Source organism: Balaenoptera acutorostrata, chromosome 7, assembly GCF_949987535.1.
Source record: "Balaenoptera acutorostrata chromosome 7, mBalAcu1.1, whole genome shotgun sequence".
In the NCBI taxonomy this organism is placed as follows: domain Eukaryota; kingdom Metazoa; phylum Chordata; class Mammalia; order Artiodactyla; family Balaenopteridae; genus Balaenoptera; species Balaenoptera acutorostrata.
The window spans coordinates 14,182,328-14,305,165 of record NC_080070.1 but is presented as its reverse complement, the minus strand read 5'-3'; the positions used below and the strand labels follow the sequence as shown (position 1 = coordinate 14,305,165).

Here is a 122,838-nt window from a genome sequence, read left to right as displayed (position 1 = left end):
TAAATAAATTTATTTATTTATTTTTGGCTACATTGGGCCTTCGCTGCTGCGCGGGCTTTCTCTAGTTGCGGCGAGCGGTGGCTACACTTCGTTGCGTTATGCGGGCTTCTCATTGCGGTGGTTTCTCTTGTTGCAGAGCATGGGCTCTAGGGGCGCAGGCTCAGTAGTTGTGGCCCATGGGCTTAGTTGCTCCGCGGCGTGTGGGATCTTCCCGGACCAGGGCTCGAACCCATGTCTCCTCCATTGGCAGGCGGCTTCTTAACCACTGCGCCACCAGGGAAGTCCAGGAAAGGCTTTTCTAAGATGATATTTGAACAGACACCTAAAGGATTGGCAAGAATAAGCCAGTTGAAAATCTAAGGGAATAGTGTACAGGACAGAGGGAACAGCGAGTACAGAAGCGCTGAGACAGGGTCATGCTTGGTATAATCCAAGAACTGCCAATGTCAGTGTGGCTGGAGCCCATTGAGCCAGGCTGAGTGTGGCCAGAGATGGGGCAGGCTGGCTGGGGAGAAATGGGAAGAGAGAGTGAGAGACAGGGTCCCAAGGAGCACATTCCTCCTAACACCAGTTCACAGCATGCTTTGGGTGTGAGTCTACCAGCCAAGCAGAAGTTATCAAACCTAGTGAAACTGCACTGAAGCAGCGCACATCCAGGTGTGGCTACCTGAAGGGAGGAGACAAAGGGATGTTGTGAGTGGAGGGTAGGGACAACACAGACCCCTTTTTCATTCTCAAATAATCACAGGTACAGAGTGTCTTCTAGCTTTCTGTCTGTTTATCCTTCTGGCTTCACACTTAGCAGGGAGCTTTGATCTGAAGGATTACAGCAATGCATTCTGGATTTGGTAATTACATGGGGGGAAAAAAAACGTTCTCTACTCTCTTAGGTTCATTATCTAGGACATGCAAATTAAACTGATAAAGACAGATTAACAGGAGAAAAGAGTTTGTTTCATATGCATAAGAATAGCCAGTGAAAGAAGTAGCTGGCTTCTTAAATGGTTAAAATTAAAGGCTTATACACCTAACTTAGTAGGGAAAAGGGAGGGAGAGAGAAGGCTTCTATGGGAAAAACCCAATAGGTTTCTTTAGGGAAGCCCAGTGGGTTTTTAGAACAGGTGAGAGATAAGAAGGTTTGTGATAATGATTGTCTACACAGGTATGCATGGTATTTCTGCCTTCTTGAGGGCCAGTAAGGGGATTTATGGTATCCTCATTTCCTAGCAGTTGCTGATTTTAGTTAGGTAAGGAAAACTCAGAAAAGCTTTTTTTCTGCATCTGTTGAATCTTAAATGTCTTCAGCTTAAAATCATCTTGATATCAACTCTGGGGTCCTGAGTGGGTCCCCACATTATCAAATATATATCTCATAGCATCTTGTGCCTATCTTCCAAAATATAAAAATGCACATGTAATTGACAGATGAAACTAATGCCCTTTGATCAGAGAGCTGCGCAGAGAATACTCGCTTTGTATGTCCTCATAGGATGGGGATCTGAGCTCCTAGGACTCACCCTTGAAGAGCAGTACAAGACCACCAGCCCCTCAACCCGCAAGGGAGTCTTCACCTCGCTGACCCCACCTCAGCTCAGTGCCTGCAGCTCCTTGTTGCCTCTCACAGCAGTGGCCCAGCTTCTTGAGCACTGATTCCCATGCAGGACCACCAGCCAGGCCCAGAGGCTACGGATGCCTTCCTCTCCCTCTTCCCAAAGCCCCCCTGTGCCCAAGTCCTGGCCTTTTCACTTCTGAAATCTACCTCAAATTTGCCCTCTTGCATCTCCACTGCCACTACTCTAAGCTATCATCATTTCTTGCTGGGCTATTTCAGTGGCCTGGTAATTGGTCTGTGGGCATCTACTCTGGCTCTTCCCATTCCATCCTCTGCATTGTAGCCAGTGATCTAAATCTGAAGATGCTGTGTCATTCTCTTGCTTAAAACTTTTTCATAGTTTCTGGTTACTTTTATTATTTTTTAATTTGTTTTTTAAACATCATTTATATATATATATTTAGTTACTTATTTGGTTGCACTAGGCCTTAGCTGTGGCGGGCGGGCTCCTTAGTCGCGGCATGTGGGCTCCCCAGTGTGGCATGTGAACTCTTAGTTGCGGCATTCATGTGGGATCGAACCGGGGGCCCCTGCATTGGAAGCACGGAGTCCTATCCACTGCACCACCAGGGAAGTCCCTCTGGTTACTTTTAGAATGAGAATTAAATCCTTGGTATGATCTACAGAGCCTTACAAATTTTGGCCCTGTTATGGACTGAACTGTGGCCCCTCTCCCCCAAATTCCTGTGTTGAAGCCCCAATTCCCAGCACCTCAGAATGTGACTGTATTTGGAGACAGAGCCTTTAAAGAGGTAACTGAGGTTATATAAGGTCTTGGAGTTGCCCCTAATCTAATATGACTGGTGTCCTTATAAGAAGAGGTACTTAGGACACAGATAAGCAAAGAGGAAAGACGATGTGAAGATACAGTTCATCTGCAAGTCAAGGAGAGAGGCCTCAGAAGAAAGCAACCCTGGGACTTCCAGCCTCCCCAGCTGTCACACAATACATTTCCATTGCTTAAGCTGCCTAGTCTGTGGTACTTTGTTATGGCAGCCCTAGCAAACTAATGCCCCTACGTACCCATCCAGCTTTAATGTCTCTACAAAGCTCCCTTTACTAAGTTTCTAGAACTTGCCTTGCTCCCTCCCACTATGTATCGGTACCAAGCTATTCCCAACCTTCTTTCCCTTGCCCGTTCTCACCACAGAAGTGAAATACTAGCTTTCCCAGCATCCCTTGCACCAAGGGATGGTCATATGATCATAGACCAAGGAGCTATGAGGGGAAGGCTGCAGGGAGGCCTCTGGGAAAGATGTCCTGGGTTTTCTGGATAAGTCAGGCTTCTGCTTTGTCCTCCCTACCTCCTGCCTTTGAAAAGCATCCTGATGTCTGGAGCTGGGCTGATAAGAGGACAAGCCTGAGCACAAGAAGTAACGTTCAGAAGATGGTAGAGCAGAGAACAGAAGGAGCCTCAAGACAGAGTGCAAGAACTGGCCCAGTGCCAGCAGCCACCACCTCCATATTTTTTGTTGTATGAGAAAAAAAAAAACAAACACCCAATTGTTTTAGCCACTGGCAGTCAGATTTTGTTTCTTTTTTTTTTTTTTTTTTTTCAGATTTTGTTTCTTGAAGCCAAAAGCATTTCTAACCAATGTATGACTTAAGGCTTTGCACATGCTGTTCCCTTCTCCGGAATGCTGTTCCCTCCTCTCTGGAATGCTGTTCCCTCCTCTCCCCAACCTTCAGACCTCAGCTCAAGTACCACTTTCTTGGGGAAGTGTTCTCTAGGCTCCTGACCAACTCCAACCCCTCTGATCCACTCTCACACTCCATTTCGCCATCCTTCATAACACCTGTCATGATGGAAACATTACGTTTGTTTGTGTACGATTATTTGAATGTCGGTCTTCCCCCCAAAATCTCTTGAGAGCGGGGACTGTATTTATATTTGTTCACTGTTGTACCTCCAGTATCTATCACACTCAGTATGTGTAGAATGAATGAATGAATGAATGAATGAATGTCAAAAAGGCCCAATCCCAGGACATGCATTCATTCAAACTAGAGCAGTGTCTGGTGCATCATTACAGTTCAATAAATATATGTCTAATGAGTGAATGAATGGGGGAAACAAAGGTGAAAAGCAGCAGCACCTGTCCTCAAGGAATTTAGAAGCTAAGAGGGGAAGCAGACCCCAAAGCAGAACATTTCACTGGGAATGTGCTGTGGTAGAGGCATCTGCAAGGTGCTGTCAGAGGTCAGAGGAGCAGCCATTATGCCAGACTGATTGAGGCTGAGGGTAGCAGGGAAGGTGCCACAGGAGCTGAGCCAGCCGTGTGCCCTTGCTGCAGACTGCAGACGCACAGGCGTGGAGCTCAGGGACCGGATGGTGGAGGAGGGAAGCTGGAAGCAGTTCTACGCTCACTGTTGAAGCATAAAATCCTCGGCAGGAAAGGGCAGGCTGCAGCCAGCTCTGGGGGAGGTGGGGGGGACTGGGAGGGGTTGGACTTGGCCTGCAGGCAGTGGGGAGCCCTGGGAAGGTCTTGGGCAGAAGCCTGGCGCCGGTGCAGGTGGTCAGATCACAATCTAGCAGCAGAAGAAAGGTAGCTCTGAGTCCTGAGCTGCCAGCTTCACCGTGGTTACCTACCCTTCTAACTGGGATGATTCCGAGTCCCAGGCAAGGTTTCTCCACACAAGCTGTTCCGAAAAACAAATTAACCCTGTTAACTGAGTCAAGGAAATAGGTCTTGACCATTCATCAAGGACTCTGGCACCTGCCCTGCAGTCTCTCCACCCCAGGCCAGATCAGAAGGCCGGGTGTCTTTAAAATCCATGGGGAGACTTCCCTGGTAGTCCAGTGGTTAAGACTTCGAGCGTGGGTTCGATCCCTGGTCGGGGAACTAACATCCCACATGCCAGGCAGCATGGCCAAAAAAATAAATAAACAAAGCAAATCAAATCAAATCCACGGGGACCACCCTGACTCCAGTTTTCCATGCACTCACCCTCAGGGGCCATTTCCTACCTTAAAAAAAAAAAAAATCCCTACTATATATAAAATAGATAACCAACAAGGACCTACTATATAGCACAGGGAACTGTATTTATTATTTTGTAATAACCTATAAGGGAAAAGAATCTGAAGAAAAACTAGATATACATGTATGTATAACTGAATCACTTTGCTGTACACCTGAAATTAACACAACATTGTAAATCAACTAGACTTCAATAAATATATATATATATCCAACTTAAAAAAAAAATCCCCGATACCTTCTCTACTGCTTATACCCAGGCCTTTTCAGCCCCCCTAACTGCTCTACCTCCAGCCACTGCTCTTATAGCCCATTCTCTGACCACAACCTATATCTCCTCTTTGGAATTCTCAGTCCAGTAGGGGTTTCAGGGACAATTGTCCTGTGAACCCAGGACCCCCCGAGAAAATGCCATTTGTCATAAAATCTTTCTTGGTCATCAGATCCTGCCCTAAATCAATGAAAGGCTTCAGGCTTTAAATAGAAAGCTGACACTTCCCTGTTGATGCAGTGGTTAAGAATCCACTTGCCGGGGGCTTCCCTGGTGGCGCAGTGGTTGAGAGTCTGCCTGCCAATGCAGGGGACACGGGTTCGAGCCCTGGTCTGGGAAGATCCCACAACTAAGGATCAACTAAGCCTGTGCACCACAACTACTGAGCCTGCACTCTAGAGCCCGCGAGCCATAAGTCCTGAGCCTGCATGCCAGAACTACTGAAGCCCAGGCACCTAGAGCCCTTGCTCCGCAACAAGAGAAGCCACTGCAGTGAGAAGCCTGCGCACCGCAATGAAGAGCAGCCCCTGCTTGCCGCTGCTAGAGAAAGCCCGTGAGCAGCAATGAAGACCCAATGCATCCAAAAATAAATAAATAAATAAAATTTAAAAATAAAAAATAAATAGAAAGCTGGCCGATTCCATTTGATTATACTCCGGCAATGGGGATTCTGGTTCCAACACTGCATTTGAAACATAAAAATGTGTGGTGTGATCCAAGTGTCCATCGACAGATGAATGATAAAACAAAACGTGTTTTACATTCCCTGGTGGTCCAGTGGTTAGGGCTCCGCATGTCCACTGCAGGGGGCATGGGTTTGATCCCTGGTCTGGGAACTAATACGATGGAATTAATATGATTCAGCCTTAAAACAGAATGAAATTCTGACACATCTCCAACATGGATGAACCTTGAGGACATTATGCTAAGTGAAATGAGCCAGTCACAAAAGGACAAATACTGCATGATTCTGCTTATATGAGGTACCTAAACTAGAGACAGAAAGTAGAAGAGAGGTTGTTGGGGCCAGGGGAGGGGAGAAGCGGGGAACTGGGAGAATGGGTACCAATTTTCAGTTGGGGATGGTGAAAAGTTTGTGGAGATGAAGGATGTCATTCTGGCTGCACAATATGAATGTGCTCACCACTGCGAACTCTACACTCAGGAATGCTTAAGGTGGCCAATTTTATATTATGTGTAATTTAACACAATTAGAAATTTCAAATATATGAATGGGTTTAGGAGTATTTAGAACAGACAACACACACACAGTCGAGTGCCTGTTCTGTGTGAAGCCCTGCGTGAGTCAGAGCTGCACCAGGAGCCCGGTGTGCTCATCAGGAAGGCAGACATCACTGGAAAGGGGATCCAGCACCGGGCACTGCAGGCAGCTACCAAATAAGGAGGTGTATGAGCTATAAATAGCTGCTAAGACTGGCTGAGGCATGCCCTGACTTTAAGATCAGCTCAGCTGTTAGCTGCGTGGGATACACTGGGCTCTAGCTCAGTGTGTTTCCTCCCCTCCTCACACCCCACCTGTCCTGCCAAGGCCTCCAGCTCCTCCCTCCCTCTTGCATCTGCCCAGTGGCCCCATCAGCTGAAGGCCCTGGGATCCCGCCCTGACCGGGCTTATAGACCACACTTCCTGGTTGTGGCCACAGGTGCTCCAGCAGATAGTCAAGTCTGGGGTCAGAAGGGACCTCTTCAGGGACCGCCCTGGTGGTCCAGTGGTTAACACTCCGCGCTTCCAATGCAGGGGGCCCAGGTTCGATTTCTGGTTGGGGAACTAAGATCATCCCACATGCCATGTGGCGCGGCCAAAAAATAAAAAATAATTAAGAAGGGACCTCTTCACCTACTTTACAGATGGGGAAATGGAAGGGCTGGAGGCGAGGAGATGTGCCCGAAGTTCCACAGTCACCCAGAGGCAGAGCTGGGTGAGGATGCCCCATGCCTCCCTCTCTCCCAAAGCTCACTGTCCTTTTGGTGCCAGGGCCTTCCCAGGGGACAGGTAAGAATCTGGAGCGGTGGCTGAAATTTATCTCTTCCTCTCCCCCAGGTGAGGCTAGGACATTATCAGTTTGCCAGTGAGATGTCCATCTGCTGGGCCTACACAAAACACTCAGGGAGTGGGACTTCCCTGGTGGCGCAGTGGTTAAGGCTCCGCCCTCCGGATGCAGGGGGCCCAGGTTCGATCCCTGGCCAGGGAACTAGATCCCACACGCATGCCGCAACTAAGGAGACTGCCAGTCGCAACTAAGACTTGGTGCAACCAAATAAATAAAAAAAACAAAAAAACCCCAACACTCAGGGGGCGATGGCTTTTCTTTTCTGGTGTGTGTGTGTGTGCACGTGCGTGCATGCACATGCATGCAAACAGAAGAGTGTGTAAAAACAACGTGCATAGTTCGAACTGAAGGAGAACAGTGTATGCTGCCCCAAAATGTGCCATTCTGGAATAAAGATTATTTTGAGCTGAAGGCAATTGAGAATCAACAGATGCAGGAAGGGTTCTCTGTCCTTCCGCCCCTTTTCCTCCTAAAAGCAGGACATATATTTCCCTTGTGAAGGTACCAGAAAGAGGAATGCAACTCTTATTACAGAGATGGAGGCGTCAGCATTGGGATGAGGCTGCACGACCAACTCTTACTAACATAACCCTTATCTGTCACTAGTTTCCCCCATATATTTCCTAGTCCCTTCTCCACAGTTTATCGTCCCTTGAAACCCAAACCACGTTTCCTTTGTTAAAATGGTATATGAGCCCCTGAGTCCGACCATTTCTTTGATTTTCACTTATTTTTTGTGAACTCCCATGCACATAAATATTGATAAAAATCGTGTACATTTTATCCTGACAATCTGTCTTTTGTTAGTCTAATTCACAGACCCTAAGAGCTTAGAGGAAGTTTTCCTCCGACAAAACACACGCAGGCACCTATCACCCATATCACGAAGTAGAATATTATCATATCCTAGAAGTCCTGCCCTGTGTGCCTCTTCCTTTTTTTTTTTTTTTTGTTTAATTAATTTTTATTGGAGTATAGTTGATTTACATTGTTGTGTTAGTTTCTGCTGTACAGCAAAGTGAATCAATTATACATATACATATACCCACTCTTGTTTAGATTCTTTTCCCATATAGGTCATTACAGAGTATTGAGTAGAGTTCCCTGTGCTATACAGTAGGTTCTTATTAGCTATCTATTTTATATATAGTAGTGTGTATATGTCAATCCCAATCTCCCAATTTATCCCTCCCCCCTTCCCCGCCATGTGCCTCTTCGATAACACATCCTGATCCCAAGTAAACCATTGTCCTAAATTCTGTTTTAATCTTTCCTTTGGTTTTCTTTACATTTGTTTTTAGCTGCACACAGATTCCTAAACAGTACATTATTAGGTTTGCCTGTTCTAAAATTCTATTTAAGTGGAATCTTACTCATATCCTCTGTTCTTGCTGCTTTAGCTTATGTTTGTGAGATTAACCTATATTGGTGCATATGATGTAGTTTATAGATTTTTTCACTGTTGCATAGTGTTCCATTGTATGGTTATCCCACACCTGATTTACACATTTTACTGTTGATGAATATTTCATTACCTCCAGTTTTTGGCTATTACAAATGATGCTGCTCTGAATATTCCTGTACATGTCTTTTGATACACATACGCATGCATTTTGTTGGGTGTATGCTTAGGAGTGGAATTACTGGGTCATTGGTAATCAATTGCTTTACTTGGTAATGTCAGTTTTCCAGTGGCTATACTATTTACTTCTGTCATATCCTGTCACTCCAGATTTCTACATTTTAAACTGTATACCCAGCAGGAACCGAATGCTCCCAAGCCCCTGCTCTTCCTACTCCAGGCCGAGGCCAAAGCCCCTGCCCACAGCAGTTTTAAAAAGATGTAATCGGGGGCTTCCCTGGTGGCGCAGTGGTTGAGAGTCCGCGTGCCAATGCGGGGGACGCCGGTTCGAGCCCTGGTCTGGGAGGATCCCACATGCTGCAGAGCAACTGGGCCTGTGAGCCACAATTACTGAGCCTGCGCGTCTGGAGCCTGTGCTCCGCAACAAGAGAGGCCACGATAGTGAGAGGCCCGGGCACCGCGATGAAGAGTGGCCCCCGCTTGCCGCAACTGGAGAAAGCCCTTGCACAGAAACGAAGACCCAACACAGCCATAAATAAATAAATAAGACATAGCCGATGTTAAAAAAAAAAAAAAAGATGTAATCTTTCTCAAGTGATGAAAGTGTTCTGGAGTTAAACAGTGGTTATAGTTGCACAACTTTGTGACTGTGCTAAAAACCACCAAACTCTGCACTTGAAAAGGGTAAATGTTACGATATGTGAAGTGAGTTATATTTCAATTTAAAAAATTGTCTGACTTTAATTTTTGATCATGTGGGAGGTTTGAAATGGTAACACATAGTGGTTTCAATGTGCATTTTTCTGATCAATATTGTATTTGAAAATACTTTCGTCTGTTTATAGATCATTTGTACTTCCTCTTCTATGAAATTACTATACATTTCTTTTTTTTTTAAGTATAATTGATCTTTTCTTTATTTGGTTGCGTTGGGTCTTCGTTGCTGTGCTTGGGCTTTCTCTAGTTGTGGCAAGCGGGGGCCACTCTTCATTGCGGTGCGCGGGCTTCTCACCGCGGTGGCTTCTCTTGTTGTGGAGCACGGGTTCTAGGTGCGCGGGCTTCAGTAGTTGCAGCATGCAGGCCCTAGAGTGCCCAGGCTTCAGTAATCGCAGTCCGTGGGCTCAGTAGTTGTGGCTCACGGACTCTAGAGCGCAGGTTCAGTAGTTGTGGCGCACGGGCTTAGTTGCTCCGCGGCACGTGGGATCTTCCCGCACCAGGTATCGAACCCTTGTCCCCTGCATTGACAGGCGGATTCTTAACCACTGTTCCACCAGGAAAGTCCCACTATACATTTCTTTTGCCTATTTATCTGTTGGATTGTTTGTCTTTTCTTATTGTCTTTTCTTATTGCTATAAGCCCCCTTATAGCCTAGGGGCTATTTACATATTTTTAGGTCCTAATCCTTTGTTGGTTCTATATGTTACAAATATCTTCCCCCAGGTGTGGCTTATCTTTTTACTCTACAAAATGGTATCCTTTGATGGAGTAAAGATTTTTCCACCGTGTTTCTTTTTTTAAATTACATTTAAAAAACTGAAATAAATTTACCGACAATAACATGCACAGGGACTTCCCTGGTGGCGCAGTGGTTAAGAATCCGCCTGCCGGGCTTCCCTGGTGGCGCAGTGGTTGAGAATCTGCCTGCCAATGCAGGGGACATGGGTTCGAGCCCTGGTCTGGGAAGATCCCACATGCCGCGGAGCAGCTGGGCCCATGAGCCACAATTACTGAGCCTGCGCGTCTGGAGCCTGTGCTCCGCAACAAGAGAGGCCGTGATAGTGAGAGGCCCGCGCACCGCGATGAAGAGTGGCCCCCGCTTGCCACAATTGGAGGAAGCCCTCGCACAGAAACGAAGACCCAACACAGCCATAAATAAATAAATAAAAATAAAATTAAAAAAAAAAAAAAAAAAAAAAAAAAAGAATCCGCCTGCCAATGCAGGGGACACGGGTTCAAGCCCTGGTCTGGGAAGATCCCACATACTGCGGAGCAACTAAGCCCGTGCGCCACGACTACTGAGCCTGTGCTCTAGAGCCCACGAGCCACAACTACTGAGCCCATGTGCCACAACTACTGAAGCCCATGCGCCTAGAGCCCGTGCTCCGCAACAAGAGAAGCCACCACAATGAGAAGCACGCACACTGCAAAGAAGAGTAGCCCCCGCTCTCCGCAACTAGAGAAAGCCCGCGCGCAGTAACGAAGACCCAACACAGCCAAACATAAATAAATTTATATTAAAAAAAAAAACACAGAATAAATAAATAAAATAAATTTATAAAAAAAATAACATGCACAGAACTTAATTGTTGTTCAGTGAATTTTGAGTATTGTGTACACCCATGTGATCACCACCCAAATCAAGATATCGAAGATTCCCACCACCCCGGATTGTCTGTTCTTTCTCCCTTTTAGTCAATTCTCTCATCCCAGCACCACAATCACTTTCTTAATTTTATTATCACAGGTGAGTTTTGCCTTTTTTCGGATTTTCATATGAAGAGAATGATGCCGTGTGTATTATTCTCTTTCTGGCTTCCTTTACTCCACACACCGTGAGGTTCATTCAAGTCATTGTCTGGGTCAACAGTCCATGCCTCCTCCTTGGTAAGTAGTGTTCCATTGTATGAATACACCATGTTTATCCATCCTTCTCCCTCTAGGATGTTCTTATTTTTACTATATTACAGTCTTTTTTCTTTATAATTTGCACTTTTTATGTCTTGTCAAAAAACTTCTTCCTCGCCTTGAGGTCAGATAGGCATTTTCCCATATTGTCTTTTTTTTTTTTTTGGCTGCACCACGCAGCACGTGGGATCTTACTTCTCCGACCAGGGATAGAACCTGCTCCCCCTGCACTGGAAGGCGGAGTCTTCACCACTGGACCCCAGGGGAAGTCCCCCATATTGTCTTCTAAAAGTGTTGGATTTATGGGAATTCCCTGTCGGTTCAGTGCTTGGGACTCCACGCTCTCATTGCTGAGGGCCCAGGTTCGAGCCCTAGTCTGGGAACTAAGATCCCACAAGCTGCACGGTGCGACCAAAACTTTAAAAATATAAAAAATAAATAAGAAATAAAAGTGTTGGATTTAGCTTTTTACACATTGATTTGTTTTACCAGCAGTTAGTTAGTTACCAAGTTCACAACATATTAACTAATTTAAACCTCATAGGTACTTCCCTGGCGGTCCAGTGGTTGACTCTGTGCTTCCAATGCAGGGGGCATGGGTTTGATCCCTGGTCAGGGAACTAAGATCCCACATGCTGCGTGGCCAAAAAAAAAAAAAAAAAAGTAAGCCTCATAAAATATTCTTTCCACTTTATAGATGAGGAAACTGAGACAGAGACATTAAATAACTTGCTCCAAGCCCCTCAGTTGGTGAGAGGGGAGCCAGGATTTGAACCCACACCATGCCCAGAATCCACACTTTTGACAGCTGACATACTTTGCTGGATATCTGGAATTAATTTGTATGCATGGCCTAAGGTGGGGGCCCAATTTTCTTCTTTTTCTCTCTCTTTTTTTTTTGGCTGCATCAGGTCTTATTTGCGGCGCGCAGGCTTTTCTCTAGTTGTGGCATGTGAGCTCCAGAACACGTGGGCTCTGTAGTTTGTGGCACGAGGGCTCTCTAGTTGAGGTGCACAGGCTCAGGAGTTGTGGCGCGCGGGCTTAGTTGTCCCGTGGCATGTGGGATCTTAGTTCCCCGACCAGGGATTGAACCTGAGTCCCCTGTATTGGAAGGCAGATTCTTTACCACTGGACCAGCAGGGAAGTCCCTCTTCTTTCTTTCATATGGAAAACCACTTTTTCCAGTACCAGAGGACAGTGTAATTCAGGGATACTTTGAAGCTGCTTCAGAACAAATCACTGCTCTTTCAGCACTAAAAAAAGGGAAAGAAAAGAAAAAGAAAGAAAGAAAGAAAAAAAGAAAGAAAGAAAGAAGGAAAGAAAGAAAGAAAGAAAGAAAGAAAGAAAGAAAGAAAAAGACCAAGTACATGCCCCCTCCTCAAGCACGCTGTCCTACCTACCCTCGGCCCTGCAGATCTTCAAGGGCAGTAGGAGCCTCTCTCTCTTGTCTTGGGCCCTGATCTTCCTTTTCCAATACAATGCAAAAGCACCCAACATGCCCTTTCCCATGTAAATTGGTTCAGCCACTATGGAAAACAGTATGGAGGTTCTTCAAAAAATTAAAAATAGAGTTGCCATATGATCCTGCAATCCCACTCCTGGGGCATATATCTAGACAAAACTACAATTCAAAAAGATGCATGCACCCCAGTGTTCATAGCAGCACTATTTACAATAGCCAGGACATGTGGCACGTGGGCTCAGCCACAACTACTGAGCCCACGTGCCACAACTACTACATGTCCATTGACAGATGAATGGATAAAGAAGATGTGGTATATATATAATGGACTATTACTCAGCCATAAAAAAGAATGAAATAATGCCATTTGCAGCAACATGGATGAATTTAGAGATTATCATACTAAGTAAGTGAAGTAGGTCAGAAAAAGAAAGACAAATACCATACAATATCACTTATATGTGGAATCTAAAATATGACACAAATGAACCTATCTAAAAAAACAGAAACAGACTCATAGACATAGAGAACAGACTTGTGGTTGCCAAGGGGGAGGGTGGGAGGGGAGGAATGGATTGGGAGTTTGAGATTAGCAGGTGCAAACTATTATATATAGAAAGGATAAACACAAGTTCCTACTCTATAGCACAGGGAACTGTATTCAATATCCTGTGATAAATCATAATGGAAAAGAATATGAAAAAGAATGTATATATATATGTATAACTGAATCACTTTGCTGTACAGTAGAAATTAACACAACACTGTAAATCAACTATATTTCAATAAAATAAATTTTTAAAAAAATGCCCTTCCTCAGCCACAGATGGGTTAGCATGTGTTTGAACCGGGAAAAACTGCCAAAAACACTACAGCTTTCTCATTCCTCTTTCAGAAGAATCCCTGGTCTCCTTTGTAGAGGGCACTGTCCACTGTCCACTGTCCACTGCTGTGAGACTGGCAATAAAATCCCTGTGTTGGGGGACTTCCCTGGTGGTCCAGTGGTTAAGAATCCGCCTGCCAATGCAGGGGACATGGGTTCGAGCCCTGGTCCGGGAAGATCCCACATGCCGCGGAGCAACTAAGCCCGTGTGCCACAGCTACTGAGCCTGTGCTCCAGAGCCCACGAGCCACAACTACTGAGCCTGCGAGCCACAACTACTGAGCCCGTGTGCCACAACTACTGAAGCCCGTGCACCTAGAGCCTGTGCTCCACAACAAGAGAAGCCACCACAGGCACAGTGGTTAAGAATCCTCCTGCCAATGCAGGGGACACGGGTTTGAGCCCTAGTCCGGGAAGATCCCACATGCTGTGGAGCAAATAAGCCTATGAGCCACACCTACTGAGCCTGTGCTCTAGAGCCTGCAAGCCACAACTACTGAACTACTACTGGAGGCTCAGTAGTTGTGGCGCACGGGCTTAGTTGTTCCGTGGCATGTGGGATCTTCCTGGACCAGGGCTCGAACCCGTGTCCCCTGCGCTGGCAGGCGGATTCTTAACCACGGCGCCACCAGGGAAGTCCCCTCCCCCCTCGTCTTTTATTTTATTTTTAAAAAATATTTATTTATTTATTTGGCTGTGCCAGGTCTTAGTTGCGGCATGCGGGATCCTTAGTTGTGGCATGTGAACTCTTAGTGGAGGCATGTGGGATCTAGTCCCCTGACCAGGGATTGAACCTGGGCCCCCTGCATTGGGAGCACAGAGTCTTAGCCACTGGATCGCCAGGGAAGTCTCTTGTCTTTTATTTTAATTGAAATATAATTCACATACTACAAAAGTTCACCCTTTTAAAGTGTGCAATCCGGTGGTTTTTAGTATAGTCAGAAAGTTGTCGTGTAACCATCACCACTAATTCCAGAATGTTCTAATCACTTCAGAAAGATCTCACCTATTCTCAGCTGCTGTGGGCAGCAGCTTGGGCGGTGTTGCAGTGGAGGAGCAGGGTTTCAGGAGGGCTCCGATCCTTTCTCACACCTGGCTGAAAGCGAGAAGGTTTCAGTGCTCCCCTGAAGGTCATCATTGTCTGTAGGGGTCGCCCAGGCAAGTTGTGTTGCCTCAGACGTGGGCGGGCTTGGGTGCTAGGGAAGCTGCTTGGCTGGGCAGGCACAGTGGAGACAGGGGTGGGATGGCAAGTCCAGGGGTAACATTCAGGACAGGCCCCACCCAAATGATACCTCCCCTAAGCGCCGGTCTTAGCGCTGCAATCCACACTTTTGGGGCTACAGCTCAAGAGTCAGCAGATGAACCGGAAATGCCTTGCAGGGGTGACTCCCTAAACGGTTATCACCACAGCCTTTCTCTGCGGGAGCTTATCTCACGGGCCGGAGGGAAGATTGAGCTCTGGGGCTGAGAAAGGAAGGAGGAGGGGCTGACTTAGAGAAAGGAGAGGAGAGAGGGAAGACCAAGTGTTAGCAAAATTCTGTCAGGCCAACCACAACGCACACTGCTTTGTCCTAAGGCTCCATTTGTCATCCCCAAACCTCTGAGGAAGGCATTAAAGAGCTCCTTCACAGTTTCCTGGACCAGTCCTGCAACAGTAAGAGCCCAAAGTATTAAGAGGAATATATATAACTTTACCAAGTAGACTTAGTAGGAAGTGCTCTTAGGATAAATACCTGTGGAATGGAAGAAAACAATGGCATAGAGCAAGAAGTTGGTATTTATCCTGTAGAAATACATGTGTGAATGATATATGCCCAAGGTTGATATAATTGCACAGAATATAAATGCATTGCAACATTACTCCTATGGTTTTTTGTTTGTCTGTTTTTTGTGGCATTAGGCACATGACATAAAATTTGCCAATTTAACCATTTTTTTTTTTTTTAACCATTTTTAAGTTTACAGTTCAGTGGCACTAAGTACATTCACATTGTTGTGCACCCATCACCTGTTTTTTGTTTTTTAAAGAGCAATATTTTGACGTGGCTGGAAAGTGCAGGACAGTGTGACTGTCCCCCTGGTGTAGCAGGGCCCTGGCCCTACATATCCCCTAGAGGGCAAATGCCCCCATCTCGAGATAGGGGCCAGCTTTCGGCATCTCTCTGCTTCCACAGCCCCATCTCCGCACAGAGCAGGGCTTGACTAGCCTCGAGGGGTCGTCTGGCTGGTGGGAACCAAGGACGTGGAGCCAGTGGACCCCATGCCGCTGGGAAGGCACTGACCCCCTCACCCTGTGAATCACCCTAGCACGGCTGACCCTGGCTTGGCCTTGGCAGGGCTGCTGTGCCACCTCAGTTTCTGCCCAGAGCTTCCCAGATCAACCAGGCCAGGGATAAACCAGGGCGGGGAAGGGAGAAAAGCGGCCTCGGCCCCGGGACCCGAGCGGAAGGCAGCGCCGCTCCGGTCTGCTAGGCTAGTTGCCCGCCAGCCAGGCCCTGCCGCTCTGCTGGCCTCTTGGCCTGCCGCCTCCCAGCTTGTCAGGTCCGGCTGCCACCCACAGTGCCGTTGGATAAGCCCTTTCACACCTGTCCAGGGGCCTGGCGAGAGTTAAGGGTGGGTCCACATGAATCTGCCAGAAAAACAACTCAGCCCGTATTCCGCCTGGGGGGATAAGGGATGAGCACTGTGTAAGGAGGACAGCCTGTGGTGAGGTTCAGTCGCAGGACTTCACCGTGGGCTCTTAGGATTAGGGTTGGGATGGGGAGGGGTGACGGTTGTAGGCAGAGGAGAGTAAGAGGGGCCGGTAGGGAGCCCAGCGCTGATCAAAGGTGAGTCGGCTCCTTGGCCCATTGTCAGGGAAACTGGCTCCAGGCCTCTGTTTATTGTAGCCCGAAGGCAGTTGCAGGCTGGCAGCTGAACCCCATGCAGGAGCTGGGTAGGGGCGAGGTGTGGTCACTGGACAAGCCAGGGAGTGAAGTTAATTGGCCTTCACAGGTGCCAGCAGTTAAGTGGCCCCTCTCACCTGCCTTCTGCTTTTCTTACTAACCTTTGCTCAGCCAGGAATCTCCTCTTCCTCCTCTACCTGTTTCAGCCCCTCCCAAACACCCAAGTCAGGCTCTGAACTCAGCTCACATCAAGCCCCCCTGAAGTCTGAGCCGAGCCTCCAGCTCTGGCCCACCTTGCCCTCCTCTGAGTTCACTCCCACAGCGATCTCTCCACAGGATTTTTGGGAGCCTAACCTGTACTGCCTTGGGCTGGCTTTTAAGCCTAGGCAAGGTAACTAGAGTAATGGGACCTTTTTTTAAAAAACAAACAAACCTGAATTCACCAAGTCTGTGGGCTCTTGCAAGCTTTCATCAATGTTTTTATTCTCTAAAGCACTTTAGAAGCTCTTATGTAATGCTGAACTCAGGCCATGCGTGCAAAAGTCTTACTTCCAAAACTTGGCGCTAAGATTACTCTCTGTCAGTGAAACTCAAGGGAGAATTTGCATAAAAGGGAGGAGATGGGTCACCTGAAGAAGTGAGTCACCTAAGACAGAGACCTGTACATATTTGAAGATATCTGGGGAACGCCCAACCAATCAAGGCTTCTAGGGCCTTAGCCCCAGATAAGTCAAGGTGGGTCCCAGGCATCTTATTTTAAACTAGTATCCCAGGCAGATTTGGTGCAGGTGATGCCAATCACCCCTGAGAAACATGGGGCTTCTTTGAGAGGTACGGCTGGAAGGTGATGGATATACCTAAGAAAGCTGGAATCTCTCTGAAGAAAGGAAGGGAGCATAGGAAAGGGGGCACCCCTCATACATTGTGGGCAGGAGTATAAAATGGTGCAGCCTCTGTGGAAAACAGTTTGATGGCTCCTCAAAAATGTAAATGTAGTAATTACCATATGACTCAGCCATCCACTCCTAGGTATATACCCAAAGGAATTGAAAACAGGTACTTAAATACATGCATACACATATTTGTTGCAGCACTATTCACAATAGCCAAAAGGTGGAAACAACCCCAGTGTCCATCAATGGATGAATGGACTTTTATGTTATGTGAATTTCCCCCCAATAAAATAAAGAGAAAAAAAAAAAAAGAAATGGAGGGCAGGGGGCGGGGGCAGGGGAAGTGCCAAGGATCAAGGAGTCAGCAGGGCAGGGCAGATGGAGCACTGCCCAGGGAAACAGACCCTCTGTGAGATGGGAAAGTCTGTTGGGCTCCCCTCCCCTCCTGGGGAGACGTCCCTCCAGACTCTCCAACACCCTTTGCTCTGACTTCCTACTCACCAAGCAACCTTCTGATTATTAACGTGGTCTCCTAGGAGCTTGGTGCTTGTGCTGAAAACAAGCTATCTGAGATGCCAGGAATGGCTGTTACGGTCAGGAGCAGGCTGCCTCCCCTTGATGAAGTACTCCTTTGGCTTTGTGGGGTATGCATGCATCTCTACTGAGCTTGCTGCCTGCGACAGAGACAGTATAGTACCAGTTTTATTTTTTATATTTTTAAATGTTTTATCCATATATTTTATTTTATTTTTTATATCTTTATTGGAGTATAATTGCTTTACAATGTGTTAGTTTCTGCTGTACAACAAAATGAGTCAGCTATACATATACATATATCCCCATATCCCCTCCCTCTTGCATCTCCCTCCCACCCTCCCTATCCCACCCCTCTAGGTGGTCACAAAGCACCGAGCTGATCTCCCTGTGCTATGCGGCTGCTTCCCACTATCTATTTTACAGGCTGCTTCCCACTATCTATTTTACATTTGGTAGCGTATATATGTCCATGCCACTCTCTCACTTCGTCCCAGCTTACCCTTCCCCCTCCCCGTGTCCTCAAGTCCATTCTCTACGTCTGCGTCTTTATTCCTGCCCTGCCACTAGGTTCATCAGTACCGTTTTTTTAGATTCCATATGTGTGCGTTAGCATCCGAGTACCACTTTTAGTACTGTTGTGGGAATTGTTTCTTTGGTCAGCAAACATTTACTGAGAGACAACTCTGTGCCAGGCGCTGGTTTTAGGCTCTGGGAATTCAGCAGTGAACGTAATGGACATAGTCCCTGCCCTCATGGGGCTTACATTCTAGTGATCAAATAACGCATGTGATGAACTCAGCATAGTAATGGGCAAAAAGAAGTGCTCAATAAATGGCAGATCTTATCGTTATTCTTGGTCTGAGTGAGAAGAGGTTTGTGTGATAATTTCTAAGAATTCATTCTCCCTCGTCTCAGCAGTGGTGACAGCTGCCTTCTCACTCAGATTTGCTATCTCCGGCCTCTTCCCAAGACATGCCAGCTGCACCTGCTCCCACTCAGCCCTTCCCTTGCCCACCAGTGTCTCCGATATTCCATAGCAATAAAATCCACCCAACAAGCCTGCTCCAACTGCTTTTCATGGCCAGGTAATTGACCATGAATTGAAACACAATAATGGAATGCTTCTAAACACATACTCTTTATGGAAAATGTATGAGTTTTACTGCAATTAGAGGACTTGGTTCTTGGACAGATGGTTGGTGTGAGGCAAGACACAAAGGTTGAGTGGTCGTGATCTGGTCTAACACACCCATGCTTTATGGCCATGCTCTGTTTCTGAACCCAAATAGCATTATCCATCCAGATCTACCCTAGACTGTGAGCAGGGATCACAAACCTACTTTTTTCTTTTGTCTCTGATCCTCCCCAGCCCAATTTACCACTTTGCAAAATGTAGACAATTTGTTAGTTGATTTAGTTTCAACTTAGAGTAGGATGGGAGGGATGTTGGGAAGCTGAACCGTGTCCGATGATGTTCTGCTTCTTAATATGGGTGCTGGTTACACAGATGTGATCATTTGTGAAAGTCTGTCAGGCTGTGTATATTTCATAATCTGTGCACTTTTCTGTATGTATATTTTACTTCAAGCAAAAATGAAAATGAAAATAGGGCAAATGGACTAAGATACTTTTTTTTTTGGCTACGCTGCGTGGCTTGTAGGATCTTAGTTCCACGACCAGGGATTGAACCCATGCCCCCTGCGGTGGAAGCACAGAGTCCTAACCATTGGACTGCCAGGGAAGTCCCTGTACTAAGATACTTTTACAAAGATGCTTTTCTCAATGCTCCTTATGATATTAAAAATTGGAAATACATTGCATGCATGAGAGGATTGGTAAAATAACTTTTAGTATATCTATAAAATAGAATATTATGTGACCATTAGAGGTGTTGAAAAGATGTATATTTACTCACTTGGAGATGTAAACAATATAATATGAAATAAGTTAGAAAAGAAGGTAGATTATAAAATATTAAAAGTGATCATCTCTGGGCAGAATATTGGTATTAATAGAGTTAACTAATCTGAGGAGCTTGTTAGTTACAAATTCCTGAGTCCAAACACTCAGAGATTTTCTTTCAGTCTTCCCCCAACCCCCAACCACACATATCTACCCAGGTTAATTGTTATGCATAGTCTCATTCTTACCCTTTTGGGGGGCCTTGAACCCCTTTGAAAATCTGATGTAAACTATGGATCCTCTCTCCCCAAAAACGAATGGACACACCAAATCTCAGATACAATTTGGGGGGTCCATGACTTTAGTTAAGAACCCCTAATGTAGAATGAGAGGTCAACCTCTCCTTATTTTCCTCTTGTTCTTATTTTTCCTCAGAAGACCCCCTTGCTCCCAACTCCCTAAAGGTCAAGAACCTCTGCCAGGGGACTTCCCTGGTGGTGCAGTGGTTAAGAAACCGCCTGCCAATGCAGGGGACACGGGTTCGATTCCCGGTCTGGGAAGATCACACATGCCATGGAGCAACTAAGCCCGTGCACCATAGCTACTGAGCCTGCACTCTAGAGCCCGTGAGCCACAACTACTGAGCCCATGCACCACAACTACTGAAGCCCGCGAGCCTAGAGCCCGTGCTCCGCAACAAGAGAAGCCACCGCAATGAGAAGTCTGCGCACCGCAACGAAGAGTAGCCCCCACTCACCGCAACTAGAGAAAGCCCACGCGCAGCAACGAAGACCCAACGCAGCCAAAAAATTAAAAACAAACAAACAAACAAAACCTCTGCCAGGCAGCACAGGCCCCTGGGCCATTGCCAAGGTCAGAGCACATCCCTTTCGTGTGTTTTTGCAGGGTTCCTGGTGCCCCCCAGAGGGAATCCACCAGTGGGATGTGCAGGCAGTGGGTTGGCCGGGGGGTGGCCCGGAGGCCTGCTTTGAGAACGTGCCTGTGCTGCCGACTGTTCCCTTCCTGCCGCCCCGCCACAGGCCTTGCAGGACAGCGCCCCCTGGAATGCAGCCTTCTCCTGCACCCCCTGCTTCTTCCCCTCTGGCCACACAAGTCTGAGGAGGCTGTCCCCAAAGTTTTGATGCTCCTTGATAACATCAACAACAAAAGTCCCTGCATTCATCCTGCACATGCACTAGTTCACGTACGCTGCTCTGGGTCCCTACACTGAGATGGGAAAATTTCATACAGTATAAATAGGAAAAGGCTCAAAGCAGTGGCTCACATGTTTTAAGATGGGCTCTAGGCAGCACCATAAACTTTAGGACCCTAAGAATATTTTATTAACAGATCTTACGAGGAGATTTCCTCTTTTTGTGTGTACCTCTAAAAGTCATGGGCTGCTCGGGCAGGGGACGGCTCTATGGCTTCTAAGAGGAAAGAGGCCATCCAGAAAAGTCAGGTCCATTTGGGACCAGAGGAGTCAGTGGCATGACAGCAAGTGGCCTCGGCCGCCAGGTGGCATCACCAGCCAGCTGAAAGCGCGGCTCATCCCAGGAAACCAAACCCTTTTACTGTTCGCTTTCCTCCTTTTCAGCACAGATTTGACTCCACTCCGCTACCTGCCAGCCCTTCCCCCAAGAGGACTCCCGTCCCGACGCCTGTGGTGTGGTGTCTGTAGTGTCTGTAGGCGTCCCCACAGTGCTCCCCCCTTCACCCCCGCACCGGTCCCCGGTTCTGCCCAGAGGAGCACCTGGGGGCCGCTCCTTCCCATCGCCTCCTCTTGGCTCCAGAGCGCAACTGCCAGGCAGGATGAACCAGGGAGAGATGACACAGGGCAGGACAGCTGTCTTAGCCTTGGCATAACAAAAGGAAAACCCAAACACTTTTCTTTTTTTTTTTTAATATCTAAGATTAAAAAAATTTAAAAAACCCAAAACCAACAACCAAAACAATCCGTTTGAATGTGCCTGGTCTCAGGTCCCATTTCCAGTGCTGTTCTAAAGAAGCGGCACCTTCCGGTGGCTCGGGGGTCCCAGGTCCTGGGGAGAGCCCAGGGGTGGCTGGAAACCACGCCGGCCTTTAGCCCAGCCCCTGGGACAACCAAGGACCCAACATTTCAGAAAGACCACCAGGACTGTTTTTAAAACACGTGGTTGCCCTAGGAAAAGTTCTCCCTGGAGGCCGGATTGAGGGCTATTTCTTGTGGAGAAACTTCATTTTATTGCCTAAAAAAAGAAAGCGAGAACATTTCACCAGGCAGACAAAGGGGCTGAGTTAAATCCTGCCCTTTTCACCCCAGAGGCAGTGCGGACAGCTGTGGCCTCCCACCCCCACCCCACCCCCCAGAGCTTCACCCCAGAGCTCAGGAGAAGCTGGGGGAGTTCGCCCTGCCTGTTTGCCCCTCGCACTCCTCATGCACCACCCCGTGAAAAGGGATCTTCCTCAGACTTGGGGCAGTTTTGAAAGGAAGAATGTCAGAGCTGTAGATGTTGCTTCTGAAATGGTGATACAGGAAGCACTGACTGTAACACACCCCTGAGAGCCAAGTGAGGAGAAAACTCCCAGCAGCGCGGGAGGTAGGTCGTCCCTTCCCAGGCAGCTGGCCATCCTGGCTGAGGCACCCGCACGCCCCCTGCAAGTCCTCCGTGGGGTCCTCCTCACCGCAGTTCTTCCTTACTGGGGCCTGCTTCCTCCTTCATCTTTTTCGCTTTCTTCTCCTCCTCCCTTTCCTAGTAAGGGCCTTTTTCCTGATTAAACTGCGGTCCTTATTAAAATTCTTACACTTCCACTTTTTAGGGGCATCATTTGGAGGCTGGTCCAGGTCTTTACTGCCAGACACCTTTCTCTGCTTCCATTCATCATGCTTCTAAGCCCAATACCCCAGAAGATTTAAGAGTGTGGGAGATGATAGTGAAAGAACAGCAAGACAGCCAGGGGCCCAGGAAAGCAGGGAGGGGGCCATTTGTGTCCTTTGCTTACGATCTGGGGACAGATTAGAGCAGGTGGGTAAAATGCTGACTTGGCCCACTCGGTGCAGGCCTCAGAGCTCTGCATTATTAGGCCCCGGCTCTAGGGGAGGGAACTGGCCAAGACCCCATGGCCCGGAGGCTGCTGATGGGAACCGAGACCCCTAGGCCTCACCTAGTCCCTTCAGGAACTTGTTGACACCACTGTGTTCTCCACTGGGGAGTGTTTCCAGGTACTCTTGGGCTCGGACCTCAAAAAGACCTGTTGACAAGAGAAATCCCAGCCATTTTAGTTCCTTCTCTTCGTGCTTCTAAACATATCCATTTCCTTACTGCCATAGAAAAGAGAAACCTTGCTTCTGAGATGAAGTTGCTCCCATAAACATGCTCTGAATCATGAGATTTATAAGGGCTTTTACTGCCCTTATAATTGTCCAAGCTGTGCAATAACTGTCTTTGGAAAGCTGTAAAGCTAGCTCGTATGTGAAACCCTATTTTTACTGGACAAACGCCTTCCAAGCATCTACACTGTGCCAGGCCCGCGGTTTCAAAGATGAACCAGACGGCCCTGGCTCTCAGGAGCTCCTGAGAGCTCCCTTTTCCTCGCATTCTCCCACCAGAGGGCCCCTGGCCAAGCGGTTTGGCCTCCTGGGAACCCGGCTGCCATCTGCAGACTCAGGAGGGTGGGCAGGTCACCTCTGAGGGTCCTTCAGCTCTTACCCGGGACTGGAGCCTCAGGCACCCTGTCTTCATCTCCTACTGATCTTCCACAGACAGGGGGCTCCTTCTGTGCTACTTTTAAGCCTTATGTCTCGCTCTCTCTATCAAATAGTGATCTGTGTACCCAGCAGGTCTTCTATTAAAAGGAATCCTTTCATCAGGAGCTGTGGGACTCATACTCGCTAATCCATTTTCTTTTGTCTCTTCAGAGAGCACTCATCAGAACACCTGAAGTGTGGCAGACTCCCTTTCTGCCTTGCAAAGAGCTCTGGGAATGTAGAGCTTTGGTTCCTCAGATCAGTCTCTGCAATCGCAGCCCCAGAGGACACCGAGGCCTGGGCCAGCTGCTTCCCTGGCCCCCACCCCTGGTCACTGTGAGGCATCTCCTCAGTGTTGAGCATCTTTCCCCTTCTCGGGTCCAGCTCCCATCTGGGATAGCCTTTGCTGACATTTCTAGTTTTTAGATTCCCAAAAGGACTTAAAACGATGTGAGGAGGAGATGGGAATGGTTTCATTCTCCTGGTGCACACTCCCTGCTCCTCCATCACCACAAGCGTGACGGAATCCAGCAACAGGGACAGGGAGACTAGGAGAGACAGGGGAACCTCAGGGCGCGAGGGGTGGGGCGGGGGCGGGCGGCCTCGTGGAGCGATGACCCACAAACTCCACAGGCTGGGGGGTCTCTGCCGTCCTGCCTCCCCCACGGCCAGCCCGCTGGGCTCAGTGACACCACGTACAGCCGAGGGCGTGGGGCCGCCCTCTCCTCCTCTATCCCATCCCCAGGTCCCGGCGGAGAGGGGGAGGAAGAAGGGCAGAGGGAACCAGAGGAGGCCTGAGGAAAAGGAGAAGAGACGCCACAGAGAGGGGAAGGGACGGGTGTCCTTGAGAGTTTCGTCCAGCTGGGGAGAACAGAACAGGAGGGAACTTGCCGCCAGAACCTGCAGTGTGGTTCTGGGAATGGGCGGCAGAGGGGAAGCGACGCCTGAGGGGACGGCAGGACGCAGGGGCAGTTTCCCCAGCTCAGAGGTGTTGAGAATGAACGTCCTCCAGAGGAGGCCGCACGCTGTTCCCATCTGTGCCCTGGCCCCTGACCTTCCTCCCTGCTCAACACCCACCCGGGGTCTGGGCATCTCCGGCTGCCTCAGCCCCCAACAGGGAACATGCCTCCTGACCTTTGGCATCCTGCCGGCGCAGCTCTCGCTCCTGGATGAAGCCCCGAAACGTCTGGGTCTCCATGAAGACCTCCAGGAACCGGCGGAGGCTCTTGGAGGAGACGGCTTTGCGGAAGGCCTCTCGCTGCAGGGTCCTCTCCTCTCGCTCGCCCGCCGTCAGGAACAACGAGTAGTGGCCCACGATCTCCACGAAGAAGCGGACAAAGGCTTCGGATACCACCTCGTTCAAGGGGCTGGACTCAGGGCCTGAGCAAAAGGGGGAAGGACCAGGACCGGTGAGGGCGGAGGGCTGAGGCAGAGCCTTTGGGACAAGCCAGTCACTAAGACAAGGATGCTAGCTCCCTGGATGGCAAACTGCAATGATCCACGAAAAAGATTACCCACAGTGAGCACGTCACTTCTTCCCCACCTTTAAACAGATATTTTAGGGCCAAAATGGGGTGGGAAAAGTCTTCCCCACAACTCATTGTTAGAATGAGGTCCTGTAAAGGGGATGAGCACCCAGCCTCTCTCCTTGTATACCTCTTGCCTATTTTCCTGCTTAACTCAGTGCCAAGTGGGACAGATGCTCAGAGTCCGTTTGCTCCCTGACTCCATGATGGAAGAGGGGGTGTGGTCTGGGAGGTGCATGAGCATTTACCACGCTTGCAGTCGGGGGACCTGTCATCCTGGTCACTAGCCAGGTCATTCCTCTGTTCCAGAATGTGTTCCAGGGCTACCTGAAGCTTCCGGGGCAGAATGGAATCCTCGTCATCCATCTGTAAAGCAGAAAAAACAGGTGGGCCATCGCCCCAGTGCTTCTGGGGATGGTGGCTGCATCCTGGCCAGCAGGACACATTGGACACTGCGGGGCAGGCCTGGCACAGTTCCTGCTTTAGTGGAAAGAACACAACTTAGAACTAGAGGTCTGAGGTCTGAATCTTGATTCCACTTTTTACAAGCTATGTGAGCCTCAGTTTCCCCATCTGTAAAATGGGCTACCAATCAGTATCTACCTCACCGTGAAGATTAAATGCACCATATAAGATGGTGATGAAAGAAACTGAAGAAGATATAAATTAATGGAAAGATATTCTGTGCTCATGGATTGAACAAATAAACATTGTTAAAATGTCCATACTACTCAAAGCCATCTATAGATTCAATGCAATCCTTATGAAAATTCCAATGACATTTTTCACAGAAATAGAAAAAACAATCGTAAAATTTGTATGGAACCAAAAAAGACCTTGAATAGCCAAAACTATCTTGGGAAAGACGAACACAGCTGGAGGCATCATAATTCCTGATTTCAAACTTTATCACGAAGCTACCGTAACCAAGATAGTATGGTACTGGCAAGAAAACAGACATATAGACAAACAGAACAAAATTGAGAGCCCAGAAATAAACCCGTACATATATGGTCAGCTAATATTTGACAAGGGAGCTGAATATTTAATGGGGAAAGGATTTTTTTTTTTTTAAATAAATTTATTTATTTATTTATCTTTGGCTGCACTGGGTCTTCATTGCTGTGTGCAGGCTTTCTCTAGTTGCGGTGAGCGGGGGCTACTCTTCCCTGCGGTGTGTGGGCTTCTCATTGTGGTGGCTTCTCTTGTTGCGGAGCATGGGCTCTAGGTGCATGGGCTTCAGTAACTGTGACATGCAGGCTCAGTAGTTGTGGCTCGTGGGCTCTAGAGCACAGGCTCAGTAGCTGTGGTACATGGGCTTAGTTGCTCTGTGGCATGTGGGATCTTCCTGGACCAAGGATCGAACCCGTGTCCCCTGCACTGGCAGGCAGATTCTTAACCACTATGCCACCAGGGAAGTCTGAAAGGATGGTTTCTTAAATAAATGGTGTTGGGAAAACTGGACATCCATATACGAAGGAATGAAATTGGACCCCTATCTTATACGAATGAAATTGGACCCCTATCTTATATGACTCACAAAAATTATGTGGATTAAAAAAAATTGGATTAAAGAGTTAAATGTAAGAACAGAAACTGTAAAACTACTAGAAGAAAATATAGTTGAAAAGCTCCTTGATATTGATCTTAGCAACAATTTTTTGGGATCTGATACCAAAAGCACTAGTAACAAAAGCAAAAGTAAACAAGTGAGAGTACATCACACTAAAAAGCTTCTGCACAATAAAACAAACAATCAGCAAAATGAAAAGGCAACTTACAGAATGAGAGAATATATTTGTAAAGCATATATCTGATAAGGGGTTACTACCCAAAATATATAAGGCACTCATACAATTCAATAGAAAAAAAGATGGGCAAAGGACATGAATAGACGTTTTTATAGATGTGTATGTACGTGTATATACATGTGTATGTGTATATATACACATACATACACACAATGGAATATTATTCAGCCATAAAAAAGAAAGAAATACTGACTTTTGTGATAACATGGATAGACTAATGCTAAGTGAAGTAGATAAGACAGCAAAAGGTAAATACTGTATGTTCTCACTTACATGTGGAATCTAAAAAAACTGAACTCAGGGAATTCACTGGTGGTCCAGTGGTTAGGACTCAGCGCTCTCACTGCCAGGGCCCCGGGTTCAATCCCTGGTCAGGGAACTAAGATCCTGCAAGCCCCGTGGCGCAGCCAAAAAAAAAAAAAAAGTTATATATATATATAAACTGAACTCATAAAAATAGAGAGTAGAATGGTGGTTACCAGGGGCTGAGGGGTGAGGGGAATGGGGAAATGCTGGTCAAAGGGTACAAACTTCCAGTTATAAAATGAATAAATTCTAGGGAATCTAATGTACAGTTTGGTGACCATAGTTAACATACACTTGAAAGTTGTTAAGAGAGTAGATCTTAAATGTTATCACCACACAAAAAAGGTAATTATGTGAGGCAATGGGGGGTTAACTAATCGTACTGTGGTTATAATTTCTCAGCGTGTATGTACATCAAATCATCATGTTGTACATTTTAAACTTACACATGATATGTGTCAATAATATCTCAATAAAGCTGGGGGGGGAGAGATTAAATGCAACACAATTAATTTGTGAAAGTGCTTGGCACCTAGTGATTCCTCAATCAATGTTTCCCACTGTCCCCTACCCCCCACCCCATGGGGTGGCTAGTTCTAATCCAGGGACTCGGGTCAGGGCAGATGACCAGTATTATTCAAAGCTGGCTTTATGATCTGGGTCTCAAAGCAGCAAGGCCTTGGGGATGGGCCTACCCAGAGGGCCTGTGGGAAGTGAAAATAGATGGAACTAATGATAAAAAAAAGGCATTAACATGTATAATTTTTCAGTTGCCATTCCAAGTGTAAAAGCAGTCCTTCAGGATGCCCAGAAAGCCTTTATGTAATGATTCTTTGCATGATCTGATAGGAGTCAGGCCTTTCTGGCAAGTGCTAACAAGAAACTAACTGTGTATTACTTTCTCTGATAATGAAAGTAGTTTATAATCATTATAGAAAATATATGAAAGTATCAAAACAATTAAAAATCACTCATAATCTATCTCCTTTTCAGTCTCCCACCCCAAGACAACCAGAATTAATGTTTTGGTGAGTTTTCCTTTCAATCTTTTTTAGAGTTATATATCTATATATATTTTTTCTTTCTTGTTTCTATTCTTTTTTAAAAAAACAAGGTCAGCAAAATAATGTATACAATTTTGCATCCTGATTTTTCCACTTCATGTTATATCATGAAATTTGTTATCAAATGTCATTGAAAAGCATGTTGAAGAAAGACAAGTGTCTATAGTTATAACCTATACAAAGAATCTAATTGTCAGTAAATCGTTTTGTGACAGAACACATGGGAATCACTCCTTTGTCCAAAGCCCTCCTCTTTGGCCCCGTCTTCTGTCCTATCCTCAGTCGAGCCCTGGCCAGGGACTGCCCAAGCCCCCTGACCTGTTGTGCAATTTCAGGCACACAAGGGAGCCTTTCTGTAGCTGGAAAGCTGAGCTCCGAACAACAAGGAGGTGAAAACAGAGCAAGCAGTGAGTTGAAGCTGCACTTCTTACTCACCTGTCTGAGGAACCGATTGTTGACAAGGTCGACCACAAGGACCTATGAGATAAGGAAAAGGGACTATTATTGTTACCAGGGCTTCCGGGATACAGAGATGGACTCTTAGCCTTCCTCCTTCTTGGCACCCAGAGTGGCAGCAGGGCTGGGGGTGGAGGGGGCCATTTGTGGTTTCCTGACATTGCCACCGTAGCCACAAATGATGAAGAGGGGAGGTGCGGGAAAGGGCTTTCCAGAAACGCACACTTTCAACACTGTAACTGCAGGCTGGGACATGTGTGGGCCACAGGCTGGACTCCCTGCCCTGTTCCCGGAATGGCTAAGGCAAAGCCGCTCAGACCGTTTTTTAGTGTGTGGGTCACTGAGGAGGCGCCAGAGGCTAGAGCCCCCCACCGTTCCCATTCCACTTGGTTCTGCCACTCACCCACCCCCAAGCCTCCCTCCTCCTACCTCCCAGTGACACACTTAGCCCTGTCATTTGTTTTAATGGGGTAGGAGGGGAGAGACCCAGAGGACTGGACCCAACGGGACAGTAAGTCAAGCTACAGGTGCTGGGCTTCCATGAGTCAAGGCTTTCAGGCTAAAGCACCTCCCTCCTCCCTCCTGAGAGTGAGGCTGAGACCCAGAGCCACAACTAGGGTGAAGCAAGTGAAGGGCCTAGGGCGCGAAACTTAAGGAGGCGCTCACTCATAGGATCATGCGAGTGGCCGAGCCCCAGGCCTCAGCGTGGGCCACTGGCTATGATGGAGGATGAGCAGGGGCCTGGATGGCCACCATGATTCCACCAGCAGCGGGAATCATGGGCTCTGACACCTGGCCCAGGAGTTAAGGGAGCGCTCTCCTTCCTTCTCACACCTTCACCTGGGGTGGAACTGAGCCATGTGCGGGATTGAGGGCACCCAGGCAAACTCTTTGCAGTTCACAAACCCACACTCGAAGACCTGAGTCTGATGGTTGATATTTAACGGGACTTTAGGACTATCTGCGCAATTAGAGGAGCTGCATCTGGGGACACGGGGAGGATTTCAGGGCCGGGGGTTCAGGATGGCGCAGCGTCATTCAGCCCCCATGGTTCTGCTCTGACTGCTGGAAGTTCTCAGTACACAGGGACAGAGACTGTTTAGAGGAAGGGGCTGCGACTAAATAACCACAGAAACACCAAGGGCTTTCCTCACTGGGATGCCAACTTGAAAATCCGCAACTCCATCATTAAAAACATTTTGGTTGCTGTCTTTTTAACTGATATGAAAAAGGACCTCCTTGTAGGAGCACAGTCTTCGTCAAGACTTCGTTATTAGCCCAAAGATAATTTCCAGTTATTGTTAGCTCTTTGTGTGCTTTCTTCCCTCGGTGTTGCGGGGTGGAGAAGGGAAGGATAGGGTGGATGGCTCTTTATGGATTAGGTGTATTAAAATCTGGGTAAGTTGTTGATTGCTGCCCTTCTCAATGCGTATACATGGCAGTAGGTTCATTTAGAGGGGAAACCGAGTCTGCAGTCACTGGGGGTCTACTGAAGCCGGCTTGGGGCGGCGAACTCCCAGACAAAGCTGTGGGGTCCCCCTGCTCCCCGACCCTGCCTGCTGGCAGAGCCACAGCCGGCACCTGCCCTCTGCCCCGGCCCACAGGCAGGGCACAGGGGACCTCCCCGAGCTCACCTCTTCCAGCGGCAGCTCCCTGAGCAGCGGCAGCGAGCTGGTGAGCAGCCCAATGAGGAAGGGGGTTGGCGAGCACACGATGTCGATCATGGCAGGGGGCAGCACGGGGATGTAGGTGTGCTGCCAGGTGAAGGGGTAGATGACCGCCACCATCGCGTGGCAGCACTTGGACAGGGTGCTGCAGCGGGGAGAGAGGGGAGAAAGGGCCGATTTAGGGGAGGTGGGCAGCCTCCGCGGGGGCCAGAGAGAGCTATTCACACTCCAGCTCCCACTCCCCCTCCCTCCCCAAACACCCCCAAACAACAAAAGCCTCTCTTCTCATGGGTACTCCTTCTCTTATTGAAGATGCTTTGTATTCAAATACACAGTCTCTCCACCAAGCATGAAAACCTAGGTGTGATCAAGGGAAAACAGGGTAAGTCCTTCAGTATTCATGTGTAGCCGTCCGCTCCAAACGGCTCGGTTCGTGTAAAAGCGAAACTCACATACAGTTGCTTCTTGCCCAGAACCCAAAACATAGAAAAATAACAACATTCAGAGAAATAGTCTCTCTTAAAGCAGAATGATCATAATGTAGCCTTTTTTAAAAAAATATATATATTTATTTATTTAGGCCGTGCTGGGTCTTAGTTGTGGCACCTGGGATCTTTAGTTGCAGCATGCATGTGGGATCTAGTTCCCTGACCAGGGATCGATCCCAGGCCCCCTGCATTGCGAGCGTGGAGTCTTACCCACTGGACCACCAGGGAAGTCCCATAATGTAGCGTTTTATTGGCAAACGCGGGGCCTTATTAATCGTGCGTGATCCACAGCGCTTTGCTCAGTGCCTGGATTCAGACTCAGTTTGTTGAATGAAGGGTGGATTACTTGGGATTATCACTTTGATATCAGTCCTACGGAGCAGCACAGTGATGACTGGCGGCCTTCCGAGATGAGTGAGAGCAGACTTTCTCCTCTTCCTTGCAATCGTTTCTTATCGCTACTGAGCCTGCTCACAGCTGCTCCCCTCTCCTCTCATTCTCATATGCTGTTTCTAAAATGCTACGGGATTGGAAACTTTAGAAGCTTGTTAGAAATGTCTACGGTAAGAATAAAACAAAAGTGAGGGCCCAGTGGATTCGTCTGTGAGTGTACCAAGTCATCTTCAGGGCCCTGTAACCAGCATTTCATTTGTTAGGACATCTTTTGAACATTTGCCCTAGTTCTCAACTGTGCTCTGTTTACGCAAAGTTGCAGGGAAGCTGAGTTCTGGATAGATGAATGCTCCTTTACTAGGTTCCCATGATGTCAGGCACCTATAATCTCATTGTCATAAAACTTTCCTGAGGCCATTTAAAAAAATCACTTAGCTCTGGTTTACTTAAGGAGAAAAGAGGTGGATTAAAAGATATTGGCTAGGGACTTCCCTGGTGGTCCAGTGGTAAAGAATCTGCCTTACAATGCAGGGGATGTGGGTTTGGACCCTGGTCGGGGAACTAACATCCACATGCCGCGGGGCAACTAAGACCACACGTCACAACTACTGAGGTCCCACGCCTCAACTAGAGAGCCCGTGTGCCACAAACTAGAGAGCCCAAGCGCCACAACTAGAGCGAAGCCCACGCCCCCCAACGAAGAGCCTGCATGCCTCAAAGAAGATCCTGCGTGCCGCAGCTAAGACCAACACAGCCTAAAAAATAAATAAATAAAATAAATATTCTAAAAAAATGAATTAAGCCAGGCAGAAAGAGACAAATATTGTATGATTCCACTTATATGAGGGACTTAGGATAGGCAAATCCATAGAGACAGAGTAGAATAGAGGTTAGCAGGGGCTGGGGTAAGGGAGAGTGTTGCATTGTTGCTTAAAGGGTACAGAGTCACAGCTGAGATGATGAAAAAGCTCTGGAAAGGGATAGTAGTGATGGTTGCAAACACTGTGAATGTACTTAATGCCACTGAATCATACACTTAAAAATGATTTAAACGGTAAATTTTATGGTTATGTATATTTTACTGCAATAAAAAAAGCAGGGCTTCCCTGGTGGCACATTGGTTAAGAATCTGCCTGTCACTGCAGTGGACATAGGTTCGAGCCCTGGTCTGGGAAGATCCCACATGCTGTGGAGCAACTAAGCCCGTGTGCCACAATTACTGAGCCTGTGCTCTAGAGCCCGTGAGCCACAACTACTGAGCCCGCGTGCCACAACTACTGAAGCCCTCGTGCCTAGAGCCTGTGCTCCGCAACAAGAGAAGCCACCGCAATGAGAAGTCCGCGCACCGCAATGAAGAGTAGCCCCCGCTCTCCACAACTAGAGAAAGCCCGCGCACAGCAACAAAGACCCAACGCAGCCAAAAATAAATAGATAAACTTATATATATATAAAAGAAAGCAATCCCCCCCAATCATTTAAATTCCTCTGAATCTAGTGAGTTCCTCTAAATCTAGTACCCCCTGAGAAATCCTTAAAATATACACTAGCCCTCTTTTCTATCCTGCTCCCACTTTGGGGCCCCTAACCTAATAAGGGTAATGTTGAATCTCGTCCATTTATCAGCATGTCTCCTAACCTTCCTGTTCTCTATCTTAGCAAATAATCAATCTCCTAATACTCACTGGAGTCATGAAATGCCTCTTAGTAGCGTAGCATCCACATATTTCACTGACATTTGGTCTTGTGTTTCCTTTCAAATGATCACCCACAAAATGAGAAAGATGCTACCCCAACGTTTTGTTTTTATCACTACAATACCTTCTTTATTAGCTGAGTAAGGGTGAGAGAGACTAAAGTTCAGACTTATACCAAGAAGAGCAACATCAAAAATTCAGCCCGCAGCTTGGGGTGAAGTGACTTCTGCCTTTCAAAGGATCTTCTTGAAAAGCACAGAAGCTTTTTTTCTTAAGGCATCACTTTCTCCTAGATATCAAGAACGCTGATACTTTTAGTGAATTGCTTGCCATTTATGTTTAATTTCCTTGATCTATATAGATCACTGAATGTGCTGAAATCACTTTATTCTAAAACTTTTTGATTTTTAGGACTAATCTGTATTTGCGTGTGGCCAGTCTACAAAGTTGATCTGCTCAAGTACTATGGGTGTGAGGTCATGACTTAGAAAACTAGAAGGACATTAAAATATAAACAAGGATAGTTGTGTCTAGAACAGGTTTTTGCAGACTATATTTACAGCCCATTGTGGGGTCTTGAAATAATTTCAGTGGGTTGTTATTAGCATTAAAAACAACTACCAGGGTTTCCCTGGTGGCGCAGTGGTTGAGGATCTGCCTGCCAATGCAGGGGACACGGGTTCGAGCCCTGGTCTGGGAAGATCCCACATGCCGCGGAGCAACTAGGCCCGTGAGCCACAATTACTGAGCCTGCGCGTCTGGAACCTGTGCTCCGCAACAAGAGAGGCCGGGATAATGACAGGCCTGCGCACCACGATAAAGAGTGGCCCCCACTGGCCGCAACTAGAGAAAGCCCTCGCACAGAAACGAAGATCCAACACAGCCATAAATAAATAAATAAATAAATAAATAAATAAAAAACAAAAAAACAACTACCACAAGAAGAATAGAATAGAAAATAAAAGAACATGCTGCATTTTTTTCCAGTTGTAAATAACGATCTGTGTGTATTATGTGGGTAGTATATTGGGTCAGAATGTAAAATGTATTTCTTTTAAAAAAATTATTTATTTATTTTTTGGGCTGCGTTGGGTCTTAGTTGTGGCACGCGGGATCTTTGTTGCGGCATGCGGGATCTTTCATTGCAGTGCGTGGGTTTCTCTCTAGTTGTGGCATGTGAGCTCCAGAGTGCATGGGCTCTGTAGTTTGCGGCACATGGGCTCTCTAGCTGAGGTGCGCAGGCTTAGTAGTTGTGGCGCACGGGCTTAGTTGCCCCGCGGCATGTGGGATCCTAGTTCCCCGCCCAGGGATCGAACCCGCGTCCCCTGCATTGGAAGGCAGATTGTTTACCAATGGACCACCAGGGAAGTCCCTAAAATGTATTTCTTATTGGGGACTGCAGTAAAAAGGCTTGGAAGCCAATGATTTGGACGAGAGAACTGGTGGGGGCGGGGGGTGGAGACAGGTAGACAGTGATGGTTGAGTTGGAATTTTGACATTTACATGTTTTACTGGGATGTTGGTTTTCATTTCCAAGTGACTAGAGGGAGTCCCTTAAAAGAGACCCTAAGAAGGAATTCCCTGAAGGAAGCCTTGTGTATGAAATCCACCTCTTTTTATAGCACATTTGTTGTAAGTTCCTAAATATTACTTGGAAAAGAGTGGATCATGCGATGGTCCAGGCCACGGACGCTGTCATCCATGGTCTCTTCAGCAAGTCTTTGAAACTCTCACTTTAGTCAAGTCACTAAAGGAGAATAAAAATGCAGCACTCATGTTTAACAGTCCGTTGACAGGGGACTTCCCTGGTGGTCCAGTGGTTGAGAATCTGCCTTCCAGTGCAGGGGACATGGGTTCGATCCCTGTAGGGGAACTAAGATCCCACATGCTGTGGGGCAACTAAGCCCATGTGCCGCAACTACGGAGCCCACACCACAGCTAGAGAGCCTGCACCTAACTAGAGAGAAGCCCGTGGGCTGCAACGAAAGATCTTGCATGCTACAACTAAGACTCGACACAGCCAAGAATAAATAAATACATAAATACATAAAATAAATATTAAAAAAAAAAAAGAGTCCGTTTACATTTCCGAGGTGTGATTTGAGCATTTTTGACTCCAGGGAAGTTATAGAATCACAGAATTTTAGACCTGGAAGTGATTTTAGAGATGGAGTGCATCGTCTTTTGAATTTTATAGCTAACAAGCCCGAGGCTAAAAGAGGTTAAAGTAGGGACTTCCCGGGCGGCCCAGTGGTTAAGAATCTGCCTGCCAATGCAGGGGACACGAGTTCCAGCCCTGGTCCGGGAAGATCCCACATGCCACGGAGCAACTAAGCCCGTGTGCCACAACTACTGAGCCTGCGCTCTAGAGCCCGCGAGCCCCAACTACTGGAGCCTGTGCACCTAGAGCCCATGCTCCACAATAGGAGAAGCCACGGCAATGAGAAGCCCGTGCATCACAACGAAGAGTGGCCCCCGCTCGCCACAACTAGAGAAAGCCCGTGCACAGCAACGAAGACCCAACGCAGCCAATAAACAAACAAATAAATAAATAACATTAAAATAATAATAATAATAAAATAAATAAATAAAATAAAAGAGGTTAAAGTAACCTCTGCATTCAGGATGGGGGCAGGGTGGGGACAGAGGAGTCCTGCAGACTGGGGGCGGTAAAGAGATACAGACTGAGGAATGGAGGTACGAAGAGGCACGGCCAGAAGCCTTTGGGTTTTTCTCAGTCGCTGCAATAGAAAAATACAACTGTTCAACTGTTTTTTCCCCAACTCAAAGAAAAGGCCTCCCGCCCTTCTGCTTTCTTTTGGCCTCATCCTAGAAGGAGAAAGTCTAACGGGTTCTCCCTTCTCTGTGCTGCTGCAGCGCTTTGTGTCTCCTGTCGGAAGCCCTGCAGGGCCGGGGTGGGGGGACAGGGCGAGCCGGCTTAGGTGCAGTGAGTGTGAACCAACTGCACCGGGAAGGCGTTGGAACAAGTTGAGAAGACAATGATGAGCAACGCCAGCGCTGGGTACATCGGGTCGGTGAATAAACGTCAGGGAAAGAAAGAAGAAATTCATTCATTTAACTGGAACGCAGGGAGCTAAAGGACAACTGTACTCAGTTTGATGACAGCTCAGCTGCGTCACCTGTTGTCCATGTAGGTAGGTGCTGCCACTGTTTGTGCTTTCTCCTAACAAGTGGTTTTTGTTTGTTTGTTTGTTTTTTGAATAGTCTGATTCGCTGTTGCAGCTGGGTCCCAACGTTCCACACCTGGTTCCCACTGCCACCTCGTTAGCTGGCACCTGTGGAGCCCAGAGTGTCAGGAGCCACATGGCAGGTGGGCAGTGCTGGCAGCGTCACATCCCTCTTGCTCTCCAGCCCCACCAATATTCTAAAAAAAAGTTCTGCCTCTTGAAACACTAGAAGGAAAGGTCAGATTCTGTAAATAATACAGCTAGTGGCAGCTCTTCCCCCAAAATAAATGGTGGAAGAGAAAAGAAGGGGTTATTCTGAGTGTAACCTGTCGAAATTTTATTCCCGGACTCATGAAGGCTAGAGGAGCCTTCCACGGGGGTGGGCCCTGCTGGGATTGGTGGTTTCTTAGGAATATGCAAAGAACAGTCTGTGGTTCTGGGGATGCTAAGGATGACTCTTCAAGTTCACTTGCCCCTTAATGTGTAGCCTTACTGAGCATCTGCTGGTTGGAGGACAGGCAGTGTTTTTGAAGGAAGTCCTAGGAAGAGAGCCCTGGAAGCTGGCTCGCATTACAGTGGGGGTGATGGACAGGAACACCAGGGCCCACAGCTGTGATCAATCTGTACAAAAGCGGGGGGTGGGGGGGAGGAGATGCCCCAGTGGGAGGTTGGCTGGGCCACAAGGTTAAAAGATGGGCACAGGGGAGAAGGGTCAGGTCTCAGAATGCTTTGCAGTTCTGTGGTGGTTCCTGAGGGTCGAAGCATCAGTCCAGAGACATCAGGATACACTTGTGACTGCGTAAGTTCTCCTGGAGAAGACACTATGGTTCCGGTTGCTACAAAGCCCTTGTGCCCTACTTGGGGTTACTGTGCTGGGCAGCCTCCCAACTCACCTAGCAACCAGTAAGAATCAAGCACAGAGCTTTCTCTAAGATGCTACCAGAAATGTAAATGATGAGCTTCCAGAGTTGGATAGACCCCAGGAATTTGAAGGACGAGCCCATCAGCATCCTTTAGCATTCCAAGCAAAGTGTTTCCCCTACTGTGCATCAATCCCAGGAACGTGAGTGAAAGGTAACTCGGATCTAGTCTGGGGCCTGGTGAGACTTGGTAGGAGGTGGCTGCCGTATTTCCATTACTATACTTTCAAACCCTGGAGCAATGTGTCACTGAGTTAAAAAGAACACAGGCTGGGCCTCAAGAAAACTGGGTCTGCTACTCTCTGTGTGATCTCAGGTAAAGCCCTTCTCCAGGCTTTAGCTTCCTCATCTTTAACATGAGGAAAGTGGACGTTCCAGCTTTAACATCTACAAACTATGAACTATAAGAGAGAGAGAGGGCTTCCCTGGTGGCGCAGTGGTTAGGAATCCACCTGCCAATGCAGGGGACACAGGTTCGAGCCCTGGTCGGGGAGGATCCCACATGCTGCAGAGCAACTAAGCCCGTGCACCACAACTACTGAGCCTTTGCTCTAGACCCCGCGAGTCACAACTACTGAGCCCATGTGCCACCACTTCTGAAGCCCGCACGCCTAGAGCCTGTGCTCTGCAACAAGAGAAGCCACCGCAATGAGAAGCTCGTGCACCGCAGTGAAGAGTAGCCCCCGCTCGCTGCAACTAGAGAAAGCCCGTGTGCAGCAATGAAGACCCAATGCAGCCAAAAAATGAAACAAAGAAAGAAATGAAGAAAGGAAGGAAGGAAGGAAAGAAAGAAAGATAAGGGAAAGAAAGGAAGGAAGGAAGGAAGAAAGAAGGAAAGAAAGAAAGAAAGACAGAAGGAAAGAAAGAAAGAAGGACAGAAAGAAAGAAAGAAAGACAGAGAGAAAGCCAGGAAGTGGAAATAGGAGCCAGGAGCTGGAAACAGCGACATTGAAAAGAACCGAGGCCTGTCATCAGAGGGTAATTCTACAGCTCATTAACACAGACAGGACAGAAGAGCAAAGCGACACCTCACTCTGAGCAACTAATGGATACAAGTGTTGGAGAGTTGTTAAACTGCTGCAGTAAGGCCCCAAAAGACTACACACAAAGCCAGCACAGCCTGGGAGGGATCTGAATCTGAGGGAAGAACTGGAGTACGCTTCCAGCCCAAGATTCTGCCAGTGATGGGTTTGGAGTAAAAGACAATTTGTGGCTATGCTACTGTCTAAATGTTGCTTCAAATGCTATCTTCTTGGTGTTTATAGGCAAAAATAGGTAGTTAATATGTAATCAGTCTGATGGCATTGTGCTATTAAAATTGCATTTTTCATAGCACTCTGCTGAATTAAATGTAGGTATCTCCCTGTCAGCCACTCTGAGGACCTCCGAAGTAGTATTCTGGGTGCCAGACCACCAAGATGGCAGCTACTCACACTTTTGGGTAGGCCTTGGCAAGCTCACCTGCCTGGAGAGGGCATGCCACAAACCCAACCTTTTTCTGAGATGGCAAACATTGCTGGTGCAACTGATTCCAGACAAGATAGGGGACCCCATTTAAGCTTACAGAAACTGATTAAAAATGAACACACAACAAGATGACGGCACACAGCTACACATGGACTTATTTGTTTAGTTATCCCATGTCAAGGCCAAGGTTCAAACTCTAAATTTGTCAAGATTTGACCACCTAATCCTACTTATCATTAGCTAGAAGTCTGTCATTTGGCTTCTGGTCTTAATGCACTACAAAAAGATAAGAAGTAAATTTCTTGACTATTAAAAACTTCATCCTGGGACTTCTCTGGTGGCACAGTGGTGAAGAATCCGCCTGCCAATGCAGGGGACACGGGTTCGAGCCCTGGCCCGGGAAGATCCCACATGCTGCGGAGCAACTAAGCCCGTGCGCCACAACTACTGAGTCTGCGCTCTAGAGCCCATGAACCACAACTACTGAGCCTGTGAGCTGCAACTACTGAAGCCCGCATGCCTAGAGCCTGTGCTCCGCAACAAAGAGAAGCCACCGCAATGAGAAGCCTGCGCACTGCAACGAAGACCCAATGCAGCCAGAAAATAAATAAATAAATAAATAAATTAAAAACAAACAAACAAACTTCAACCTGTCTACAACTTCTGTACAAATTGTTTATGTGCAGCTCTGACTTCATTATTCAGCCTAGTCTGTAGATTTGGCCAAAACTTTGGGAACTGAAATTAATAAACTAAAAAACAAAATGTTTATCATCAGGGAAATGAAGAAAGGGGTATAGGGAAATATTTATTTGGGTTGTTATGACAACAGAACAAGCCATCACAACAACATTCTTTCTTTTTCATCTGCTAAACTTCGGCTTGACAGAGCCTTAAGAAACACTCAGTGTCCACCCTAGAGATGAAACGGAGCAGAAATGTTATTCTAAATTTGATAGATTTTTGGCTCAACTTAAAACCCCTCTGTAACTCACACGGTGTTTGCCACGGCTCCCAGCTCTTCCCTCTTGCAGCGGGCAGACGCACCCGCGGTGCTGAGCAGATGAGTCCTGTGATGTGGAGGGTGCTGGTGGCGGTGAGTACAGGCCGCAAGCAGGCTAACGTCCGCCCCGCGACATCACGGGGCCACTCCCTGAGTCTGCGGCATGCCCTGTTCTCGTGCCCTGCTCTGTGGTCTTAAGAGGACTGGGGCTACGGACGGCAATCGGGAGGGGCCTGCTTCTCACTAAGCAGGGCTGGAACTCAGTGCATGTGCAGCCTGTAGAGAGCAGTGTCAGCTGATGAGGATGAAAGTACCGGCTGAACTTAGGCTGAAGGCTTTCTTAATAGACTCTGCCAGGTCAGACAGCTTGCGGCCAGCTACTTGTTTGTCATGGCCTGGCTGAAAAACACTTCAATCCCCTCTAGCTATTTTCCCGTAAATCACAACTAGACGGAGGTCGACGCCTCCCAGAGGAGTACCCTTAGGCGGAGTGGAGGAGAGAAGGAGGGTTCTGGCTTTCTCCCTCAGCGACGTCACACCCACCATGCTGTTTGGCGGCGTTGTGCTTCGATCATCAGCGAGGTCCCTGCCTCCCAGGTGAGCCAGACTTCCTGTGCGTGCTCCCTGTTAGGGGACGGGGCACATCTGAGGGTCAGAGAGGCCCCCTCAGAAGAAGGCAGTAAAGCTGCAAGAGGAGGTGCAGAGGGTGCCCCCAGCTGCTGAGCACAGGCTAGAGCAGAGGCCTGGGAATCCCGTGAGAGCGGATCCACAGCACGGTGTGTATTCATCTCTAACCCACATAAGGTGAAGAGGGCCATAGCGGAGCACTCACAGCGAGCTACCTCAGCATCTCACCGCCCTGAAGTGCCCACGAGTAGAATCCCTCTAAGGGAAACGCTATCTAGATGGTTTCTACTGAGCCAGATCCCCCGGGAGAGGAGGGGGCCTCCGTGAGGGTGCGGAGGGGCAGATGTCTGGTTATAGGGCTGACTTTCCCTCAGTAGCGCCTTCATAGAGTCCCAGAGCATTTGAGCTAGAGGGGTCCCGCATGAATTACACAGTCTACTCCCCCACTTCACAGCTGGGTAGATGACGTGGTTGTCCCCTGGGGCACTTTTTTTTTTTTTTTAATGCTATTCTTGTCTGCTTACATTCTTTTTTTTTTTTTTTTTTTTTTATGTATGTATGTATGGCTGTGTTGGGTCTTCGTCTCTGTGCGAGGGCTTTCTCTAGTTGTGGCAAGCGGGGGCCACTCTTCATCGCGGTGCGGGGGCCACTCTTCATCGCGGTGCGCGGGCCTCTCACTATCGCGGCCTCTCGTTGCCGAGCACAGGCTCCAGACGCGCAGGCTCAGTAATTGTGGCTCACGGGCCGAGTTGCTCCGCGGCATGTGGGATCTTCCCAGACCAGGGCTCGAACCCGCGTCCCCTGCACCGGCAGGCAGATTCTCAACCACTGCGCCACCAGGGAAGCCCCCCTGGGGCACTTTTTAAAAATTTATTTATTTATTTTTGGCTGCGTTGGGTCTTCATTGCTGCAAGCGGGCTTTCTCTAGCTGTGGAGAGCAGGGGTTACTCTTCATTGCGGTGCGTGGGCTTCTCATTGCAGTGGCTTCTCTTGCTGTGGAGCACGGGCTCTAGAGCGCAGGCTCAGTAATTGTGGCACGTGGGCTCAGTAGTTGTGGCGCATGGGCTTAGTTGCTCCGCGGCATGTGGGATCTTCCCGGATCAGGGCTCGAACCCGTGTCCCCTGCATTGGCAGGTGGATTCTTAACCACTGCGCCACCAGGGAAGCCCCTTGTTTTTTGGTTTTTAAAAATATTTATTTATTTGGCTGTGCAGGGTCTTAGTTGCGGCATGTCGGATCTTTAGTTGCGGCATGTGGGCTCTTAGTTGCGGCACGTGGGATCTTTAGTTGTGGCATGCATGCGGGATCTAGTGCCCTGACCAGGGATCGAACCCGGGCCCCCTGCCTTGGGAGTGCGGAGTCTTAACCACTGGACCACCAGGGAAGTCCTCCCTGGGGCACTTTGGAAATCACAGGAGGCCTGAGGGGGATGAGTCCTGGGTCAGGAATTGGGGTGGGGGGACCTTAGTAAGTCCTGGAGTAAGATCGCTGGGAGGGCAGACACCAAGGAGCGCAGTGCCAGGAGGCCTGGGGCACCCTGGCCGCAGAGTCAGAGCATGTCCTAGCTGGGAGAGACTCCGGAGGTCACCCAGTCCACATGCCTCACTGGGGTCCCGGCTGGAAGGCTGAAGGCGGTAAGGGAGGGTGGGCCCTGGGGAGAGAAGCACAGGTGTCTAAGCGTCTTCAGGAGACAATTCTGGCCTGATTGCCAAGCACCAAGGGGCTCCTAATGGCATGTTTTTAAAAAGACTGTGGACGGACAGCCTCACAGACACTACCTTCCCCCACCCCCAGACCATGGCGGCCTGCTCGGCCGCCTCCCTTTCCCTGGAGCCAGCTGACCTTGTCTGAAGCCCGGCTCTCCCACTGACCCCTCCCTTGAGCAAAGCGACTTAACCTCCGTGTGCTTTTTAGCTTCCTACTCATAGAACCCAACTGACTGAGTTGTCAAGAGCCTGAGAGAATACAGGCCAAACCCTTAGAGGAGCCTGGCCCAGGGCAGCTTCCGGCGTTCCCTGCTCTCACGGTTGCGCTGTTGTTATTCTCATCAGGTTCGCTCATGCTGTGTTTCCTTCTCTTCCTGCCTCAGAGCTCTCAGGGCCTTCCTTTCTTTATTTCCCCACCTCTTCAGGTCCACATGGAACTAGTGTTGGGTGGAAAGATAATTTATTGGGCAAGAGAGAGAACACTCTGAGCCATTTGTAACAGGACAATCGTGGGCTGCTTCTGGGGACCACGAGACACAGGAGCCCATGAGACACCGAAGCCCTAGCAAGTCAGAGCTCCGAGGGGCCGGTCACAGACAAGCACTTGTTTCCTAAATGAGGAGACCCGGGGCCAACAGCTGAGGGTGTTCAGGCCTCCTCCCTATCCGGGAAGACCCCTCTTGTGTGATGAGAGATGGACGTGCACGTCTGAATGTTGTAAAGGGTCTAAAGATGTAATCCAGGTATTTTATATGCACATGCATGCACAGGCACACACTAATTAGTGCACCACGGCCTGGCTCCGGACCCAAAGAAGGCGCCAAAGTTACCCATGTCCCTGCCCCCGCCTCCTCCCCTACAAAAACCCCGTCTCCTCAGTGCCCCACGTCTGGCAGCTGCTGCAAAAGAAAACAGCCAGTGGGCAGTAAGGGCCCTATGGCGAGAACGGCGCGCAGCAGCTACAGCTGGCACTTTACGCTCTCGTGGGTGTTTGCTGCTTGAAGAGACTAAATCTCTCAGGGCAGAGTGCCAGGCACCATGGCAGGTGGGGTGACGAGAGAAACTCCCAAGTCCCTCTAATCAGAACACCGCGGTGACTTGTCTCCTGCCAGAGCAGGAGGGGAGGGGGCTGGGAGGACCGACCAAGACCCAGGGCAGGGCAGGCTCCATTCTCAGGGATGGGGTCCCTTCACCGTCCGTTGTCTCTCATTACAGCAGCTCCGTGTGCGGGGATGCCCAGAGTTCAACCTGTTAACCCAGGAATCTGTCCAGGGACAAGGTAGAGGTGGCCAAGTCCCTTCCCAGACATCTGTGTCCTAAGTACTTCCCGGTGTCCTGGTGCCCTGAGCCTCTGACACATGTGCCAGACACTCTGCTGCCCTGCGGGGACGCACTGGTCTTTGATGAGGCCCCCCTCCCTTTCTGTTCCCGGCTTCTCTGTCATTGTGCCTTCAGGAGAAAGACAGATGATACTTTCTATTCTCCTTCCCCCTGAGGAAAGCCTGGGTTAGGGCGGGGGGGGGGGGCACAGGCCCTGGTGGCCGCTCCTCTCGAGCCACGCCCACCTCCTCAGACATTTTCTCAGGCTGGACCCTTCCCGAGCCTAACATCTTTAAACCAGAAGCAAGCGCCTCAAGGGGCTGTTTGCCCCATCTCCACTCCTGGTGGGCCTTCTACTCCTTGCCTAGGTCTTTCTGAGATCCATCATTTTCCCCTCCCCCAAAGGAAAGCCTGAGAATTCTACAACTAAAGACGGTAGGGGAGGGCTTCCCTGGTGGCGCAGTGGTTGAGAGTCTGCCTGCTAATGCAGGAGACGCGGGTTCGGGCCCTGGTCTGGGAGGATCCCACATGCTGCGGAGCAACTAGGCCCGTGAGCCACAACTACTGAGCCTGCGCGTCTGGAGCCTGTGCTCCGCAACAGGAGAGGCCACAATAGTGAGAGGCCCGCGCACCGCGATGAAGAGTGGCCCCCACTTGCCACAACTGGAGAAAGCCATAGCACAAAAACGAAGACCCAACATAGCAATCAATCAGTCAATAAAGAAATCTTAAAAAAAAAAAAAAAAAAAGTTGCTTATAAAGACGGTAGGGGAGGTAGGGGAGTCGGGGATGGTGGGGCTTCCAGAGAATACAGACAGTTACTCGAGTGAGTGCCGGTGAAATCCCATCCTGGTCACGGAAGGGTTATTTCTCATCCTTAGCTTCCAGGGCCCTAACCCGGAGAACTCTCTGGTCCAAATTCCCCAGGGCCCAGGGAGCTTGGAGAGCTGCCTGGCGCCCAGCGCCAGCTGCAGGCTATAGGCAGGGCCTGCTTCCTGAGCTGACAAAAGTGCACAGGGAGTACAATAGCTCTGACATTAAAAGTGAATGGCTGGCTCAAAGGCAGGGTGGGAAGCCAAGTGGCTGCCGTCCAAGGAGTAGCATCATCAAGGTGACCAGATGGGCTGCGGCGGAGAGAGGGCTGGATTCCATTTCCCACCACGCCTCCTGATGGACCCCACATTCATACACTTTGTCCTTTCCGTCCTTCTTTCCCTTTTCTTCTTCCTCCCTTTTGTTTTCTAGAGTTGAGAGTCGTATTTCCTCTCCAAACCACAGTTCTCCAATTTTCGTGTTTTGGCATTTCTTCCTTCCAGATGGACTCTCAGCTGGCCTCCCTGCCTCTCCTGGTCGGTTGGCCCGTCTCTAGCTGGGCCCCATATCTCAGCCCTTCCTGAAATTGCAGCCACCACTTGTGCAACTATGTCCTCAGCTCCAAAGCGAGGAAGGCTCTGATTCGGTATTTTGAAATGATGAAAATGCCAGGAATGTTTTTTTTTTTTTCTTTTTCAAAGTTCAGAATTAACCCAAATCCCTACCTGCATCTCCTTCAGGATCTTCTCTGATTTGTGGCCTGGGCTTTGCAAATCACTGAATGTGACCACGAGGATGTGGGTGCATCCTACTGGGCAGTGAGTCTGCGTGTGTGATTTACGTTAGTACTGAGAGGAAGGGATGCCTTAGGCTCTGGCTCTGCTTTCCACCATATGGCCCTGCAGCCCTCCATGAAACGGGCCTTGCCCATCTCTGCCAGTTCCTGGCTCTCCTCTGGGCTTTCCTCTCTGCGCAGCTACACTCAGCTGCTTTGCAAGTTCCTGAAGGCGATGCTCTTGGCCTCCCGTCTCCCTGCCTTTGTACAGACAGCTCCTTTTGCCCGGAATGTACTTTCTACTTGCTCTTCACCTTAAGACACAGGGAACTCGCCTCCTCTGGGAATGCGCACCCTCCTTGCTCTCCAGATGCTCTGCCTCTAGTCAGCCTTTACGACATGCTGCTGGGTGGTCTGTTTACTTCTCCATCCCCGCCCCCTGGACTGAGGCCTCTTTGAGGACAGCTCTGTGTCTCTTACGCCTCTTTCCTTAGCACGTGGAAGGGTGCCCAGCACAAAGCAGAATGAGTGAAAAGTAGACCAAGTACCAGAAAAGTAGTGCACAGAAGTGCGGGCTCACCTCACTTTACACAACTGGTGTGCCTCACAAACCTCCAGCCTTAGTTGCCCACTGACTCACACCCCTTCTTCAGAGGATCTGCCTCTGCAGTCCCAGGCAGTCCCCACCCTACAGATTCCAGACAGTGTGAGACGCCCGCCGCTCAAACACCTTAGTGGGAGTAGCCACGGGTGGTACCTGAGTTTGTCTGCGATGAAGATGACCCTCCTTTCCAGAAGCAGGGAGGCAAAAACACAGAGCAGGTGTCGGACGCTGAGACAGGAAAAGAGAGACTCAAAGTCCACGTGTTCGAGCCGGGAGTCCAGAGGGCGGCACAGTTCAATCACCTGCCGGGGAACAGGAGCAGCATGAGGGGGGCCAGGCCTCTCACACGCAGTGCAGACCTGGGGCTCTGCGATCTGCAGCAGGGGTGGCCCAGTGCCAGTGGAAAAGGGAAAGAGAAAAAAGGAAAACAAAAGGGACTGGGAAAAGAGAGATCGCAGGAGATTGGGGAAGGAGGTGTGTTTGGTAGGGACTCAGTCTCACAGCTGCGTGTGAGGACAGTTTGGATGGAGGCGGGGAGAGAGGACTGCAGAACAAGAGGCCCTCGGCCCAGGATGGTTGGAGACCCTCCTTGTCGATAACATATCTGGAGCCCACACAGGGAGTTCTATGACCGTTGAGGTCCTGTCCCTCGCAGTCCCACAGCAAAGCGTCTCCGTCTCACATGGGAATCACAGGCTCACGCAGAAGGACCAGCAGATCCAAGCACCTCTTTCAAGACTCATCTCCTCTAGAAGGCGATTCGTAATGAACTCAACCCCATTCCAGCCGCTTCCCAATGATGGCTCTTTGGGCTTGTATGCTTAGTGTGCGTATCTTCTCACTCCGTACTTGTTGAAATGTTCCTGAGTTCAAGTCATTACTCGTGTGCAGGTTTTTCTTTTTAAATAGCTGACTCCTTCTTGGTGAGCAGAGACTGGCTTCTACTCTCAGCACGGCACCTGCCCGGTGCTGCCCAGACAGTGGGGCTCACTAAGGTAGACATCCCCATGGCCAAGCCACCTGCGTCTGTAGGGGTAGTTTAGGATTCACCAGCAACAGGGAGACTGCTCCTCTCTGTGCTGGGAAGTTGGGTTGTTCCAGAATATCCCAGACACATCCTCATCCTTCCCCTGTTCCCAGAGGTGACCTGCTCTTCCGAGGGCCTTTAGAACTGGAGACTCAAGGCTGAATGGGATCTGCCCTCTGATATCCACAGAGTCACACACAGGGAATGGGAAGGATGAAAACAAGCTCTGGCATCAAATCCCAGCCCAGCCAAGGAAAGGGACATGCTTCAAAGTCTAGGATGAATAGAAAGTAGTACCTGAGCTTATCTTCCCTGAAAGAATCTGCTTTACACTATCAAGTGGTAGAGGTGATGCAGACCAAAAACCTAAATAGGTTCAAATATGATTTATGAAGGTAGTAGGCTAATAAGAGAAGCTAAAGATGTTCATTGCCCTGGCATAGTTCTGAGCCAGAATCCTGGGCTGGACGGACTGGACTTAGGGTGGAATTTATGATACTCTTAGAGATGGGTGATCTGGGCCAGGCTAAGGAGCAAGGGGACATCACTGAATGTGACAGCCCACTGAAAGCCAGCCCCTGGGACCACTGGGACTTGGCCACTGTCTGGGCTACTTCCCCCAGGACAGGAAAGGACTCTGATGGCTTACCTCAGTTCCTGATCCTGGCAAGAAGTTCTTGACAACAATGGTTTTGCCCAGGGCTGGGAAAGGGGCTTCCATGACGCTCCTCATGAGAGGCTGGACCAGGGCGGGAGAGATGCCTCGTCGTTTTTCCACCTCATCCAAGATCTGCAAGGGGCAGAAAAGCAGCTCAGCTATCCTGAAGTCAGGTCACCAAGGTGTAGCTCTGTTCCAGATGAAGTGGGCCTGCCACAGAGGCTGAGGAATTGTGAGGAAGCCCGTTGTCCTCATCAGGCCAAACAAAGTCTCTTTCACCTTGTGTGTTAGGGCCCCAATTCTCTCCTCTACGCAGCCACTCTTTTTCCACGTGACTCTGTAATTTCTCCCACTAAAGGGGTGAAGTATAGTTTCTTGCCCCCTTGACTTTGAAAACTGTCCTATTTGTCACACGGGTATGGCCATGTGACTTACTGGATTGATGTATGCATTCTCAGTGGGAAGAATAGCACCCCCAAAGAGGTAAAAATTGGTTTGGGGGTTGGTGGTGAAAACCTTAGATATTGTGAGGGTTTATAGCCTTCTAAGGTGCCATAGCACATAAACAGATATGCGATATATTTATGGAATTAAAATTTCTCTGCGGGGGGGGACTTCCCTGGTGGCACAGTGGTTAAGAATCCGCCTGCCAATGCAGGGGACACGGGTTTGAGCCCTGGTCCGGGACGATCCCACATGTCGCGGAGCAACTAAGCCCGTGCGCCACAACTACTGAGCCTGCGCTCTGGAGCCCACGAGCCACAACTACTGAAGCCTGTGCGCCTAGAGCCCGTGCTCCGCAACAAGAGAAGCCACCACAATGAGAAGCCCGCGCACTGCAATGAAGAGTAGCCCCCGTTCGCCACAACTAGAGAAAGCCCATGCACAGCAATGAAGACCCAGTGCAGCCAAATCAATCAATCAATCAATTAAATTAAATAAATTAAAAAAAAAGTTTCTCTGGGGGGTAGCCATTAGGGCAACACAAACCAAAACCAATGAGATACCACTTCATACCCATTAAGATGGCTGAAATAAAACACAGGTAACAGGTATTGGTGAGGAAGTGGAGAAATTGAGACCCTCACACACTGCTGGCGGGAATGTAAACTAGTGAAGTTTTTCTTTTGAAAACAGTCTGGCAGCTCCTCAAAAAGTTAAACATAGAGTTACTATATGACCCAGCAATTCCACTCCTAGGTATTTAACAAAGAGAAATGAGAACATGTTCACATGAAAACTTGTACATGAATGTTCATAGAGCATTATTCATAGTAGCCAAAAAATGGAAATAACCTAAATGCCCATCAACTGATGAATGATAAACAAAATGTGATATTCATATAGTGGAATATTATTATTCAGCCATAAGAAGGAATAAAATACTGATACGTGCTACAACATGGATGAACCTTGAAAACACTGTGCTAAGTGAAATAAGCCAGACACAAAGGGACAAATAATGTATAATTCCACTTACATGAGATCCTAGAGTCGAATTCATAAAAGAGACAGAAAGTAGAGTAGAGTGGTGGTTGCCAGGGGCTGGGGGAGGAGGGAACAGAGAGTTAGTGTTTAATGGGTACTAAGTTTTAGTTTGAGGAGATGAAAAAGTTCTGGAGATGGACGGTGGTGACGGCTGCACAGCAATGTGAATAAACATAATGCCAATCAATTGTGCACTTAACAATGGCTAAAATGGTAAATTTTATGTTATGTATATTTTAGCACAATAAAAAGACAAAAAATTAAAAATAATTTCATGGGGAGGGGAGGCAATTGAGAAAAAATATCTAAAAAGGCTGATTAGGGGATCGATAATGAAAAAAAGGTTGAGGACCACTGCGCCAGCAGAATGAGGCAGAAGTAACAGTGTGCCGGTTCTAAGCCCAGGCCTTAGGAGGCCTGCCTTACGTGCTTCTGCTCGCCCTCTCGTGCCCCTGCCACAGCTGCGAGAAGAGCACGCATGGGACAGCTTACTGTGTAAGGGAGGTGACAGATGTGTGAGCCAGACCCGCACCCAGACTTGCAGCCTTAAGCACAGCCCAGCCAGCCTAGATCAGCCAACCCCCAGCCTATTAGCAGCACATGAGTGAGCCCATGGAGACCGGCAGAGCCGAACCCCAGTGGCCTGCCCCTCTGTGAGAGTAAACGATGGCTGCTTTACGCCACGGTGGTTTGTTACATAGCATTATTGTAGCAATACTTCTGCCTTTCTTCAGAGATTCTGAGAGCTGTTCTTATCCATGATTCCGCTTTCTGTACTAAGGGACAATTTGCCATTTTACTTATCCTTGTCCCTCACCTAGAAATAGCTTGAGATCTTGGAATCATTTAGCCAAAGCTCTGTCTATGGTTCTATGCTGAATATTTGCTGTGTGATCTTTGGCAAGTCTTCATACTACAGTCTTAAAAAATATGCTGTCACAAAACTGACATGAAAATGCAGGACTGTGCATCACACGAGTATGTGAGGATGTTTACTGGCTCTGCACCCCCTGCCCATGACACAGTAATGCAGCTTATGTGAACTCCAAAGCTGCCACTGGGTGCTGGGCTACCTCACATCAGCTGTTTACTCCTAGATTCATAAGCATTCTTACAACAACAAGGGCTATGACCTACAGCCTTATTTCCATGTTTAAACAAACCCATGTTGAAGACTGGCATCAGCAGCAGTGCATATCTGTGCTACAGCTTGTAAATGACTGACTTTAATGTACAATGACTACCACTTCACGTGGAGTGGAGGTAAGACCATGACTCAGATTACACTGATAACATTAATTACCTCAGACTTGCATATAAGTTCTACCGTGGCAAGAGGTCACACTACATCAGTATAATTCAGGCTTCCTCTGAGTTCAGGAGGAGGGTGGGCAGGAGGGAGACTTTTGTTTCGGAATGCTTTTAGGGAGTGCTGCTTACATCCGTGGACAGCAGATGTAGGACTTCAATTCTCTAAAAGAAAGCTCAGACTGAAATACGTGCTCAAGAAGGATTTAAAAGAAATTTATGGAGGGACTTCCCTAGCGGTCCAGTGGTTAAGACTCCAGGCTTCCACTGCAGGGGGCATGGGTTCGATCCCTGGTTGGGGTACTAAGATCTGCATGCTCTGTGGTGTGGCCAAAAAAAAAAATTTATGGATTATATATTCACATCTGGTTAACACAGGAAAAAAACGTTGAATTATACCTAACTTTTGAGATTGGCATCATATAGCATAGTAATTATCTCCTACACGCCATTCTGGAATACTGGGGTGGGTGAGCCAATTCACCACGGCAATTCCTACGTCTTGATATATTGGCTCATTTTCCAAAATAAAGGACCAAATTATACTAAGATTTTGATAGAGCAGTCTTGCAATAACAAATCTTGCACACACACAACAGATATACACACACGACACATATATACAACACATAATGTGACAAAAGATAATGCTTAAGAGAAGGAAAGTAAAACGTATGGAACATTTTGGGGAGATCCTCTGTCCCTCCCATCCTCAACTGCAATGACTTTGACCTTCTCCCCTCCCCCACTTTCTGGGCCACAATCTTCATCAACTCATTTCCTGTCCCGAAGATTAGAGAATAGATGAGGCTCAAGGAAGGGAGGAGGAAGAAGTGGGAAGGAAAACGGGTGGGGGAATAAGAGGATAAAAGTCACGGGAGTTAGGGTGTCTCCTGTGTCCTCCTGGGCCCTGCCCTGCATTCCCTCCCTCCCTTTTCTGAGGCCCAAGTCCTCACCTTCGAAAAGAGGCTGAAGCATCCCAGGCGGCTCACGATGCAATAAACTTCAGGGAGACGCTTTCCTTTGCCACCAGGCTTTTTGGAGTGAAACACAAGGAAATCATGAGTGTTACCAATCTCAGGGGAGGAAAGACCCCAAATGTTTTTAACATGGTGCCTATTGTTTCCATACACCATAGCTTTTGAAAATCAGTGAGGTAAGCAGTTACCAATACCCCGTCTTATAGGTGAAAGCACTTCTGGTTACGTAGACGTATTTTTTAATTCTCCCAAAGGGACCAAATCAAGAGTGCTGTGCACATAGCAGGTGCTCAATATGGCCTATAGAACCATAAAATAAGGAATCTTAACTTGTTTACCCATATCACTGTAATTCCTCCCAAGGAAATTATTTATTCTTTATCATTATTATAATAATTCCAAATGAGAAATCATTTCTGAAAATCCTTTTTGGAAACTGACTTTTAATTTTCAAAGCAAAAAAGGAAAACAATCTCAACACTTAAACTCTAAAGTAATTATATCAACAAAATTTATTATCCCACTTAACTTTTTCAACTATTATCCATACTTTTTATTCACTAATTACTAAACAGCCACTATATGCCATGCATTATTCTTGACTATATTAGCCTATTTATAAAAAGACTAAAATATACTCTCGGTGGAAAATGATTTGCCACTACAGAAGATTGTCTCCAAAATGAGCCTCAAAAAGACCCGTTCTTAAATGTTTTGGCATAATCATTTCATTGAAATAAGTTTCTGACTTTTAAAGGTTAATGTTCTGAAGGAGACACTTAAATTATTTGCGTCATAAACAATAAAGCCATCCTTCTTCTGCCCTAACAACTATTATGAATGTTCTCTGTAAGCTCTCAAAGTCTGTTTAGCACACTTTATTAGAAAGGACATTTGGCGTGAGGAGAGAAAGGTCATTTATTTGGCAGGGAAAACAATGGAGAAAGTATTTTCTTTCCAAAGGAGACAGACAGTGTTCCCATCTACCAGTAAGACTCACGTGGACCCCCAAATATTCCTCCCTGTTTTTAACTGCCCCGGTGAACTTGCTACACCTCCTGCCCCTTCTCGTGTGGCACGTGGTGAATGAGACCGCAGGAAGCCAGCGCCGGCTCCGCACAGAGCTCTTGCTGCCTGAGAGCAGGACGTACTGACCAGCAATCTTCGGCAGTAACCGAACCTCCTGCTCCCATCTTCTCCAGTTAAGACAAACGAGAATGTTTCACTGTGGTTGGGAAAACGAAAGTGCGTTACAAAGCAAAACCAAACCAAAGTCACGTCGCGTTGAGCCACCAGGGGACATTCTGGAGGAGGCTGTCTGGCTTGTCCATCTCTGGGCTGGGGCTCCGGTCACCTACAGCTTTGGAGTCTGTGTCAGGGACAGGGAGATCTAAAGTGTCGCTGCGTCCTGAGAGGAAGCGAGGAATTTTCTTTTCACCCTGAGCCCTCATATAATCCTATCCCCTGGGCCATCCCATTGCATGCACACAGCAGTCATTATCTGAGCCCGGGAGTGAGGTGGCAGCTGCTGATCTAGGGACGTGCCTCAGCGAGGGGGCAGTGGAAGAGGAGGACGCTTCTGTGCCCCGCTCGGAACTGCCCCTTGCGCGGCTCTGCTAGGCACCGTCCGTGCAGGCCGGCCCGAGGCCCGGACCGTCCCCAAAGACTGCTGGGCCAACTTCAAGGAACTTAGTATCCCTCAAACACTTAGGATCTCGAGCCTCCTGAGTTTGGTCAGCTACTGAAACATCTGATAAAAAAATATTGGTCTCCAACAACATGGGTTAAAGCAGAAATGTAAACTTATCACAATCCGAGTAACAGCTGGATGGGCTACTGAAGAAATGTTTCCAGAGCACTGGACAAGTATTAGTGACGGGCAATGTTTTCCTAGGCTATGAATTACCTTATTGCCCATCACGTCAGCTTGTGAAACACATTCCCAGGTGGAGCGGGAGGTCTGGGAATCTGCATACTTAGCAAGGTGATTCTTGTCTTCAGGCAAGTTTTAAAAACACCTGTGGAGGAAATTGCTACACTCGGGCCCACCAGGATCACTTAACAGTAGGACCAACTTATGGGGTCTACCATCTATGACCCCCTCTAGTTCTTGCTGTAGTCTCTGCAGGAGGGGAGGGGGATGCCAGCTCATACCTGGTAAACTGCTGGACAGGAGTCCAGTCCTTGGCGTCAGGGAAACAGAATTGGGGGATAGCCTTCAGCTGGTCCTCAGCTTCTCTCATGAACTTGAAAGACCTTTCCAACTGCAGGGAGAAGGGCGAGAGAAGATGGGAGAATAAACCGCAGCACTGGAGAGTGAGGCAGATGCTTGGCAAGAGCACATCTCCCACCTTCCTGAAGTCATGACTGCCACCTTAATCTCCACCTTGAGGAGGGTTTGCAGCTCAGTCTGCTTGGGGCTTTTTGTCCCCAGGGCAGTTCCAACTATAATCTTATGGGGGAAGTGAGGAGAAAAAAAAGTGTGCTTTAGAGAAATGTTCTCTATGCAGAACATTCTGGAATGCAAGTATTTTAATCAATAAGGAAATGCTGTCATAGCAATCCCTTCCAAATCGGAGACTCATGAATCTGCAAGGCAGAGCCTCAAATCCAGTCTTCTGACCTCTGGGCCCAGGCAAATGCGCCCCTCCTTGATCTAGGCAAAGATGTTTTACAACACTTTTTTTTTTTTTTTAATATTTTTATTTATTAATTTGGTTGCACCGGGTCTTATTTATTTATTTATTTTTATATTTATTTTTGGCTGTGTCGGGTCTTCGTTTCTGTGCGAGGGCTTTCTCCAGTTGCGGCAAGCGGGGGCCACTCATCATCGCGGTGCGCGGGCCCCTTCACTATCGCGGCCTCTCCTGTTGCAGAGCACAGGCTCCAGACGCGCAGGCTCAGTAGCTGTGGCTCACGGGCCCAGCCGCTCCGCGGCACGTGGGATCCTCCCAGACCAGGGCTCGAACCCGTGTCCGCTGCATTAGCAGGCAGATTCTCAACCACTGCGCCACGAGGGAAGCCCCTACAACACTTTTTAGTGACTACGTCCAGCTAAATTATATTATATGGTGAAATTTAACTCATTTCAGGAAGTCTTTGAATGTCAGAACTAAAGGAAAACTAGACATCATCCGGCTTGACCTTCTTATTTTAGAGATAAGAAAATAAGCCCTGGGAAGTTAAGTGATTTGTCCATGATCACACAGCTAGTATGGAATCTAGTAAAGAATCAAAATGATCTTAATCTCTAGTCTGTCTGTCTTTCTTTCTCTCTCTGATTTATCTGACATATCACAGACTGGATGAATATCATCTCATTTCAAAACGGAATGAATCAATAAAGTCTGATTTAGAGATGATATTTAAAGCCGTGAGTCTGCTTGTTCTGTGTCTGAACAGGTAATCTGTGCTAAAAAAAAAAAACACCCCATTCTGGGGAATCTGTTGGACAGCAATGCACATGTAATTAACCATACTGTACTGTACACCTGGAGATGTTGGGACGGTGAATTTTATGTTATGTGTGGTTTTTTGTCTCAACTGAAAAACAAAGGCACTCTAGGTATAAGTTTGGGATACAGAAAGGAATAGTTTATAATTAGCACAGTTAGCTTATAAATTGGTACTTCTAACGTGTTGGGAAGAATTGTTGGCTTTTGTTGTGTTGTTGATGATAGGTTTACACTTGTTAAATTTCCTTTATAAACAGTTAAAGAAAAATAAATTATGCTAAAATTATCTTCAGTCATTTGAAATATCAGATATTTGAAGCGAGTAGAGTATGAATTTCTAAAGTTACGAAATTGTAATGTCTAACCTAAATTCTTACTATAATATTTTCCATCATTTCTTATTTTGTTTCTCATAGTTTGCCATTGGCCTCCACCTTAAACCAGGCTGGCAGAGAGTTTCTGACATCTGCAGGCCAACAGAACCTTTGACTCCTTCACAGAGGATCTACAAGCCTTCCCAAGGCCATGAAACGTCAGAGAAAAGAGGTCTCTGAAGGGAGCATCCAAAGGAATAGAGCACTGGGCTGATGGCTTTCAATTTGAAAACTCACTTCTAGTATGATTCCCCTTAGGCTAGATCAAATTTAACTAAAGCTGCTACCACTATTAATGGTTGAGACAACTATCAATGAGTGAAACACAGTCACCATATGTAGACTGAAAGCCAGTCATTAATTGTCCTTTAGTTTTTCTTCTTCAGAATAAATAGTCACTCTTTCTTTTCTGTATAATTGTTCTCTCTTCTATCCATGACTCAGAGGATTCCAAATGGTCCTGGAACAGTCTTTGAGTTGATAATTCACTAGCTCAGACTGTTGCCAAAGCAATAATTTTTGATTACCCTTGGACAGTCTTGCAGAGAAGCAAATACCAGCTGGGTGTAGTTGTTGGAAGGGGTCATTAATCATCACAGAGTGAAGGACCCCAAACTATAAATAATACAAAAGGAAGGAACAATGACATTTCTCCACAGTGGAAACAGCATTAGAGAACTGAAGCGTAGGCCTTGTAGGGAAATGAGTTCTAGCGCTTTTCAACGTGGCCCAGTCCCCATTTGGATGCACCCACCCTCAGACCACATGCACGATACCCATAAATATGTGTATATACACATGTGCTTACACACACTGTCATCAATGTATGAGTTATCAACCCGTATGTGCACATACACGCTCTTACATGCACAGGAGCACATTTATAGGAAGTGGCACACAGAGATCTCTCTTACAAATACAACCAATCACAGATGGCTGGAAAACAGCCTGACCTCCATGAGTTGTCATAAAGATAACTGCAAGATATCAAGCATTTTAATGGAATACGGCAGGCATGATCTCTAGTGTGCAAATATGGAGTGTAAACCTTGATTAAAGTGGCTATAGGGGTGGAGGATAAAACTCATGAAAAAGAGTTAAAAACGAGGAGGCAGAAGGAGAAAAGGGGCCTTCTGACAGAGGGAGCAAGTGAAGAAAAGGAGATATAAAGTAGCCTGGCATGCAAAAATGCATATAAAGAATGATCAGCGTAACATTAAAAATATATATCTAAAGAAATACTGGCAGCCAGATACATTTCCAACAGAAAGAGAGTGGTTAAATAGATTAGGGTAGGGGCTTCCCTGGTGGCACAGTGGTTAAGAATCCACCTGCCAATGCAGGGGACACGGGTTCGAGCCCTGGTCCGGGAAGATCCCACATGCCGCGGAGCAACTAAGCCCGTGCGCCACAACTACTGAGCCTGCGCTCTAGAGCCCGTGAGCCACAACTACTGAGCCCGCACGCCTAGAGCCCGTGCTCCGCAACAAGAGAAGCCACTGCAATGAGAAGCCCGCGCACTGCAACAAAGAGTAGTCCCCGCTCGCCGCAACTAGAGAAAGCCCGTGTGCAGCAACGAAGACCCAATGCAACCAAAAATAAATAAATTTATTAAAAAAAAATAGATTAGGGTACACCCACATAATGCAGCATTATGTAATTTCAAAAACGATGTTTTAGAATTTGTATTAAATATGTTTATAAACAATGACAGGTTTATAAAACATGGAACGGAAATTACACAATGTATGATCTCAGTTTTGTAAGAAAATTATACTATGAGAAAAGACTGAAAGAAAACACAATAAAATGCTAACAGTGATGATCTCTGTGGGATTAGAGATGACTTTTTTCTTTATACATTTCTGGATTAATCCCCCTTTCAACAGTGACTATGCAACTTTCCACTCAAAAAAAGTTTTAATGTGATGTCTAGGAGTCTGGAGATTCCATGTTGGAAACTCAAGCATTCAATAGTTAGGTTGATTCATTAATTCATTCACAAATTAACGCTTTTATTCCTGGAACACTGGTTAAGTATTGCTATATGTATAACATTGTGCTGCGCCCCAAAGGAAGTAAATAAAATAATAGGACAGTCCTTCATGCGTTGGTGCAAGTGTGGTTCTCAACTAAATATGGGCACACCCATAGCACTGGGGTTTTCAGAGGATCATCCCTGGAGCTCAGATAGAGGAAGTGGAATAAGTGCCGGTGTGGAGGGCTGGTGCCTGTGGTTTATTTCAGTTATACACATTTCCATCCTAAACTCCAAGCAGAGCACTTGACTGCTGTGCTGGAACCCAGTGCACAGGACAGAAGGAAGGCTGGCCCGAGAAAGGAGGAGAGGGACGGCTGGAACCTAGGTCTTGGTAGATGCTGGGATTATGCTTGGGTGGTGGCAGCAAAGGGAGGCCCTGATGGGACTAGGACATGAGCGCCCTCCCCTGGTCCTGTCTCTGAGCACCTGCACTGTATGAATTGTACAGAGACTGTCACATTGTACCTCGTGAGTCCTCGTGGGCTTATCTCATGCTCTCCTATCAGAGTGTAAGCTCCCTGAGGACAGGAAACGCATTTTGCTCATCTTTGTAATGCCCTGGGGCCAAGCAGAAAACAGCTGGAATGTAAAAGGGTCTCAGTAAATTCTGGCTGAACTGAATTAGAATGTGGTGGAAGCTCTTTATTACTGATGTCAAAGGCTAAGAATAATTTATATATCCTAGGCCATGTCATTTTCGGCTTTATTGAGCGCTGTTTCATTTTAGGAGCCATGATTTAATGTATGGTAAAGCCACATCCACATAGCCATGACCCATGTGAGAACAGAACAGGATTCTCGTGCATACGCACATACAGAGGCACACAGGGCACGCAGGGGTGTGTAGCATGGACACAAACGTGACACTCCTTAGGGAGAGTTGTGCGGTTGATGGAAAGAAGCTTCTAGGACAGGTTGGGAAGCGACGTGGCTGGATAAGGAGACGGGGAGGATGAAGAGGATAGTACCGTCAGCACAGTGACCACAGGAAGGGGGTAAGCATTTCTGTCCCTGCTTTGAGTCTTGACTCTCACACCTCCTCGGACCTCCCAAATTCTCCAGCAGCAGTTTTTTTCATTTGATATACCTTAATTAGGACCCATTTTTGAAATTCTAGACACTGAATGTTCCTTGGGCTCCTGTACCTCCCTGAAACCGTGAGTCCCAGTAAGATTTTGTCAAGAATGCTGCAGTCCCTGGCAGGCCACAGAGGCCTGGCCCACCCTGTACCTTCAGAGGGAACTGCTGGGTGAGTTCGGGCACATAGGCAGCCCCGGCCTGCTTCTTGTGCAAAGACACGACCACAAAGTACTCGAAGAGCTGCCTCTCCTGGTACTCGATGAGCTCCCGATCCAGTGATGGGTATCTTGGAGCCTGCTTCAGGCGTGACTTCACATTGACCAGGCGCTGGCTGTGGGCTGGAGAGGGAGGAGACAGAGAGAGAGAGAGCGAGAGAGAGAGAGCGAGAGAGAGAGAGAGAGAGAGAGAGAGAGAGAGAGAGAGAGAGAGAGAGGGAGGGAGAGAGAGGGAGGGAGGGAGGGAGGGAGAGAACGCCTGAAAATGACTCACTCCCAATATGGAATTGCAAAGAGCTGCAACACGTTGTGTAATTCCTAGCTCAAAGAACTTTTTCTAATCCTAAAAGAGTGTGCCCGCATTTAACAAATTAGTACAAAGCTCTTTATTTGGGATTCTTGCCAGAGTTCTAGTTGGAGCAGCACCCGCCGGGCCACCAGGCTAATCGGGGTGCAGGAGCCTGGAATGTGGGATCTGCTGTCTGGACTTGGGGCAGCGGCTTGAGTGACCCTTGGGTTCCTCTGTCAGATGGGGTGGGGACTCCTCCTTTCACTCACTTCCTTCATCTTTCAGTTTGGGGGATGTGACAAAATCCAGACCCTAGAGCTTTTGGAGCTGGGAGCTTTGAAAACATTCCGTGTGGCTCAACTGGCAGCGACCTGACTAACTCAGGAACCCCATCTGCCTTCTCTCCTGCCACCATTCTGTGCAATGGAAGTGACTGGCTTCACTCCAGAGGTGGGAGCAGGCGGGCGCCGGAGGCAAATGAGGCAGGGCCACTGAGAAGACGGGTCCCCATCACCTCACTGAGCAGCGCTGGACTATGGCTTTCTGTGGCTTCCCCCTAGGGTCTGAAAAGTTGTGGAAAACTCACTAAAGCCTAGACCGAGATCACCAAATTTAGAACCACAGGGACCAATAATTTCAGCGACTTCATTTGACAGATGAGGAACTAGAGGCCCTGGATCTCAAGTGATTTCCTCCAGATCACAGAGCCATTTTAACACGAGTAGGGCAAGAGCCCCAGGTCTCTGGAGTCCCAGGCCAGCACACTGTACCTTACACAGGTGTGAAAAACACCTATGACATAACGGAAAGGCACAGGAACGGGGTGTCACTGCAGTGGTAGCCTCCCTGGATCTCTAGAACGGAGCTGTAGGCTCAGGGACCGAACAGGCCCACTCTGGCCAGGCTCAGCCTTTCACGCCTTGCCCAACAAGCTCGTGCAAGGCCACTGTGTCCCGTCGCTCACGCTGAACAGGAAGGGCCACCTTCGCAGCTTCCCAGCCACCTGCACGCGCCCTGCACGGCAACTGCTCTTCTCACCTTTCAGCTTCTCCTCGGTGTCACTGTCAGACTCACTGTTCTCATCTGTCACTAGACAAGAAAACACAACAACAAAAGGAAGAAAGTTGCAAGTGTGGGTTTTTCCAATGCAGGAAACATTATATGTGGTAGCACAAATCCAAGACTTCTAGTTCAGAGGGGCTGTTTTCTTTTTGTCTATTTAAATGTAATGAACAAACTATGTCTTTGTCCAACTATATGTGTTTCCAAATTAATTTGGCTTTAGTTCAGATGGTACCTATATAAGTACAGCAAAAGATACTGGCCCCTTTAATGTATATGAAGCAAAGAAGGCTGCTCCCATGGCGAGGTCAGAGCATGCAGCCCTAGGCTGACCTGATGGATACACAGGGAGACAGGATGGTGGGGGACATTTCCAAAGCCCCCAGCTTGTTCTCCTCCTTGCTGAGTCAACCCCAAACAACAGGAAGCCACTTCTAGGAAGATTCTGTTTTCAGATTCTTGGGGGAGAAGGGATGGTGGCGGGGCCCTACCTTTTCCTGAGTTGCTCTCCGTGGACTGGGACAGCCTCTTCACCCGTTTCTTTCCTCTCCGGGCCTCATAAATGGCATTGATTCGCAACACCAGCTGCCAGACATGGGGAGAAGAAGAGCCGGTGTGAGCACCCTCTTCCCCGTGGCAGCTGGGATTCCTTCGCTGCTCATATTCTCTTTCAGGAGGGCGGCGGGCCAGGGAAAGGGGGTTGGGGGAGACACTTCCCACTGGCCCGCCGGCGTCTTTCAATCATTCCTCTGGGCCAGATAGAAGCATGACTGTCAAGAACACTAAAGGACGCTGCCAGCCTCACTGATGTATGGGCGGGTGTCGTCTGAATATGCTAACGCAGCCAGCTGAGACACAGAGGGAGATGATTTCACTGGCTAAATGGTGTGATGGCGGCTTCCCCTCCGATAGTGCAATGTCACTGTGGTTTGGGAAGGAGCTTTTGCCCCCAAAGCAAAACAAGGAAAGAAAGAGACAGAAAAAAAAATGTTCCCAGGCAGGGCCCCTTTCATGGGAACCATGCCAAAGAGTGTCTGAGCAGCAGGAAGGGAGCAGGGATTGCGGTGGCTCTTGAGTCCGAGCTCAGGACGGCGGGGAGGAGTGCCGTGCCCCGGGCACACCGTCCTTCCTGCAGAGGACACACTGGCCGCAGACTTGCTGAGGCCTTTCATGACCTCTCTGGTGCTCAGAAGCCGAGCTGCTCAGCAGACACCTTAGTAAGCAGCACATCCTCCAGACTGACTATAGCAGAACCGTCTGGTGATTGAGGCCCTGGGTCACTTCCCCTCAGGCTTTACGGCACCACCTGCAACTTTCAAGGGAAGAAGCTTCCTGGACTTCCCTGGTGGCACATTGGTTAAGAATCCGCCTGCCAACGCAGGGGACACGGGTTCGAGCCCTGGTCCGGGAAGATCCCACATGCCGTGGAGCAACTAAGCCCATGCGCCACAACTACTGAGCCTGTGCTCTAGAGCCCACGAGCCACAACTACTGAAGCCCGTGCACCTAGAGCCCGTGCTCTGCAACAAGAGAAGCCACTGCAATGAGAAGCCCGTGCACCGCAACCAAGAGTAGCCCCCGCTCAACGCAACTAGAGAAAGCCTGCGCACAGCAACGAAGACCCAACGCAGCCAAAAATAAATTAAAAAAAAAAAAAAAGAGTAGACGCTTCCTGGGTTGCACCTGGTTGGGAGAAAGGGAAGTCTACCCACGCATAATCGACACAAACCAACTAGTGACTTTAAAGGGGAGCTGTCTGTAAGTTGCTGCCTTGAAAAGTTTTAAATTCTTTCATACATTGGGAAGAACAGGAGGGGATGTGCTATGGTAAACTGGGTGATGGGTACCCGTCAGGGACAGTTGCCAATACCCACCTCTGCCCTCTACTCCTAGGATCCCCTCCTTAAAGTAGTTCACCAGCTCCTCTCTACAAGCACTGGCCCACCAGAGAGGAGGGGGCTTATTCTCAAGGTCTCCTTGTGGCCGGCCTGGGTTCCGTCCCCCCAGCTCTGCAGACTCTTACTGACACTGCCCTGCCGTAGCCTCGGACATCTGCGCCCTCTGGCTCCTGACGGGCAGCCCAGCCCTGGCCTTGCCAGCTCTCTGTGTGAACTCCTCTTCCCTAACCATGAACCTGACCCGAATGAGGCCTCTGCCTTCACCCCCAAATCCCTGCCATGTGGCAGCTCTTTATATTTGCTCTCGCGAACCAGCCATCTCCTTGAGAGCTCACACCCCTGAATTGGCCTTCTCTTCTTTTCCCGCATGTTCTAACTAGTGGGATGTAACACTAACCCCATTTCCCATGGAAGAAGACACCGTATCAACAGTATTATTCACAACGACCAAGAAGTGAAAACAACCCAAATGTCAACTGATGGATGAATGGATAAACACAATGTAGTATGTATGTACAATGGAATATTATTCAGCCTTAAAAAGGAAGGAGATTCTGACACATGCTCCAACGTGAATGAACCTTGAGGATTTCATGCTAAGTGAAATAAGTCACAAAAGGACAAATATTGTATGACACCACTTATACAAGGTACCTAGAGTAGTCGAATTCATAGAGACAAAGTAGCATGGTGGTTGCCAGGGGCTGGGGGGAGGGGGAAATGGGGAGTAAGTGTTTAATAGGTGCAGCGTTTCAGTTTGGGGAGATGAAAAAGTTCTGGAGATGGATGATGGTGACAGTTGCAGAGCAATGTGAATGTGAATGCCGCTGAACTATACATTTAAAAATAGTCAAAACGGTAAGTTTTATGTTATGTATATTTTATCACGATTTTAAAAATACAGGTAAATAAACAAATGAGTTGCTAGGTCAAATTGTTTTTGGAGAGAAGGAAATTTTTAAACCTATTCAAAATCTCCCCCCAAAATATCCAAAAATTAACTAGAAAGAAGACATTTACAATATAGTTAACATCCTTCCATGTGTTTAAATAAAATGAACACTAGACTGTAAGCTCCATGCAGGCAGGAATTTTTGTCACTTTTGTTTACTGCTGTCACAGTACCTGTATGGGATGGAGCAGGGCCCGGCACACAGTAGGTACTCAATAACTATTTGTTGATTATTAATTTGTTGAATGAATACTGAGCATCTCCTGTGTGCAAGGGATTTTGCTAGGAGCTGTGAGGGATAAAAGGATACATGGGACACGACACACATTCTCAGGGAGTTTACAAGCTAACAGGTAGGACGAAGGTGCATTCATAACTATAAGACAATTCATGAGTGCTATGTAAGTAGTATAAATAATGTGACAGAGAAGGTTTTTCTCATTTTAAATCAGGTCGTGGAGTAAGTGGAAGCCATATATATACTTCAGTTAATAAATCTTTGTTCCTTTTTATTAAAAAAAAATTTCCCCAGGGAGAAAAACTTAAACAGGCTTTCACATAATTGAACTTTAACAGGAGATAAGTTTTGTTGTTTTAAAAGTGTTCTGAAAAAAAACCAAAAACAAATAAATGTGTTCTGTACTGGAAGTATTGGCCTTTTTAGAAACTTTTTTAAAGTTGAAAACAAACATTTTTAACTATAAGCTCATTTGGAAGACAGTCTGTTTCAGACAGAGAGTCATCTGGGACCTAATTCTGCCTATGATGGCTGCCTAAGAGACAAAGGATTCCACATAAACCTGCTACAGTGTGAGCTCACTTCTCATTATAAAGGACAGCACAATGTTTCATGAAACCTGGGGACATCACACCACTGTGTAATTCACTGCTCCGTTTCAGCTGCCACGTCAATGAAGGTACAGGGTTGCTAGGAGAATACAGGGAAGGACTGTCTCTTTCTCTCTCCCCTCCTCCACTGGGACCTCCATTCCTCTTAGGGCTGAGGCGGGAGAAATCAAGGGAAGCATCCATACTTCCAGAAGGGACTCTTATGTTACACATTACAGCAGAGGCAGCCGAAGGAACAGCAACCAACCCATTAGCTGATGAGTTGCGAGTAGACCCTTAAGTCCTTCTTGCTAGATAAAAACACAAAAGCAAGGGTTTTGGATAGCAAATGCTTTAAGGTTCCAAAACCTGGAAGTCATGAACGTGCCTGAAAAAGAACCTTTGACTTCAAGTAAAGGATTCAAAGCATTTGGAAAGGACAAGCTTAGGTTAAGATTAAGTAGCAAGTGATAGAACTGAGGATTCATGAGACTTCTAATAAACTGTAATGAGCCACTTTTAAAGAAATATTTATTGATTTATTTGGTTGCGCCGGGTCTTAGTTGCGGCAGGTGGGCTCCTTAGTTGTGTCATGCAAACTCTTAGTTGCGGCATGCATGTGGGATCTAGTTCCCTGACCAGGGACCCAACCCCGGGCCCCCTGCCTTGGGAGCGTGGAGTCTCATCCACTGCGCCACCAGCGAAGTCCCTGTAATTAGTCACTTGTTTTCTTTTTAACCATTCCTTTGAAGAATTGTGTACTTCACCTTTATGACTAAAATTTTAATAAGATTTTGTTGTTGTTGTTGTGAAAGTGACAGGTAAAACATGCTGATTTTTCTCCAGATTTGATCACACCTGCCAAACCCTACTTGAGTAAATGCCTGGGCACTATGTAAGTGGGGCAACTCTCTTCAATTTCAGGCAATAAACTAAGAGGGAACAAACTGCTGCTTGCAAGTTAAACTCATATGAAGTGGCAGACATAGTTCTACCTTTCTCTCCACCTCTCTATTTTTATATAAAATATGCACACATATTCTCTTCCCCTCAATCTCAAAAAATCTTTTTTAAATATTAAAATAGTAAAAAGGGGGAAGTGATAAAAGCGCAGGGGTAGAAGATAGAGGTTAAATGCTTATTAAGAGATACATAGTCAGACTTAGAGTTGTATCAAAGCTCTTTTAACCTCAGCTGATTCATTTGACTGTTCCTGTTCAATTTGCTAAAATAACGGTGAGGCTGTATAGATGTTAATAGCCACTTGTAATTGTTCCACTATTGCAGATTTTTGACATTACAGATATGTGTGAGTCATGCCAGAACAAGAAGAGGCGAGTTAAGACAGTGACTGAAAGGCAGCCAAAGGGAGACAGAAAGCGATTCCACCAGGGGCAAAGGAGACTGGGATCCATGTACCAGTGGGAGCTCATTCAGCCAGCATCCAACGATCAATATGCAACCTGCACTGCGCCCTGGGTGGCGCGAGGCAGAACCAGGAGAGCAGGAAGGGGAACGAGGCCTGACTCCTGCCCTCCATCAACAACACAAAGCAAGACATCTTCTCCCCTGTTCCACCTGCAACCCCGCTGCTGGGCTGCAGGTGATAGGTCTTCTCTTGCCCACCTGAGCCTAACTGCCCTTACCCTTCAGAATGCACTTTTTTTTTTGGGCTGCGCCGTGCAGCTTGGGGAATCTTAGTTCCCCGAGCAGGGATCGAACCCGTGCCCCCTGCAGTGGAAGCGTGGAGTCTTAGCTACTGGACCGCCAGGGAAGCCCCCAGAATGCCCTCTTGATTGTCCAGGTGACTTAATTTCACTTGAATAAGAATGTGGGGGGCAGGGGTGATATTATGGCTCAAAACACTGATTAACCAAACTGGGTCAGGAGGGACTGGCTTGTGAAGATGTCCCTGGACTTTCAGGTCAACGGGTCACTTTGAGATATCTGATGAAACCTACAGACAACCCACCCCCTCTTCCTTTTATCCCCCCGAACTCATCCATACAGCATGATTTTGTGGGTTTCATGATCCCCTAAAGTCCATCCATGGACTCTGAAATGAAGAATTCCTGCTCTAAAAGTTCCTGCGGGAAGTTGGTACCGAAGTGGCCAATGAAGAATGACAGGCACTGCAGGGGTTGGACTGAGCAAAGGAAATGTAACAGCAACAGCGGCCACATAAGATGCACATCCAAGCCCTTGGGCACGTTTTGCCTTCGGGGCTGAAGAGAGCCAGAAAAGGTGTGTTTTTGACAAGTGCTCCCTTGGAGCACAGGCTCCATGTGGTGCCACCTCTGCAGTGGGAGGTGACGGAGTCTGAGTCAGAGCACGAGGGATGCAGCTCTGCTTTCTGAGGCCATGAAGGAGGGAGATGTGGCCTTTTGAGGCCGGGTATTGGAGACACAGTTTGGGATCCTAAGAGCCATCAAGGCAGGGAGAGGGATGGCTAAGAGGAAGGCTACAGGACCACCACAATTATTCTGACAAAGGGCCAGATATCTCAGCCTGCTGGCTTCACCGTGTCTACCCGGCCTGTGGTGAAGCAGGTAGGAGGGCCCAGTGATTTGATCTCTGCCCAGACTCCTCTGCAGCCTTCCTTTGCAGGGAAGGGGGAGTGCACATCTGAACACGAAGCTTGTTGCAAGCCTTACCTTGGGTATCTTTCTCTTCTTCCTGCCGTTCTGTGGGTCTCCGAGGTTAAAGAAAGTGTCATCAGGGCTGCTGGGGGTAGAGGGAGGGCTGATTTTAGAAGGGGACCCAGTGCCATCCCGACTCAGCTTCCTAGTGTCCAGCAGTTTGAAGTTCCTCCTCTCTGAATTTTGCCGGAAAAAAGCAGGTTTGGACAAGGACTGCTGTGAGGGGAGAGGAAAAAAGAAGAGTAAATAAATACAAAGGGACTAAATGAGCAGTAACTGGTGGTGGCAGTGATGGAGACCAAGAAGATCAAGAAGGGAAGCTGGTCTACATTCCCAAGGGTATGTTGAGTTTGCCTACGCTATTATTAAGTGCTCAATAAACACATCATTCAATTATGGAAAATGAGCATGATAAAGGATGCAAGTCTAATCCAGTCTCTCTTTTTAGACAAGTGGGAACTCACCTGGCTCAATCCCTTACTTTACAAATGAGGCTTTCTGATACAATGCACTGGGAGTTACAAGACCTAAGCATAGCTTTGTCCCTGCCACTGGTAAGCTGAGTGCCTTCTATACAAGGAATTTCACTTCTCTGGGCCTCAGTGTCTTATTTCAAATGAGCTGCTTTAAGGTCAAAAGGCAAACAAAAAACCAATTTAAAAAATTTGCGACTTATAGAACTCATATTTTTAATACATGCTACATATTAATGAGAAGAAGACTAACAACTCAGAAGAAAAACAGGCAAAAGATGAGAATCAAAAGTTTACAGGAAAAAAAAAAAAAAAAAAAAAAAAAAAAAAGTTTACAGGAAAGGAACTATAATAACTTTTATATATATAAAAGATTCTTAGCTTCACTCAATCAGAAAAAAAACCATTAAAACTCCACTGAAGAAACATTTTAAAAAAAATTTTTATTGGAGTATAGTTGATTTACACTGTTGTGTTAGCTTCTGCTGTACAGCAAAGTGAATCAGTTATACATATACATATATCCATTCTTTTTTAGATTATTTTCCCATATAGGTCTCATTATACAGTATTGAGTAGAGTTCCCTGTGCTATACAGTAGGTCCTTATTAGTTATCTATTTTATATATACTAGTGTGTATACGTTAATCCCAATCTCCCAATTTATCCCTACCCCCCAACCCCCCTGGTAACCATAAGATTGTTTTCTACATCTGTGACTCTATTTCTGTTTTGTAAATAAGTTCATCTGTACCTTTTTTTTTAGATTCCACATATAAGCAATATTATATGATATTTGTCTTTCTCTGACTTACTTCACTCAGTATGACAATCTCTAGGTCTATCCATGTTGCTGCAAATGGCATTATTTCCTTCTTCTTTATGGCTAAGTAAAATTCCACTGTATATATGTACCACATCTTCTTTTTTTTAATTAATTAATTAATTATTTATTTTTGGCTGCGTTGGGTCTTCATTGCAGTGCGCGGTCTTCTCATTGTGGTGGCTTCTCTTGTTGCGGAGCATGGGCTCTAGGCACGCAGGCTTTAGTAGTTGCGGCACGCAGGCTCAGTAGTTGTGGCTTGTGGGCTCTAGAGCGCAGGCTCAGTAGTTGTGGCACACGGGCTTAGTTGCTCCGCGGCATGTGGGATCTTCCCGGACCAGGGCTCAAACCCGTGTCCCCTGCACTGGCAGGCGGATTCTCGACCACTGCACCACCAGGGAAGCCCTCATTAGCTTCTTAACTGATAAAAAGGCTTAGTGGGCTGTCAAGGAGAGCATTATCATGTATAACAAGCACAATCTGAGAACAGGAATAGAGGCGAGGAAGAGCAAATAAAACCAAGAGAATCTTCGGGGTTTATAGCCAGTGCAGTGAAACAGATGGAAAGATGGTCAACAATGAAGACAGAATTGTCTGTAGAAGGCCTTTGAAAGTGAGGATATGAAGCCAGCAGGGATCAGCAAGGTTTTTCTAAAAGGCCAGACAGTAAATATTTTAGGCTTTGTGGCCTATACTGTCTCTGTCACAACTACTCAACACTGCCACTGTAGTGCAAAAACAGCCATAGACAATATGTAAACAAATGAGCTTGGCTGTGTTCCAATAAAACTTTATTTACAAAATCAGGCAACCATCAGCAATTTGCCAGACTTGAACTACAGTATAAAAGGAAAGTCACTACAGGACCCTAGGAATGACTGTGTCAGACTATAGTCCAGAGAAGATCCCAGCTTTTGATCAGAGCACCTCAGACCAACAAGCCCTGATGATAACACACCCACCCTATGGTGTCTCTATGGAGTGATCTCTATGGAGGGGCCTAGCTCTGCTGCAGAGGCCCCCAGAGGCTCCCTAACCTTAGAAATATTCGATTCACAATGGACTCAACCAAAGATCTGTAGTGTCCAAAAGGGAAAGGCAGACAAGAACCCTCTGTTGAAACCTCTTATTTCAGGAGACAGTACGATGGGCCCTGGCCAGGGAGCATTCACTGGGAGGAGGGGGCGACAAGGAAGCTACGTGCCTTGTGCCTCGAAGAGGGAGCTGACCTGGACTCAGCCAGAGTTCATTCACCCTTCTTGTCTGTGAATGGTGGCTGATGGCTTCACTCCTTCCAGTCCTCGAGTGTCCCTGTCTTACTGCCTCAGGAGACTGACAGCAGGAGACTGAAAGGGTCCTTGATATAAAACATCCCATCTCCTCTTTCACCTATCTCAACCTGACTCCTACTCTCTTCTACAGAGGCCTCCCCCAGGAAGTACTCAGATGCCATTCGCACACACATACACATTTGTTCACATATGCCCACAGGTACACATATTCACATGAATACACAGAAGCTCCCTTAACTATACATACATAGAAATACACAGGGAACCATACACACACGTTCCAACAATTGGGACATTACACTAATGTAAAGTAATGGCATTACATTAAATGATGGCATACCATGCAGGCGATACAAATTGTTTTTAAAAAGAAAGTAATGACATGGGGAAACACTCATGATAAATGTAAAAGAGCAGCAAAAATGTATATACAATATCATCCCAAATCTTTTTTTATGTACACACACACACACACACACACACACACACACACACACACATACATGCACAGTGTGACCTGGTCTGGATGGAAGTAAACCAAAGTGTTAACAGTGATTTTCTCTGGGTGTTGGGATTACATGCAATTTATAAAAATACTTTAAAAACACACACACATACACACATAATAACAACCTATTATAGAAAAAAATATAGGTGAGTACAAAGAAAAAATAAAAATTCCCAATTACAGATGAGTTTTTTTAAAATTACACTTCTTGGTATTTAAAAAGAATTTTATAATGAGAATGTTCTGTTTTTAGAAAATGAGGTTATTTTATAAAGAACACATATTGAGGGACTTCCCTGGTGGTGCAGTGGATAAGAGTCCACACTCCCAATGCAGGGGACCTGGGTTTGATCCCTGGTCAGGGAACTAGATCCCACATACATGCTGCAACTGAGTTCACATGCAGCAACTAAGGAGCTGGAGAGCTGCAACTAAGGAGCCTGGGAGCCACAACTAAGGAGCCCACGTGTTGCAACTAAGACCTGGTGCCACCAAATTTAATTAAAAAACACACATATTGAAAAGCGTAATTCTTTTTTTTTTAATTAAAAAATTTTTTTAAAATATATTTACTTATTTATTTGGCCTCTCCGGGTCTCAGTTGTAGTGTATGGGCTCTTAGTTGCAGTATGTAGGATCTAGTTCCCTGACCAGGGATCGAACCCGGACCCCCTGCATTCAGAGTGCAGAGTCTTAGCCACTGGACCACCAGGGAAGTCCCTGAAAAGCATAATTCTATCTATTTAGCAAACACACATAAATAGTAGTTATGTTGCAGGCACTAATCTAAGTGGTTTACAAGAATTAATTTGACTAATCTTCATAAGACCCCCTAAGAGGAGTGTACAATTATCATTCCATATTTTTACCAATGACATACAGATGTATAGAGATAAGATTATTTGCCCAAAGCCACAGAACTAGCAAGTGGTCTAGGTAAGTTTTGAATGGAGGCAGTCAGGCTTCAGAACCTGCACACCTGACCAGATACGGTCTCTACGTAGCCGCAGCTAAGTAACAGATGATTTGTTGGTGGCAGATGGTGTGGGTGAGCTACCCAGGCAACCAGAGAATGCCAGTTAGTGACTTTTCCCACTTAGGTGTCAATATATAAGAAAGAGTATCTCATATTAGCCTAGATTTCCTTTATTACAAAAAATAGTTCCTAACATATTCACTGTGCTATTCTACATGTGGGAATGATGGGTGACACATAGCAAGAAAAGAAAACGGCCCCTTCTCAGGAGCTTGCATTGTGTGTTTGTAAGTGTCAGCATCTGCCCCCAGCTGCACGTCTCTCCTTGCTGAGGAAAATCTGTCCAGTTGACCCTTACTTCTCTACTGGGACTAGGCACAATCTAATTAAATAAAAATCCTCAAAGATGTCTTAGGACTTTTCTGTGGCTGGTAGAGGAGGTTGTCACGGAAAGACGGCTTCAGTAAGTTCTCAGTCCCAGATGCAGCCCAGATGTGGCAGATGCTCCATGAATATTGATGAGCTAAATGGAGGAGGTGGAGAAGTCTGCAGCTGTCCCCCAGAACGGGGACACAAACCAGACACCCAGATGTAGGAAGGCAGAGAACTGAGCATGACACAGAGTCTTGCTAATGACTTGCAAAGGCCCAAAATGCTTGCAAGTATCTGTGGCAATCGGACATGTGCATTGGGCAACTGGATTCTCTTTCTGCAGGATAGCTGCCTCTGGACTTCAAGTTCTCATTGACATGATTACCTACTGTGTTTTACTGTTTTGGGGACAGGGGACCTAGGTTTTCTCTAGCCTGGCAGGAAGGGGAAGAAAAGGGCTGCTAAGCCTTTTTTTCTGGTACGAGGGAGGAGCACCCAGTTCTGCAGGCAGAGCTGCTTTGGGCAGATGTTTTCCATTGTTCCTAAGACGCCATGCAGTTCACTCCCTGCATGAAGTGGGGTAGAACTGAGTAAGACACGAAGGGGGCAAACTGGGTATGACAGGCTTCTTCTTCTTCTTGTTTTAAATTTTTATTGGAGTATAGTTGATTTACACTGTTGTGTTAAGTTTCTGCTGTAGAGCAAAGTGATTCAGTTATACATATACACATATCCACTCTTTATTAGATTCTTTTCCCATATAGGTCATTACAGAGTACTGAGTAGAATTCCCTGCGCTATATACAGTAGGTCCTTATTAGTTATCTATTTTATATATAGTAGTGTGTATATGTCAATCCTAACCTCCCAATTTATCCCTACCCCCCACCTTTCCCCCTGGTAATCATAAAATTATTTTCTACATCTGTGACTCTATTTGTTTTGTAAATAAGTTCATTTGTTCCATTTGTTTTAGATTCCACATAAAAGTGATATCATATGATATTTGTCTTTCTCTGTCTGACTTATTTCCCTCAGTATGACAATCTCTAGGTGCATCCATGTCGCTGCAAATGGCATTATTTTGTTCTTTTTTATGGCTGAGTAATATTCCATTGTATATATATACCACATCTTCCTTATCCATTCCTCTGTTGATGGACATTTAGGTTGCTCCCATGTCCTGGCTATTGTAAATAGTGCTGCCATGCATAGTGGGGTGCATGCATCTTTTCAAATTATGGTTTTCTCCAGGTATATTCCCAGGAGTGGAGTTGCTGGATCATATGATAGCTCTATTTTTAGTTTTTTAAGAAACCACCGTACTGTTTTCCACAATGGTTGTAACAATTTACATTCCCACCAACAGAGTATAGGAGGGTTCCCTTTTCTCCATACCCTCTCCAGCATTTATTGTTTGTAGACATTTCTCCAAAGAAGACCTACAGATGGCCAAGCAGCACATGAAAAGATGCTCAACATCACTAATTATTAGAGAAATGAAAATCAAAACTACAATGAGGTATCACCTCACACTGGTCAGAATGGACATCATCGAAAAGTCTACAGACAGCCTTCTTCTTCTAAGCCAGACTTATCCACTGTGGGAAATGAAGGATTCCCTAAATGTTGAAGACATCCACGTTCCAGTGAAAATACAAACAACACATTTCAAAGGCAAGTAGAAACTATTTGCTAATTATTGGTTGTCATGGATTATTCATGATGACACTCTTTTCCATAGGAGGAGAAAGCAGCAGTTAATTGGTTTTGGCAAGTATTGCAGCAATCGACTTGGGTGGGTAAGATCCACCCTTCATGAAAGGTTCTACCTTCCACCCTCTTGAAGAAGATTCCCTTTGTGACTATCATGTCTCACGTGTATACCCCCGCCCGCCAGCAAATCCTGACCTCGAGTGGAGCCCAGAGAGGAAGATGGCTTCTTTTCTTAGGCTGGAAACAGATCCTTTCAATGGGATTTAAACGGACACTTGCAGCCTGGATTTGGTCTTCCTTTATTTAGTTTCTTCAACAACTAAACCATTGTATAACAACTACTTATGGGAGACACAAAGAAACCAAATATATACTTTCTGACCCTGAAGAATTTACAATCTAGTTGGGGAGATGTTTTTAAGATATTTTACATGACCTAAATCAGAATTCAAATCATCAAAGTAAGAGATATCATAAGACAGTATATACAGTATGGTGTGAAATGAATGCTTAGCCCACTGAGTGTTACAGGCAGGCAGAGGGGGAACAAGTCCCAGGGACTGGGATGCCCTGGAACCTTCCTGAAGGAGGCATGATTGAACTGGGCCTTAAAGGATGGGAAGGGAGAGGTCCAGGCAAGAGCCAAGGGCAGAGGTAGAAATGACCTAGCACAGGGGTGGGCAAAGTACGGCCTATGGGCCACATCTGGCCCGCCACCTGTTTTTGTATAGGCCATGAACCAAGAATATTTTCACTTTTAAATGGCTAAAAAAAAAAAAAAATTTCATGACACATGAAAATTATATAAAATCTAATTTCAGTGTCCATAAATAAAGTTTTACTGAAACATAGCTTCACTTACTGGTTTGTATATAGTCTGTGGCTTCTCTGCACCGCAATGGCAGCGCTGAGTAGTTACAACAGAGATCATATATCATCATATATAACCAGATCTCTGGTTCTTTAGAGAAAAAGTTTGCTGATCCTGGGGCTACAGTATCAGAGGGGCAGTTAGTAGGCTTTGGCTGGAGAGAAGATTTTGCACGTAGAAACTGCGGGAAATGGTAACCAGGGATCAATTATGAAGGAAGTTTAATGCTATGCTAAAGAATATGAATTCATACTAATCTGTTCTCTGTTCCTACAATTTTGTCCTTTCAAAAATATTATATAAACGGAATCATGTAGCATGTAACCCTATAGGAGTGGCTTTTTTCACTTGCCATCATTCTCTGGAGATTTATCCAGGTTGTTGTATACATCAATAGCTTATTCCTTTTTATTGATGAATAGTATTCTACCATATGAATGTACTATGCTATATGTAACCGTTCACCCACTGAAGGATATTGGGGCTGTTTCCAGTTGGGACCATTATAAATAAAACTACATGTGCCAAAAAAAAAAAAAGAATATGAACTCAGTTCTGTAGGCAATGTGTTGAAGTTATCATGTATGTGAATATAGTAATATTATCTGTATGCACATAGTACAAAACTGCAAAAGGTTCAAAAAGATATTCTGTGAAAATGTCAGTCTTCTTTCCTGACCTCCAGATACTCAGACAACTCCACAGAGGTACCCACTTACTCATTTTTAGGGACCCTTACAGAGATATTCTTGTACATTCACAAACATATATGAGTTTGTTTTATGTCAGGACATTCTTCTTTATAGCTGTATAACATGGAGGTACTATCTTATTTACTCAGCTGGGGAGAATTTTGACCTAGAAGCTAAAATGATACTTTAGAAAGCCTTGTTGAGCAGAGGGGTTCCAAGAGAACTAGAGGCAGGCTGCCGATGTGTAAATCCAGGAGCCTGGCAGTGAGGGTGGCCTGGCATTCCAGTGTAACCCAGAACTCCAGCCTGCTCAAGGCCATGGTGCTGGGGACTCCTCTCCCCCACTGCTCCTCTGGGGGCTCATACCTTGGTGGGTGTGTCAGGGATGGAAGAGGTGGGAGAACCTGGAAAGTTCAAGACACACTTCTTCCCGAGGCATCGACCATGTAACTCAACGTCCTCATAAGGGTTTTCCTTCATTGGTGGATCTGCAGTCAAAGGCAACGGATTAGAAACTGGGAACACTAAGGAAGTTCTCCTTATCAGATCTCGACCCAACACCTTATCAGGTCTCTCCTTGTGGGGATGTCTGTTGTCTTGCTATCCATTTAGCCTTCCTCTTGGTAACAGACCTTGGTTTTCACTGGGGTAACTCCCTGACTCCCCATTGTTAGAAACGTGAGATAACTCCGCTCCCAGTTTCAGGGTTTAAGCCAATCTGAGTATCCCGAATCCCTGCCTCAGTGACCAGCTCTGGGAAGGGCTCATATTCCAAGCCTAAGCCAATTGCTGCATGGCATTCCTGGGCTCTGAAGGTGAACAAGGGACCTAAATCAGTCTAATCAGAGTGAACCTCAGGATGTTTGCTGGGACTTGCAGGACACAGGCTTTCCTTTCTCGCTGCAAGGCACAGATTCTGGGGAGCTAATGGCAGCCGTCACGGGGATCATGGGAAACCTGCTGAGAATGGAGCTAACATGAGAGATAAGAAATGAGGAAGAAAAAGCCAGTTCTGGTCACATGAGCCAACAAACTCCCTTTGTTGTTTCAGCTGGGTTTTCTGTTCCTTGTAACTGAAAGCTTCTCTGTCAGGTACACACTGCTAAGAGAAGTCTAAATCTCATACCCACTTTGGATTTGGGAAGCCTACTGCTTTGGCAGGAACCCATCTCTGGCAGCTTGGACACAGCAATTCAAATAGCTCGGCTTAGTATACGCCCTTCCTTAAGTCTCATGTTTCCTCCTACCATGGAGTTTGTTCTAGTGTTGATGACTGCATGCATGTAAGTACATGTATATCTGCCTGCTCTGCCCCTTGCATAGGGACACAGAAGGGTTTCTTCCTCAGCTCATTTCCTCCCCCACTGCCACCCTCAACATATGCAGACATGGTCTGAGTTTACACCTTACTGAAACTGTGATCCTCCGTGGAGATTATTTAACTCACCAAATCTAAATGCACAAAAGCTCTGTGAATCTGAGTCCCATTTTGGAATCAGAGAATTCTTTAGAGCAAGGCCAAAGTTACTTTTTAAATAGAAGACATTCATTTCAGTCTGAATTGTGATGCCGTTACCGCCACATTCCTACAGTTTTGGAAAGAGTACGGTGGTCTTTGGTTTTCTTTCATTCAGTAATCCCTACAATTCACTGAGAGTCTGTTATAAACCAGGTGTTTTACATACCATTTTCTTCAGCCCTCAAACAACCCTGTAAGGTAGCTGTCATCGTCCTTAGTACAGAGGTGAGAGAATTGAAGTTCAGAGAGGTTAAGTCACCAGCTCAATGTCACACAGCTAACAAGTAGCAGAGCCAAGACTCAGTCATGGATATTGAGGCTCCAGGTCTCGTGTGTTCCCCGCTGTATCACGCTGCCTCCTTGGCCGTTCATCGCCAGCCCTTCCTCCCCACTCCAGCCCACTTTTCTCTCACGTATTTCACCATGGGTCACTCTTCTACCCACCTACCCGATCTCTCATTCATTTGAGTACAGGTTTGTCTTTGAGTGTGACTCTGTGTGTGTGTGTGTGTGTGTGTGTGTGTGTGTGTGTGTATTTCAAGCAGCCAGCCCCATTTCCTCCCTCTTCCTTCTCATAGACAGACTCACTCAAACATTTGGGCCTCTTACCTAGAATGTCCTCATAGACGTTCTCCTCCGATAAAGTGCGTGTGAGCCCCAGCTTCGTCTGTGCGCACCAGTCAACCCTGCTGTTCTCAGAGGAAGACTGCAGTAAGTCTTCAAACTCATAGGACTTTCTGGGTTGTACAAGGTGGGAAGAAAAAAAACCGAGAACTCAAATCAAATGAGGCTGGTTCAGAGAATACACGCCAAAATGTTTTTTTTTTCTTGCAAAGATTTCCAATACTTAAATCAACTCTGTTTTTTATAAGAAAGTGTGAAAATCCTCAAATATGAGATGTGGTTTTTACTTGTGAGAATGTTTATGCTATTATGCCAGCTAAAGATAGTGAAGTATACATATAAAATACAATCCCAACTTTGTAAGCAGACATATACATACAAGATAAAAAGAAGAGAAGTGAAACATATAGCTGCTATATCAGGGCCAAGGGATGACTGGTGTCTTCTCTTCACTCGTCCTTTTCTGGATTTTTCAAATGTTCTACAGTGTTTACAGAGCACACATTAATAAACACAAAGGAGTAGTAATGGCCAGTTCAGAGCAGACAAGAAGCCTGAGCACCTCCCCCTTCTCTCACTCAAGTGGTTATTATCAGAAACCCAAGGGCCAGTTGAGGCACCCCACCCCACCCTGAGATCTGTGCAAATGTGCCTGGGGCTCTGTCTGGGGCCTGGCTCACCACCACCCTCGCCCCATCTTACATCCACACAGGCTGTCCCTGTTCTGCTGGTATTGACTATACTGTGAAACCTAGCCCCTTCTCCAACTCACACACACACACACACACCCACACACACACACACGGCCACTCACCTTGAGTTTCTATGATCTTTTGTAACTCTATGGAACATTTGGGAGATCATGAGGTGGGTCATATTATGAAACATACAAAACATCACCCATCTCACAGGTTCACTCCACCTCCCCCCTTTTTCTTCTCTCTCTCCCTATCCTTCTCCAAAGTAACCCGCAACTTCTCCCTGTTGGAGCAGAACAGTCCTGCCCACTCAGGCTCCAGAAGCTCACCTTCTCCTACCCCCAAGCAGATTTATCAGGAATTTCTGCTGAACACACCTGGGCCTTCTGTGAATGGAATTGAGGTGAACATGCAGTCCACCCACGTTAAACAGGGCACCTCCCTGAGCTGACTTGGTGCCGGCCCCTCACTCCTTCTGGTACAGGGTCCAGACGCTCACAACCCTCCTCTGGCTCAGGAATCGCCGCTCTTCTCTCTCACTGTGTTCACGTGGGTCTAGCACAGTGTTCTGCGCATGCCAGATGGCACGTTGCAGCTAACCGCTGCGAAATGCAGAGCGCCCTTGTTTCCTCGTCCACACTTCCAGCCCCGGGAGAAAGTGCCCCTCTGGTGGCTCTAGGATTAAACAAATCTGGACACAGATCCCGAATCCTTCATTCACAAGTCTTTTCAACTTGGATAAACTACCTGAGCTCAAACTCAGTGTCCTGATTTGTAAAATAGTAATTATCTCATGGGACTGTCCATAGAACAGAGGATGTTTGTAAAGTCCTTGGCACCTAATAAGCCCTCAACAAATGTTAGCTATTATTATCTGTCATGGTGCTCTTAGTTATTTATGTAGCCAGTGCTTTATATGAACATTTACTGTGTGGGAGGCACTGTGCTCAGGGTTTGAAAAATAAGGACTAAAACAGTCAGAGTCTCTGCCTCAAAGAGCTTACATTCTAGGGAGGAAGACAGATGTTCAACCAGCTCACACACAAATAAACAGAATTATAAACTGGGTTAAGTTCAGTGATGGAAAAGCACAGGTTGCGAGGATATCGAGGAAGGCTCAATATAGGTTGCGGGATGCATCAAGGGAGGCCTCTATGAGAAAGTCACTCACTGAAGCTGAGCCTTGAAGGATAAAAAGAACTTAGTCGGGGGAAGAGCATTCCAAAAAGAGGGAAAAGCATGTGGGAAAGTCCTGAGTCTACAGAGAGAGCTTGGTACATTTCAGGAAACGGCAGACAGACAGACAGCATGTCTGGGCTGCAGGGAACAGGGTGGAGAGTGCCAGGCAATGAGACAGCAGAACCAAGCAGAGGCCATTTGCCTGCTTTCCAAGCTTTGGGGATTTCTTGGATTTTAAATCTTTCCCTCTCCGCTAGCTTCTTTCTCTCCTCCTTTAAACATGCACAGGTTTCCTCTATCTTAAAAAGCTTTCATTTGGAGCAATGACCTTTGTGGTTCTATTTCTCACCTTCCTTGCCAACACTTTTAACGAGGGGGAGGGGAGGAGGAGGAGCAGAGATTATTCTCTTAGTTTACCATAGTTCACTCGTTTTTCTTTCCCTCACCTTCTCAACCTGTCCGTGTGCATCCCTTTCCTGAAATTCCTCCTAAAGGTCACTAGCGAGTTTCTGGTAGAACCTAACAACTTTCTGGGTCCTTTCATTACAGGACACCACTTGGCTTCTACAGCATAAGGTAGCAGTGCTCAAAGTGCAATCTGTGGGCCAGAGCTGGGGTGCCAACTGTTTCCGGTCCTTGACAAGATAAGTACAGAAATTGAGAGAAAGCGTTTAGAAACTTTTCAAACAATTTGACAGAATGAACTTAAAAAAGAAAACAAAAAAACTGAGGTTTGTATACTGACGTCTTTTTTCATTACATTCCTCTGGTAATTCCTTTTTTTATTATATTTTACAAAAGTATTGTTTGGCAAAGGATTGGAAACACCTGCAAACAGGCCCTCCTGACGGTTTGAGGAGGCGGGTGCAGGGCTGCCCTAACTCTACTTGCCCTGTCAGACCACCCCTCCTGGGCTTGCGCTGGCAGCTCTCTTCCTCTTCCTCTTTCTGGGCTACAGTGTTTCCCAAGGCTTCACCTCTTTAGGCTCTATACTTTTTTCCTTTTTTTTTTTTTGGCTGCACTGCACGGCTTGCGGGATCTTAGTTCCCCGACCCGGGATTGAACCTGAGCCCACAGCAGTGAAAGTGCCGAGTCCTAACCACTGGACAACCGGGGAATTCATTAGGTTCTATACTTTAATATCTACACAACTGAATTCATCACCCCTTATCTCCACCCCACCCTCATTCCTTTATGAACTTGAACCCCTCATTCCTTTATGAACTTGAATGCGGCACGTAGGACAGGAGCACAAAGATGGGCTTCTAGGCTGGAGCTCTATGGCCTTAAGTCAGGTCACAAGGCTGAAACCGTCACCAGTGCCCCAGGGTTCTGACTTATGAAAAGAAGTTTGTGCCCAAAAAAAGGGATACTAATCCATGAGCCCCTTCTTTCTCCCCTTGAGGTGTCCAGCGGGGAGAGGAAGGACTGAGCTTCAGAGCTCTAGCAGATGGGACCTGGGGGAAAGCAGGTCTGAGCCGTTTTCTCTAAGATGGGAATGGGTTGTGCTGTGACCCCACTCTGAACATTTCCTAGTCCAGTTTCCATTAGCCCAGGCTGGCATCAGCCAGGCAGCTGATTGGGGCTGGAGGTGTGGCCCAGAGCAGAGTGAGGTAACTGGCCTGGAGTGGGCCAGAACTCCTGGGTTTCCCCTGCTGAGCAAACCAAGTTACGTTAGCTAGTCCTCAGCATGTACGCTACATGGTAGGGAAAATACAAACTGTTCAGAGACCACAGAATCATTCATTCAGTACTTACTGTGTACTGACCAAGTGCTTGTCTTGGATCAGCACATTCAAACTTTACAACAACCTTGTGAAAGGCTACTATTATTATACACATGTTATGCATGAGAAAACAGGTATAGAGACATAAGGTAAACTGCTCAAAGTCACTTTGGGAGAACCCAGGAAATCTGGTTGGAGATTGGTGCTCTTAAAAAGACAGGCACTGGACTTCCCTGGTGGCGCAGTGGTTAAGAATCCGCCTGCCAATGCAGGGGACACAGGTTCAAGCCTTGGGCGGGGAAGATCCCACATGCCGTGGAGCAACAAAGCCCGTGTGCCACAACTACTGAGCCTGCGCTCTAGAGCCCACGAGCCACAACTACTGAGCCTGCGTGCTACAACTACTGAAGCCCATGTGCCTAGAGCCCGTGCTCTGCAACGAGAAGCCACCGCAATGAGAAGCCTATGCGCTGCAACTAGAGAAAGCCTGTGCTCAGCAAGGAAGACCCAACGCAGCCAAAAATACATAAATTAAAAAAAAAAAAAAAAGACAGGCATGCTGCAGAGCACGCAAGTAAGGCAAGGCAGGAGGAAAGCTGCAGTCCCAGTCCCCAGACTATAACAGGTCGGGTGTCCAAAGGTTATTGTTAGGAACTTGAACTATGTTTTTGTTTTTTTTTTTCCGGCTGCGCGGCTTGTGGGATCTTAGTTCCCCAATCAGGGACTGAACCAGGGGCCCTTGGTAGTGAGAGCACGGAGTCCTAGCCACTGGACCGCCAGGGAAGTCCCAAACTAATTTTCTCTATAAAACCATATTACACATTACTGAGCACTGCCCAGGCAAGCCCTCTATTTCCCATCACGTAACTGAACTGTACGATGAAGAGATGCTAGGAACCCCCACAGGGAAAAGAGCGGACAGGTGGGGAGTCACTGCACTGGGAGCTGAGCAGTTTCTGCCACAATAGCAGGAAGCTCCACTCCCAGCAGCAGAGGGAGAGGGTGGGGGCCACTGCCTGCAGCTAAAGCCTTGACTGCCTGGGATTCCAGCATGACCTTGGCTAAGCTGGGCCTTTTCTTTGATTGCAGAAAGGGGCTGCAGCTGTGCCTTGCTTTGCCATGGAGAGAGCTCTATCATTATTTATTTATTTATTTATTATAAATTTATTATTTATTTTTGGCTGCATTGGGTCTTCATTGCTGCACGTGGGCTTTCTCTAGTTGTGGCAAGCGGGCGCTACTCTTCCCTGCGGTGCACGGGCTTCTTTCTCATTGCAGTGGCTTCTCTTGTTGCGGAGCACGAGCTCTAGAGTGCAGGCTCAGTAATTGTGGTGCATGGGCTTAGTTGCTCCGCGGCATGTGGGATCTTCCTGGACCAGGGATTGAAACCGTGTCCCCTGCATTGGCAGGCGGGTTCTTAACCACTGCGCCAAGAGGGAAGCCCTATCGTTATTTATTTTTTAAATTTTATTTATTTATTTATGGCTGCGTTGGGATTTCGTTGCTGCACGTGGGCTTTCTCTAGTTGGGGCGAGTGGCGCTACTCTTCATTGCGGTGCGCGGGCTTCTCATTGCAGTGGCTTCTCTTGTTGCGGAGCACAGGCTCTAGGCACGTGGGCTTTAGTAGTTGTGGCTCGCGGGCTCTAGAGAGCAGGCTCAGTAGTTGTGGCGCACGGGCTTAGTTGCTCCGCAGCATGTGGGATCTTCCCGGGCCGGGGCTCGAACCCGTGTCCCCTGCACTGGAAGGCAGATCCTTAACCACTGCACAGCCAGGTAAGCCCTATCATTATTTATTTTTAAAAATCTCATTTGAGGTACCAGTGAAGCAATATTTGTATAGGTCAAATTTTAAAATAATTTAATTATTATAAAATATTTATGGGGCTTCCCTGGTGGCGCAGTGGTTGAGAATCTGCCTGCTAATGCAGGGGACACGGGTTCGAGCCCTGGTCCGGGAAGATCCCACATGCCGCGGAGCAACTGGGCCCGTGAGCCACAACTGCTGAGCCTGCGCATCTGGAGCCTGTGCCCCGCAACGGGAGGGGCCGCGATAGTGAGAGGCCCGCGCACCGCGATGAAGAGTGGCCCCCGCTTGCCGCAACTAGAGGAAGCCCTCGCACGAAACGAGGACCCAACACAGCTATAAATAAATAAATAAATAAATAAATAAATAAATAAATAAATAAAGTACCTATTAAAAAAAAAAAAAAGAGTTACAAGTCAAGCAATTATAAAGGAAAATATGCTTTATTTCATCTTGAAAAATGTATTGTCAATGTGACAGAAAATCAAATGTGTAAAATTAAAAAAAAAATATTTATGAAATAATATCTGAATAGTTCAAATGTTTTAATAATAAATGCCCTAACAATAAAGATGCTTGTATGCTAAAGGCTCTCCAAGTCCCAGCGGATGGCTCACTTATTTAGAGCATATGTGGCACAGTCAAGAACCTGGATCATCTGTTGGGGTTTGTTAGGATGGGATTAGCCTGTAATCCAAATGGCTGCTGTCAGATACCCTGGGATTTCAAGCTATAGTCTGAATGTTTTTTTATGATCCTTCCATATTTCTAAGAACAAGATGCTAATACAAGATATCAGCTATATTTTGCATTTGATTCCCAACACATAAAAGGTACCACCAGTCTAAACAGTATTAGAAAAGCCCACTTTTAAAATGTTACAAACTTCCATTAAAAAAAAAAAAGCTGATTAGAGGACAGTTATTCACAGTGCAAAACTCTTATTTAGTTTGCAAAAGAATTCATCACAGGATTTCTTAAATAGTAGTTCCATTTCTGTATTAAAATGTTGGTTTTTAGCTGGCTAATTCTTATACAGGAAGCCTGAAAGACCAACTTTAAATCAACATGAAGCTACTGTCCTTCCAAGATCAAGAAGAAACCAGAGGGGACTTCCCTGGTGGCGCAGTGGTTAAGAATCCGCCTGCCAATGCAGGGGACATGGGTTCGAGCCCTGGTCTGGGAAGATCCCACATGCTGTGGAGCAACTAAGCCCGTGTGCCACAACTACTGGGCCCGTGTGCCACAACTACTGGGCCTGTGTGCCTAAAGCCTGTGCTCTGCAACAAGAGAAGCCACCGCAATGAGAAGCCCACGCACCTCAACGAAGAGTAGTCCTCACTCGCCTCAACTAGAGAAAGTCCGTGAGCAGCAACGAAGACCCAACGCAGCCAAAAATAAATAATAAATAAATTAAAAAAAAAAAAAAAGAAGAAACCGGAAATCCTTTCATGCCCAGCTTCTAGAGGCAGTGGGAAAACAAAATTCCAACCACAAAGTTCGATTTCTCATTGTCCTGTGTTGGTGACATGTTTGCAAGCTTTATTAGGTGGTTGGTTCCTCCTCAGCACTATTTCTATAATCTGCATAAATGTCTCCAAGGACTGCAGTCCTTTGGTTCTGAGGCTCAAGTAGGTGATTAGGGTCCCAAAGAGGAGACATATGATTAAACTAATCATCCAATCATTTAGCTAAGTCTTTTCTATGAAAATATTTTTTAATTGAAATAAAGGTTTTAATACTGTTATTTACATATTAACTTTGAAAGGAAATTTTGAAAGGGTTATTTACATATTAACTTTGAAAGGAAATTTTGAAAGGTTAATGATAACCACATCCAAATTGGCTTCTCTCTCGTTTAAACATTTCCACGTTTGTTCCACATCCAGCTGCATTTTTAATAAGCACCTTCTTAAAGGGTGGAATTGAGCTCACAGCTGGTGATGCACGGGTAAGAAGTCCCTGGGAATGTATTTCCTCGAGGTCCAGTGACTGGGACTCAGCGCTTCCACTGTAGGGGGCACAGGTTTGATCCCTGGCTGGGGAACTAAGACCCGGCAAGCTGTGTGGTGTCCCCCGGCAAAATAGCATAATTTCAAGTAGCATTTTGAATGTTATTTGTGACTTTTCCATATTTCTGTAAACGAAGTACTAACGTAAGAGCTCATCCCACATCTCCGTTTAGATGACGCACGGGAAGCTCAAAATGAACAGATCCCAAGTTGAACTCATACCACCATTCCCCACTCCCTGACGAGGACCAGCTCCCTCTCCAATGCTGCCATCTCGGCAAAGGCCATCACCATCCGTCCAAGTGTTTACGCCTTAACCCTGGAAGTCCTGTGCAGCCTTCCCTCTCCATCACTGCCCACATCTAACCAGTTAAGGAGTTCTACCTGCAAAGTATCCCTGGGATCCACCCACTTCTCTCAATCCCCACTGCAGTTATACCACACGGTAACCCCCAAACCTCCTTGATCTCCCTCCCACCCGCCCCGACTACCCACGCAGTCCACTGGTGCCCCTTCCACTCTCCCCGCTGTTGCGGGGTGGGGCAACCTCTTAGAAACGCAAATCGGATTGTGTCTCTCCCCTTCTTAGAAACTTCCAGATGCTTCCCATTCCCCTTCGGTAACAGGCCAAAACCCTCGCCTGGGCTCCAAGGCTCTTGACTCCAGAGGGCTTCTGGGCCCCAGCTCACACTCTTCCTACCCCTCTGGCCCACCCCCTGCCTTTCAGTCCTCCAGCGTGCTAAATTCTTTCTTGCCCCAGGGCCTCTGCTTGTTTGTCCACTCAAACTGCACACCTCCCCATTTCCCAGCCCACCCCCTTGCCTGGGAACCTCAGGCCTTGCATGAGTGTCACTTCCTCTCTGAGCTGGCCCGGTTTCCATGACAGGCTAGCTACCCCTGCTGAACATTCCCACAGCACCACGGGCTTCCTCACGGCCCCGAGAGTGCTTAGTTACATAACCAGTTGTATAGTTCTGACTATTACTAGTACGTAAGTTTCATGAGGGCAGGGTCTGAGTCTGTCTTATTCATTGCTATAGCATAATACTACATAGGTATAGTAAATATTTGTTGGTTGAGTGAGTGAGTGAATATTTTAAAAGCTGGTTTTAATGGCCACCTTTACCGCTTATAATTTATCCCTATTTTGGGGTAAAGAAATATTTTATCTGTATTCTGAGAGCTAATTTTTAGTCGATTGTTTGAACACATTTCCCCCAGAATTATTTTCAGCTGTATTTAAATTTGCTTGGATAGCCTGAGATCCAGCACCCACCTAAAACACCATTCAGATGCGCTAGAAACCAGGGATGCCTTGCTCTGATTCCCTCATCCCCCTCCAGCTGCCACAGACTCTCTTCTTTCCTCCATCCCCGGTGATCAGGGGCAGCTCTTCTCCTTGGGAAGGGCATTCATACCACTGTTACTGACCAGGGTTCTTGGCCTCCTTAATCAACAGAAATTGATCAGAGGCCAGACAAGAAATTCAGGCAAGACTTTATTGGGGCCCCTGCTGCAGCAGTGCGGAGCGAGAACAAACAACAGGTTCCCTTGCTTGCTCATTCGCTCAAGGGGCTGCGAGCTGGTTCCTTATATGGGGTGACGGTAGGGGTGTGTCCAGCGGTCGGGCCAGAGGGACGGCTTAGGTGGGTTTCCCACCCCTTAGGTGGTGTTGTATGCAGGGGACATGCGCAGTACCCTACTTTTTCTCCCGACCGCTTGTTTTGCGCCCGGCTCTTCAAAAGTGGCTGTTGGGTTTTTTGGTCTCTTTGTATCTTTTGTCCAGAATTTGCCCCAACTGCACATGCACGCAGTTATTTTTAGTCCCTTATAGTTTCTTTGTATTTTGCTGCTCAAGGAGATGTTTGTCCGGGTGCAAGCATTGCAGCACTGCAGCAAAGAGCCCCAGGTCCCAGCCTGTCTCACCACCAGGTGATCAGAGTAGGGGGCTAAATGAGAGAATGTTTACGTCAGCTCTTAGCTCTCACTCTGCTACCGGGTATCTCCTCTGTCGAGAGCTATGGCTACGCATGTTGGGCTTCCACTTATCTCTATCCTGGATGCAAAAATAGAAATGTCAGAAGAAGAACTATCCTTAGCCACCATTGTACCTAAAATCCAACCATTTCCACCTTCTCATGAGAAATAAGACATGACAATCACTGTTCTAATGTAGAATGACAACCACCCTCTCTACTCTCATCTCTGTCTTCCAATGCAACTACTATCGAAATAAATGAATTTACAGAGTCAAGCTTCTCAGCCGCTTTCAAAGTTACTTTTGCTCTAAATCTCAAATTAATCAAACAATTTGCCCCTTTGAAGATGTTAAACATTCAGTTGTTAGACATGGTAGTTAGAGTTGCCTCATGGATGACATGGTGACTGAGACAGACTCATAGTGACAGAGACAGACCACAGCGTGGCTGGTACATTAACTTTAACGACTAAACCCATGATAGCTGAGGGCTGCTGCCCAGCCAGACTTCTGTGGGGATCCCTATCAGTCCTAGAGTAGATGGAAATTATGGAATCAATAACAGTGCCGTATGATTTGGCAGCCATATAATGACTGAGGTTTCATGTTCTCAGAAAGTTCTGAAAGTCTTACACTAAAGCCCCAAGGAAAGGCTGAATCTATGTGATGCCAAAATAATCAGTTGAAAAGTTGAAGTTTTGGTCAACATAGTTATTTGGTTTCATAAAGATCTAAAAGCTCTGTCATGTGATCTAATTAAACTAAAACAAAAAATCTGAATTCGAATGAAAACATTTTGGATATACAGACCCATGTGAATTCAGGATGCTGCTTACACTTAAAAAATAATAACTTTTCTTGTTAAATGTCAGCCTGAAGGCATTCCTGCCAAAGTTGTTAAACGTATGCCATAAAATATACATAACCAAGTTAATGCTGCTGTAGGAACCTTATCTGTGGAATTTCCTGACATTTGAGGGTTTCTCATTTTCCATTTTAGGATTGAAGGCATAAGTCCTTGCAGTTAATTTCCTGGGGCTTTAAAGAAATGAAGAAAGAAGAGAGAAGAGACAGAAGGAAGAAGGAAGAGAAGAGAAAAGAGGAAAAAAGAAAAAAGGGCAGGGAAAAATAGAAAGAGAGAAAGAGAAGAAAAAGAAAAAGACATTTTCTCAAACTGAGACTCTGAATCCATTGGTTTGGCTCTTGCTGAGGTGGACTAATCAGCCTATGAAAATAAGCTGAATACGTTCTTGGGAGCGCGCAGCCTGGCCGTGTAATTCTAAACCCTCATAACCTCAAAATCCTTAATCATTTCTTTCTTCAACCTTGGCTGGGCTTTCCTGCCTCAGAGAGGACAGGAAGCCTGCCAAATTCAGAGTTGGGTCTTTTCTTTTCTTTTTTTTCTTAAGCGATAGGACCACAATAAAGGGCATACTTTGTTTTTTAAGAGTAGAAAGTGAACATCTTGCCCTAATCACCTCCGTTGTACAATTTTAAACAAAACGAAAAATCCAAAGCCAAAATTCTTAAAACACAGTTGATGCAACCATATTCAAACTGGCCAAGAAAAATTACATCTTTGGACTGAAACTAAGTAACTTTAGCTGGTTTTAAAGAAAATGCTGGAAGACTGAAAAGAGCAGATGGTAGCTAAGAGAGAAAAGATAATGGGAATAACTGTTCACCAGGTTGATCTGTCTGCCCAGTGATGACACAGCTGAAAGATCCCAATTTCCCAGAACGAAGCTGCCCCTGGGAGAGTGGGCCTCTTTGGAGGAATAGCCCAGAAAGGGCATGGAAGGGCTACTCTGGGTAAGCACTGGGGACAGGAGCAGAAAAGTCACGAGAGCACTTAGGGCCCTGAGGTTGGCACTGGTTTGGGAAAGAATTTAGAATTGGAGGTGGATTCAAACCTTCTCAGCGCATAAAGAAGGAAGCCTGTAAATTCTTCTATAGATATCACATAACGCTGATACCAAAGCCTGGTAAAGTTAGTATAATAAAATCCAAGTATAGATCAGTCCCATTTATAGAATACTGGTACAAAAATCTTAAATAGGGGGCTTCCCTGGTGGTCCAGTGGTAAAGAATCACCTCCCAATGCAGGGGATGCAGGTTTGATCCCTGGTGAGGGAACTGGGAGCCCACGTGCCGCAGGGCAACCAGGCCTGCACGCCACAACTACTGAGCTCGTGCACCTCAACTACAGCCCACATGCCGCAAACTAGAGCCCACGCACCCTGGAGCCCGCACGCCACAACTAGAGAGAGAAAACCTGCACGCCACAACTAGAAAGAAGCCTGCACGCCGCAACAAAAGATCCCATGTGCCGCAACTAAGACCCGATACAGCCAAAAATAAATTAAATAAATAAATAAAATAGAATAAATCTTAAGTAGAATATTAGCAAATAGAATTCAGTTGTGCATTAAAAGAATAATGAACCAGAACAAAGCGGGAGTTCATCCCCCAAATAGGATATAAATTCACTATTAATAGGTCAAAGGAGAAGAACCACACAATCATATAAAGTTTCTGAAAAGTAATTTGACAAAACCCAATCCTAATTTTTTAAACTCTTAGTAAAAAAAGGATTACCAATGAACACTACCTAGATAGCATGAAAACATAACTCCAACAAGAATGCTTGAGAGTAACACCAGAAGCATTACCACTAAAGTTAGGGGTGAGATAAAGCTGCCCAGTGCTATCAGCACTATTATTTCACACAGTTATGAAAATATTAGTCAGTGCACTTTAGTAAGAGAAAGAATTTGGAGATGTAAATCAAAATGAAAAACATAAAATGATAATTCTTTGTAGACAATATGATTATATATGCAGAAAGTCCAAGAGAAACAATTGACAAACAATTAGAAACAATAAGAAATTTCTTTAAGGAGTCTTTTAAATGAATAATATACAAAAATAAATAGTTTTCTTAAATACAAAGACCATATAATGAGAAAAAAGATTACATTAACAATGGCAACAAAAGAATAAAATACTTAGGAATAAACTTAGCAAATGTATAGAATCCCAATTAAAAGCTGACATATTTCGTGTGTGTGTGAAATTTGATAGTGATAATATAGACCATTTAGGAAAAGACATCAGAATATTCAAGACATTTTTTGAATAAGGAGAATAATTAGGAAATAAATAAGAGGTTTATAATTATTAAAAAGGAGACCAAATGATCATTTGTGTGTGTATTACATGATAGTATATGTAGCATGTCCAAAAGAATCCACTAATTATTAGCAACAATAAGAAATGTCTGTAAGCTCTACTACATATTAAAACAGATTATGAGGGGACTTCCCTGGTGGCACAGTGGTTAAGAATTTGCCTGCCAATGCAGGGACACGGGTTCGAGCCCTGGTCTGGGAAGACCCCACATGCCGCGGGGCAACTAAGCCCGTGAGCCACAACTACTGAGCCTGCGCTCTAGAGCCCACAAGCCACAATTACTGAGTCCACGTGCCACAACTACTGAAGGCCCTAACTCCTCACATACAAGGGATCTTCAATAAGATTATTTGATTTCTAATAGAAACTATGGAGGCCAGAAGGTATTAGGATCACATATTCAAAAGGCTGAAAGAAAAATATTGTTAATTAAGAATTCTATACCCAAACAGGGACTTCCCTGGTGGCGCAGTGGTTAAGAAGCCACCTGCCAATGCAGGGGACACGGGTTCGATCCCTGGTCCGGGAAGATCCCACATGCCGCAGAGCAACTAAGCCCGTGTGCCACAACTACTGAACCTGCGCTCTAGAGCCCACGCACCACAGCTACTGAAGCCCGTGCACCTAGAGCCCGTGCTCTGCAATGAGAAGCGACTGCAATGAGAAGCCCGTGCACTGCAACGAAGAGTAGCCCCTGCTCGCCGCAACTAGAGAAAGCCTGCATGCAGCAATGAAGACCCAATGCAGCCAAAAATTAATTAATTAATTAAATAAATAAGTAAAACAGATTATGAGGTTAAAATAATTAAAACAGTTTGGTCCTAGAAAAGAAATAGGTATCCTGATTAAACAGAATAGAGTGAGAAAAAAATAACAGCTAACATTTATTGATCATTTACTATATGCCAGGCTCTGTTTTTTGTTTTTGTTTTTTAAATTTATTTATTATTTATTAAATTTATTTATTATTATTTATTAAGTAGGCTCTTATTTATTTTTGGCTATGTTGGGTCTTCGTTTCTGTGCGAGGGCTTTCTCTAGTTGTGGCGAGCGGGGGCCACTCTTCATCGCGGTGCGCGGGCCTCTCACTATCGCGGCCTCTCTTGTTGCGGAGCACAGGCTCCAGACGCGCAGGCTCAGTAGTTGTGGCTCACGGGCCTAGTTGCTCCGCGGCATGTGGGATCTTCCCAGACCAGGGCTCGAACCCGTGTCCCCTGCATTAGCAGGCAGATTCTCAACCACTGCGCCACCAGGGAAGCCCCAGGCTCTGTTTTAACTTATGTTTACAAATATTTACTCATCCAATCTTCACAACAAAGCTGTGAAGTGGTCACATGGAGATAATTATACATCTCCATTTTACAAATCAGTAAAATGAGGCTCAGACAAATTTAGGAGCTTGTCCGATGTCACACAGCTAGTAAGGTGCAGAGTTAGTAAGTTCTCTGGCTCTAGAGTCTTCTCTGATGCCACACTGTGTTCGTCACAGCGTTATTTGTAAACTGGAAACAACCTAGGTGTAAATCACTAGGGGAATGGCTAAATAAAATATGGTTTAGCCACGTGCTGTAAAGATGGCAGTTAAAAAAGGAAGGTGAAAAAAAGAAAGGAAAGTGGAACCACTGAAATATCTCAATGAGATCCTAAGTAAAAAACAGTCGAGGGCTTCCCTGGTGGTGCAGTGGTTGAGAATCTGCCTGCTAATGCAGGGGACACGGGTTCGAGCCCTGGTCTGGGAAGATCCCACATGCCGCGGAGCAACTGGGCCCGTGAGCCACAACTACTGAGCCTGCGCGTCTGGAGCCTGTGCTCCGCAACAAGAGAGGCCACGATAGTGAGAGGCCCGCGCACCGCGATGAAGAGTGGCCCCCGCTTGCCACAACTAGAGAAAGCCCTCGCACAGAAACGAAGACCCAACATAGCCAAAAATAAATAAATAAATTTTTAAAAAAAAGAAAAAAAAAATCCTGAGGAGGAAAAATCTAGGTGCCTATATCAAGTGTTTGTTTAAAAAAAAAAAAACAAAAACAGTTGATATAGAGCATGATTTCATTTTTTAAAGGATATAATATATATGTGTGTGTGTTTCCAGAAATTCTAGAATACCCAAACTTTTTTTCCCCTGTAAGAGAACATAAGACATTACGTTTCTGGCACCCAAAGAATCCTACCTGACAGACCATGTTGAGTAGGGGACTGACATGATCAAATCTATATTTCTAGAAGACTCCTCTGGCTGCTAAGGAGAAGAACACTGGGGGTGGATACAAAATGACTAAGGTGGTGGCAGTGGAGGAGATGTGGTCAGCTTTAAGAAAATGTTTAAAACTAGAACCGAAGGACTTGCTGATGAATTAGATTGGGGATATGTGAAAAAGAGAGAAATCACAAATGACTCCTAGGTTTTTGGCATAAGCAAAACAAAGGGTGATACCATTTAATAAGATAGCATCTATTTTGGGAGGAGACCGTTAGTAGTGGCCTGGATTGAGAATTTAGATTTAGACATGTTAAGTCCAAGCTATTAGATAACCAAATGGAGACCCAAGCATGACAGGACTATACAAACCTGAGGCTGGGGGAGAGTCAGGGCTGGAGATATACATCTGGGAATCATAAGCATGTAACTGACACTTAAAACCATGGGACTGGGTGAGATCATTTAAGGGCGTGAGCGTAAATGGAGGAAAGGTTACGTAATCCCGGGATGGCGTGTAGATGGGTTGGGGGGCTGTTATTCCAACATGTAGAGGGAAAGGAAAATGGAGCTGAGAAGGAGCAGCCAGTGAAGTAGGACTATCAGGAAAGCTGGTGGCCTAGAAGCCTAGTGAACATAGTATTTCAAGGTGGTGTGAGTCAAGTTGGTTCTCAAATGCTAAGACAGGTCAATCAAGAAAAGAACAGAGGGCTTCCCTGATAGCGCAGTGGTTGAGGATCTGCCTGCCAATGCAGGGGACACGGGTTTGAGCCCTGGTCTGGGAAGATCCCACATGCCACGGAGCAACTGGGCCCGTGAGCCACAACTACTGAGCCTGCGCGTCTGGAGCCTGTGCTCCGCAACAAGAGAGGCCGCGACAGTGAGAGGCCCGCGTACCGCGATGAAGAGTGGCCCCCGCTCGCCGCAACTAGAGAAAGCCCTCGCACAGAAACGAAGACCCAACACAGCCAAAAATAAATAAATAAATAAATAAATAAATAAATTTATTAAAAAAAAGAAAGAGAACTGGCAACTGGATTTAGCAAGATGGAGGTCGTAGGTGACTCGGCCTAGAGCAGTTCCAGGATAAGTGGCAAAAGCCCAACTGCAGCGAGTCAAGATAAACACAGGAGGGGAAGAAGTGGTGACAGTAGGTACAGACAACTGTTCTGAGGAGTTTTTCTCAGTAGCTGGTTTCCAGATTAGCAGGTATCAAACCAATTAGCACATTACAGAAATAGACAAGAAATTAGGTTTCAAAACAGAAAAGAAATTGTTTCCAAAGCACAGATTTTACCTTCAAGCATTCACATGTTTTATTATCTAAGGTATTATTTTAATATTATAAAATATTTACCGTGTGTGCATCTGTACGCATAAATGAGAAAACTGAGGCCTCGAGAGGTTAAGTAACTTGTTCAAAGTCACTTAGATAGACCATGATAGGGCCAGGGTAGGCCAGGCAGTGTGTTTCCAGAGCCCAAACCAAGAAAAAACATGAAAGGAAGAACCGGGAAGGACTCCGCGCACCACGCACCAGGTGGGGATGGTAGTAGAAGAATGAGCGTCCATTAGCACCAATTAGTAGATGGCCAGCGTCAATACAAGTGTTCATTTAACTCTTGGTTACTGTCTGAATTACAAGCACTCATCACATCCAAAGGGTGATTTTTCAAGGCCAATACTCTTTTTGGAAGACAAGGAACTAACACAAAACACCTGTATCTGTTACCACGTTTTCAGGTTTAATCAGTGAACCATCTTAAGCTATGAACAGTCTCAACTAACTACAAGATCCAACGGTTTAATACAGTAAATAATCAGGCTGAGAACAGACAGTTGCAGTGTGGCCTAAAGGGCTCCAGCCGACAGCCACCAGTCACCTACCTGTGGTCAGCACTGGCTTTCGGTCTCCCGCTCCACAGTCTCCTGTTCACAGAGGAAGGCGGTGGGGAGGAGGGCAGGGGCGGGGGAGGTAGAGAGGGCAGAGGAGGCAGGTTCCTTTTATCTTTCCGGAAGCTCATGCCTGGGTTCCCATCCCTGTCCCCTTCGCCATCATGTTTGAAAGTTCTCCGGGGTTTGGGCGGGGGGCTGATGAAGGGTCTTGCGGGGGAGTCCTCCAAGCCCCTGTACACACTCTCCAGCCTCTGGTCGCAGGGCCTCCCGCCCAAGCCCTTCCTTTCCTCTGCGGCCTCAGGGGCGGGCTCTCTGCCTTCCAGGTCCAAGCGGTGGGCCCTGAATTCTGAGCTACTCCCGCCCCCACGGTTCTCAGGAAGGGTGGGCCCCTCCTCGGCCTTGTCCGGCAAGCAGTGTGGGGAATAACAGGTGCCAGGTAACTGGGGATCCAACCCTGCAGACCCATCCTTCAGAGCCTGCTCAAGTTTCTCCACCTGCTTCAGCACAGAGAGGCTATCATTCTGAAAGCGCTGTTTGCCAAGCCTGGGCTCCCGGCCTCTTCCCAAGCTAGGAGCCAGCTCCCGGGCTGGCTGGCTCAGGTCTTGCCTCTGCTCTGCATCCTGTGCCCCGACTTTCACTACCCCTTTATTCCTCTCATCCTCTCTACTCTCTGCGTCCAGCCTTGTTCCGTTCTGAGCCTCTGCGACCCGAGTCCTCGAACCATCGCGGCTTCTCCTCTCCGTCACACACGACGTCAGGTAATCCTCTTGCCCATCTGCTTTCCTGCCAGGGGCAGGAGTGGGCAACTCCTTTTTCCCTTCCCATTCTGATATCTTGTCCTTTATGCTGAGGGACTTGTGCCAGGCCCCGCCTCGGGCGGGAGGGCAGGGGTTCTGAACACTGCTTAGCTGCCTCTTGCTGGCCCTGCTGGCTCCTTTAGTGCCGAGATCTGAAGCTGGGTCGCTGATGATCATATTTGAGCTGAACATGTTCTGCTGGAAACAGTCCACTCTTGGCTCTAGCATCAGGTTATAGAGGCTCTCCAGTGGGCTTCTTCGGAAGGGTGAATCCTGATCAGTCTCTAGGAAAGGAACGGAGGACCTAAACGGCTGCCTTTGAGGGTCTTCCCCAGCCTTTGGACCTTCCACCTTGACCCTGAACAAGAAAGACAAACACTGAGTGCAGGAATTCTTGGTTATTGTTCTTAACTAGTCATTCAGATTTGCTAGAACTTAGATATAAATGTTACATACTAGTTGCAAGCCACACACATTGAAACCACCATTAAAAAAATCACTTTATGTTTTTCTTGGGGAGACAGCACGGTGAAATGAAAGGAGCTATTGGATTGTGGAGTCCAATAGACTTGGGTTTAAATCCTAATTCAACCACTGACCAGCTGTCTGACCTTGGGTAAGTTGCTTAACTTCTCTAAACCTCAGTTTCCTCATCTGTGAAATGGGAATAATAAACATATCTAACAGGGTGGCTATAAACATTTAATAAGCTAGCTCATATAAAGCATCTAGTATGGTGTGAGTCTACAATAAATGGTAGTTGTCATTATTATTAGCTTTTTTTTAGTATTTTATTTATTTAGTTATGTATTTATTTATTTATTTGGCTGCACCGGGTCTTAGTTGCCACGTGCGTGATCTTCACTGCAGCATGTGGGCTCTTAGTTGCGGCATGAGGGATCTAGTTCCCGGACCAGGGATGGAACCTGGGCCCCCTGCATTGGAAGTGCGGAGCCTTAACCACTGGACCACTAGGGAAGTCCCATATTTGCTTTTTCCCCTCATGAAAATAGGAGAACTTTCATGAGATAGAAGATTATACCAACAGATGATCCTTTGGAATGACTACTTAAAACAATGCCACAAGTCATGAGGTTTTTCCTAATACTGGGCTTGATAAATTGTCCTGATCTGAGTGGGTAAAGCCACAATGATTGGCTGCATTTGAATGGAACCTCCTCTAGAATGTGAGCCCTACTAGACTGGTCTCTCTGTGAGGACAGGGATTGTTTTGTTTTGTTTTGAATGGTGGCCTGTTTTGGCTACTGCTACATCCCTAGCACCCAGAACAACATCCGGCAGAGAAGGTGGTCAATAAATATTTGTTGCGTGAATAAGTGAGTAAACAAGCAGATTCAGATTTCTCGCATGGCCTGGAACTGCACTGTCCGATATAGTAGCCACTAGCCACGTGTGGCTATTTGAACTAAAATCAAATTAAATTCAAGCTTCACTTCCTCAGTTGCAGCAGCCATATGTCAAGTACTCAGTAGCCATGTGTGGCTAACGGTCACTGTACTGGATGCAGAAGAACATTTCCATCATTGCAGAAAGTTCTGGCCTAGCACATATGTGTGGGGATATAGGCCTCCATACGTGACTTTAGGAGATGAGTTAGTGCCACGAAGATGTTAAAAATTATTCTGAAAGAAAAACAGAACATTTTAAGCTATTCTAATGAGAATGGGAGTATCTGTGTTTTGAAATGCAAAGCATTCTTCCACCAGCAAAGGTCATGAAGGAGCACAGGGACCTTAAATGTGCCAAGATTAGCAAACATGCATGGACCGACTTCATGGTGCATGTTTTCTGAATATATAGATCTGACTATATGGAAACTCCCGTTAAGGTTCACATGAGGGATGAATAATTAGCAATTTCATGCATACTGTTACTAGCTAGCTTTCTATTCCAGAGACTAACAGTTGTTTATGTAAAGACTTCTCCCTGGATTGGGACATTAACACGTAAATTATGTTGTTGTTCTTGGTTGCTCAGCATAAACCAGAAACTTGTGAAATTGCAGACAAATTTTCATATGTTAAATATGGCTATCAAAGCAGAATTCCTTTTTTAAGTAATCAATTAGCATTCATAACAGAGCGCTTACAAAAAAGAAACCCTTTTTTAATGGTCCTGTCACCACTGAGGACATTAGCATGAATTCAAATTTTGGTCAGAATCAGTTTGTTATTTTACTGAGAGTTCAAAAGACAGAAACTTAAGTCCTCGCTCTCATTGTGCTAGAGGCAAGATGACGAGACAGGACACATAAAAACACAATTCAGGTTAGTTCACACTTAGTGAGAATTGATGATATATAATCATAAATATCCTATGTACTGTTAAAAAATATTGGCAGTAGATAACTATATGGCTTTAGAGTTAGAGGGACCTGGGTGTGGACCTTGGCTTCATTTTTTTTCACTTTAAAATGAGAACACTGGATTTTATTGGTGCAGAGGCCAAATTTATCTTGTTTGCTGTGCCCAGTACATAGTAGGTAGTCAATAAATACAATGAATGAATGGTTGTGTTAATATATGTAATGTGCCCAGAGCACAGCACACATTATAAGTCTTGATGGCAATAAACGGTAACTAGCGTTATTATAATGATTGTAGTTATTGTCTAAGATCCCAGACATCTGGAGCGGCTTCACAATCACTGAGGCCCCATCTAAAAGCTGAAGAGGAAAAAGGCTAGCTTGCTAGAAAACCACGCTGGAATTATAAAGCTCAAGCAAGAGCGGCAAGGATGATGAAAGCAGGGGCAGAGTGCCTTCTCCACATGGTTGCTGCACCCCAGAATTTCTCGAGTTCCTGTTTCCAGGATTCTGTGGCCCCAGAAGGGGCTCTAGACTGGGATGCACAGTCGTGAACAGCTCAGTGATCTGCGAACAGCCCAGCAATTGCTCATTCCATTGCAGAATGTGAGAGAGGGTATCAGAGGAGAGGGCTCCACCTGGGGAGAAAACAACCCTGCTAATATAAAGCAGGCTGTGTGGACAGATGCAGCTGCAAAGCTTTAGGGCTCAACGATAATTAGAATACCCACACATCCTAGTAGTTAGAAAAATAAGCCCTGGACTGGAAGGCATACATGGGCATAGGCCCTGAAGCGGACACTGGGCAGCAGGAAGACCTTCCCTTGACCACGCTGGTCTTGGGCTGCTGACTGAACGCAGTGCATGGAGATGATTTACAGGAGGCTCACCGCTAAGACCTGGAAAAGAATGCCCCCTTAGTTCAGGGAGGCAGGGTTAGTGAGGAGGGAAAGGCAGTAGAAAAAGGAAGGAGACTGAGAATCCGGGCCAACTTCTGCATTCCTCGGGGAGAAAAGTTCTTACTTGTCAGCCAGTTTGTGGCCCAGGTTTTCAGTCTGGCTGTGGCTGCCCTTGGCTGGCCTGCACACTGTCATCATGTCAGCACCAAGAGGAGCTCCAAGTCGCCTGGGGGAACAGGGATGCACGCTCAGTGAGCCACGGCAGCGAATCTAGGGCCCACACCCCAAACTATCTGTCTCTAGTGGATTCCACCCAGGAGTAGGGGGTGACAGAGGTGCACCATACAGAATCCCTGATCCGGGAAGGGGTTGGGTCAAAGGCACAGAATCCTGAGGTCCACCCAGATTCAGACCCCATGCCAGCACTTCTCGTGTGTGTGTGTCTTTTAGATAATGTAACCACAATTTTTAAGAAAACGTATAACCTTAGAAAGTAAAACATAAATACCAGCACAACTTGACACTTTTTCAAGGCTCTGTAAGAACCTGTGATGAGCTAACAGCCCCTAAAGAAGAGAAGAGCTATTACTTTATTTGAAACAAGAAATAAACCACCTGCTAAAGTGGAAATACCTACCCAGGGCTACTCTACTCTTCTGCTGCCCCCATGTTGGGTGTAAACCCACACTGTCTTTGGAGCCCTGTACAGAGATTCACGTCTTTTCCACCGAACCTCCCAGGAATCCCTCTCCCACCTCCTCCTCAAGTTTCCAAGATTCCTATCCCCTCTCTCAGGAAGTTTTACCTGCCTAGTAGTTTTCTAACTACTAGGATGTGCAGGTATTTTAATTATTGTTTCTTGGCCTAGGCATCCCCTCAAAATCAAAGGGCTAGGCTTTAAGACATGCATATAACTCTTGGGAACAAGGAAAGGGAGGCTACAGGGAGAAAGAAAAAGAGAAGAGTGAACACGGGCCACAAATTAAAGAAGAGGGAGGTTAGGAAACGGTGAGCTGAAAAAACCTCTAGAGAAACTGTGGGCGGAGGACGGAGCTTGGGCCTGCCCACGGAACCCAGCTGCCCCCGTTTCCAGTGAGCGGCACCCTGCATTTGGGGGTATGTCAGTGTTGAAAGCAAGCCCAGTTCTTTAAAGAAGCCAGGCCCCAGGTCTCTCCCCTCCGTTAGGGAAAAGAGCCCTGAAAGGCCTTTCAGGGAAAGGAAGGAACTCATTGCCCCTCTCATAGTGCTCAGCAAAGCTTCTGGAGCCTCTCTGTGCGGCTGGGCTGACAGACACTGCTCTTCTGTCCTGCATCTGGCAGAGGCCCCAGGGGACTCAAGGGTAATAGCCACGCCCCGCTGCCCTCCACACGGCCGCACTCCGCCTCCACACAGACCAAGCCCACAGCGATGCAGCCTTGCTCCACGTGAGCAGCAACTCTCCCCACTCACCCTCTTCCTTCGAGCTGGCATCCTCTTTCACTGGCTCTGTGAATAGCTGCCAGGCCCTGTGCAGGATGCTCTGGGCACTCAAGGATGAGGAAGACGTGGTGTGTGCCGCCGGGGAGAGCACCGGGACTGTGCTGGGGTCACGACCAGCCCCATAACCCCCTCTCTCCTCCAGGGAACGGTTTCCTTATACTCCCTAGGAAGCCATAGCTTTTTCAAAAAGCACAAAGCCCACTGTGTCTAATGCACAGAGAACCATGTATGAACTTTGAGGTTAAAGATCCCGAGAAGCACTTAAACAACACGGTACTTAAGTGAACTTGATTCCCAACAAGCAGTAATAACTTCCAGTCCGAAAACCACAGTCTCTAGAGAAACAGCTGATACCACAGTCTGAAAAGCAAGTTCAAGTGGGCTTAAGGGGCTGGAACTGAGGGGGCATAGAACCCCAGGCACACTCAGCAATCAGCTCACCAACATTTCTAAATTCACAGAAGAGTGGAAAATGCTGCTCCCACAAAACCTGGACACTTCCCTTTTGTCTCTGATGTTTAAAGGTCATTAATTAGGTGACAAGCCTAGCCTAATTTGCTAGGTGGGAGAACTCTGTGACTTAAATTACCAAGATAAACTTCTCTATCATTTTATAAGTCTGGGAATACAAGATGGAGCTGTTTCCCAAAGTGTGGTCCATGAAAGTTCATATGTTTTTTGCATATTCGAACATTCCCGTAAGTTTTTTAAGCTGTCTTACAAATTGAAGAAGATATTTTTTAAATGCCGGTATCTACAGCCGATTATGTTTATCAGTCTAGTCCATAACCAAGTTTTGTTTTTCTTCCTGCTAAAGTGAATACTGTAAAATCTGTTCTTGACTCAAAGGTTCTCTTTGGGCATCAATGTCAAGTTGATTGGAAGGATCAGGTGAAGTTAAGAAGTGGTGGGAGAGTCTTTTCAGCTTTTAATGTTAGGAACTCCCTTCTAACATCTCAACATGTTACTCCTAATTACTTCTCTGAATTACCTTTACTTTTTCAAGAGAGAGAAAGAGAGAGATTATAGTGAGATGCTTCTGGTCAGTCTCAAAAGCCCACAGAAAATTTAATTGCTCCAGACCGACACTACTAGATCAAAATGCTATATTATTTTGTGACTCCTTCAAGTTTACCCACTAAGGCTTGAAATTCCAGCCTGATTTCTGAAAACACTATTTTTTTAAAGGGGCTTGGGGTACTAAATGTGAAATCATTAATTTAAAAACAAGTATTTCCCCCCCAAAGGGTCAAGATTTTAAAACAGATATAAAGTGTTTTTCCACAAGGAGGAAGGAGGCAGTTGACATATCAGATCTTTTCCCGAGAGCAGTTCTTACAGGAGAGCCTGAGGGTGCCTGAAGGAGGGAGGGGAGCAGCCCTGTGTGGAGAGAAGCGACGAGTCCCAGCGGGGAGATGGTAACTCCTTTAGAATCTGGCCCACGCCTGCCTGCTCTCCTCCCTCCACTGCCATTTGAGGAACCAGCAAAGGCAGGCAGGAAACACCACCTGGTGAAGCCAGCATAGTCTTAAATACCAGGGGCCCGGTAAGACAGCTACTCATGGTCTGAGGCTTGGCCTCTTAGAGTGCTTCTACTTATAATAAAGCATTGTTCATATTTTGTTCTGGGCATTAATTAATTATCCATTTATGATATTTTAAAATTATATAGGATGCCATTGATTGTTGATATCACCAACAGTAATAACCTTCTTCCTATTAGCTCTGGTGGGGTTTTTATGTTGGGAACAGGGAGGTGATACATGGTCTACAGAAATTTTGTGATCAAGGTCACTTACAAGAAGTTTGGATAGTACTGGTTTAGGGACTGCTATAAAAAAAACCCTGGACATGTTTAAGCCACAGGACATGGTGGGGGTGGGAGGAGGAAGAACTGATTTTCCCCAAATCTTAAAACAAAAACAGTGATTTAAATAAAAAATGAAATCTGGAAATGTCGATCAACGGATGAATGGATAAACAAACAAAATGTGGTCTAGCCATATAGTATAATGTTATTCAACTCAATCTTAAAAAGGAATAAAGGACCATTACATGCTACAGCATGGCTGAACCTTGAAAACACACCATGTGAAAAAAGCCAGATACAAAAGGAGCATTGTATGATTGTATTTATATGAAATGTCCGGAATAGGTAAATCCATAGAGGGAAGGGGAATTGGGAAGATTACTAACAGGTAAAGGTTTCTTTGGGGGATGATAGAAATGTTCTGGAATTAGATAGTGATGATAGCTGCACAACACAGTGAACACATTACAAGTCCCTAAATTGTGCACTTTTTGGTGGGGGGGCTGTGTTGGGTTTTCATTGCTGCGTGCGGGCTTTGTCTAGTTGTGGCGAGTTGGGGCTACTCTTCGTTGCGGTGCACGGGCTTCTCATTGCGGTGGCTTCTCTTGTTCTGGAGCACTGGCTCTAGGTGCTCAGGCTTCAGTAGTTGTGGCGCACGGGCTTAGTTGCTCTGCGGCATGTGGGATCTTCCTGGACCAGGGCTTGAACCCGTGTCCCCTGCATTGGCAGGTGGATTCTTAACCACTGTGCAACCCGGGAAGCCCAATTGTGTACTTTTACATGGTGAATTTTATGTGAATTATATCTCAACTGAAAATACAGTGTACGTATATTCAATGAAATTTGGGTAGGGGAGGAGGTGGAGTGAGGAATACATAACTATAATTTTCCAGTGTCCTTCAGTGTTCTAAGGCTAGTATGTTAGTTCTGAAATGCAGGTAAATGTATATGATACATAACTTGATTCATAAAATGGTCAGACTTGAAATACTGAATGAGAAATACAGTTTAGATCATAAATGATTACATACTAATAAAATTAAACTTTGAGTGGTTTTTATTTGTGTTGCAAATAAAACTACAAGGGCTTCCCTGGTGGTACAGTGGTTAAGAATCCACCTGCCAATGCAGGGGACACGGGTTTGAGCCCTGGTCAGGGAAGATCCCATGTGCTACAGAGCAACTAAGCCCATGCGCCGCAACTACTGAGCCTGCACTCTAGAGCCCGCAAGCCACAACTACTGAGCCCACGTGCCACAACTACTGAAGCCTGCGCACCTAGAGCCCGTGCTCCACAACGAGAAGCCACTGCAATAAGAAGCCCATGCACTGCAACGAAGAGTAGCCCCTGCTCACCGCAACTAGAGAAAGCCTGCGTGCAGCAACGAAGACCCAACGCAGTCAAAAATAATAAATAAAATAAAATAAATTTTTATCTATTTTTAAAAGTAAATAAATAAATTTTTAAAAAAACAAAAAAAAGACAAGCTTTTCAGCTTTAATGATTCTAATAACTTAGTTTTATCAGCTTGTAAACAGCAGGCAACAAAACTGAGAAGAAACTATAACAATTACGGTAGAACAAAAATAGTTATTTTCTCAACTGAGCATTTTTTTTTTTTTTTTTTTTTTTGGCTGCACAGCTTGCAGGATCTTAGTTTCCTGACCAGGGATTGAACCTGGGCCACAGCAGTGAAAGCCCAGAATCCTAACCACTAGGCCACCAGGGAATTCCCTGAGCATTCTTCTTATTAGCAAGCATACCCAGAAGGTGTTTGTTTTCAGAAAATATGTTGAGAAGGAAAAAAAAAACAAAAAACAGTGCACAATCACATAACACAACTCTTGCTGCGTCTAACTGCTTAGTGAAGCTCTTTCCTGAGCCTCTTGATGCTTCATTTTCATTATCTTCAAACAAACAAAAATAATTTTTAAAATTAAAACAGGCCACTCTAGTTATTTACATAACAGCTTTTTTGGGGGTACTATTTTCACAAAAAAAGCAATATTTTCACATTTGGAAGAAGATGGGGGATCCTGAAGCAGGTGAGTAACAACGGAAGCCAAAGGCTATGTGATGCCTCAGGACCACACCCGGGGGCCATATTTGGCAAAATCCCAGCCTGCACTCTTGGACCAAATGCTTAATTAAACAGTGCCTGCACGTGCCTGCACACCACGACCAGACCCCAGGTCCTCAGTGCACACGCCAGGTAAAGCCTGTGGCAGAGCCAAGGTAATGGCTTTTCTGGTAACAACCAAAGTCTTCCTATTTCTAGGAGTTCTGCTTTGAGCCCAGAAGATTCCCCCTTTAAATAAGCATGTTCAAGAAATGCTTGTTGGGGCTTCCCTGGTGGCGCAGTGGTTAAGAATCCGCCTGCCAATGCAGGGGACACGGGTTCAAGCCCTCGTCCGGGAAGATCCCACATGCCACGGAGCAACTAAGCCTGTGCGCCACAACTACTGAGTCTGTGCTCTAGATCCCGCAAGCCACAACTACTGAGCCCGCATGCCACAACTACTGAAGCCCGCACACCTAGAGCCTGTGCTCCACAACAAGAGAAGCCACTGCAGTGAAAAGCCCACGCACTGCAACGAAGAGTAGCCCCCGCTTGCTGCAACTAGAGAAAGCCTGCGCACAGCAACGAAGACCCAATGCAGGCAAAAATAAATAAATAAATAAATAAATATTTTTAAAAAAGAAAAGAAATATTTGTTGAATGAGTGAACACATATACCATTTTCTTATACTCAACAGATGACTGGATAAACAAAATGTGGTCTAGCCATACAAATGGAATATTATTCAGCCATTTAAAAAAATGACGGACTATTACATGCTACAACATGATGAAGCGTAAAAAAATACTAAGTGGAAAAAAGCCCAGATACAAAAGAAATATAGTATGATTCAATCTACATGAAATGTGCAGAATAGATAAATCCATAGAGATGGAAGTATTGATAGTGTTGCCAGGGTCTGTGTGACGGGGAGTGGGGAGTGACTGATAATAGGTACGGATTTTCCAGGGGAGGAGAGTGATGAAAATGTTCTAAAATTAGTGGTGTTAGTTGCACAAAATAGTTAATATGCTAAAAATACTTATAGTTAATATACTAAAAACCCTAAAAACTGTATATTTTAAAGGGGTGAATTTTATGGTATGTGAATTATATCTCAATAATGCTGTTTTTTAAAAATATTTACTTATTTATTTAGCTGGTTGCGTCGGGTCTTAGTTGCGCAGGCGGGCTCCTTAGTTGCGACATGCGAACTCTTAGTTGCGGCATGCATGTGGGGTCTAGTTCCCTGAGCAGGGATTGAACCCAGGCCCCCTGCCTTGGGAGCACGGAGTCTTAACCACTTTGCCACCAGGGAAGTCCCCTGTTATTTTTTTTTTTAATCAGCAGGGACAGCTGCTAAAAGTGAGGAGTGCTGGCCCCACCCCAGACTGAGTGAATCAGACTGCTAGAAGAGGGCCTAGGAATCTGCATTTATAACTTCCCCAGGGAATTCATAGGCTTAGAGTCAAACCCTAGAGTTTATTTTCCTGTCACTGGTATTGTCAGTCAGCAACAGATCTACTCTCCTTTGCCCTCTTCCTTCGTAAGGCAGTCTTTTACTCCAGTGTGTCCCTTTGCTCCTATTTTTCAGAGCATCTCTGAAATCCGACGGAGGTGTTATCAGCACACAGTGAGTTGCTCCTGTCCCTCAAGCCCAGGTGTAAATGCTCCAAGATGCTGTTTCATAGATCGTCCCTACACAGGCAGGCTTCAACAGCAAGGCTCCTTTTCACTCTAAGGAGTGGCCTCAAGACCGAGAGCATAATCTGAGTCATTTTAAGACCTTTCTGTGAGTATGAATACCCAGTTACTGACAATAACAGTTTCTTTGAACAACTTGATCAGTATTTTCTTGACCTACACCTGTCAGTTGTCTGACAAGTGAAGCCACTGGGAATCTGTGGCTTGAGCAGCCTGAGGCTGTAGACTGGACCACACTTTTTGATGCTCCTGAGGCCAGAGATAGCGAACGATTCTTATTATTCTCACTTTTCATAAACCCAGGAAGGATTTTTTTCACACCTGCAGAACAATCCTACATAGGGAGATGTATTTAGCCACCTTAGTAGGATGGAAGCAAATTTTCACTTGACAATATTTTCAAATCATGTGTTTCCCTTCACTCACTTGCAGTGTGGAAATACTTCCGTATGTTGCCTTTCGGTTCACCATTTTGTGGAGGATAAAAAGCAAGAAAGTACAATTAGGTGGCCATCTTGTATATGAACACTAAACTACTGTGTGTATAAGGTTTTAGTGGTGTCAGCCCTCCCAGGTTAATGCTTGATAACTACTAGATTCACCTCTCTGGAAAAAGTTACTACGAGTTTGCCATAAATCATAAAAGTAGGAGTTATGGGAGTTATGAAATATGCTAATACTGCTAAAATATGGTTTAAAAATCTGAATTCAGGTAAATATTTCTTTTAAGTAAAAAAGGACACTTCCTTTTGTTTCTTTTAGGTATTACAGGTCACCAAACTTGGAGGAGTCAGGTTCTAACTTCTTTCAACTCTCAAACATTTAAATTTGCTCTTGCTTCTCTCTGTTCTTGGCTAGGCCAGAAGCCACTTCTTATTTCTAACCTCTGCAGAAGTCAATGTCAATGCTCCTACCATTCTTCTGATGAGGAAATCAAACCAAGGGAACTTAAGTCACTTGTCTAAGTCCATATAACAACTCTTAAGGGGTAGAGCCAGGAATGAGTCTATGTTTTGAGCCCAAGCCTGGTACTCCTTATACAGTATCACTGTGGCTTCACATTACATTTTCTAATCTAGGTGAGAACTAGACTCCAGCTGATTATTTTTAGTGTTGTTCAGCTCTTCAAGATCAGCAATTGCTTTATCCTTTTACACCAGGCTGAATTTCATAAACACTTGCTAACTGAGTGAGCTGGGAAGGAGACTGAAGGTTTTTTTGTGGGTCTCTCTTTTTATGGTTCTGTGATTAAACATTTCTCTACTTTGGGAGTCTATCCTAAAGAATAATCCTAAATATGGAAAAATGTATGCATAAATGTTCATAGCTATATTATTTATAATACTGAAAATTACAAATAACTCAAATGTCAAGCAATATAATGGTAATATAAACTGTAATACAGCTTTCAGTGAAATATTATATAGCAAATTAAATTATGTTTAAGACTACTACAATTCTATTGAGATAGAAAGTAGATTAGTGGTTGCCTAGGTTGGAAGTGGGTAGGTGGGGAAAATGGGGAGTGACTGCTAATGAGTATGCGGTTTCTTTCTGGAGTGATGAAAATTTCTAAAATTGATTGTGGTGATGGTTGCACAACTCTGTGAATACACTAAAAACCATTAAACTGTACACTTTAAATGGGTGAATTGTACTATATGTGAATTATATCTCAATAAAGCTGTTATTTTTAAAAAAGTAAATTAAAAAGTCAAGCTAAAAAAAAGAGACTATTGGGACTTCCCTGGCGGTCCAGGGGTTAAGACTGAGCTTCCACTGCAGGGGGCACGGGTTCGATCCCTGGTTTGCATGCATGCGGCACAGCAAAAAAAAAAAAAAAAAAGACTATTACTAAATGGAAAAAATGCTCATGTTGTAATGTTAGCCAAAAGGAACAGGATCCAAAAGCTTGCATACTATATGAGTAAAACATGGTTTTAAAGGGGGCAGGGGGAAGGAATTTATTCCTACTCAAAATCTCACACATAAGAAAATGACTGGAAGGAAATGTAACAAAGGATTAACAGTAGCTGTCATCGGGTAAGAATCTCGGAATGATTTTTTTCTGTTCTACTTATCTATATTTTCAACAACAACAAAAAATAGATTTCCAAATTTTTTGTCATAAGCATGCATTATTATTACTATCACAAATAACAGGGGAAAATGTAAACTCAGCTGTTACCTGTGGGAGTCAGGGTCTGCCCTGTGGCGCCCCCAACAGGCCACATGGTCGCTCTGCAGCTACAACGACAGCTGCAGGGTATCGGGTCGGCTGAGCCCGTCACTCCACTACTTGTTGCACTTTGCCACAGTATCTCCTGAACGAAAGGGTAAGTGATACTTTATTCTCATTTCCTCCTTTCCCTTAGTGACCACCAAGGCTTGGACCCTGGTCTCCAGTAACCACTTCCCAGTACAGATGTTCCCATGGGTTCAAAGAGAGATTATATGGGGACCTATGGCTAACAGGGAAATAGTCATGTAATTCATTCTTCCAACTAATAATTGTGTCTACTTCACACAGGGAACTGAGTGAAGCTGGGAGAAATGTAAACTAAATCATTTACTTGCCCTCTGAGAGTTTTCATTCTCATACAGAAAATAAGATGCGCACGACAGTACCGTATTATATACTTGGAAGCTGCTAAGAGAGTAGATCTTAAATGTTTTCACCACACAAACAAAAAAAAGTTAACTGTGTGAGGCGATGGATGTGTTCACTAACGGTATATGGTAATCATGTCACAATACAAATGTATATCAAATCATCACGTGTACACCTTAAACTCACACAATGTTATATGTCAATTATATCTCAATAAAGCTGAGGGAAAAAAGATGCAAACAAATGTCTTTAATACAAAACACAATATGATAAGCAAAACATGTGACAGCAGATTCCTTTGCGGATCTGGGCTCAAAGGGTGGGCTGAATTTCCTTTGGGGTGTATGGGTGAAAGGCATAGATGTTTGCATAGTCTCAAAGTGGCTAAATGCTTAAGGAAGGACAAACCACTGAATGAAAAGCAGCACTGATTCTGTAAGGAATTACACCCAACTGATTTGCTGGATTTCCTTGCAGGAGTCAATCAAGATGTGAACTAAGACAGAATCTGAACACAACTTGTGTAGACTGCTGAAAGCTTTTACCAAGATGTTACCAGAAGCATGGCGACCTTAATTTTTTTTATTTCAAAATAATTTCAAGTTTACAGAACAGTTGCAAGAACAGTACAGAGAACTCATATACTCTTTAACGACATTCACCACGTTTTAATATTCTCTCTCAACTAAAGAGTATTCTAAAATGCTCTTTTGGAGCTTCAGGGAAAATGAGTGTTATCCAGCCACTAGAAGCCTTCAGTGCTCATGAATCTAAAAGAAAATAGAATCTTACAAAACCAGTTTAGTGAAGTAAGCACACCCAGGTCTGCCTCCTGCCAGTTTCCAGATGTAATTCTTGTTATGCTTATTTTTGAAGAGAAGATTAAGTTTCAGAGGCTTGCCCAGGATCACAGTGTTTAAGTAGCAGAACAGAGAATCTTATGATTTGTATCTTTCTACTCCGAATTCTGTATTTTGCCCCCAAACCTTGTTATCTGTTCTCTTAGTACCTTCAACCAGAACCACCCAATCGACACCTCTCACAAGCCTGATGCAAGAATCTGCTACTCAGTGATGCCAGTACCCCTGGGGACAGTAACCTGAAGGCCTGACCCCCTTTCTTCCAAGGGCAGCAAGCAGGAAATAGCTTTCATTCATAACCTTTGGAAAGGCCAGGGCAAGGAAATGAACACTGTTACATCCTATGACCTGTTAGGCACTGTATTAAGCACTTTACCAACATAATCTTAGAAATGACGCATCTCCCAAGAGAAATGAAGACATATATCCACATACGTTCTTGTACACTAACATTCAGAGCACATTATTCTTGATGGTCATAAAGTGGAAACAGTCCAAATGCCATCGACTGATGAATAAACAAAATGTGGTATACCCATACAATGAAATAATATTCAGCCATCAAAGGAATGATGACACATGCTGCAACATGGCTGAGCCTTGAAGACATAATGCTAAATGAATAGAAGCCAGTCACAAAAGGCCACATATCGTATAAGTCCATTTATACGAAATGTCTGGAACAGGGATATCTACAGAGACAGAAAGTAGATTGATGATTGCTTAGTGCTGGAGGAGATGGAGTGGGCATTGGGGGTGATGGCTAAGGGGTGTGGGTTTCTTTTGCCGTGTGATGAAAATGTTCTAAAATTGGTGACGGTTGCACGCTCTGTGAATATACTAAAAACCATTAAACTGTACACTTTAAATGGATGAATTTTTTTGGTATGTGAATTATACCTCAATAAAACTGTTACCAAAAAAAGAGGGGAGGGAGGGAGGAAGGAAGGGAGGGAGGGAGGGAGGCAGGAGGGAAGGAAGGAAGGAAGGGAGGGAGGGAGGGAGGGAGGAAGGGAAGGAAGGAGGGACGGAAGGAAGGAAGGAAAGAAGGAAGGGAGGGAGGGAGGAGGGAAGGAAGGAAGGGAGGGAGGGAAGGAAGGAAGGAAGGGAGGGAGGGAAGGAAGGAAGGAAGGGAGGGAGGGAAGGAAGGAAGGAAGGAAAGAAGGAAGGGAGGGAGGGAGGGAGGGAGGAGGGAAGGAAGGAAGGAAGGAAAGGGAGGGAGGGAGGGAGGGAGGAGGGAAGGAAGGAAGGAAGGAAGGAAGGAAAGAAGGGAGGAAGGGAGGGAGGGAGAAGGAGGGGGGACAGGAAGGAGAGGGGTAGAAGAGACATGGAGAGAGGGAGGGAGAGAGACAGACTAAGCATCTGGCAGCATGTACCAGGTACATATTTGGAAGTTATAATAGTATCACTGGGAGTTTAAGAGATGTGTGTAGCCCCAAAGCCCTCGCTCTAGTACGCCATTACCTCCTTCACAAGCACTATCTCTAGCAGAGTAGCGAGTGAATCGGAGGAACCAGGATTCTTATGAATACAGTGGTTAAGACAAATGAACACATACGGTTACAGAAACATAACAGGTAGTAGATCTGACAGGCACTATCCAGGGCTTGCCTACCTCAGAAAAGGCTCCCTTTCCTGAAAACCGCCCCTTCCTTCCTCCACGGAGGCCACAGAGACCCGGGCAGCCATGTTCGAATGATGATCCCACCCCCAGCCAGAGCTGATTGGCTCTACAGGAGGCCTAACTCAAGTCGGACCAATCAGGTTCTGCTTCCAGGTAGTGTGGCTGGAACACGGAAACATGGCGCTGTGAGGCTGCCACTTTCCACCCTGTGGACGAAGAAGCAGAGGGAGCTGGGCCGTGGGAGAGAAGAATGATGCCGGCGGAAAGAGGGCTCTGCACTCCCTCAATCCAAGCCACTCTTAAGGCCAGGCTGCATTCCTGCCCACGGGTTCCACGAGGTATCTTTATACCCTTGTTTGCTTAAGCAACCAAAAGAATCCCCACTAACACAGTGTCATGTTCAATCTATGTTCAACTACTTTCCCAAAACGAAAAAAGAAAGCTAGTGTGTGTGTGAGTTTTAAACATGAATCTGCACCCATATGGCTGAAGCTGAGCCAACTGCAGCTACTAAGGAAACCAAACCCCCATTAGGTTTGCCTCCAGCGTGGCACAGAAGGTTGCCTGTGATCTAATCATTCCTATTACCCTATTGAGAAGTCCCTTTCCCTTTCTGGGGAGATTCATCATGACACTGGAGGTGCTGGGAACATCTGAAGTCTTAGTAAAGCCATGTCATGAGACCTAATCTTTCCAAGGACCTGAACAGCATATTATAAGCATTAGTACAGGAAGATCTGCTGAACTCTTGGATGAAGTTAAATAGGACATGGTATCAGAAGATGTACAGTTTCTTTCCTTCCTTCCCAATAAAACCTCACTGAAAAAACTCTGGCCTTACATTGGGCCTCTTACAATGAGAGGTTACTGTGGGTAAATGAACAAATAAAGGAATGTATGCCTTCTTCAGCTCTTATTTGGATCTACAATATACAAGAAAGCAGATCTCACATCTCTCCCACATACACTAGCAGGGACACATTTGAATAAAAAAACATTTACAAGATGTTGCATTGTCTGAACACCAGAAGAAGAGCTGAGTTGACAGTAGGAAAGGGATGGACGAATCCTTTTCCCATCCCTCTGTCTATTTATGGGAGTCATTTCCCTTCAGGAAATGCTGAGCCCCTTCTCCCAGGACCCTGTTGGGAATGACGCCTGCGCTGGCTGACCCAGCCTTCCACATCCTCCTCCTGGCCTCGGCAGCTCTCCCCTTGTGACCCCGTCAGTCACTGGGAACCCAGCCTGTAAATGACATTTCTTCTTAGAGTCCCCAGTCTATTGCGGAAATTCAAAGAGGAAAGGGGGGAAAAAAGGTACATAATGAAGCTAGAAAAGCCCCTGGCATGGAGAAGCTCCCAAATATGAACAAAGGTAGCAGGGAGGAAGTCAGGGCTAGAAATGACCACACTCACACTGTGGCCCAGGATTTTGTGGCTCACCTAGCTTCGGTCACCTGTCTAGGGGGGTGGCAGAGGCAGGAGCAGGACCCAAGGTTCCTGTCACCCCATCTGTCGACCTAAGGCTCATTCACCTCCTCTACACTCATTTCCCCTCCCCAGAAATGTATAGACTGACGTATCTATAGAGAAGCTATCCCAGGAGAACCTGGGTCCACTAATTACATATTCTTCTTTTCTTCCTTTTTCTTCTTTTTTGTCAGCTAGGAGCCCACCTTTTCAGAAACCCGGAGAGAATTCTGGGGTTAGCCCTGGCCACCCCAAACTGAAGTTCTTCCTCTCTCCTCTGAATTTCTCTGGATATTTTTAACTTGTCTACATTTGGTAGTCCTACTAAATGTGCATAACCATGTGGTATCTCTTTCATGGTTGGCTTCGATTGTTATTTATATGTTATTTATTTAAGATTTCACATAGTTATTTTTTAAAATTTTTAAAATTTATTTATTTTTGGCTGTGTTGGGTCTTCGTTGCTGCACGCAGGCTTTTCTCTAGTTGTGGCGAGCAGGGGCTACTCTTCGTTGTGGTGCATGGGCTTCTCATTGCGGTGGTTTCTCTTGTTGTGAAGCACGGGCTCTAGGTGCGTGGGCTTCAGTAGTTGTGGCACATGGGCTCAGTAGTTGTGGCGCACAGGCTTAGTTGCTCCGCGGCATGTGGGATCTTCCCAGACCAGGGATTGAACCCATGTCCCCATCATTGGCAGGTGGATTCTTAACCACTGCGCCACCAGGGAAGTCCCAAGATTTCACATAGTTATGTTTGACACCTCAAATTAAACTGCAACAATGAATGAATGATTAACATTTATCGAACACAATATTTTCTAGGCCAGATTCTACACAGATTGTTTCACTGACTCCTCACACCAACCCTACAATTGCCTCCCCTTTACAGGTGTGGAAAGCAAGGCCTGGAGAGATGAACTTGTCCCAAGGCCACATGGATGCTGAATGAATCCAGGTGGTCAGATTCAAGTCCAGGTGCCTAATGCCAAGTTGAGTGCCTTGGGGGCAAGGCAAGGGGCCTTCCCCTCCCGGATACAGAAGAGCTACTCAGGGAATTGTTACAATTGGGTTTTATTCACCCCCTCCCTCCTCTCCAGGCACACCGCGGCACCAGGGCACCACCTGGCCAGCCCTCCACTTCCAGAGGCAGCCCTTGGGCTGCCATTTGGGGGTTTGTTTTTCCCTCTGCAGGGTTTCCTCATGTTCTTTTAACCTGGCCTCACTGACAGGTAGTACTGAGGAGGGGAAGAAGGGTCCCCTGTGGCATCTGTCCTGTGTCCTGGCCTCTGGACACCTGGAAGCTCACACCACACCAGAAGTAGCCACTTGCAGGGGATGCACCTGAAGGCCAGGCTTTATTTGCTTCCCGGCAGCCCTCCCTGGCTCCAGCTGTGCCGCCCCAAACTCTTCACTCTCCACCTCCTCTCCCTCTCGCCTTCCTGCCCTCCTCTTCCCTTCCTCCCCCTCAGACCCCTTCCTCCCCCTCAGACCCTTTCCCACCCTCTTTTGCTGGCTTCTGTTCTCTTTCTTTCCATGAGCAGAGAGTTTCCAGCCTGGCTCCCGGCCAGCACATTTGGACAAAAGGCAGCAATCTTGGAGGGAGACGTCATCTCCCATCCCCTTTTCCGGGGCCAGCACCGTGGCTCCCCGAGCCCCGAGAGGGAGCAGGGGGCTGCGGCCGTCCCCGCCCCGCTCCCAGTTCTGGGAACGAGCTAGAGCGATGGCACTTCGTGGGCGTTGAAAGCAAAGGGTTTGGAAGCAGACAGACCCAGGTTCAAATTCCAGCTCTGAAGCCTGAGAGCTGTGGGACCTTGGGCAAGTTACTCTGCTAAGCCTTTAGTTCTCGCCTCTGTAAAATGGTGACAGAAGCGAGAAAGGCTCGCTTTGAAAGGCTTATAGGAGATCGCAGCTGTAAAACTTCCGGCACAGTGCGTGTCCTGTAAGAAGCGCGCAACACGGCTTCTGTTATTATGAACCGAACTTAACTCTGCCAAATAATCCAAGTAAAAATACAGGACTTTGTTACAATCATCATCATCGTCCACCTTCTCAACTCATCCGCAGGGCTGCTTACCCAGCTTCAATTGTTTGCAAGTGTGGTACAGTCGTAAGACCTCTCAAACATATCATTACTGTTACAATGTAATCTGTAAAAGTTGGTTTTGAAATCGGATAAGGAGCTGACCCTCTTCCCTTTTCAGTAGAGTCGGTGCTCAGCCTTGATGCCAGACGTGAAAGGAAGGAGGGGCCCACACCAATCAGCAGGGCCTGCTCGCTTTGACTCCCCTTCCCTCCCACCCTGTTTTTTGGCTTCTTATAAGCTGAGGCCCTGTTTCTGTTTGTTTACTATCTGTGCTTGGTGTTTTATACTTAGAAGTTGCACAATGCCTGGGAATGTGCTCAGTTTTATTTAGCTAAGCTTTGAGATATGGGCAATGGTCTTTCCCCTATGATTTTATTTAGCTAATCTGAGCCAGCATGGATGGATTTGAAATTAATTAGTAAGATTAATCAAGGAGCTGAGCACGGTACTCCGTGTGAGGCGCTGCTGGGAAATTCACCAATACATGCAATGGTTCCTGCCCTAGAGCTAGGGATAAAAGATGCAAACCCGATCAACCACCAGCAAGAAAAGATTACAACTGTTCAAGACGAAAAGACAAGAGCAGTCCAGGGAATGCCTGACAACACGTTTAACAAAAACCACAATGTGAGAGTGGCTTCGGGACTAAATTCAAACTACAGTGGTAAATGTTATGAAGTAAATATAACTGGAGGAATTTAGAGGCAGGCAATGAAAGTCAGGAGTCATGGACTGCTTCAGAGAAGAGGCAGAATCTGGTGGCCCTTTGATAGACTGGGTTCCGACAGCTGGGAGAGTGTTTAGGCGAGGCAAGGGCATGAGGAAAAGGGGACGGTGCACCCTGCCCCGGACAAGACTGATGGTGGGACAGCTACTCTGGGACGTGTGATGGGGAAACACAGAGAGGAGGATGGAAGGGGCTGGCGGATGAGACTTGGAGACGTTCTGGAATCAGAAAGAGGAGGTAAGGTTTGCTCTCCGTGGAACATAAAGAGGAGACGTGATAAACATACGTGTTCTTTTTGTACATTCAAGAGGAAATGTGTAGGGACTTCCCTGGTGGTCCAGTGGGTAAGCCTCCATGCTCCTAATGCAGCGGGCCCGGGTTCGATCCCTGGTCGGGGAACTAGATCCCGCATACATGCCGCAACTAAGGATCCTGCATGCCGCAACTAAGGAGCCCTCGAGCTGCAACTAAGACCCAGCGCAACCTAAATAAACAAATAAATAAATATTTTTTAAAAACTAATAAATAAAAATAATCTTTAAAATAGACCTTTAAAAAAAAAACAGGAAATGTGTAAAGCAGGCAGTCAGAGGTAGAGATCTAAGAGTCTGGCGAAAGCACAACCCTGGAGGTGTAAACTGGGGACGCAGCTGAAGAACCAGTGAGCATGAACAAGCTCTCTGAGGGAGAAAGTGAAGCAAAAGAAGACAGTGAAGAATTGAGGTGTAGGGGTGACTCTCACTTTGCCCCTGTTACCCAGCTCTTGACTCAGTTCTTTTTAATGTTTCTTCATCTGGGCCTTCCAACCGGACAGGGAGGTCTGATGACAGAACACCTGCATTGGGCTTCTTTTTATTCCTCTGCAATGTCTAGATCAGATCTTGGTCTATCGTGGGTGTGGTACGAATGCTTGTTGAATGAGAAGAAGAAAAGGAAATCAGTGAAGATCTCCTTTTCCAAAGACAATTAGGACAACCCAGATGGTGTGGTGTCTCAGGGGAGAAGCGATTCTTCAAAACACTTCACAAAGGTGGGGCTCGGACACCAGCCAATTGCAGTGGCCTTACTGTTGACCCTTTAATGGCTGGATCTGGTCTAGGGGCTCCCAGGATTGTGGGACACCGGGAGTGACTATTAACCAACCAGTAGAGAAGCATTTCAGCGTTTTGACAAGTGGCATAGATGTATCACCATAGCAGTTTTATATCGACTGTGACCCGGGTCAGGAGAGTTGCATACATTAGGAAGCTCAAAAACAATGAGAACTGGGGCTTCCCTGGTGGCGCAGTGGTTGAGAGTCTGCCTGCCAATGCAAGGGACACGGGTTCGAGCCCTGGTCTGCGAAGATCCCACATGCCGTGGAGCAACTAGGCCCGTGAGCCACAATTACTGAGCCTGCGCGTCTGGAGCCCGTGCTCCGCAACGAGAGGCTGTGATAGTGAGAGGCCCGCGCACCGCAAGGAAGAGTGGCCCCCGCTTGCCGCAACTGGAGAAAGCCCTCGCACAGAAACAAAGACCCAACACAGCCAAAAATAAACAAATTAAAACAAACAAACAAACAAAAAAACCCCAATGAGAACAGCAAACTAGCTATTCAATGACTGCATCGTGAGTAACGGGATAAAGTCTCCACAGATGGTTAGGGATGGAGGCCAGACCTCAGGGATGTGAGGAGGAGCTTGTGGACCTGCCCCAGGAGCTCTTGCAGGTGCTCTGTCTCCCCGTCCTGAAAGCAGCATTCTCCTCTTGCCCTCCAGTCAACAGGCAGCCTGAACCTGGGCTGTGTGTGTGCCTAGAAGCAGCCTCTGACTCTTTTCCCTGTCGCTCTTCCCTCTGTCCTAGGCCAGGGATCTTGACTGACCTGCCTTCAGGTGAAAGGAGAGCCTGGGACAGGAGCCTCTCTTGACTCTGCGGTGCCGGAATGTCCACGTCTCATCGTTTTGGGAGGCATCAAGGAGCCTCTCCTCTCTGATGTTTTTCTATCCCATTAGATGCATCAGTTTGGCTGGCGGGTAAACAGAACACTGGTCCCTTTTTTTTTTTTTTACTGGTCCCTTTTTGATGTCCTGGGAGCTTGCGTATGTTTGTTGATTGTCACAAACACAGATAATGAAATGGACCAGATGTAAAGGATGTCAGGCTGCCAGGGAGTTATACTTGGGGTTGGATGACCACACACTTCATTTCACATCTGAACAACTCTCACCTCCAGCTCAGAGTATCAAATGGAGAAATCCCTCTGAGCCCCCAGTGAGCTAGAGACGTTGCCCTGGCAGAAGCCCAGTGCCCCGGCAAGCTGCTTTGGTGGGAAGCTCCACCGTGTCTTCCCAGCCACCCCTCTGACCAAGTCTGTGGCTGAGAAACTGGTCCCACTCCAGCTGTAGGGGATGCAAGTTCTGTGTCTCATGCTGTCCCATTGCTCCTGCCCAGTGACCAGATTGGTGCTCTCTGGCTTCTCCCCCAGCTAACTTCTCTCCTGACCATGCAAGGTCAGTTTTAATCCTGATTTGCGGTGTGGTTCCGTACAAATACCTCTGCTCGGTCATCCGGGGCGGCTGAGCCTGTATTTCCCAGGGACGTGAGAAGCACAAATAAAATTATACAAATGTCTTGCTTTAATGGTTCCAGTTTGCTGGGGAAAGGCAGCTGTTACTTTTTCCATGGAGAGCTGCGGGGAGCAGGGAAGTGGTACCTGTCTCCTCTGACTCGTTTAGTGGGAATGAGTTGACACACAGCACTGCGTTAGCCACCTGCCCCCCCTCCTCCTTCCCTGCACTCAGACCTCTACTCTAGGGGGGCTGAGAAAGGCTGGGGTCAGAGGGATGGCACAGAACCATGTCCCTAGGTCAATGCACCTGGACCAGCAGGGAGAATGGATGGGCATGTCCAATCCTTCACCAGGTGGCAGTTTGCAGGAACAGTCCCAGGAGAGGCCTGCTGTATATCAATTATCTTTAGTGCTCCCTTTTTACTTTACAAGTGTCGCACTTTGTATATATGGTTACTCTATCCATTATCCACAGTGGATTTGCAGAGAACTTAGGGTTAAATCAAATTCAACCCTATGACATCTTCCCTTCTGAAAAGTGAGGAAGAAAGAGGGAGAAAGAGGGAGACACCTTGGATTATTTCCCTGGGTTGGCTCTTGTGTATAACCCAGCCCACCCATCCCAGGTTTCAGCCTGCACAATTATGTGAAATCGTGGTTATATGGGATCCAGATTTTGGGTACACGAAACCAACAGCAAGAGACAATATTGGGACAGTTTGTTGGATGACAATCTATAAACCATAAAAAATTTCTTAGAAACTCTAGTTTTAATATGTTGCCTTTTAAAATTTAACAAAACTCAAAATAATAGATTGTCTCTATGAATTACCACACTATGAATTTTAATTTTCGTATTATCTTAAATAGAAATTCATAGTAAATTCAGTGGGGAACTAGGGTGGGGACACTTGGGTTAGGGGAGAGAGAAGTAATAATATTTTACAATATTTTAAGACTGAGTATCAGAATCTCATTTTTAAAACATCCATCACTGGGCACAGATATATTCAATATGCATTTGGCTTTGAAATCTTTTAACCTAGCAATTTCACTTCTGGGAATTCATCTTATAGAAATGTTGGAACAAGTGCTGGGGAGTCTTAGCAGTGGCTAAAATCAGAAACAACTAATTGCTCATCAATAAATAGTGTGTTAAACAAATGAAATCGACCCATACAAAGGAAGACTAGGCAGCTGTTAGAAAGGAGAGGACTATGTATGTCCCACATGGAATTATTCTCACAAAATACTGTTCAGTTATGATAGCATGCTTCCATTTTTGTAACAAACAAACAAACAAACATAATATATTACGTGTAAAGAAAAGAAGTCTGGGGGATTTGGTACATACACCGAACAGTGATGGCCTCTGAGGAGGGAGTCATATGGGGAAAACTTTCATTTTTCATTGTGTTCTTTTTATGTATTGCTCAAATGTTTTATAATAAGGATAACTTTCATATTTACATATAAATATATATGTGTATATAAAAATATGTATATAAAAGTAATCCTAAAATTTTAAAGCACACTTTTAAAGAAAACAAAACAGAAGGAAATGCGTTTGATACTCTGCCTGAACTGGTCTGACAGCCCTCCTGATAAGACATGCAGCCCTTGGAAGGCCTGGGTACCATGGAAGAACAGTCACGGTCGTGGTCACGGTCACAGCTTCCTGTCCTGTCCCCATTCTCCAGCTCAATCCTGCTCTCATTTCCTTCTGAAGGGAAGCATGGAACCTCCTGGTTCCCCAATACAGAGGGAAGCTAACCTCTTCCCTAAGCTTGCTGCGAGGGTGACTCACCCCTCTTTCCCTAAGGCTGGGGGCGGGGGAAACCGTAACTTGGTTTTTAGTAGTTTAGCCAGTTGGAAAAGGGGGTCTCAGGCTCATCCCTCTTTCAGCCCACCACAAGCCAAGGATGAACGTGTCAAAGAGAAGCCAAAGAGAAAGCAATTCTGGGCTCCAGCTGGCAGGGGCTTAACTTCTAGGCAAACTGAGTTTGGATAAATTTTGTCCAAATCAGACAATGATTTTACCACGAGGGGAAAAGATGGTCTGACGCTGGCTTCCCGACATATTGCTGTCTTTTGGATGTCAAATGTAGAGAATCACTCACCTCAGTTCCAGCCACTGACTTGCCTCCCATCATTAAAGGGACAGTGGTGCCTGTGAGTCCCTCTGTTGGGTGGCCAGTACAGGGGTTTCAAAGAGAGCCCAGGGTACCTGTGGCAGCTGTCTGGTTCTGGTGAAGGAAGAAGGGACCATGCCTGGACACAGGAGACTGGGAGTGACACGAGGCACAAGCAGGGGTCTTTGTCACTCATGAGTAACTGTCAGACATTCCACAGACCCTCAGGAAGCAAAATAAGGGGGCTGGATTCCAGAGATAGTGGGGGAGGATGAGTCAACTTTGCCCACAGCCAAAGAAGTAACTGCCTGCGAGGTATATTTGAGGGTTGTTGGGAAAGCCATGGAGCCTCAAAATATTTCCCCTGTTATCCTGTCAGAGTTACTGAAATTCAACTCTTAGAGATTCACTCCTTGTTTTTTTTTTTTTTTTTTGAGATTCACTCCTTTTGATTGAGACTTTAGGCAAGTTAAATTGCAAATGAATTCTCCCAGCTTCTTTCCAATCTGGAAGACAGAGGTCAGAGAACACATACACTTGAATATCAGGAGGGAAGTAGAAAGAAAACTCAGAGGCTCAGCACTCAAAAAAGATAGACCTATGTGGGTCCTAGGCAAAAAGAGAAAGGTTCTGAGGCTTTTCAGTTTTGGCTATGGTGCAGCACTGCATATGATAGTATTAGACCAGACAGATCTAACTGTAGAAGGCTTGTAATTATGCTTTTAGAATTTCTGTTCAAAAAAAGTGCTTCACACACATACACACAAAACTTCACATAAATGTGTTTGTTACTAGCCTCCTTATCTGTATCTGCTCAAGATGGCTTTAGATCTTGATGTTGAAGGCTGACTAGCCAGTTGATTTCATTGTAACAGGCTTCCAAATGTTTAATTCTATGGGGTCCTTGCTTTTGCAATCCGAGGTTTCTGTCCCCCTGCTGTAATGAGCCCTCTAGGTGATTGTTAAAGCAGCTGCTCTCAATCTTGGCTGTACCTTAAAATCACCTGGCACCTTATAAAAATACTGACGCCCAGGGCCCATTCTCAGAGATTTTGATTTACTTGGTCTGGGGCACAGCCCAGGCATCACTTGGTTTAAAAAATGCCCCCTGCGGGTTCGAGCCCTGGTCTGGGAAGATCCCACATGCCGCGGAGCAACCAGGCCCGTGAGCCACAACTACTGAGCCTGCGCGTCTGGAGCCTATGCTCCGCAACAAGAAAAAGGTCGCGATAGTGAGAGGCCCGCGCACCGCGATGAAGAGTGGTACCCACTTGCCGCAACTAGAGAGAGCCCTCGCACAGAAACGAAGACCCAACACAGCCAAAAATAAATAAATAAATTAATTAATTAATTTAAAAAAAAAAAAAAAAAAAAAAAATGCCCCCTGACCCCAGCATTTAAATGTGTAATGTGTTCCCTGGGTTTAAAATGCTAAGAACTGTGATGTGGAGGCGTGATGGAGTAGAGTATCACACCTACTCAGTGATGAGACTTCTACAGCTGGCAAGGAGTGGTTTAAACTTCGGAGGGCACATCAGAAATGCATTGACATAGGGCTTCCCTGGTGGCGCAGTGGTTAGGAACCCACCTGCCAATGCAGGGGACACGGGTTTGAGCCCTGGTCCGGGAAGATCCCACATGCCACGGAGCAACCAAGCCCGCGCGCCACGACTGCTGAGCCCGCGCGCCACGACTGCTGAGGCCCGCGCGCCTGGAGCCCGTGCTCCACAACGGGAGAGGCCGCCGCAGTGAGAATCCTGCACAGCGCGGCGAGGAGCGGCCCCCGCTCGACGCAACTAGAGAAAGCCCGCATGCAGCAACGAAGACCCAATGCAGCCAAAAATAAATAAATACATAAATAAATAAACAAATTTATTTTAAAACCCCCTTTTTAATAATAAAAAATAAAAAGAAATGCATTGACATAGATTCTGCAGATTCACCCTTCTGCAGAAACCAATGGGAAGGGCCTGGTCAGGAGATGTGCGACTGAGTGTACAGCCTTACCTCCCAGCCCTCACTCCCGGTTCTTCTGCAACATTCCTTATGTTGCAGCGAAGAAATTTCCCACCCTCCCTGACCTCAGTAGAATGGATCTCTGGTGTCTTGAGTCCCACCCTTTCCCCACCCCTAGAAGCAGCCTTAACATCAGGTCTGAGGGCAGAAAGACCTGGACCACTAGGGGAAGTGGACCCACCCAGCTGAATGGAATCCTGAAATGCTCTTCCCATTCTGTTTCTCTTCGGTCAGGATTTCCGAAGGCAACCCTCCCGATACTCTGCCCTACCAGACCCCTTCTCCAGACCAGTCTCAGCCCACCTGTCTGTGGGCTATACTAGGATGTGCCTGCTTCCCCCTTCATGGTGGGCACCTGGGGTGCTGTGCTCTCTACATTCATCAAAGTAGGTATCACCTCTTCCTACACTTGAGAGCCCATGGGCTCCTCCATATAGGATTCCCCAGGCCCTCACTGCCCTGCATCACGACTGCCCACAGGCCTGAGCTGGCACTCAGCCCCCCACAGAAATGCAGTATGTCCCCAAGTCATAACAGGAAGATGATATAGGAAGACAGTCATGTGGAATTTTATCTTCCCATCTTTTGTAACACTGACAATGAAATTCCTTTTTCTATGTCACTCTAGTCTTTACACAAACTTCCACATGACAAATTCCCAGCGGAGTTCAATTCCAGGAAAAAATTTGTGCTGAATTTGTGTGCTTTCTCTTGTCCAAAATCCAAAACTGTGCAATCTAGTGTATTTTTGTTTGTCTCTAAGCTGCCAGAAAACTTATAGCCAAATTCATTGTCCAAGTGTTATAATCTGCTAAATTCAGGCCATTCAAAATATTCATTCCTTTCGCTTTGCTTTGTTTTCTCCTGAGCTTTTCTGCATTTAGTTCTAAGTTATCTGACCCTGTGCCCAAGTCTGTCACCAGGTCCCACCTCTCTATCTCTTGGCTCTTTCTATCCCATGTCACCACTGCAGTCATCCTGCGCGTCAGTAACTACAGCCTGGGTGCTGCAAGGCCTTGGTCTCATCCTCCTCTGAGCCTCCACCCAGCAAGCAGAGTGAGCTTTCTAAGATACAGACCAATCCCATGGTCCCTGCTTCAGTGAGATCCTTCTTCCCTCTGGGAACTGCAACCATGAATTCTCCCCACACTTGCCTGTCCTCCTCCCTCCCGCCTGGTGATTTTGCACACGCTGTTCCCTCAGCCTGAAACAACCTTCTCTGCTTTGCTTTCTTGGTGAAAAGGTTTTCAGGGCTCAGCCTGACCTTACCTATTCTGTGGGTTTCCCCTGAGCTGGGCAGCCCTGCTCTGGTTTCCCCTAGCACACAGCACGCATGGATGGCCAGGCCAGATGCAGACTGTATTTAATTTTTTGTTTCACTACCCAGCTAGGATGGTGAGTGCCTCGAAGGAAGGGAGATATCTTATTCATCACTCTGTCCCTAACGCCTAGCATGTCGAGCTGTATAACTGTTAAGTGAATGAATGCACGACACAGGCAGGGTTCACCTCTTCCGGAATAGTAGGACTGAAGGCCAGCCTTTTCACTGCCCTTCCTTAAAACAGTTACTGTTTGCCCTTGACTTCTTGTAGAATTCTGCTCATCCTAGGCGGTCCACCCCAAAGAGGGTCTACTCCACTCCTTTGGTGTGTTTGATACTTGATGGTGCAAGCAGAAAGGATTTTGTTCTTTTCTTTTATGTAGTAACCACTGCAGGTGTAAGAGTTTAACAGCAAAATTACTGTAGAGTGCCTATTATAACCCTGGGGCTGTTATTACTCTGTGTCATTCAGAACACTAGAGAAGTTGCATCCCTGAAGCACATCTAAACACCAGCTATAAGTTCGTCTGCTCCTTCCCCAGCACCAGCTGGCTAAAAACAAAGTCAGTGCACTTCCCTTTTCCCAATCTCTGCCCCTGGAGGCAATGTCCGGCTTTCCCACCCGATACCCTTAAGGACAGGATTCCTCCGCTGAGGTCCAGCTCTCCTCAGTGGTTTGAAGCCAGTTCCCTGTGACCCTCCTAAATATCATTATATCCTGTGTTAAGAGACTACCCCTGGGCTCCATCTGGTCCCAACTCCATCCTGAGGGGAAAAGTGGGAGAAATAAGATCATGCGGTCATCTTTACCTCCCTGCTTTCTCAACACTGCAAATTTCTTTCTGTAAAAACACACACACACACTCTTTTTCTCTCTGTCTCTGTCTCTCTCTCTCCCGCGCCCCTGGTACGAGCACGGCGCAGGGCGGGGGCTCTGCCCGGTTTCTGCAGGTTTCCCAGGCGCGGGACCACGGCCTCCCGAGTTCCCGGAAGGACGTCCGGACAGCACTTTGCTCCAGTCCCACAGGTCGGGCTCAAGCGCCTCGGTCCCCACGTCCGCACACGGGAAACTCAGTCTTTGGTCTGCAAAGAGCCACTTCCCAGCTCCGGGTTGGGGCAGCTCCGGCCGTCTCCTCTCTTACCCACACCCCCGCGCGTCCCCTCCTCGGTCCCCCCGCGCGTCCCCTCCTCGGTCCCGCGGCACGGCCCTACCTCCTGGCGGGCCGAGGCTCCGTGGGCTCCGAGGCGCAGCTCGGGGGCGCCCGGGCGGGCGGGGGCGGCGGGCGGCGAGGGCCCGGGGCGCCATGGCCCGCAGCCCCCCGCGCTCGTGTCGGCCGGGCCTCTCCCGGCGCCCTCCGCTCGCGTCCCCGCCGCCCGGCCGCCGCTGTGGGCGAGTAGAGGGCGGGCTCGGCCGGCGGCCCCTTCTTCTCCCGGTGGCGCGGCGGCTCTGAGCCGGGCCGCTCGCCCCGCCGGCCCCCGCCCGCCGCCGCTCAGTGAGCTCATCCGCAGCTGGCGGGCGCCCGGCCCGTTGCCACGACAACGCCTCTCCCAGGGCCGCGCGGACTCGAGCGGCTCCAGTAAACAGGACCTTCTGCCGGACTCTTCCCTTCGCCCTTTTTGGGGGGTGGGGAGATGGCGGCTTAACCCTTTTTTTGCTGGAGACCACCGAGTGGCAGGCTCCGTCTCCACCGGGCCCGGGGTTTATCCGCGCGACGCGCTCAGCCGGGGACTGAGACCGTGAGATAGATGCACCGGAGTGGCGGCGACACTCCCTACCCTCAATTCACTCCAGTCTTTTAACGCGTTTATGGGGCACCTACTAGGGCTCAGGCGCAGGGCTGGGGGCTGGGACGCCCTAGGCAACGAGTCAGCCGCCACCCTTGCCCCTTGCAGCTCCAAGTCTGGCCGGGGTGCCGACACCCTGGCACTATCAGTGAAAGCCCAGGGGCCCTGAGCGCGGGGCACAAGACTCCCAAACCGGGCGGGGGTCAGGAAACCTTCCCAGAGGAGAAGTGACTTTACGGTGCCTGCTGCCCCCACTTGCGTAGGACAAAGGATCGAGGAACACAGATCGGCACGATTTAGGACTGCCAAAGTACACGTGAAAATGCTGTGGGCAGTTGATGCTGAGGGCAGCTGGGGACCATGGAAAGTTTTTGAGCAGAGGAGTGCCCTGCTGAAAGGGAGATGGAGCTGGCAGTGGTGATTGATGAGTGTTGGGGGAAGGCTCCAGGACCGTGTCTACCCCCCGCCCCGGGAAAAGTCATTCTTGTC

The 122,838-nt window shown here is 46.6% G+C and overlaps 1 protein-coding gene and 2 non-coding genes across 10 annotated transcripts; 1 reads left to right on the top strand and 2 right to left on the bottom strand.

The window, feature by feature from the left end:
- The first annotated feature begins 7,001 nt into the window (after positions 1 to 7,001).
- On the top strand, positions 7,002 to 7,074 carry TRNAR-CCG (transfer RNA arginine (anticodon CCG)). Its single transcript has one exon. It is a non-coding gene; the product is annotated as a tRNA-Arg (tRNA).
- An 11,250-nt stretch (positions 7,075 to 18,324) lies between these two features.
- Positions 18,325 to 122,042, bottom strand: DENND2A (DENN domain containing 2A). Of its 8 annotated transcripts, none has more exons than XM_057549816.1 (21): positions 121,777 to 122,042; positions 96,248 to 96,349; positions 92,093 to 93,256; positions 75,404 to 75,531; positions 73,642 to 73,763; positions 65,568 to 65,768; positions 59,727 to 59,820; positions 59,212 to 59,262; positions 57,820 to 58,007; positions 52,874 to 52,983; positions 51,875 to 51,944; positions 50,696 to 50,773; positions 46,935 to 47,075; positions 45,412 to 45,560; positions 39,957 to 40,037; positions 30,228 to 30,405; positions 28,573 to 28,614; positions 25,205 to 25,322; positions 24,565 to 24,810; positions 22,848 to 22,934; positions 18,325 to 21,931 (listed from the first exon to the last, which is right to left on the bottom strand). In XM_057549816.1, the coding sequence occupies exons 2-21, from the start codon at positions 96,319 to 96,321 to the stop codon at positions 21,900 to 21,902; spliced, it is 3,354 nt and encodes a 1,117-aa protein (XP_057405799.1). In that variant the 5' UTR covers positions 96,322 to 96,349; positions 121,777 to 122,042; the 3' UTR covers positions 18,325 to 21,899. The 8 variants fall into 8 exon arrangements, with proteins under 8 accessions (XP_057405799.1, XP_057405797.1, XP_057405796.1 ...); XM_057549814.1 differs by lacking the exon at positions 121,777 to 122,042 and adding an exon at positions 108,264 to 108,408 and having other exon boundaries at positions 65,568 to 65,765; XM_057549813.1 differs by lacking the exon at positions 121,777 to 122,042 and adding an exon at positions 108,264 to 108,405.
- Positions 69,291 to 69,363, bottom strand: TRNAQ-CUG (transfer RNA glutamine (anticodon CUG)). The gene has a single exon. It is a non-coding gene; the product is annotated as a tRNA-Gln (tRNA).
- Positions 122,043 to 122,838: the final 796 nt, after the last annotated feature.

Excerpts from the sequence above, each read along its gene's own strand:
- DENND2A (XM_057549813.1), bottom strand. The coding sequence starts at position 108,337 with ATGGCTGCCCGGGTCTCTGTGGCCTCCGTGGAGGAAGGAAGGGGCGGT. Across the intron at positions 59,821-65,567 it reads AGAAGAGAAAGATACCCAAG|CTGGTGTTGCGAATCAATGC; the intron begins GTAAGGCTTGCA and ends CATGTCTGGCAG. Across the intron at positions 28,615-30,227 it reads GGGAGCTGCCGCTGGAAGAG|GTCCTTGTGGTCGACCTTGT; the intron begins GTGAGCTCGGGG and ends CTTATCTCATAG.